General features: G+C 45.0%; 1 protein-coding gene across 3 annotated transcripts; it reads right to left on the bottom strand.

The window, feature by feature from the left end:
* Window positions 1-24194: 24194 nt before the first annotated feature.
* Window positions 24195-81077, bottom strand: CABP1 (calcium binding protein 1). 3 transcript variants are annotated; one of them, XM_075320597.1, is made up of 7 exons: window positions 53542-53756; window positions 52635-52796; window positions 51644-51674; window positions 34548-34691; window positions 33341-33450; window positions 33036-33183; window positions 24195-32808 (listed from the first exon to the last, which is right to left on the bottom strand). In XM_075320597.1, the coding sequence occupies exons 1-7, from the start codon at window positions 53584-53586 to the stop codon at window positions 32783-32785; spliced, it is 666 nt and encodes a 221-aa protein (XP_075176712.1). In that variant the 5' UTR covers window positions 53587-53756; the 3' UTR covers window positions 24195-32782. The 3 variants fall into 3 exon arrangements, with proteins under 3 accessions (XP_075176712.1, XP_075176694.1, XP_075176703.1); XM_075320579.1 differs by lacking the exons at window positions 52635-52796; window positions 53542-53756 and adding an exon at window positions 80142-81077; XM_075320588.1 differs by lacking the exon at window positions 52635-52796 and having other exon boundaries at window positions 53542-53772.
* Window positions 81078-144179: the final 63102 nt, after the last annotated feature.

Raw genomic sequence — 144179 nt, 5'->3', positions numbered from 1 at the left:
ATCTTACATACCTATAGTATCTGGGCTCAGTTTTTCACACCTTTTTGAGTATTGACAGTGCATTCGGTACACGCCAGTCATATGGTACACACATTGTTATTATGGAATAATAAAATATTAGAAATAATGGTACTTAATAACTGCTGCATTCTGAGGTCTCTGCCATCCACACCCAGTAAGTTGCTTATTTCGGTGTTTTTGAGGTGGCGCCACACTTCGTAGTGAGTTAAGCAGGTGACATTTTATCGAGGATTCATGTTCTCCCCGAGCATTTCATCTGTCATGGGATTTCATAGTAACTACACTAGAGAACTGACCGATTTTCAGGTTTTGTGCTTTTATTTTTAACTTCATTTCTTCCAAGAGTGATAACATTTTTATTTTCCCATCAACATATATGTGAGGGCTTGTTTTGCACGAGTTGTACTTTTTAATGACACCATCTAATTTTTCGTGTGATGAAATGGATGTGAATAAAATTTATGCTTGAGAATCCCAGTGCATGATGGGGGGGAGGCAGCGGATACGGTCACTGCCACAGCCTCTGCCCCCTCCCTGAAACTAAGCGACATTAGTGCCTCTCGTTTGGGGGCCTGGGCTAGTCCCTGTGCGCAGTGCGATGTGCACAATGACAGCACATGCTGTATAGCCAGCTCATATTAGCTTTAACGAGCCAGTAACACAGAGCAGAGCACTCTGTCAGTGCGTCGTGTCAGGGTACCTAGCGTGCAGGGATGAGGGCTGCCCCCTTGCTCGGGTGGCACTGGTCTCTGCACGCCAGGTACTCTGACACCAGGCACTGACATAGTGCTCTGCTCTGTGTTACTGGCTCGTTAATGCTAATATGAGCTGGCAATACAGCATGTGCTGAAATAAAATCCAACTGCAGTAAGAAAATGCAATTTGAAAATTTTTTAAAGTGAATTTTTATGGCTTTTGTTCTGTTAAAAAACTATTTTCCCATGATTAAGACAATATCAAAATTGCATAGATTTTTTTTTATCTAAAAAGAAATCAGAAATTTGTAAAAAAAAAAAAAACAATAATAAACAAACAGTTTTGTTTGTGTCGCCATCTTCCATAACATATTGATACCAATTTGGAGTAAATAAGATATTTTGATCACTTTCTATCGCAATTATTTACAGAAGAATGGTGAACACTGCCCCCCCACCAAAAAAAAATCACAATTTTATCAATTTGATTTTTTTTGTTATCATATAGCTTAATGAATTTTGATAAAATTGTTTATGTTTATTTTTTTTCCTTTCTTCATTTTTAAAGGGTGAAAAAGGCAGTAACTTGTATTTTTTTTTATATATATATATTCTTACATTTATTTTATATTTTTTAAAATATTTTCAACATTTTTTGCTGAATTATTTAGTCTCCCTAAGTAATTTGAAACTACAATAATCAAATTACTCAGTGACGTAACTAGAGTTCGATGGGCCCTGGTGCAAAATTTGGAACTGCCCCCCCTGTTCCCCCACACCCCTGTACCCCCACACCTCTCATTCCTACAGGATAATTACGCTGACATTCAGCTCTTTCCCTCAGCACCCAGCTTTCCTATGTTCCGATATCCCTCATTCTCTCAGTACCCAGTTTTCCTATGTTTTGATATCCATCTTCTGCTCAGCACCCATGCTCTGCTATACATCTTTCCCTCAGCAACAAGCTTGCACTTGATATCAGAGCATAGAAAAGCTGGGTGCTGAGGGAAGGATGTATAGAAGAGAATGGGAAAGTTGGGTGCTTAGGGAAAGATGTAAAGGAGCGCATGGGAAAGCTGGATGCTGAGCGAAAGATATATAACAGAGCATGGAAAAGCTGGGTACTGAGGACAAGATGGATATCAGAACAGAGGGAAGCTGGTTACTGAAGGAAAAATGTATATCAGAGCATGGGAAAGTTGGGTGTTGACGGAAAGAGCCCATTTCCTCAGCACCCAACTTTCCCATCCCAAGCTTGTATCTTTTTTTTCTGTCTATTATATTTGTGTTATAAATAACATGATAGATTTATTCATTATGAATATAAAAATGGTTGTTTTTTTTAATGGTATATAAGTTTGGACATTTTTAAGTGTTTTTGGCACTTTTAGTATTAAATATGCTTTTTAATGTCTGAATTTTATCAGTAAAATTGTCACACATGTACACATTCACCTATTCCCACAAACACAGAGATATACACTATATTTCTTTTTATATACTGTTTATGTGTGCAGTTTTGTACACACTGTATACACAAAGAAATAAGAAAGTTGGATCTCTGACAGTAAACTCCATGAAGATGTTGAGACCCTGTCATCATCACAGAACAGAAGTGTGGCATTTTATATTAACAGCTACAGAGCAGTGGGGGAGGGGGGCAGGAAAGTGCAGCTGTGAGGGGCAAATAGAAGGATAGGTGGAAGATAGAAGAGGGTAGTGGGGCTAGAGACATTCAGGGCACTTGAGTACTCACTTCAGGTCATATTGTGCCGGGGAGGGGTGACGCTTCATGCTTACAGCATACGTGCTGTATACTGGAGGAGAGACTATCAGAGTCAGTGGGGGATTCACTGATTGCTGATGGGCTGAAGAGCATGAAATCGTTCTCTTTAATAGCCCATCACTCAGCCAGTGCAGGAAGCCAGCGGCTGGGTGATCACTGTGCTGGTATTACAGAGAATGAATATTCACTGCTCTCCTCACCCATAAGCCCACCCACCTCTCAACAGTGGCTTCAGTGGAAAGTGGTGGGCGGGATTATTGGCGTGGAGAGCAGTGAATATGCATTTTCTTAAGCAGCAGGCAAACGTGTTAGTCTCAGTGTCGGCTGCTGCCTCCTGTGATCCCGCACCTCCGTAATCTGCAGTGCAGGGACCCCACAGGAATTAATTTGTACAATTCTTGTTGGTAATATATGCCTGAATATACCTTTATTGCTACCTACTACTATTTTGTACATATTGGATGGTCCCAGTGTCTCATTGGACCCCTTGCTTATTTTTAATGTAATCACATTAATTTTAAAAATAATTTCAATAAATTATGTTTTTACTAATTGGATCTTTGAGCACCCTCTTTTTCTTTTTTATGAAAAGTGATTATTGAAAAAGAATCTTTAGTGTACGAACATGGTCTAATAATTTGTGATTTTTGCATCAATTATTATTATCAAAGCCATTGCAAAATATACACATGCATGAAAGAGCTGATTTGATCTATTGAACCATAAGTGTCCCTATTCGACCATCTGGAATGAGGGAGTTATGCTAAAGCTAAAGTCATCTGCTTTCACAGAGCTAGGTCAGAATGTATTAGGTCAGCATGGATTTCTTAAATTGAAATACAATACAACACCCATATCAGAAGATGGATTCATTCCAGAGGTTTGCCTAGCCACGTCGTTGCAGTAACCTGTGTGTTGACCTGTATAAAGTAAGGAATGGCAGTGAATGAGCTGCGCTTTGTCAGGCGATGCTCCACTGCTCATGCAGGCTGTGTTGTTAGACAGTGTAATCTCAATGTGCATGGCTGCTTTCCTAGAGCAGCTCAGAGATAAACACATTGAGATTAGCGGAGAAATTGGATAATGATGTCGAAGGGAAATGTTGACCTTCTGTATAAACAAAACTCATATCTAATTTTATAGTTTATGGTCATATAAAAGATTTTAGAAAATATGAAGCTTATTTTTAAAATCCGAGTAAAAAATTATTATTTACATATTTATTGAACTATGTACAGTTTTGAGTATAGCGTGCAAAAGTTTTAGACGGGTGTGGAAAAAATACTGCAAAGTAAGAATGTTTTCAAAAATAGGCATGCTAATAGTTTTGTTTTTTATTTAATACAACATTCAAAGTGAATGAACAAAAAAGAAATCTAAATCAAGTCAATATTTGCCGTGATCACCCATTACCTTCAAAACAGAATCAAAGCATACATTTTCTAGGCATACTTGTCACAGTTTTTTTTAAAGAACTAGGAAGGGAGGATAAGTGAAACAAATTGGAAAACTAAGCACAGATCTTGATGCAGACTTTTGAAAATCCTCCCAGATGCATGTGTAGTGCCCCACGGGGCAGGTGTTTTAACCTATTTGTCGCCGGGCCAGGGTTGCAGATCCTCTGCGTCGTCACGGGGTGGCTTGGTCCGGTTCTGTTGCCCCGAGGCGTACAGGAAGGGAAGGATGGCGATGGACGGGAAGCAGGAGGGAGGATGAGGGTGGTAGTGATGGTTAGGAAAGTCTTTTTAAAGATCGTGACGCCACCTGTGGTACGCGGAAAGGGATGGGTTGCAGCCGGGAGTGGAGCGGGATTACCCCTGGGAGGAAAATGGAGGACAGGCGGGGGTTGATGGTTGTGCCCGATGACGGCACAACGCTGGACGCCGGCGCCGGTAAAGGAGAGGCAGAGACAGGGACTGCAGTTCCAGGTCTTTTACTCACAGGTAGTTCAGGCACTGCCCCAGAGTAGCGGATCTCTGCCACGATGGGCTCCAGCCGATCCCGGATCCGTGAAAGGTCAAGTCCGGTGTGTGTGTCAGCCTGTGAGTCCTTTCCTCCTTTGATGCGCTAAGTATCAGACCCCCATGGTGTGAAGCACTTCAGGATCCCTGGTGTCAGTAAAGTGTCTTGTTCTGTATGCTGATAGCGCGGTTCCATTGTGGGGCCGGTCCTCAACCCTGGATCCTATATGCTATTTGGCTGCAGACTCGTAGGGACAGGTCCGGTGACTGTTCTAGCCGTTCCCCACGACCCTGGCAGAGTTGGTAGATAACGTGGAGTATACAGTACAGACCAAAAGTTTGGACACACCTTCTCATTCAAAGAGTTTTCTTTATTTTCATGACTCTGAAAATTGTAGATTCACATTGAAGGCATCAAAACTATGAATTAACACATCTGGAATGAAATACTTAACAAAAAAGTGTGAAACAACTGAAAATATGTCTTATATTCTAGGTTCTTTAAAGTAGCCACCTTTTGCTTTGATTACTGCTTTGCACACTCTTGGCATTCTCTTGATGAGCTTCAAGAGGTAGTCACCGGAAATGTTTCTCACTTCACAGGTTTGCCCTGTCAGGTTTAATAAGTGAGATTTCTTACCTTATAAATGGGGTTGGGCCCATCAGTTGTGTTGTGCAGAAGTCTGTTAATTCATAGTTTTGATGCCTTCAATGTGAATCTACAATTTTCAGAGTCATGAAAATAAAGAAAACTCTTTGAATGAGAAGGTGTGTCCAAACTTTTGGTCTGTACTGTATCTGCCCTTTACTGTATCTGGACCCAGGATAAGTACTACACTCTAATGGAGGTGCAGTACTCTGTGGCGCCTGAAGCCTCAGGGGCGCCACACATGTAATCCCAGAAATCTAAGAAAAAGACTGATGGCTCATCCTACATTTCTAATGTGAACAGATGCAAACTGAACATGAAACATAGTAACAAAAAGGAGACAGTTGGACACTGTAGTGCTAAGATATGTGGAACAATGAATATGGGAATATAGACATGTATTACTGCTATGAAAAACATAGGATACTTAGCACAAAAAAATGGCCAGTTCTAAGTGAGCCCAGCATCCAACAGCAAGGCAACCTCCTTTTGTTGTAATTCCAGAAACAGGGGCGTAATGACCGCAGTCGCAGAGGTCGCCACAGGTTAGGGACCTGGTGGCTGCCCTGCAGATCAGCAGCCAGCTCCTTTCTGTGAGAGAGGAGCTGCGCTGTTCTATCGCAAACCATGTGGCCGTTATATGACCCGGTGCCGCCGCCGCTGACACCAGGCCCCCCTGCCTGGTGTCAATGGCGACCTCCCTCCCCGTCATCACACACAGCAATGATAAAGCAACACGTGGCACATGCTGCTCCACGCTACACCATTCTCCACCTGTGCCTGCGCGGTGATGTCACTCCAGTGTGACTGCTGTGCTGAGGCATGCAGAGCGCAGGACAGGAGGATAAGAGGATGCTGACCAGAGCAGCAGGGGAATGAGGAGAGAGGTGAGGAGAGAGCAGCAGGGGAATGAGGAGAGAAGTGAGGAGAGAGCAGCAGGGCAATGAGGAGAGAGGTGAGTACTTGTTGTTTTTTTTTTTGTTTGTTTGTTTTTTTTAAAGGTAACCAAACATCAACATTTTCCTATATAAGGTGCAGCCAGTGCAGTACTGGCACTATCATGCACATTGTGTACATACCATTAGTGGGCAGCTTGGGTGTTTAGGCTGTGAAATTCAACTTTACAAAGTTTAAAAAATTCATGCACTTTTTGATTGATGTGTGAACCTCGCTGCTAATGTCCGGGCGGGTTATGCACGTATATCCCCGCCCCTCCGCTGCCTGTTCCTCCCTCTCACTGGCCGTATGTACATTTCTAATCTTCAATTACATGGCGTCGGAGTTAGCGCCTGCGCATAGCGCTCATCTCCGGCGCCGTGTTTCCGAAGCCCACAGTATTATGGTGCATGAGAGGGCGGCGCATGCACCTTCACTTCTTCAGATCTGTTTTGACCGCGGGAGCGCACGCGTCACAACAGGACTGGAGAACAGCTGATCTTACCCTGATTAGCTACAGCAGTCGATATCGTAGGAGACGTCTGCTGCAGCTAATCAGGGTAAGATCAGCTGTTCTCCAGTCCTGAAGATTAGAAATTCACATACGGCCAGTGAGAGGGAGGAACAGGCGGCGGGAGGGCGGGGATACACGTGTATAACCCGCCCGGACATTAGCAGCGAGGTGCACACGTCAATCAAAAAGTGCATGGATTTTCAAACTTTATAAAGTTGAATTTCACAGCCTAAACACCCGAGCTGTCCATTAATGATATGTACACAATGTGCCTGATAGTGCCAGTACTGCACTGGCTGCACCTTATATAGGAAAATGCTGATGTTTGGTTCCCTTTAAATCAGTGAGTTCATGGTGGCTTGGGAGGCTGCATTATACATGGAGGCCTAGGGGCTGCATTATACTGGGAGGTCTAAGGGGCTACATTATACATGGAGACCTAGAAGGCTACATTATACATGGAGGTCTACGGGGCTTCATTATATATGGAGGTCTACAGGGCTTCATTATACATGGAGGTCTATGGGGCTTCATTATACATGAAGGTCTATGGGGCTGCATAATACAAAATGAAGGTTTATGGGGCTGCATTATAATACATATAGGACTATGGGGGCTACATTATAATATATGGGGACTATGGAGGCTACCTTTATACATGAACTACGGGGGTGCTGTTAGGGCCAGATGGACGGGCAGACCCGGGAGGTGGATCCACTGGGCCGAACTCCCCGTTGAGGGAAAGGAGTTCGGTAGCCGGAGCACTTTAGGTAGCAGGACAGTCCGTGCACTGGAACACAATGGAGAAGTCCCTGGGACCACGAGGTTACTGATGGTGGTCCGGGTGACGGAGCTCAGGTTCGGAAGCCGAGATGATGTCAGGCGGGGTCCGGAACCGTTGGAGCAAGATGACGGGTCACCGCAGGGAACCGAGATGGTACGGACTGTCAGGATGGCAGATGGGCAGCGTTCGGGGTTCGAGACACAGCAGGACCGGATGGCGATGCAGGATCGGCTCTAGAAGACAGAGAGGTAAGTATCTCACAGAACACAAGGAGACCTGACTCCTAGCTTGGGAAAACACGAAGAACAGGCCCCGCTCCCTTGGACATTAACCCCCTATATACCCTGTACCTGTGTGCCTCATTTCCTGTCAGTGGACACTGGCCCTTTAAGAAAGGGTCAGTGACCGCGCGCGCGCCCTAATGCGCATGCGCGCGGCCCGGGTGCCAGAAGCCATGGCAGGAAGCTGAGAGGAGGACGCAGGAGAGCCGGCCAGGGACTGGGAAGCCGACGGGCGCCGGGAGCGGGGACCAGGGGGCCTGGGGAGCGCGGACACCGGAGGCTAGAGAGCGGGAAGCGTGGCAGGTGAGCCGGGGAGCGGAGCCGAGGACCCGGGGAGCGGAGCAGAGGACCCGGGGAGGGGAGCAGAGGACCCGGGGAGCGTGACAGGTGCATTATAAAACATGGAGGACTATGTGGTGCACTATAATATATAACCTGTAGGGTGAATTATAATATATGGAGAACTATGGGGTGAATTATATACATGGAAAACTATGGGGTGAATTACAATACATGGAGAACTATGGGAAATTCATTATAATAATTGGAAGCCTATGAGGGCTACTTCATACATGGAGGACTAACGGAAATGCATTATAATACATGGAGGACTATGTGGTGCAGTATAATATAAGGAGTATTATGAGGTGCTTTATAATATATAGAGAACTATGGGGTGAATTATAATACATGGAGAACTATGGGAAATGCATTACACTGTGTGCAGAATTATTAGGAAAATGAGTAACTTGACAACATGATAATTTTTATGCATGTTGTCCTACTCCAAGATGTATAGGCTTGAGAGCCAACTACCAATTAAGTAAATCAGGTGATGTGCATCTCTGTAATAAGGAGGGGTGTGGTGTAATGACATCAACACCCTATATAAGGTGTGCTTAATTATTAGGCAACTTCCTTTCCTTTGGCAAAATGGGTCAGAAGAGAGATTTGACGGGCTCTGAAAAGTCCAAAATTGTGAGATGTCTTGCAGAGGGATGCAGCAGTCTTGAAATTGCCAAACTTTTGAAGTGTGATCACCGAATAATCAAGCATTTAATGGCAAATAGCCAACAGGGTCGCAAGAAGCGTGTTGGGCAAAAAAGGCGCAAAATAACTACCCATGAATTGACGAAAATCAAGCGGGAAACTGCCAAGATGCCATTTTCCACCAGTTTGGCCATATTTCAGAGCTGCAACATTACTGGAGTATCAAAAAGCACAAGATGTTCCATACTCAGGGACATGGCCAATGTAAGGAAGGCTGAAAAACGACCACCTTTGAACAAGAAACATAAGATAAAATGTCAAGACTGGGCCAAGAAATATCTTAAGACCCTGTGCGCACACTGTGTTTTTACCCGCGTTTTTTTTTGCGTTTTTGCTGCAGAAATTTCTTGAGAAAATGGTTGTAACCTTTCTGCAGACATTCCTCAGCAAAACCTATGGAAAAAAATAAATAAATAGCTGTGCGCACACTGCATTTTTTTCTCAAGAAAATTCTTTCTGCAGAATTTCTGAGAAAAAGAATGAGCAAGTCACTTCTTTTCTGCAGGTATCTGTGTTATTTGCCATAGATAATGGTAAAAAAAACGCAGGGAGCAACCTGCGGAAAAAATCATCAAAAACGCATCAAAAACCCATAAAAAATGTGGTAAAAACACATGCGTTATTGGTGTGGTTTTTTTTAACGCAAGTGCGCCAATCTTTCAGACTCAAGAAATTTCTTGAGAAATTTTTTGAGAAAAATCCTTTTTATAATACGCACAGGGCCTAAGACTGATTTTTCAAAGGTTTTATGGACTGATGAAATGAGAGTGACTCTTGATGGGTCAGAGGCTGGATCAGTAAAGGGCAGAGAGCTCCACTCCGACTCAGACGCCAGCAAGGTGGAGGAGGGATACTGGTATGGGCTGGTATTATCAAAGATGAACCTGTGGGACTTTTTCGGGTTGAGGATGGAGTGAAGCGCAACTCCCAGACCTACTGCCAGTTTCTGGAAGACAACTTCTTCAAGCAGTGGTACAGGAAGAAGTCGGTATCATTCAAGAAAAACATGATTTTCATGCAGGACGATGCTCCATCACATGCATTCAACTACTCCACAGCGTGGCTGGCCGGTAAAGGTCTAAAAGATGAAAAAATAATGACATGGCCCCCTTATTCACCTGATCTGAACCCCATAGAGAACCTGTGGTCCCTCATAAAATGTAAGATCTACAGGGAGGGAAAACAGTACACCTCTCGGAACAGTGTCTGGGAGGCTGTGGTGGCTGCTGCACGCAATGTTGATCGTAAACAGATCAAGCAACTGACAGAATCTATGGATGGTAGGCTGTCATAAAGAAAGGTGGCTATATTGGTCACTAATTTTTGGGGGTTTTGTTTTTGCATGTCAGAAATGTTTATTTCTAAATTTTGTGCAGTTATATTGGTTTGCCTGGTGAAAATAAACAAGTGTGATGGGAATATATTTGTTTTTTATTAAGTTGCCTAATAAATCTGCACAGTAATAGTTACCTGCAAAAACAGATATCCTCCTAAGATAGCCAAATCTAAAAAACCCCACTCCAACTTCCAAAAATATTAATCTTTTGGGTTGATTGAGAACATAGTTGTTGATCAATAATAAAAAAATCCTCTAAAATACAACTTGCCTAATAATTCTGCACACAGTGTAAAAAAAAGGAAAAAGGAAGCAAAATGGGGATTAAAGTAGGACAGTTATACCTACCAAGTTTCCACGGACCCAGCTGTCACACTGCTTCTCTGTCCACTCATTAAATCTTATAAATATTCACTGCTTCCCATGCCCACCCTCTGTGACAGCGTCTGCGATTGGTTGCCCTCACACTAGCTGTTTGGGTCCCCAAACTGAAGTGTTAAAATAAATAAAAAATTGGAAAAAAAATGGCGTAGGGTTCCCTCTATTGTGATACGCAGCACAGAAAAAGCAGACAGGTAGAGGTTATATGAGGGGCCCACATGGGTATTTTAAAAGAATTTAAAAATGGTGACTAGTCACCCCAATGTTGATACCGAGCCACGCAGAAAGTGCAGGCAGCTGGAGGCTGGTATTCTTAGGCTGAGGAGTCCCATAGTTATTGGGCCGTCCCCAGCCAAAAATATCAGCCTGCAGCTGCCCCAGAATTTGTGCATCCCTTAGATGTGCCAATCCTGGTGCTTACCCGACACATCCCGACTGCCCTGGAGCAGTGGTGATCGGGGTAATATAAGGGGCTAATGACTGCTGTGATATGTAAAAAAATCACAGCTGCCACAAAGCCCTGGATTGGTCATGGGAAGCCCTTCCCACAAAGCCCTACCGATTACTAATCTAGTGCTTCATGGCAGACAAATCACAGCTGTCATTAACCTCTTATATTATTCCAATTACCATTGCTCCAGGGCAGTCGGGATGAGCAAGGTAAGTGCCATGATTGGCGCATTTAATTGATGTGCCAATTCTGGAGTAGTTACAGGCTGCTATTGTTAGGATGGGGAGGACCCAATAACCATGGGCCTTCCCAACCTGAGAATACCAGCTCCCAGCTGTTTGCTTTATTTTGTCTGGGTATCAAATTTGGGTGGACCGCACTTCATTTTTTAAATTATTTATTGAAATAATTTAAAAAAGCTGCATGGAGTTGTGCCGCCCCTGCAGCGGTGAAACCGCTGGGATCTGTAATTTATTGTGGCTCGAGGGTCTCCGGACTTGGGGGCTTGCGGCCACTCAGATGTAAAGGGGGCTATATACAGGGGATAAGAGTTTGTGACGCCACCCGTGGTTCGCGGTAAGGGGAGTACCACCGCTGCCGATGGGAGTACTCAGGGGAGATGGAGCGGGCAGTCAGATCACGTTCCCTCCATGGGTAGGGGAGGCTCTGGGACTCTGGATGGTGGGATGGTGGTGTAGGGGAGCGCAGTGCTGGTTGGAAGCAGCGGAGGACCATGTACTTACTCAGGCAGTGTTGGTGATGATGCGACCGCAAAGCAGACTCTGACAACAAGGTAAACCAAGTCTCTGAGTGCCACTGCCCTCTTGGGGGAGCCCGTCCGGGTATCCGTTTCCTATAGTACTCCGGGGTGATCCGGAGCCTACCTCCATGGACAAATTAGAAGTGTTCTGGTGGCCCGTTGGCATAAAGTTGTCCGGGCCCTGCTCCCTACTTGTTGGTAGTGGAACTGTGCTCTCAAGGGCTCACGCTTGGGATTTCTGTAGGCTGCTTGGGTTGGAAAGCCCTATCCCCCTCGTTGCACTAATGCCCCTGATCTATGAGCTTCTTGAGGACAGTCCATAAAGTCAGTATCCTCCGCAGGTTGATTTATTAAGAGATAAAGAGCGTGCCAAACCCTGTGACGCCCTGACTTGTCCAGGGGCGTCACAGAGTCCCCTGTATTTTGAAACACAGCCAAGATGAAGCACATATATGGGGGCTGCAGCCTCCAGCTGTCTGCTCTATGTGCACTGGGTATCAAAATACAGGGGACCCTACGCCACTTTTTCCATTTATTTATTTTTACACTCCACTTCGGGGACCCAGATAGATAGTGTGACATTAACCAATCACAGATGCCAGCACAGATTTTGAGGGCACAGTCTGACTGCAACCAATCAGAGATGCTGTCACAAGGGGGGCGGGGGAAGCAGTGAAAATTCATAACATTTAATGAGCAGACCCGGAAGCAGTGTGACAGGCGCATGTGTGGAAACTCAGTAAGTGTAATTGTCCTGCTTTGCAGCCCCTAACCCTTATTAACACCATTTTATAGTACTAAAGTTTGGTTCCCCACAGACTTAGGCCGGAGTCACACTTGCGAGTGACTCGCATCAGCATCAGCTGGGACAGACTGCCGCTCTCTGGACAGGAGCATCTCAGCTGAATACAAATACATGCAACTGACCCACTCCTCTCAGGAGAGTGTGCGCCCGTGCCAGGTGATGCCGATGCAAGACTCGCACAAGTCACTCGCAAGTATGACTCCGGCCTAAAGCGGGCTTCACACAGTACGATCTATCGTGCGATTGCACGAGCGATCGTACCCGCCCCCGGCGTTTCTGTGTCACGGGCAAATCGCTGCCCGTGTCGCACAAAGTCGTTAAACCGCCGTCACACGTACTTACCTGATGAGCGACCTTGCTGTGGGCGGCGAACATCCTCTTCCTGAAGGGGACGTAAACATCCCGCCCACCTCCTTCCTTCCGCATAGCCAGCGGGTGCCGCGGGACGCAGGTAAGCTGTGTTCATCGTTCCCGTGGTGTCACACGGAGCGACGTGTGCTGCCACGGGAACGATGAATAACCTGCGCTATTAAGAATAAACGATTTTTTAAAAATAAGCGACGAGTACACGATCGACGATTTTTTACCGATTTACGATCGCACGTAGGTGTCACACGAGACGGCATCGTGAACGATGCCTGATGTGCGTCACGAAAACCGTGACTCCGATGATGCATCGCACGATAGATCGTCTCGTGTGACGCCCGCATTACACTACAGTTCAAAAGTTTAGGGTCATTTAGATATTTCCTTATTTTTGAAAGAAAAGAACATTTTGTTAAATGAAGCTAACATTAAATTAAACAGAAATACACTCTATACATTGTTAATGTGGTAAATGATTATTCTAGCTGCAAACGATTGGTTTTGCAATATCTACATCGGTGTATAGATGCCCATTTCCAACAATCACCACTCCAGTGTTCTAATGGTATATTGTGTTTGCCAACTGTGTTAGAAGGCTAATGGATGTTTAGAAATCCCTAGAAAACCCTTGTGCAAGTATGTTTGCACAGTTGAAAACAGTTTTTCTGATTAGAGAAGCTATAAAACTGTCCTTCCTTTGAGCTAGTTGAGAATCTGGAGCATTACATTTGTTGGTTTCATTAAACTCTCAAAATTGCCCAAAAAAGAGAACTTTCATGTGTAACTCGACAGTCTATTCTTGTTCTTAGAAATGAAGGATATTCCACGTGAGAAATTGCCAAGAAACTGAAGATTTCCGACAATGGTGTGTACTACTCCCTTCAGAGGAGAGCACACACAGGCTCTAACCAGAGTAGAAAGAGCAGTGAGAGGCCCCGCTGCACAACTGAGCAACAAGACAAGTACATTAGAGCGTCTAGTTTGAGAAATCAACGCCTCACAGGTTCTCAACTGGCAGCTTCTTAAAATAGTACCCTCAAAATGCCAGTGTCAACGTCTACAGTGAAGAGGCAACTCTGGGATGCTGGCCTTCAGGGCAGAGTGGCAACGAAAAAATCATACCTGAGACTGGCTAATAAAAGGAAAAGATTAATATGGGCAAAAGAACACAAAGATTGGACAGAGGAAGATTGGGAAAAAGTGTTATGGACAGACGAATCGAAGTTTGAGGTGTTTGTGTACCGCCCCGCGCTTGGCCAGAGCCGAGCCGCTCGGATCCGGGCTCGTTTCTGGTGGGTGGCTCGAGCTCCTCCCGGACCAAGGGGGGTCACGTCGCTCTGAAAGGGGGGCTGCTAGCGCTATGAGAGGGGTGGTGTTCGGTGGAGAGGTCCACGGCCGGGGCCGCGGGTGTTTGGGGATTAAGTTCGTGACGCCACCCACGGGTTGTGGTGAATGGATGGACACCACCACTGCCGTTGACTAGGTTCCCGGGGACGGTGTTGCGGTGTTGACCCCTCCGTGGGTAGGGGGATGATGGTCCCAGGGACCCGAGGGAGGTGCTGAGGCGGGGGAATGGATCCGTGCTGGCGTGTCGGTTCGGTACGGTGCGGCGCGGTGCGTGGCCTGAAGGCACTGATGTACTCACTATTACAAACACGATGGAGTCTCTGGTAAACCAAACAAGATGGTGGACGGTGCCCGCCGCCGGCTGCACTTTTCCCCTTTTCAGGTTGGTGGTTTCCGCCTTTCTCCTGCACCTCACTTTTGGTAGAAATGATGACTCCTATGCCTGAGCAACGGTAGTCCGCTCCCCAGCCTTGTGTGTGCCGGTAGAGCCCGTTTGCCCGCAGACGCTGCCCCGTGGGATCTCTATGCCTGGGTGGTGGCTTTCTATCCCTATGGTTGGGCTGTTGTCTTCAGTCGGGTCTTGGTGGGAAAGTCCAGTCCTCAATCAGTGGATTTGACTCGGTCCAGTGGTTTCTGGGGCTCGTACTGGGTCTGAATACCCCTCCTGGTGCTCCGGTTTCCAATCGGTTCCCCGGTTCAGTACCGGCGGGCCACTACCCGGTCCCGGTCCCTTACGGTTCCACCGGCTTTAATCCCAGCTCCTGCAGGTGGCCACCACCGTCTGCCTCCTTGCCAGAGGAGACTGGGCTCCAACTCAGACACCTGGTGTTAGACTGTGGCAGACCTGGACACAGGTCTGCACTTGAACTCCACTCCACTTCACTGTCAAAACTAATCTACACGTTTTTCCTGCCTCAGGGCCTGTGAACTCCTCGGTGGGCATGGCCAACCGCCTGGCTCCGCCCCCTGGTGTGAACATCAAACCCTGAGGGAGGTGACAAAGGTTTTGTAGGTTGGCTGCTGGTACCTTATTAAGGGGGGAGGTGTTTGTGTAAGGGCCTACCTGTGACTACCTGGCTAGTCCAGGGCATCACATTTGGATCACACAGAAGAACATTTGTGAGATGCAGAACTACTGAAAAGATTCTGGAAGAGTGCCTAACGCCAACTGTCAAGCATGGTGGAGGTAATGAGATGGTCTGGGGTTGCTTTGGTGCTGGTAAAGTGGGAGATTTGTACAATGTAAAAGGGATTTTGAATAAGGAAGGCTATCACTTCATTTTGCAACGCCATGCCATACCCTTTGGACAGCGCTTGATTGGAGCCAATTTCATCCTACAACAGGACAATGACCCAAAGCACACCTCCAAATTATGCATGAACTATTTAGGGAAGAAGCAGGCAGCTGGTATTCTATCTGTAATGGAGTGACCAGCCCAGTCACCAGATCTCAACCCTATTGAGCTGTTGTGGGGGCAGCTTGACCGTATGGTATGCAAAAAGTGCCCATCAAGCCAATCCAATTTGTGGGAGGGGCTTCTGGAAGCATGAGGTGAAATATCTCCAGATTACCTCAGCAAATTAACAGCTAGAATGCCAAAGGTCTGCAAAGCTGTAATTGCTGCAAAGGGAGAATTCTTTCATGAAAGCAAAGTTTGAAGGAGAAAATTATTTCAAGTAAAAATCATTATTTTTAACCTAGTCAATGTCTGGACTATATTTTCTATTCATTATGCAACTTATTTGATAAATAAAAGTATGATTTTTCATGGAAAATACAAAATTGTCTGGGTGACCCCAAACTTTTGAACTGTAGTGTATGTGAAGTCCGAGGTCCCAAACCTGACTTTTTTTTAAGTCTGGCTGGAACCACTGAACCTGAACATCTGCGGTTTTGCTCATCTCTAGTCACCAGTTGTTTTCTATTATCTGAACAAATGCCACCACCTTTTACAGCTCATGTGCTGCACTCCACAAAGTTGTCAATTGTCTCCTGACTCCCCCTGTATATCCCCAAAAATGTCTTTTTAATTGCTCAGCAATGTATGTAAATGAGGAAGGTCTGGTCTGATGGGCGTCATCGCTGCAATGTCTGTTCCTCCTCCTCTACCTTTGGCTTTTTGCAAATCTCGCTCATGAGTGTGATGTTCTTCGTGCCTATATTGCCTCTATAAACTCACTGAATTATTCACGTGTGCATTTTAGTACAAAAAAAGTTATACCTGTCATAGAGTATTAGCTGACAGTGATACACTGACAGCAAGAAGATTCAATAACCTTGTACTGTCTGCTTCATTTCTCAGATTGGAATTAAGGGAGTGAGCATTCAACCTCTTCACCTTTAGGGCACTTTCACACATCCGTGATCATCAGTCCGATCTTGGATTGCAATGCACGGACATCTTAGGTATCTCCCCACCCGAGCATGACAGTTTATATATTCCTATGAGGCTGTCACCCTCAGGTTGACTGACACATGGCCTGTCTGTGAAAGAGCCCTTAATATACTTCCCTCGCAATTAAATAAAGCTGGAAAGAAAATCATGCAAATACGGTCTTATCCAATGTAAATGATAAAGAATAACTTAGAGGGGCTCACCTTTTATGGTTGTGTAGGTCACAACCACCATAAACGCCTGTAGGCCGCTGCAGAACCCACGTGGAGATCAAACAATGGAAAGGGAGAAAAAGTTAATCTCCTGTGCAGCCACACAGTCCAAACAATATAAGGTAAAATATGATTTATTGGTCAACGCGTTTCAAAGCCATCAAGGCTTCTTCATCAGGACAATCATATACAGGTATATTAAAGGTATATATGGTGTGAACACTGCCACTACTAAAGGGTGGTTTTGAGGTGCTAGTGAGAGGACCAAGGTCCATACTATAGAACTTTAATTCAAAACACTGCACTCTCATCAGGATGAGGTAGAGGTAAAAAGAAATCAACAGATTCGTTTTTTTCTGTGCCAAAAATTAATGTATTTATTTATGAACAATGCAAGTGGGAGGGACTAAGGGACGTTTCGGCCCAAACATAGGCCTTCTTCACGCCAAGTCACGCTGGAAGAAGGTAAAGAAAAAGTAGTCACTATTTACATATATCGCAAGAAATGCATATTTACAGATCATATACATATATACAAAGTTACAAGAAGAATCATGTCATAATTAAACTTTTGATGAACACAGTAATAACATTTTGGTAGTCATGATGACGGTAACTCTCGGGACGTTGCAGGAAATGAAATAGCAGTAGTAACATGAAGAGGCAAGATATGAAAATGTATGAAAAAATTGGCATACCTCTATTCAAAGAAGAGCTAGTTTTTCAAAGAAAATTTTCTCTTAGAAGTTTTTGGTGCAGAGATAGTGAGGAAATCCACCCAGGGTATAATGATTATAGTAGTCACAGAATATAAGCCCTGTAGATAAAGGGTATGATTATAAGGGGATAATGTTTTTATATGGAGTTAATGCAACACTATGGGGGAGGGGAGAGGTTACCTTACTAGTGTTTGCAAATAAATCACTTTTGCAGTTTGTCTTATGAGATGGGGAGAGTTTTATGACTCGTAGTCCCTAAAAAATGAGAAAGTCTGCAATCAATAGGGTATGGTATATTGCATTCCCATATAGTGCATCCCCTGTTGTTGCTACCTTAAGTTTGCAGTGGGTGATTAAGGTCATGTATAGTAAGCATTCACTCAGAAGTACAAGGAGCTTATTACCATTCTAGAATCATGAATAAAAGGGGGGAAAGGTTTTAGCAACAGTATTATATACAGGAAGAAGAAAAATAGTACATTGATCTTTAGAGCTAGAGTTCATGGAGTGACACATATTACCTGTAAGTTTCAGGACGTGTGTATAAGAGTGGGTTGTAGATTCCTCTAAAAGGCAAAAAGGAGGAATGTGACGTTATAGGAGTAGAGGTAAAGGAGATTAGGAGTAGATAGGATTGTTGCATACCTTGTCGGCCGTCTTCCCAGACTGTGGCTTAATGCAGTGTGTTGCTGGGTTTGTGGGCTATTTAACTCCACAACCCGGAAGTATGGTGAGACGCCAGCGCATGCGCATTAGCGATTTGCGTTTCTATTAGTGTATCAGCGGTACCGCTAAGAATTGAATAGAAGCGCCCGCGCATGCGCAGTAAGGCAAAACTCATACTTAGACGTGGAGAGTGTTGGGAAGACGTCTTGTGAATGAGCTGCTATAGTTTCATATAGGGAAAAGGAGTACGAGGAGGGGACATTAGATGTGAATGCCAGTCTGGAGGTGGATAATGACAGCTAGTAACAGGGGGAGGACAAGGTGTTATCTATTATGTTATCTGTAAATGGTAATGTAGTACTATATAGAGTACATAGAGAAATAGGGACATAAGAGGCAAATGCAATACAAATCCAAGTCATATTCAAATAATATCATCTTTCAATCAAGGTACAATAGTATCAGAGCACATATTATCATTTGAGATATAGGAGGAGAGCATGACCTAGAATAAGAATTTTAGATTAATGCACAAAAAAGGCAGGGTCCCAATATACTATCAGAGTGAATTAACATTACCATATAAAAATGACTAAATAGAGGGTGCTGATTTATACGTTACCATCTATCAGTGAGTGTACGATGGAAGAAGGAAAGGTGAGGGTGGCGTTTCTCAAGTTTTCTGCAAAAAATATATCATGATAAGATTAGTATGGTTCTAGGCAAGTCAATAGGGTTGTTATTATGATTATGCTAGCCAATCTATCTCTCTATTTAGACCTGTGGGTGTTAAAGTTTGTAGTTTGTGGATCCAGAAGCTCTCTCTTTTTTTGAGGAGCTCAATGTGATTCCCTCCACGTCTGGGTCTATGTACTTTGTCGATGACTTGATACCGTAATTGCGCTACATTATGCTTTGCTTCGTGAAAATAATGAGGAATGGGTAGCCATAGTTTCCCGCATCTAATGGTAGATTTATGGCTTGCTATGCGGTCACCAACATGTTGAATTGTTTCCCCGACATATAGTAGGCCACAAGGGCATTTGATTATGTATACCACAAAATTACTCTCGCATGTAAAGTATTCTTTTATTCGAAAGCTTTTGCCGGACCTGGGGTGTGTGAAGTGGTCTCCTTTTATCACATTTGAGCAAGATGGGCAGTTTAAACAAGGAAAAGTGCCAGTACGTTTTGGTGCTAGAAAGGTTTGTACATTTTTCTTATCACTGCCAATGTCCGCTCTGACCAGAGAATCCTTTATGTTTTGGGGCCTTTTCTTGCACATGATAGGAGGGAGTATAAAAGACCCTATCTCTGGGTATGCTTTCTTTAGTAATGGCCAGTGGCGGTTGATTATATTATATATTTTAGGCATAGATGGATGATAAGTGTGTACAAATGGTACCCTTTCCAGTGTTGTTATGTCTTTCTCTGAGGGGGTGATTGTTGATATCCTTTCTCTTTCTGTTTTGAGTAGTGTTACTGGATAATTACGTTCTAGGAACCGATTGGACATTTCTTCTAGTCTCTGTTCTCTGGTGGTTTCATCTGATACTATCCTAGTGATTCTTTTGAATTGAGATCTAGGTAGACTATTTTTGGTCGATTTTGGATGACAGCTATTGTACAGAAGCATACAATTCCGATCAGTAGGTTTGCGGTATAGGTCTGAAGATAAGTTGCCAACCGTGTCTTTTTTAATGTATGTGTCCAGAAAGTTAATTTCTCCCTGATGGTGATTTAGCGTAAATTTGAGCTCAGGCCACACATTGTTGATATAGTTGTCAAACAATAATAGGCTTTCCAAGTCTCCCTGCCAGATGCAAAATATATCGTCTATGTAGCGAGCCCATAGATGCGCCAGTTCATCAAAGGATGGATAGGAGTAAATAAAGCGTTCCTCGAAATAGTCCATAAAGAGGTTTGCGTACGCCGGGGCTACATTCGAGCCCATCGCGGTCCCGTGTCTCTGAATGTAAAAATCATCTTTAAAAAGAAAATAGTTTTCATTAAGGACTATTTCGAGGAGGCCTACAGTGAAGTCTATTGAGTCATCGCTCAGGTTAGTCTTATTGAGTGCTAGTTTGGTTGCCTTGATGCCCTTATGGTGTGAGATAGAAGTGTATAAACTGCTCACATCCCAAGTACAGAGGAAGCTGTTAGAGGGGACTTGCTTAAGGTCTCTGATTTTTTGTAGGAAATTATTGGTATCCAATATAAAGGACCTGGTATTCTTGGTCATGGGGGTGAGGACTTTCTCTAGATAGACCCATTGCAGCATCCACAGAATCTGTTCTCTCACCTTTATCAATCTATCTAGAGAAAGTCCTCACCCCCCTGACCAAGAATACCAGGTCCTTTATATTGGATACCAATAATTTCCTACAAAAAATCAGAGACCTTAAGCAAGTCCCCTCTAACAGCTTCCTCTGTACTTAGGATGTGAGCAGTTTATACACTTCAATCTCACACTATAAGGGCATCAAGGCAACCAAACTAGCACTCAATAAGACTAACCTGAGCCAGGACTCAATAGACTTCACTGTAGGCCTCCTCGAAATAGTCCTTAATGAAAACTATTTTCTTTTTAAAGATGATTTTTACATTCAGAGACACGGGACCGCGATGGGCTCGAATGTAGCCCCGGCGTGCGCAAACCTCTTTATGGACTATTTCGAGGAACGCTTTATTTACTCCTATCCATCCTTTGATGAACTGGCGCATCTATGGGCTCGCTACATAGACGATATATTTTGCATCTGGCAGGGAGACTTGGAAAGCCTATTATTGTTTGACAACTATATCAACAATGTGTGGCCTGAGCTCAAATTTACGCTAAATCACCATCAGGGAGAAATTAACTTTCTGGACACATACATTAAAAAAGACACGGTTGGCAACTTATCTTCAGACCTATACCGCAAACCTACTGATCGGAATTGTATGCTTCTGTACAATAGCTGTCATCCAAAATCGACCAAAAATAGTCTACCTAGATCTCAATTCAAAAGAATCACTAGGATAGTATCAGACGAAACCACCAGAGAACAGAGACTAGAAGAAATGTCCAATCGGTTCCTAGAACGTAATTATCCAGTAACACTACTCAAAACAGAAAGAGAAAGGATATCAACAATCACCCCCTCAGAGAAAGACATAACAACACTGGAAAGGGTACCATTTGTACACACTTATCATCCATCTAAGCCTAAAATATATAATATAATCAACCGCCACTGGCCATTACTAAAGAAAGCATACCCAGAGATAGGGTCTTTTATACTCCCTCCTATCATGTGCAAGAAAAGGCCCCAAAACATAAAGGATTCTCTGGTCAGAGCGGACATTGGCAGTGATAAGAAAAATGTACAAACCTTTCTAGCACCAAAACGTACTGGCACTTTTCCTTGTTTAAACTGCCCATCTTGCTCAAATGTGATAAAAGGAGACCACTTCACACACCCCAGGTCCGGCAAAAGCTTTCGAATAAAAGAATACTTTACATGCGAGAGTAATTTTGTGGTATACATAATCAAATGCCCTTGTGGCCTACTATATGTCGGGGAAACAATTCAACATGTTGGTGACCGCATAGCAAGCCATAAATCTACCTTTAGATGTGGGAAACTATGGCTACCCATTCCTCATCATTTTCACGAAGCAAGCATAATATAGCGCAATTACGGTATCAAGTCATTGACAAAGTACATAGACCCAGACGTGGAGGGAATCACATTGAGCTCCTCAAAAAAAGAGAGAGCTTCTGGATCCACAAACTACAAACTTTAACACCCACAGGTCTAAATAGAGAGATAGATTGGCTAGCATAATCATAATAACAACCCTATTGACTTGCCTAGAACCGTACTAATCTTATCATGATATATTTTTTGCAGAAAACTTGAGAAACGCCACCCTCACCTTTCCTTCTTCCATCGTACACTCACTGATAGATGGTAACGTATAAATCAGCACCCTCTATTTAGTCATTTTTATATGGTAATGTTAATTCACTCTGATAGTATATTGGGACCCTGCCTTTTTTGTGCATTAATCTAAAATTCTTATTCTAGGTCATGCTCTCCTCCTATACCTCAAATGATAATATGTGCTCTGATACTATTGTACCTTGATTGAAAGATATCATTTGAATATGACTTGGATTTGTATTACATTTGCCTCTTATGTCCCTATTTCTCTATGTACTCTATATAGTACTACATTACCATTTACAGATAACATAATAGATAACACCTTGTCCTCCCCCTGTTACTAGCTGTCATTATCCACCTCCAGACTGGCATTCACATCTAATGTCCCCTATCTACTCCTAATCTCCTTTACCTCTACTCCTATAAAGTCACATTCCTCCTTTTTGCCTTTTAGAGGAATCTACAACCCAGCCTTATACACACGTCCTGAAACTTACAGGTAATATGTGTCACTCCATGAACTCTAGCTCTAAAGATCAATGTACTATTTTTCTTCTTCCTGTATATAATACTGTTGCTAAAACCTTTCCCCCCTTTTATTCATGATTCTAGATGGTAATAAGCTTCTTGTACTTCTGAGTGAATGCTTACTATACGTGACCTTAATCACCCACTGCAAACTTAAGGTAGCAACAACAGGGGATGCACTATATGGGAATGCAATATACCATACCCTATTGATTGCAGACTTTCTCATTTTTTAGGGACTACGAGTCATAAAACTTTCCCCATCTCATAAGACAAACTGCAAAAGTGATTTATTTGCAAACACTAGTAAGGTAACCTGCTCCCCTCCCCCATAGTGTTGCATTATCTCCATATAAAAACATTATCCCCTTATAATCATACCCTTTATCTACAGGGCTTATATTCTGTGACTACTATAATCATTATACCCTGGGTGGATTTCCTCACTATCTCTGCACCAAAACTTCTAAGAGAAAATTTTCTTTGAAAAACTAGCTCTTCTTTGAATAGAGGTATGCCAATTTTTTCATACATTTTCATATCTTGCCTCTTCATGTTACTACTGCTATTTCATTTCCTGCAACGTCCCGAGAGTTACCGTCATCATGACTACCAAAATGTTATTACTGTGTTCATCCAAAGTTTAATTATGACATGATTCTTCTTGTAACTTTGTATATATGTATATGATCTGTAAATATGCATTTCTTGCGATATATGTAAATAGTGACTACTTTTTCTTTACCTTCTTCCAGTGTGACTTGGCGTGAAGAAGGCCTATGTTTGGGCCGAAACGTCCCTTAGTCCCTCCCACTTGCATTGTTCATAAATAAATACATTAATTTTTGGCACAGAAAAAAACGAATCTGTTGATTTCTTTTTACCTCTACCTCATCCTGATGAGAGTGCAGTGTTTTGAATTAAAGATATACAGGTATATAATTGTCCTGATAAAGAAGCCTTGATGGCTTTGAAACGCATTGACCAATAAATCATATTCTAGCTTATATCATTTGGACTGTGTGGCGGAGCAGGAGATGAACCTTTTCTCCCTTTCCATTGTTTGATCCCTCGCAATTAAGTAAGATATTTTACAATATACCCATTTTGACAGTGTAACAAAGTGCCTTACTTTGAAAAATTAAAAGATTTTTTCCATTTATTCCTTTCATGGATGAGATGGGAATAATGCCTTCTAAGCAGTGGCAGGGCTAAGAAACCACTGGAGCGCTTCTACTTTATGTTGTTTACTTAACTGTTTGATAGAAATAAATGGGAGTTATAGAAACAACATAGCAGCTGCTCCTGAGCTGCGGAAAGAGGATAGCTTACGTAAATCCCAGTAATTTCTAGGGGCGCTAAGAAATCAGTGTAGCGCAGCTGTGTTTAGCTAATTTTGTAACCCTACTTTTGGTGTCTGGAAACTTGAAGTAGTTATTTCCATCTTGGCCAAGAAAGGCAGAGATGGGAGTAAAAAGCTATTGCTGAAAATCAGAGAAGTCTGTCCTTCTCATCTACATACTGTATATCAATAATATAAAGTGAGTAGTCTGCTTATATAATTGTCCATCGTCCATCTTTCAATAGCAATGTGCTACATAAATAACATTAGTCATCATTTATTTTAGCAAAGATTTTTATGGGTCATTTAGACAGTTAAATAAAAAGTTAAAAATACACAAAGGATAGTTTTTTGTTTTTTAAAACACAAGAGCAACAAAATAAAGCCATTTGGGGTTGTATCTGTAATGACTTTGATACTTAAAGTGAACTCAAAAAGAAACTGAAATATCTTTTGGGATATAGCTTGTGCTACATTAGGTGTGTTCGCATTCAAAAATGTGATTTGTAGTCTTTAGGTGAGTGCAAGGGAAAGAACCATACACAGAATACACATGCTAGAATAATGATGCTCCTATATAGATGTCGTTGGCACTGTTGGTCTATTTAAACCAGACCTTTAGAAAACGCAATCAATAAAAGTAAATGAACAGGAATCAATACGTAAGTAAATACACATATTATGTAACATACCAGTATAATATGATGGTAGATAGTGCAGGAAGGGAGCCAACAGGAGAACTAGTTCTAGATGTTCACTATGACCCAGAAGTAATATATAATATCTAACATGCACTTCATTCTCTAATATAGATGTTAGGAAACTGTGGTTCAAACACGAGGATGAGTTTTCTCAAGGTTCCTCTGACGTTCATATGCTGGAGGGACCCAACCCTCTGGGGGTCATGGTGGAAATGCTGGTAAAGTGAATAGCCAGTTCAGGCCTGAAGGAAACGTTCTTACACTGTCTCATTCCATCAGACAAGATATCCTTCTGATGTTACAGGCCATCAAAGCAAGTGACATTGATTTATTTTTATGGATAAAGCTCGAGGGACATTAATTTTGAAGGTCTTAGATTTTAGAAATGGATTTTCGAGGTACTGGTCTGTTTTTCGCAGCTTCAGAAACACCTTTTGTTTTCCTGATGAACTATGAGTTGTCTTATGCCTTGGGATATAATTTACGATAGAATCGCTGTGGTAGAGATTACATAAGAGTGATTGTGAATGACTAAGTCATGAAAAATACAGAAAATCGAGTGAATGCAGGAAATTGTGTAGTGTGCATATATGTAACACTATAGGAAAATGGAGCAGAATGGAAAAAAAACTATAAAATATTATCTGTTCCCAGGGACGCGGGAGTGATTAAGAGGTAACATACATAGGACACTGACATATTAATACCACATTGCTAGAATTATTTATGTATTGACTTAGAAATTAACAAAGTGGGTAGCCGTATGCAATTTTGCTTTTCTCTGAGACTTATAGAAGAGCTTGAAGACAGCTGGAAAATATCAAAACTATCAATTTCAATGGCTTAAGTTAAACACCTAATATTCCTGCTACAAGCAAGAGGGATTCAGCTGTCTCAGAGTAAAACAGCCAAGAATAGTGGGACTAAAGGCCTTGTCACACGCAGCGACGTATCTAACGATATATCGCCGGGGTCACGGATTCTGTCATCGTTAGCGACGTCGTTGCGTGTGACACGCATGAACGACCGTTAACGATGGAAAATACTCACCAAATTGTCCATCGTTGACACGCCATTCCTTTTTAAAAAATCGTTGATTGTTGAGCACGCAGGTTGTTTGTCGTTCCCGAGGCAGCACACATTGCTACGTGTGACACCTCGGGAACGACGAACTGCAGCTCACCTGAGGCCGCCGGCAATGAGGAAGGAAGGAGGTGGGCGGGATGTTACGTCCCGCTCATCTCCGCCCCTCAGCTTCTATTGGGCGGCCACTTAGTGACGCCGCACGAAGCGCCCCCTTAGAAAGGAGGCGGTTTGCCAGCAACAGCGACGTCACTAGGCAGGTAAGTCCCGTGTGATGGCTCCGAACGATATTGTGTGCCATGGGCAGCGATTTGGCCATGACGCACAAACGACGGGGGCGGGTGCTTTCACCAGCGATATCGCTAGCGATATCACTGCGTGTAACACCCCCTTTAGAAGTCTAGAAACACTGACCCAGAGCATTTTACTAGCCACATTCTTCAGGGGTCCGTGGGACTACAATATAACAAGCACTCCAATTTCTTATGCTAGGAATATTACATTTAAAGGGAAGCTGTCAGCAGGATTTCACCCCAAACTATTTATAATCACATCTAATGCTTTCAAAGAAAACTCCCGCAATATCTTTACATGGCCAGTTGGTCCATCCGTTACTGAGAATTCAGCAATTGAATTGATATGCAAATACGCCTGTAGATCTGAAGCCTCTGTCACTTCAGCTCCAGCGCCACCTTTTCCTGCTTGACTGACAGCCTTTATGCTGTGTGGCTAAGGCAAAAGAGCCATCATTCAAGTAAGAGGAGGTGGTGCTGGGCAGGGAATAGAGCTGGAGTGACAAAGGCTTCAGATGTACAGAATCATTGGCATGTCAATTCAAACACGGAATATTTCAGGCTTCAAACATGAAGATAAAAATTTTAATGTTATGGTGAAAAATCAATAACAAGTGGGACACAATTTTGAAGTTGAACGAAATGTATTGCTTACTTTATACTTTTGTAAAAAAAAGAATAAACTGAAAATTGGGGCGTGCAATATTATTTGTCCCCTTTACTTTCAGTGCAGCAAACTCACTCCGGAAGTTCATTGAGGATCTCTGAATGATCCAATGTTGTCCTAAATGACTGAGGATGATAAATATAAGCCACTTGTGTGTAATCAAGTCTCTGTATAAATGCACCTGCTCTGTGATAGTCTCAGTGTTCTGTTTAAAGCGCAGATAGCATCATGAAGAACAAGGAACACAACAGGCAGGTCCGTGATACTGTTGTGGAGAAGTTTAAAGTCGGATTTGGTTACAAAAAGATTTCCACAATTTTAAATATCCCAAGAAGCACTGTGCAAGCGATCATATCAAAATGGAAGGAGTATCATACTACTGCAAATCTACCAAGACCCGACCGTCCCTCAAAAATTTCATCTCAAACAAGGAGAAGACTGATCAGAGATGCAGCCAAGAGGCCCATGATCACTCTGGATGAACTGCAGAGATCTACAGCTGAGGTGGGAGAGTCTGTCCATAGGACAAAAATCAGTCGTACACTGCACAAATCTGACCTTCATGGAAGTGTGGCAAGGAGAAAGCCATTACTCAAAGATATCCACAAAAAGTGTTGTTTAAAGTTTGCCACAATCCATCTGGGAGACACACCAAACATGTGGAAGAAGGTGCTCTGGTCAGATGAAACCAAAATCGAACTATTTGGGCACAATGCCAAACGATATGTTTGGCGTAAAAGCAACACAGCTTATCACCCTGAACACACCATTCCGACTGTCAAACATGGTGGTGGCAGCATCATGGTTTGGGTCTGCTTTTCTTCAGCAGGGACAGGGAAGATGGTTAAAATTGATGGGAAGATGAATGGAGCCAAATCTGAAACAGACCTGAGACTGGGACGAAGATTTGTCTTCCAACAAGACAATGATCCAAAACATAAAGCAAAATCTAAAATGGAATGGTTCACAAATAAACGTATTCAGGTGTTAGAATGGGCAAGTGAAAGTCCAGACCTGAATCCAATCGAGAATCTGTGGAAAGAGCTGAAAACTGCTGTTCACAAACGCTCTCCATCCAACCTCACTCAGCTCGAGCTGTTTGCAAAGGAAGAATGGGCAAGAATTTCAGTCTCTCGATGTGCAAAACTGATAGAGACATACGCCAAGCGACTTGCAGCTGTAATCGCAGCAAAAGGTGGCGCTACAAAGTATTAACCTAAAGGGGCCGAATAATATTGCACGCCCCACTTTTCAGTTATTTATTTTTTATAAAAGTTTAAAATAAGCAATAAATATCATTCAACTTTACAATTGTGTCCTATTTGTTTTTGATTCTTCATCATAAAATAATTTTTTTTTTGTCTATGTTTGAAGCCTGAAATGTGGGAAAAGGTCAAAAAATTCATAGGGGCTGAATACTTTCACAAGGCACTGTAGAATGGCCATGTAAAGGTATTGCTGGGCTTGAGCTTGAAAGAGCAATATATGCATATAAACAAGTTTGGTTGGTTTGTTTTTTGGGGGGGCGGTGATTTTCTGCTGCCAGGGAGAACTTGTCCAGTTGAAAAATGCTAGCCTGCAGATGTGGAGTTAATCAGCAGATTAATATTATTCTGACCCTGTCCAGTGCCTGTACATTAAACCCCACTGCCAGGAGGAGAGAAACTTTAATCCTCCCTGCAGTGTTCCGGTCCCAGTCATGGGGGCAGCACAGGTTCAGTCAATGCTCTGTGTATGGATTGTGGCGGCTGTAACCACGCCCCCTACACTGACTGACAGCTGGTTATAATGCAGAGTGGCTGTCAGTCAGGGTGGGGGGCTTGGCTACAGCCACCACTCTCCACACACAGAGCAGTGATTGAACCTGTGCTGGGGTCACCCCCGTGACTGAAACTACAATGCTACTGGGAGGAATAAAATTCTTTTGCTCCCGGAAGCAGGGTTTAATGTGTAGGCGCTGGGCAGGTTCAGAATGCTATTAACCTGCAGATTTACCCCATATCTGCTCGTTAGTAGCATTTTTCTTTGTGACAGGTTTCCTTTAAGTTTTTAATATATAGCAAAACATTCGAGAATTTTTATTTTTCAAGTTGTCTTCATGCTCCACTACAGCTGGAAGAGAAATTATTTTATAAGAGCACTGTAAATACTTAAATCCAGCCCATAATTATTAACATTTTTGTATTTACACTCCAAAACTTATATCACACTTCAAAAAATTCCTAAAATATCGTGAGAATATTGTTTCTGTTAAATAGCAAATTTGCAGAGACGACACAAATAAAAGCTAAGGTGGACACACATGCTCAGTCTTGCTCCAATGGATATGTAAAGGGATTACTGGTGGGGAGAGTCAGCTGCTCGGCACTAGGGATGAGCGAACTGCTCAATCTTTCAGGAAAAATGCTGGAGTTACCCATTGGCTTCCATTATTCAATGAAAATGAGTACCGAGCACCCGACCATCAAAATGCTCTTTATGCTTACCGAGCATTGAGCAGTTTGCTTATCCCCATTCAGTACCTCCTTTTACACTTTGGCTTCAGAAGTAGCTCGCTTATCATACCAGAAATCTTTCTACATACCAAGTAGAGCTGAAATAATAGCAAGATTGAGCATCAGTACATTATAGATGTGGACACAGTAAAGACTATTTAATAGAAACAGCAGGGCATGCTATGCTAAAGTTATTCTTGGAATATCTGGTTATATAAGTTTTTTCTTCAGAAGTGTAAATAATAAAATGTTTAGTATTATGGACTGGATTTAACAACTAACAATATTCTTTATGTGGCACCCTGTGTAATAAGTAAAGTGGGCTTTACACGCAACGACATCGCTAACGAGATGTCGTTGGGGTCAAGGAATTCGTGACGCACATCCGGCCTCGTTAGCGACGTTGTTGCATATGAAACGCACGAACGACCGTTAAACGATCAAAATTACTCACCTAATTGTTGATCGTTGACCGGTCGTTCTAATCCCGATTATTGTTGCTGTTGCAGGATGCAGATTGTTCGTTGTTCCTGCAGCAGCACACATCGCTATGTGTGACACCGCAGAAACGAGGAACATCACCGTCCCTGCGGCCACCCACAATGAGGAAGGAAGGAGGTGGGCGGGATGTTCAGCCGCTCATCTCCGCCCCTCCGCTTCTATTGGGCGGCCGCTTAGTGACGGCGCTGTGAGGCCTAACGAACCACCCCCTTAGAAAGGAGCCTGTTTGTCGGCCACAGCGACGTCGCTAGGAAGGTAAGTATAGTGTGACGGGTCTGAGCGATGCTATGCGCGACGGGCAGCGATTTGCCCGTGACGCACAACCGACAGGGGCGGGTGCTTTCACCAGTGACATCGCTAGGGATGTTGCTATTTGTAAAGCCCGCTTTACAGTTGCTGAAATTTTTAGTTCATAAATCAATAGTTTACATGAAAATAAGAAACTTTATAATATATATTGTCAGAAAAAAATCCTTATTTTTACCTCCTGGATTGATCTTTCACACTCAATTCATGGGTAAAATCCCTACAATTTATTTTAAGTGAAGACAGACTTTCCCATTACTAAGATAGGAAATGATAGTTGGTAACTCTATGGAGAGGAGAGGAGGTAAGAAGACGGAGGAGCTAGAGGAAGACTCAGACATTCTGCTTAAAGTTCTCCTGAAACCACAGTTACCATTCTCAATGGAACTTTATGCGCACCAACTATCATCTCTTATGTCAGTAATGGTAAAATCTGTATTCAATGAAGATACAGTGCCTTGAAAATTATTCATACCCAATGATCTTTTCCACATATTTCACATTACACTCTAAAAACTGAAATGTATTTTATTGTGATTTTATGTGATATAGCAACACTAAGCAGCATATATTTGGGAAATGTAAAAGAAATGTATGTTTTTCTAAATATTTAAAGAAATATAAATTTGAAAATTGTGATGTGCATTTGTATTCAATACTTAGTAGGACAACCTTTCAACGCAATTACTGCTGCAAGTCTTTTGGGGTATTTCTCTACCAGCTTTGCACATGTAGAGGCTGACATTTTTGCCCATTCTTGCTTGCAAAATAACTGTAGCTCAGTGAAATTGAATTGAGAGTGTCTGCGAACAGCAATTTTCAAGTCTTGCTACAGATTCTCAATGAGATTTAGGTCAAGTCTTTTACTGGGCTATTCACACATTAATGTACTTTGATATAAACCATCCAGTAGCTCTGCCAGTACGTTTAAGGTTGCTGTCCTGCTGGAAAGTGAACCTATGCCACAGTCTCAAGATTGCCCTGTATTAGCTCCATCCATCCTCTGATCAACTCTGGCCAGCTTCCCTGTCCCTGCTGAAGAAAAGCCTCCCCACAGCATGATGCTGCCACCTTGTTTAACAGTGGGGAGGGTGTTTTCAGGGCAATGTGCAGTGTTATTTTTATACCACACAGAATGTTTTGCATTTAGCCCAAACAAGTTTTACTTTGGTTTCATTTGACCAGTGCACCTTCTTCCACGTTTGTGTGCAGTCTGCAAATGGGACTTCTTATAGCCTGCTTTCAAAAATGGCTTTCTTTTTGCCATTCTTCCAGAAAAGCCATTTGTGGAATATAGTTATCCTGTGGACAGATTTTCCCACCTGACCTATGGATCCCTGCAGCTCCTCTAAAGTGACCATGGGCCTCTTAACTGCGTCTCTAAATTGTGCTCTCCTGTTTTGGGATGTCAGTTTTGATGTATGGTTATGTCTTGGTAAGTTAGCATTTGTTCCATACTTCTATTTTTGGATGATGAATTGAACATATCTCCCTGAGATGTTCAGAACGTGGACTATTTTTATAACCTTACCCTGCTTTACTCTTCTCTACAACTTTATCCCTGACCTGTCTGGTGTATTTCTTGTTTTTTATGATGCAGTTTGATCCCTAATGTTCTCAAACAAACCTCTGAGGCCTTCACAGAACAGCGGTAGTCATACTGACAATAAATTACACACAGAATGAATTAATTTACTAATTGGGTGACTTCTGAATGCAATTGGTCACTTCAGAATTTATTTAGGGGGCTGAATACAAAGGCATGTTACAATTTTCAGATTTAGATTTTTTTAAATGTTTAGAAAACCATATATTATTTCCTTCACACTTTACCACTTAGTGTTGACATAACACATATAATCCCAATAAAATACATTTAAGTTTGTAGATGTAACATAAATAATGTGGAAAAGTTCACAAGTATAAATATTTTTTCAAGGCACTGTAGATTTTAACTGTAAATTAGAAGTAAAAAGAAATTGATACTATAAACTTTCTTTTTTCATGTGTACTATTGGTTTCCGAAAAAAATACACAACAGTTACATATTTCAGAGGGGACATATTAATCATGTCCAGTGATTTTTTTTCACATGCAATGTTGTCTCAATATAAGCTGAAATGAGGGACAGCAAAAACAAGATGTAGTGTATGTATAGAACGAATGTTGGAATGGCATTAAATAGCTTTTATACTGAAATTTGATTCTCAAATCTTGGATTATTCTTTTATATTGTCCTTATATTGTCATAGACAGTAGACTGAATCAGAGGTCTTGCTAGGTGAGTGCTAGGACTCCGTGCACTCTCTGTGTACATACCTATATTCTACACAACACATTTTCTTTCAATGTAAACCCAGAAAGATTATTATTTACTAGGTTTTTATATCAAGGAAAGTCCAGGAAGCAGAATCTATTCTATTATTGCACAATTCCTCTAGGAGTAAAGTCACATGAAGGGTGTAGGCTCATGCACACGTAAGTTTGCCTTTCCCATTGGTCTGGAGACTTCTTCATGTTGCTCAACAGTCAGAAAGAAGCCACTCAGTGTTCCCCTTATGTATCACATTTATAGTTTGTGATGGCACACAAAAGTCAAAGCAGCAGGGTTAGGTGGAAGAATGGCCAGTCCTGTTTGTATCACATATCCCACAATAAGAATGCTGGGAGGAGGCATGGTGACACCACCTCCAAGATGTCGACTGTACGGCTGATGTGGGCACTGCCCTTTCAAGTCCAGGACATGTGGGTTAGTTTAGGCACAGCTTTGCCAATGCAGCGCATTCAGATGGAAGCATGGTCATCACATCAAGAAAAGTCAGCGAGACATCATGCGAACAAACTCTGTTCAAAGAAAAGGAAGATAATTACAAAGTTTAAAATATTTCCTTTCAATAACTAATGATCTGACAAAGTGCTATAGCCATCAACCAGCCATGGACTAAACAGTATTTTCTAACATATATAACTAGAAGCCTCATTCTTTCTTATATTGATTAAGGTTCTTTGCCAACAGCCTAACAATAGCACCAAATGTAACTAGTTCATATCATGATAACAATATTACTAACCTTCAAAGTCCACCTGTCCGTCCCCATTTAGATCAACATCCCGGATGATGTCTTCTATGTCCCTGTGACCAACTTGTTGTCCAAGGAGCTTTTTCATAGCTTCCCGTAGCTCACTTGTACTGATTTCTCCATCTCCATTGGTGTCAAACTGAATGTAGGTGCAAAAGATCTTTATTAGCTTTATGACTAATTGATTCAATCAATCAGAAGGGCTAAAAATTCATGAAATTTACTAAATCTTGTGAGAAATGAAGGAAAATAGAAAGGGTGGGATAGGTTGGTATGAAGTCAAGGAAATTTCTTACCTCCTTGAAAGCATCTCGAAGCTCCTTCACTCCAATCATATCGGCTGTCTCTGCGAGTAGCTTAGGACCCATCAGCTCCACAAAATCATCAAAATCCACATGACCTCCAACTAATGGACAAAAAGATGTAAAACTGACCATGCTGTAAATATTATAAACATTTATTATTTTAGCAAGTGACAGCATTTTTTTCTCATATCAAAACAAAACACAGAAGAAAACTTAGAACTTAACTAACGTTGGGATAAGGAAGGGACAAAAATTAAAAGGTAACACAAGAAAATTGTATCTGCCGACATCTTTTGCGATGGCTTATCTATTAGAGAACAAAATGATCGGCAGTCCAAAATCGGACATTCTGTGTCGTTATCTTCTGCAATAGTCGTCTGTATGGGCCTAGATACACAATAGATATTGGTGGGCTCAGTTGACCTTACTTTAATGGGGTTGTCCACTACTTGGACAACCCCTTCTCATTCCAAATGTTTCTTCCAATTAAAATAAAAAAAGGTTATATTCATCTCTGGTACTGGCGTGGTTCTAGAGGTGCTGGTGCTCCCGGGGCACAAGTGAGGTTGTGACATCACGTGAGCCCCAAGACTAATCATCACCACCTTTTGTCTCCTCGCCTTCAAATACAGGAGGGGAGCAGCAGCCACAGCTCTGACTCCCTGTTGATTAACTCATATGTCCGAAGGCTGTGAGAGGGAAGCTGGCGGTGATTGGTTGCGGGGCTCGCGTGACATCACAACCTCACCTTTGCCTAGGAACATGAACATCATCACTGCTGGAACTGCACCAGCACCTGAGGTGAGTATAGGATATTTTATGTTAATTGGGTAAAACATTTGGAACGAGAAGGGGTTGTCCAAATAGTGGACAACTCCTTTAATTTGTGTGATTCCATTTTTCAAAGTCAACTTCCAGCATGATGATCATTGACAAAATGTTTTTATTGAAAGCCATGGTTTGAGTCAGAGGAGGCGTAGATGCAAAGGTATTTCATTGAAGAGTTTTGCTAATGTAGGGGAAATAGCTTGACCTTAAAATTTCTAACTTCACCATTAAAATCTATTCAAAATAATAAAAAAGTGAAATAAGGTTATCACCTAGAGTGATCACAAATGGAGAGTATCTAGAATAAATGTCTAAAAAGTTGCAAATGAGATGTTGAATGTCATATGTCACAGTCTATGTTAAAACTCACGATTCATATTGATTTGCTGAGACAGTTCTATTAGTTCCATCTCTGTTGGCATGTATCCCATGGTTCTCATACAATCCCCAAGATCTTTACAGCTGATGTAGCCATCCTTGTCTTTATCAAACTCTTTAAAAGCTTCTCTTAGTTCTGTAGAAAATACAAATTAGTGTTCAATTTTCGAAGATAAAGATCACTGAAAAAATGTATTCTAGCCAAAAATCTTAAATGTGCTCAAGATTTATTGAGAATACGATCTTAAAATTTAAAAACCTGTAAGGTTGATACTCATAACTGTATATATCATATTCAGGTCCGGACATGTCATTGGTGCAACCTGTGCAGTCGCACAGTGACACAAAAGGTAAGGGGACCCATTTCCACCTCCATAGCGGAGAAGTTGTGCAATATGATAGGCTATTGGTCTGCAAAGGGCCCATATACTGTTCTTGTACAAGGGCCCACAACTTTCTGTGTCGATCAGTGCCGTATTAGAAACCTTACAAACATTTTAGAATATGATCCTATTTTGTAATTTAAGTTTATTGAAACACATTATTTTTGGATGAAATTACTCCATGGCCAATTTTCACCTTTTACAGAATATCAGCTAAATTATTAGCGCACTGTTTGATGTTGCAATAGCTGTTTATATTAATATTTTTCATTATTTTTGGGTAATATTTTCAAAATAGCAATAAAATGAAGACAGATTAAATATATAATTTAAACAGCCTTTTAGTTGGTCTGCTATCAATATGGACATATCACTTATGAGCATTAATGGGACATTAATAAGATCAGACCATTGATTACTGTATAATTTGTTTGTGCAGATGCAACATTCAGCAGAACAGTCCAGTTTTCCAGCTGAATTTAGGTCAAGGCACAGACTGGCCCTATGAAGAATTAATTTTAATTTTTTTGTCTATCCACTTAAACCTACTTATCCCCAGCTGAGATTAAAGACATATTCTGGGACATAAAAAGAAAAGCAGTGTTTACTAAACCTACATGACCTTCTTTCCTTATTTTTGTCAGTTGCACTATTCATTGGTAGAACATGCTAGTTATGGAGTCCTGTAGATATCTGCAGGACATGCTAACTGATCTTCTCTGTATATACTTGTCATGCTCAGCTATTCTTAAAATGTATCTCCCCTTTCATAAAACATTTGATGTTATCAGTTTTACCTGGAGAGGGTTTAGGTGTTAAAATGCCATTAATCACCAAAATGACACGGCAGAAGCACTGATTTAAGTACTGCTCTCCAGAACTGAAGACGTCGATGAAAGTGTCTTTACTACCAAAGAAAAGCAGACGCCTTTTGCAATTAGTGGACCCCTACTAGTGAAAACTTCAGATGTCAAGAGATTTTAGAAAGCGCTAATGCACTTTAAGATTGGCTGATGCAAGATAAGTGACAAGGAAGAATGCTATATAAAGTGTTTGAGAGGTAAATAGGTGGAGCATGACAAGTTTAATAGGAATAATCAAGCATGACACGCGGAGATCAACTTCCACATGTCTACATAATACAGAAAAAGTTTTCTGAAGGTGCACTTTAGTGCAGCAAGATCAAAGCTACACAAACAATAAAGGTATTTACGAGCATGTTAGAGATCAGTTTGCAGGAGCAGAGTTGATAGCAGAAGTATATTAGGAAAGTGTTAAGGCCCCGTCACACTAAGCAACATCGCTAGCAACATCGCTGCTAACGAACAACTTTTGTGACGTTGCTAGCGATGTTGCTGTGTGTGACATCCAGCAACAACCCGGCCCCTGCTGTGAGGTCGTTGGTTGTTGCTGAATGTCCTGGGCCATTTTTTAGTTGTTGCTGTCCCGCTGTGAAGCACAGATCGCTGTGTGTGACAGCGACAGAGCAACAACTAAATGTGCAGGCAGCAGGAGCCGGCTTCTGCGGAGGCTGGTAACCACAGTAAACATCGGGTAACCAAGAAGCCCTGTCCTTGGTTACCCGATATTTACCTTTGTTACCAGCCTCCGCCGCTCTCACTGTCAGTGCCGGCTCCTGCTCTGTGCACATGTAGCTGCAGGACACATCGGGTTAATTAACCCGATGTGTGCTGTAGCTAGGAGAGCAAGGAGCCAGCGCTAAGCATTGTGCGCTGCTCCCTGCTCTGTGCACATTTAGCTGCAGTACACATCGGGTAATTAACCCGATGTGTGCTGTAACTAGGAGAGCAAGGAGCCAGCGCTAAGCAGTGTGCGCTGCTCCCTGCTCTGTGCACATTTAGCTGCAGTACACATCGGGTAATTAACCCGATGTGTGCTGTAACTAGGAGAGCAGGGAGCCAGCGCTCAGTGTGCGCTGCTCCCTGCTCTCTGCACGTGTAGCTGCGTGCGCTGGTAACCAAGGTAAATATCGGGTTGGTTACCCGATATTTACCTTAGTTACCAAGCGCAGCATCTTCCACGCGGCGCTGGGGGCTGGTCACTGGTCACAGCAAGTAGCGACGCTCCAGCGATCCCTGCCAGGTCAGGTTGCTGGTGGGATCGCTGGAGCGTCGCAGTGTGACATCTCACCAGCAACCTCCTAGCAACTTACCAGCGATCCCTATCGTTGTTGGGATCGCTGGTAAGTTGCTTAGTGTGACTGGACCTTTAGTTAGGAATAGTTAGGATAAAAGAAAGGGGATCACACTAGTTGTAGAAAACCTCTTTAAAGCAGTATTGTCTATTGCAGATACTACAGGTCCTAGATCCTGCTTCCTTGAAATGCTTAGCCAAGCACACTGGGGACCCTAAATGCTTTGATAAGCATGTCTGAAATTCTTCTTCAGACTTTGGCAGCGACTTTATTACTTTGTATTAAAACTTGGTTGCAATATCCCTTTACGATATTCACATAATACTGCTTGAGCCAATACCTATTGCATGTCCTCTAAAAAATTTGAAACTTTTAGTATCACTCCTAGTTAAAGGGGTGGTTCACTAGTTGGCATTACTGGCCACATTGATACAACATTGAGAAACAAGGATTGTTGGCAATAGTGCCTGTGAGCGGCGCTAGTGCGGTCCACTCATCCCCATTGCGTGAGCCCTGGGCTCCGTGACCTCTAATGTCTGGTGATGTCACATCAACTTCCAGTTGACCTCACATCACCGCCGTCGGCTCCAGTCTCCTTGACTGACCAGGCTGTGGGTGGCATTTCACTGCTCCTCACAGCCCAGCATCACAGCCCAGCATCCCCCTGCTTTCTCCTTCACTGTAGAGTGCTGCAAGCAGAAGCGATGCTGGGCTGTGATGAACTGTGAAACGCCACCCATAGCCCAGTCACTCACGGAGACTGGAGTCAGACTCGGTGATGTCAGATCACCTGGAAGTTGACGGGACATCACTGGACATCAGAGTTCACAGACCCGGCAGTCACGCAAAGGGTATGAGTGGACCGCAATAGTGCTGCTCACAGACACTATTGCCAACACAAAGTATTTGAGAGAAACCTAGTTTCTCAACGTTATATCGATGTGGCTTGGAAAACTAAGTAGTGAACCACCCCTTTAACAAAGAAGGAGCTTTAAGGCGGAACACTAATTTTTTACAATATTATACAAAATATTTGCTGTTATAATGTAATAGAAATTATACTATTTTTGTATATCATCATATTTTCTGATCATTATATATCATTTTATTTTTTATAGAATAATTGAAAAACTGTAATATACAATAAATATATACCGTATTCTATTTGCATTTATTTTCTTAGCCATATACCTTATGCATAATTTGTCTGTATTTCAATTATATTGTCAATCTGTTATTCCTACAATCTACACTCCCATCCAGGATATCCAATATTTTAATATAGCATTTCTATCCTAAACAGCTAAAAAAATAGCGTATTGTTTATTAACCTATACTCTAACAACGTTGGCAGGACTGGGAGATGGTAGCATCACATTAAGGTGCAGTTGTCATTAGTTCCAGATAAATCATGCCGGCTTTATGCTTTGATCTTCTCCTCCTCATCACCCTGAATTTGAGAAGCATCATAATTAGTGTATTGCTCTATAATACACTAATATAATGGCACAATATCTACAAGTCCAATGACAAGCCTTCCACCATTGGTACACAATGACACACCGGAATTGGCCGTTAAAGTTAAGTGTTAAGCTAAGCTCCAATGATGAGTTCTTAGTGAAATGCGGCGCATATTTTCACTATGAAAATAATACAATGTCTTACAGGTTCAGCAGTAAAAAGTGTTTATAAAGATCTCATGCCCACAGCACTTGTATTTTGTGCTGATAAACTGACCTGCGCTGAGTTTTTGAATTCGGCACCAAGTCACTCTCTCTTGCGGTGTGTTGACTTTGTGCAGATTTTTCTCTTTGACTTGTATTAGATGTAGAAATTTTGCATATATAAAAACCTAATTTAGCTAATAGATGCAGAAAATATGCAACAGCAAAAAATTACTAAATACTCATGCTAGGAACATAGACTTAAGGCCCCGTTACACGCAACGACATTGCCAACGAGATATCGTTGGGGTCACGTAATTCGTGACGCACATCCGGCCTCATTAGCGACGTCGTTGCGTGTGACAACTACGAGAGACCGCTAACGATCAAAAATATTCACCTAATCGTTGATCGTTGACACGTCGTTCATTTCCCAAATATCGTTGCTGGTGCTGGACGTAGGTTGTTCGTCGTTCCTGAGGCAGCACACATCGCTACGTGTGACACACCGGGAACGACGAACAACAATGTACCTGCGTCCTGTCGGCAACGAGATGGGCGTGTCGTTAATGCGGCTGGTCTCTGCCCCTCCGCATCTATTGGCGGGCTGCTGTGTGACATCGCTGTGATGGCGCATGAACCTCCCCCTTAAAAAGAGGTTGTTCACCGCCCACAGCGACGTCGCTAAAAAGGTAAGTATGTGTGATGCATCGTAGCGATATTGTGCGCCACGGGCAGCGATTTGCCCGTGACGCACAAATGATGGGGGCGGGTGCTTTCACGAGCGACATCGCTAGCGATGTTGCTGTGTGTAAAGCAGCCTTTACTAATCACTTGGGTTTCATAAAAATTATTCTACATAGCTGTTTCATATTATGCAACAGAAAAAAGACTAAAGGCTGCCTTACATGGTACGACCGATTGTGCAATTTCACAATCGATCGTACCCGCCCCCGTCTTTTTTGTGTCACGGGCAAATCGCTGCCCGTGTCGCACAAAGTCGGTAACCCCCGTCACATGTACTTACCTCTCGTGCGACCACGCTGTGGGCGGCGAACGTCCACTTCCTGGAGTAGGAGGGACGTTCGGCGTCACAGCGATGTCACACGGCCGCCGGCCAATGGAAGCGGAGGGGCGGAGATGAGCGGGACGTAAACATCCCGCCCACCTCCTTCCTTCACATAGCCGGCGGCGGCCGCGTGACGCAGGTGAGCTGCTGTTCATCGTTCCCGGGGTGTCACACGGAGCGGCGTGTGCTACCACGGAAACGATGAACAACTAAATTAAACGATATTATGGAACCTACAGTACACGACTCACGATTTGTGAGCGATACCGCGTCGCTAGGAGGTGTCACACAGGCCGGCATCGCCAGCGATGCCGGATGTGCGTCACAAAAACCGTGACCCTGACGATCTATCGCACGATAGATTGTCTGGTGTAAAGCAGCCTTTAGAGGCTTTACTTTTCCAATACTGAGCCACTGAGCCATTCCTAAAACCTCTGTAAAAACACTCAAAATAATTATTTTTTTTCTAAGGAAAAACACCTTGCTGTTCATATGTTCAGACTTTTGAGCATCTTTTAAATATCAAACATATAAAAGACATGAGCTGACCATTCTTCAGGAGTTTTCTGATAGAAGAATCTTCATTTTATAGAATAAAAGTCAATGAGAAGGATAAAAAATGCCCAGAAGATGCCCAAATGTCTTTAGTGAGTGCTTCGTAAATGTTTCTGCTACAAAATCCCTCTAGTTGTTTATGAATTGGCTAATAGATTTTAAAACGTCAGGAAAATGGCAATAAAAAGACAGAAAAAATGTTGAAAAAGAATACATCAAAAACTTTGGCGGGAATTTTTTTTGAAAAAGCTCTTCAGAGCAAATGCAGAGAAAACAGCAGAAAATATACCGTAAGTCATTTCTGAAGAAACTTCCACTTGAAAAACAGATGTTTTTGACCACCAGATAAAGATGCAGTCTGAATACCCTTACTGCTACCTTCGCATAGACGTATTCTTTGCAAAGTTTTCTTGGGTTTGTAAAAAAAAAAATTAGTACCTATTTAAAGGGAACCTGAAATCTGATACATGCTGTATTGGGCAGCATATATCAAACACAGGCTGCATCATTTCAGCAATGTATGTTTACCTCTGATACTCTGCAGTGTTTCATGTGAAAACATAGTTTAATCGCTGCCAGGGACTCAGCCACACTATGAACTAGCTGGACAGGTGTGTCCCTGGCAGCCTCTCTCTGCTTGCTACCCTGAAGTGACAAGTCTATCCTTGTATGCATGTATAGGGAGAGACCCATCACTCAAGGGCTGCAGGCTGGAAGAAGGTGTTGGGAACCAAGCCGTTCAAGGAGACAGGAGGGTCTCCGGTGGCTTCTCTTCTCTGCCGTGGAAATATAGGTGTTGTCCTTATGTATAGGGAGAATCCTATCACTCATGGTGAGCAGGCCACGAGAAGCTACTGAGGACCGAGCTGCATGGGAGACTAGTCAAACTGGAGGGTCTCCGGTGGCTTCTCTTTGCCCCAATAATAGTTGTCATCCCTATGTATAGGGAGAGTCCTATTACTCATAGTGAGAAGGCCACGAGAAGTCATTGAGGGAGAAAATGCATGGGAACCAGTCAGACAGGAGAGTATCTGGTGGCTTCTCTTTGCCCACTGCCCTGGAATAATAGATGTTGTCCCTATGTATAGGGAGTATCCTATCACTTATGGGGAACAGGCCAACAGAAGCCACTGGTGACTGAACCGCATGAGAGACCAGTCAGAGAGGAGGGTCTCCAGTGGCTTCTCTTCTCTGCCGTGGAAAAATAGGTGTTGTCCTTATGTATAGGCAGTATCCTATAACTCATGGGGAGCAAGCCAAGAGAAGCCATTGGTGATCGAACCGCATGAGAGACTAGTCAGACAGGAAGGTCTCCGGTGGCTTCTCTTGGCCTGCTGTCCTGAAATAATAGGTGTCATCCCTATGTATAGGGAAAATTCGATTACTCATGGGGAGCAGGCCACAAGTAGCTGCTGGGGACTGAACTGCATGGGAGACTAGTTGGACAGGAGGGTCTCTGGTGGCGTTTCTTTGCCTGCTGTCCAGGAATAATAGGTGTCATTTCTATGTATAGGGAGAATCCTATCACTCATGGGGAGCAGGTCACAAGTAGCTGCTGGGACTGAACCGCATAGAAGAATAGTCGGAAAAGAGGGTGCCTGGCGAGGTTTAAACCATGTTTTTTTCAAAAACGCTGTAGTTTCAAAGTTCAACATTCATGGCTGAAGACATGCAGCCTCACCAGTCTAATACATGATGCCCATCAATCGGGCAGCAGGTGTCAGGTTCCCTTTGCGTATCTTTAGAGCATTTTTCACATTTCCTGTTACAAATTTTAATGAATTTTGTTATTCATGGATGTGTGACTCAAGGATTACTAAGCTAACATGTGGACACAGCATTTTTTGCAACAACAAAAAAAGCACCAAAAAACACCATTAAATGTACTGTGAAAGGGCAGCATGGACAACATCTGCAAGGAGGTTGTACCAATTTTCATGTTGGAATAATGCAATTGGAATTGAAGGGGTTAAATCCTGTGCTGCTTGGAGGTTATAGACTGATGAAGATGATCACCTTATGGATAAAATACAGTGTATTTTTTAACGCCTTTTAAAGTACTATACTTCTTCCTCAGGACAGACCACAGTCTGGTCTGAGGAAGAAGTGTGATACTTCTAAATGTGTGGACAAACGCATTCTATTCATATGGTAATTGTCTTCCTCTATCTATAACATCCAGGCAGCTCAGGATTTAACCCTTCAAATCGAATTGCATTATTCCTTCGTTTTGTGGGTCTGCAGCAGCCTGTTTTAAAGCCCACAATCACCAGGATTTTCCTATATAACATAAACACCGTGCTATACTGGCGCTGTTATGCTGAATTCTATACATACCTGTAGTGGTCAGCTAGGATGTTTAGGTTTTGAAACACAATCAAGTAAAGTTTGTTAAATGTACAGCTTTTTGAATGACAGCAGCTGCTGATCAACTAATAGCTGGAGTGGGTTTTTGTGGCGCCCCAGGACCTGGTCGCCACAACAGCATTGCCCTCCCAAAAGGGTTAATGCTGAGCCTGGAGGTAATTGGGAGATCTATTGGCCAGTAAGTTAACACTCAACACAGTTCTCCCTCCGGCCAGCAGGGGGAGCTCTGAACCTGGAACTTCAGGGAGCATTCCTTAAGTCTGGCTGGAAGGAGGAAGTGGTGGTTAGTCTGGACACAGGAGTGAAAGAGTGCAGACGCAGAGTAGTGCTGCCTTGTAAACTGGGGCCTAGAGCTGGGATAGCTTGGCCCAGTGAAGCAAGGGGAGCAGAGAGGCACAGCAGGGACTCGGACATCGGAGTCTGTAGTTGCCAGGGCATAAAATCCATCCCTGGTAGCTGAATCCGGAGGGCAGGAGAGCTGCAAGCCCCCTGTCCCAGAAGCAATCTGAAGGTACAGCTGCATTCCAAGGGCCTGGTGTGGGCTCCAGCAGAGAAGCACCAGAGAGGGCCTGCGCAGTCTACCACACAGAAAAGGGGACGAACAACAAGTCCCAGCAGCAAGAGGGCAATTGCAAACCCAAAGTGCAGTGTCCTAACACAGCAGAGAAAGATTAAGGAGTAGGCCTCATACTCAACTGGCCAAAGATCACCCCAGGCACTTCCAGGCCGGCCGGACCATCTTTACCATCTGTGACGGTCTCCCTGGACTAAACTTCTGCCGAGTAAAAGAGGAAAAGGTAAAGAGACTACTGTTTGTGCCTGTTTCTTTCATTGCTGGTCGGCCCTGCACCGTGTTAGTCACGCAGCACCATAGACTTCCACAAACACCAACCGTGCCCCGGGCATTGCTCCACCTGTGGGGAGCAGTACTACCATTGCTGCCATAACATCATCCCGGAGGCCTCACACAGCAGCGGCGGCTTAGTAGCCGCATACCACAGGTGGCGTCACGAACACAAACTTTAATTCAAGCCACATATTCAACTGACACCCACCAGGGCCACGGAGCCGGGCCCAGCCACCACTGACTACCACCGGACTAGTCCGGTCCGGCACCGGGTGTCCCATAGCCCTGGGGTGGGCGAGTCAACTTTGGCGTCACGAACAGGATTTCGTGCCCGGTCACACCGGGTACTGTGCGCCTGAAGAACTGTGTAAAAGACTGTGTACTGGTTGTAAATTGCCGCCGCCATTAGCCGCGCCGAGCGCAGGAAGAAGGGGGGCGTGCCTGACAAAGAGCGCGAAGGGAGCGCGCCATCAGAGCAGAGCGCTGTTAACCCCGCGCGACCCGGAAGAAAATTTGAAAAGTGAACGGAGCCTGGTAAGGTTCACTAAGGGGGAGGAAGATGTCCGACTCCGAGGGAGAGCAGGTGGCTGCCATCGCCCAGGGCGCCGCAGCACCGGCCGAAGTAGTCCCAGTCGCCGTCGCCCCAGCCCCCACTGTAGCGCCGGTAATGCCGATCACCATGCCGTACATACCAGGAGCAGAATGGCTGCCGCAGTACTCCGGGGAGTCCCATACCTTGAGTGACTTCAGAGAAAGCCTGCACAGCTTGTTCCGGGTGTATCCTCTGACTGAGAGCCAGAAGGTGGGCATAGTAATGGGACAGCTAGCCGGCGCAGCCCAGCGTGAAGCGAAGTCCTGGCCTGATACAGATAAAGGGACAGCAGCCCAGATACTGGCCAAGCTAAAGAGTACTTTTGACACCCGCACCGCAGCAGAGATAAAGATGAGATTCTTTGGGTGCAAGCAACGGGCCACGGACAGCATAAGGGACTATGCCCTAAACTTGCAGGAGGCCCTGAAAGCAGTTAAACAGGTGGACCCAGAGAGTGTACGTGAAGAAGACAAACTCCTAACTGAGCAGTTCATAGAGGGGCTCCTGTCAGATGCCCACAGGACCCAGCTGCGTATCCTGGTCCTGCAGAACCCTGCTCTGGACTTTGCCAAGTTTAAGGACCAGGCCATCAGGGTACTGAGAGAATCTACACCGAATGACCCAGTACCCCTCCGGCCTCTTGCTATCACGTACCCCGGGGTGGTGCCTGCAACACGAGCCACTGCAGGGGCTGAGGCGCAGTCCCTGGATAAGGATCCCACTGCAGAGCTCAGACAGCAGTTCCAGGAGCTGACCAAGACTGTGGCTGCCCTTGCCAAGACCGTGCAGTCTCTACAAATGACCCCCTCGCCTGCAAAAATCGAGTTGGCCTCCAGCCCAGAAGACGTCCCATGGATGCGACAGAGGAGGATTCCGCCGACCCGAGGCAGAGACACAGACCGGTATGATTCAACAGGACAACCGATCTGCCGCCACTGCAACCAGGCGGGCCACATTGCACGACGCTGTCCTTTAAACGGGCCGAGCCTGGGGCCAGGAGCCAACCCCCAGGTGTGAGGAAGCCCGGCTCAAACCCCAGCCGCAGCAAGTATGTGGGAGGACGCCCGGTCCTTCCCATTGTGCTGGATGGGATCCCTTTGAATGCCCTCCTGGATACGGGGTCCCAGGTAACAACCATCCCCCACAAACTGTACAAAAGATATTGGGCTGATTCAGACATTGACCATGGCCCAGATGATGATTTAACGATTGTGGCCAGTAATGGTCAGCCCTTACCTCAAATTGGGTACAAAGAAGTAACCATTAAAGTGGGGCGGGTGGAATTGCCATGTCAGGGGATGATAATTGTAGATATAGATCGCAAAGAATCTGACCCACTGCTAACCCTTGGTACAAATGTGATAGAAAATTGTATTGCCGAAGTGATAATTTTGTTGCAACAGGCGTCTGAAACTGCCAGCTCCGGGCAGCAGCGTGTCCTACAGAGGGAGATCAGAGCCCTGATGAGGAGGCAGCAAGTAGAGCTAGCCGGAGGAGAAATTGGCAGTGTGAGGGTAAGTGACCCCCTCCCCATTGTAATACCCCCAAGAAGTGAAATGTTGATATGGTGTCGGGCAGCAATAGGCCTCAAGGGTCAGGATTACCATGCCTTGGTAGAACCAGTGTATTCAGACAGTAGGCCTGGAGTCCTGATAGCCAGAGGGGTAGCGGACGTCCGCAAGGGGAGAGTGCCCGTCCGTGTCCTGAATTGTGGGGAGGAGGAGGCCAAATTGCCCCGGTACGCCACTGTAGCAAAACTGTACACTGTCAGTAACAATACCATTAAAGCAGTGGAACCCTTGATCCCGTCCGACCAGGCGGAAGACAATGGCTCCAAGGGGCAGCCGGAAGACTGGTGCCAAAAATTACATGTAGGCACCGACTCCACCCCCTCGCACCAAAAGCATGGGGTTTACCGGGTGGTACAGGAGTACGAGCGGGTCTTCAGCAAACACCCCCTAGATTTTGGGCAGGTGAAAGGGGTTAAACATCAAATCCCCACGGGTGATCATCATCCCATTAAAGAGAGATACCGCCCTGTACCCCCCGCACAGTATCAGTGTGCCAAGGAAATGTTACGGGAAATGAAGGAGGCTGGGGTTATCAGAGATAGTTGTAGCCCCTGGGCAGCTCCACTAGTGCTCGTAAAGAAAAAAGATGGTACAATGAGAATGTGTGTAGATTACAGGCAAATTAACCGCATTACACATAAAGATGCTTATCCGCTGCCCAGAATAGAGGAGTCACTAACAGCCTTAAAGTCAGCTAACTATTTCTCCACCTTGGATCTCACCAGTGGGTATTGGCAGGTTCCCGTGGCAGAGGCGGACAAGGAGAAGACTGCATTCACGACACCAATGGGCCTCTGTGAGTTCAATTGTATGCCATTCGGGCTCTGCAACGCCCCAGGGACATTCCAAAGGTTGATGGAGTGCTGCTTGGGCCACCACAACTTTGAAACCGTGCTGTTGTACCTGGATGACGTAATAGTCTACTCCAAGACTTATGAGGACCACCTGAAGCACTTAGCAGAAGTGTTTGAATCCTTGTCGAAATATGGCCTGAAGATCAAGCCGTCCAAATGTCACCTCTTGAAGCCAAAGGTACAGTACCTGGGTCATGTGGTCAGCGCAGAAGGTGTGGCACCTGATCCGGAGAAAGTCACTGTAATCAAGGACTGGCCAAGACCCACCACAGTGAAGGAGGTGCGGCAGTTCCTTGGACTGGTGGGCTACTACCGAAGGTTCATTGATGGTTTCACCAAGATAGCAGCGCCCCTTCAAGATCTCCTGGTGGGCCAGCCAAAGCAGGCTAAGAAGCAGAGCCCTCCATTTGAATGGAGCAGCCAACTGGAAACATCCTTTGTCCGGCTGAAAGGGGCTCTCACGGGAGAAGAAATTCTGGCCTACCCTGACTACAGCCAACCGTTTGTACTGTATACAGACGCCAGCAACGTGGGACTGGGAGCAGTTCTGTCCCAGGTACAGGGAGGCAGAGAGAGGGTGATAGCGTACGCCAGTAGGAAGCTTCGGCCCACAGAAAGGAATCCAGAAAACTACAGTTCCTTCAAGCTGGAGTTCCTCGCTATTGTTTGGGCAGTGACTGAACGCTTCAAGCACTATCTGGCATCGGCCAAGTTCACCATCTTCACGGACAACAATCCGTTGACACACCTGGCAACAGCCAAGTTAGGTGCGATGGAACAGCGATGGATGGCCCGGCTGTCTAACTTTGACTTTACCATCAAGTATCGGGCTGGCAAGAAGAATAACAATGCTGATGCGCTGTCCAGAATGCCTCACTTGCCCGAGTCTGGAGAAGACATGGATGAACTCGAAGAGATAGAGTTACCGGCTTTCCATCACCAAGGTGTGTCCCAGTGTGAGCATGCTGTGGGAGTGAAGCGCTCAAGCCAGCACGGGGTCTCGGTCAACCCCTTACTCCACCATAATTGGGAAGAAACACAGAACGGTGACCCGGCCGTGCGATTGGTCAAAGAGAAGCTAGCGCAAGCTGAGACCCATCTTGGCCCAGACGCTCCAGAGGAAGCCCAGCAGCTGTGGAAGGAGAGGGGACGACTGTTCACCTACCAAGGCAAGCTCTGCAAGAGATATGTCAACTATCGAACAAATGAACTTGTCTGGCAGATAGTGGTTCCGCAGAGAGATGCTCCAATGGTCCTAGCCGCGTATCATGATAACGCAGGACACTTCGGGTGGAAGAAGTTGGAGGCCCTACTCCGTGATCGGTTCTATTGGGTGCACATGAGAAAGATGATCGAGAAGTGGTGCCGAGACTGTGGCCCGTGTAACCTGAGGCGGAAAGACGATGCCAGCCAAAGGTCTCCCTTGCAGCCAATTGTCACAAAGCAGCCCCTGGAGTTGGTGGCCCTGGACCACGTGAAGTTAACACCAAGCCGGTCAGGCTATGTGTACGCCCTCACCATTGTGGACCATTACTCTCGTTTCCTGGTAGTAGTGCCTGTGAAGGACCAGACAGCCAGGACAGCAGCTAGAGCGTTCCAGGCATCCTTTTGCCGACCTCACGGCTATCCGGAAAGGGTACTGACTGATCAGGGTCCTGCATTCGAGGCTGAAGTGTTCCAAGAGTTCTGTAACATGTACGGTTGTAAGAAAATCCGAACCACACCGTACCACCCCCAAACCAATGGACTGTGCGAGAAAATGAACCATGTGGTTATTGATATGCTGAAGACCCTACCGCTGGAGGAAAGGAACCAATGGCCAGAAAAGTTGCCAGATCTGGTAGACCTGTACAACCACATCCCAGTGAATTCGACCAACTGCAGCCCCGCTTACCTGATGCGAGCCAGACCAGGCAAGTTGCCTGTAGACTTTGAGATGGGGACTGTGTCGCCTGAGGCGGTTCAAGAAATAGAGGATTGGGATACAGAACGGCAGCAGCGGTACCGTAAGGTCCAGGAGTGCGTAGAGAGGAGCCTGTCTCAAGCAAGAACGAGACAAGAACAGCATTACAATCAAACAGCCCCAGCAACTCCCTTAGCACCTGGAGAACAAGTCCTCAAGAAGAAGCGGAAGGCGCATAAATTGGATGATCAGTGGGAAAGCGAGCCCTACACCATTATCCCCTCCAACTTTGACAATAGTAAGGTATGCCTCATAAGCAAAGATGAAGGCAAGACCTATCAAGCAATTTCCCGAGACCGCCTGAAAGCGTGCCCTGAACGGTGCAGAATCCAAAGAGAAATGGAAGGAGTACAAGGAAGTCCCCAAAGTCAAGAGAAAGAAGGGGAGATGATTCAAACCATCCTTGGAAAGTTCCCCAAAACTTGGACCCGAATAAACAATGCCATAGTGGTACCAGTTTTGACGTTTCCGCAGTTGGTCGAGCCAGAAACGGAAAAGGTTCCGGATCCACCTAAAGAATCGTCCGCTCCAGCACGAGATGACACCCCAGCAGTGGAACAGGAGGATCAACCCCCTGTCAGTGGTGAACCTGTCATACCCTTGGCGACTCTTAGATCACAAAGGCAACCATCACGCTTACCTATGGGGGTTAGGCCCACCTGTAGTGCTGAGATAGAAGACGCACCACGTAGTCAGGGGCAAACACCAGAGCTACGTAGGTCCCAGCGCAGCACTCGGGGACAACCCCCTCTAAGGTATAGGGAGTCAACTGTATAAGGGCAAGAGTACTTATTAGGATGTAAATAGTTATGCAAAATGTCTGTCATGTTGTGTACAAAATGTTTTCTTTTTCTTTGATTGCGAAAATGGACAATTGGGCCACTGGACTATGGGTGGCCAACACCTAAATTGTTCATAGTTAGCACCAGTGTGCTCAACACCCCTGAAGAAAAACCCGTCCGGCGTGCATAGAGTGGGGTCATCAATGCTCTGACGCACGCCCAGAGCCTACGTTGGGGGTTTGAACGCGGCGGGTCCCCCATGGAGCAGTGTAATGGACACCCGGCAGGGAGCCACACTGGACTCTTATAGTAATGTTTAAGGTTGTAACGTTAAAGTATTTGCGCCTCCCATAATGGGATGAAATGTTCTAACATGTCATGTTTGTTTCTACAGTCCGGGAGTACTGAATTTAACTAAGGGGGAGTGTGGCGCCCCAGGACCTGGTCGCCACAACAGCATTGCCCTCCCAAAAGGGTTAATGCTGAGCCTGGAGGTAATTGGGAGATCTATTGGCCAGTAAGTTAACACTCAACACAGTTCTCCCTCCGGCCAGCAGGGGGAGCTCTGAACCTGGAACTTCAGGGAGCATTCCTTAAGTCTGGCTGGAAGGAGGAAGTGGTGGTTAGTCTGGACACAGGAGTGAAAGAGTGCAGACGCAGAGTAGTGCTGCCTTGTAAACTGGGGCCTAGAGCTGGGATAGCTTGGCCCAGTGAAGCAAGGGGAGCAGAGAGGCACAGCAGGGACTCGGACATCGGAGTCTGTAGTTGCCAGGGCATAAAATCCATCCCTGGTAGCTGAATCCGGAGGGCAGGAGAGCTGCAAGCCCCCTGTCCCAGAAGCAATCTGAAGGTACAGCTGCATTCCAAGGGCCTGGTGTGGGCTCCAGCAGAGAAGCACCAGAGAGGGCCTGCGCAGTCTACCACACAGAAAAGGGGACGAACAACAAGTCCCAGCAGCAAGAGGGCAATTGCAAACCCAAAGTGCAGTGTCCTAACACAGCAGAGAAAGATTAAGGAGTAGGCCTCATACTCAACTGGCCAAAGATCACCCCAGGCACTTCCAGGCCGGCCGGACCATCTTTACCATCTGTGACGGTCTCCCTGGACTAAACTTCTGCCGAGTAAAAGAGGAAAAGGTAAAGAGACTACTGTTTGTGCCTGTTTCTTTCATTGCTGGTCGGCCCTGCACCGTGTTAGTCACGCAGCACCATAGACTTCCACAAACACCAACCGTGCCCCGGGCATTGCTCCACCTGTGGGGAGCAGTACTACCATTGCTGCCATAACATCATCCCGGAGGCCTCACACAGCAGCGGCGGCTTAGTAGCCGCATACCACAGGTGGCGTCACGAACACAAACTTTAATTCAAGCCACATATTCAACTGACACCCACCAGGGCCACGGAGCCGGGCCCAGCCACCACTGACTACCACCGGACTAGTCCGGTCCGGCACCGGGTGTCCCATAGCCCTGGGGTGGGCGAGTCATTTTCATAGAGATTCCTACCCCCTGCTTGTTGGTCCTCCCCCTATCTGTTATATATGCTAATTCTATTAGAAAATCTTTTTACTAAGTGCTAGAAAGATCTGTGCTGATGTGATGCCAGAAGGGGTGGGGCCTCAGCCAGCAAAAAAATAATGTTGTTTCCTGGTATCAGCTATGTTGGCTGAGGCCCCGCCCCTTCTAGTCACTCAGTGAAACGATTCTATAAATGAATTAGCATAAATAAGAGGGGGAGGAACAACAGGGAGCGGGGGTGGGAATCGCTATGAATATCCACCCCAGCTATCAGCTGATCGGCAGCTGCTGTCATTCAAAAAGCATTCAAAAATCTATAGATCCTAGCTGACCACTACAGGTATGTATAGAATCAGCATGATAGTGCCAGTATAGCACTGGCTTTATGTTATATAGGAAAATCCTAGTGATTGGTGAGCTTTAAGTGTACTAAGTGGTAGTGCTGGCACAACCCGGCTAAGTGAGCAATTTACTCCTTTCTGGTTACATTATATTACTCGGATAAGACCCTATGGCACTAATTGTCTTTCCAGTTTTTCTACTCAGCAGAATTTTCATGTTGCAGTTTTGAAATCACAGCATTAGGCATTATTATTCCTCTTGCACTAATCATCATCTCACTACTTACATTACAATATACCCCAGGTAATATCTCACATTTATATTATCCATCATATTATTATTATTCATTTCTATATACTCGCATTCATCTCAGTCATATCTTGACTTTTTCTTTCTTTTCCATTTAAACGTTGCATTTTGTTTACCTTCTATTTCTTCTGGACGTAGCTCTCTGTCCTAAAAGAGAACATATTGAGTCAAAGATTAGATCTAAAGAAGGGAGCAGTGAGTCCGTGAATGAAAAGGATTAAATGGTTGAACTACAATAATCTGGACAATAATTACACAGAAGCCAGTGGGTAAAAGGGACGGTCCTTGAATGCTCAGCCATCTAAGTCTGTCCATGCTGCTTGTAGTCATTTGTACATAATGTTGTGTTTTCCTCCCTCATTCCCAATTAATAACCATTTTTTAAATATTTTTACCCTATTTTAATCAAATCTTCATTACATTATATCTTACATTGCTACCATTGATTTCCTGAGTTTCATCTACTATGCTTTTATATGTCACATTATGTTTTTTTTTACAAAGTCAACACAAAATATATCAGAAGATTTGCTTGGCTTGGGGGTATTAACATTTTGCAAAGCCAGTGTTGATGACGATACAATAGGAAATAATGTGTACAGATAAAAATAGTTTTCATATCCATACATCGGCATAAAATGACAGAGATGAGATGTTCCAGGGTATTGGTCAGAACTGCATTGATTCATAGTAACAACTTTGAGTCTGCAAAATTTTTTCTGCATTATTTTATAAGGTATTTACCCAAGTCAGACCTGGAAAACTGGTGATACATAATAATGTGCATCTAATTCATAAATTCCAGTGGAGACCGGTATATAATACAATTCATTGGCAAGAAATATGACAAGCATAATAATTCAGAATATAGGCAGAATAGGTCTGACCTGTTCAACTTTGCACATGTACCAAGCTCTTGGACAATATAAAGCATACGTCCATAGAATAGATGCAGAATACAGCACTTAATCATTTCCGCCAACTTCTTTGTCAGGGACATGATGATCAATGAATGAAGGGTTATATGATTTATGATAGCATTCCAGTGTGAAAGGTGGGTCCAGTCACACAACAATGGGGAAGGTGGAAGGGTCAGAACTCACTTACAGGCTGCCGACTCTCAGCGAATCCCTTCCGGAGAAAAATACAGGCTGGGCCCAGCAGGTTGTGCATCACTGCGCAGTTCTGAGCCAAAAGCATAAGAGGTCCCTGAGCACCCTCTTCCCCGGTCTGCGCCGGTCTGAGGCCGCTTCTTTCCTCCTGGTGCATCTTACAACATACAGAGTGTTACCAACAGACTAATAGGTCAACACCAAAATCTGGGTTCTACCTGTTCTCTACTTGTATATATGTGAACAAATGAGGTCTTAAAAAAATGTACCCTTCTAAATCTAGTATATTTTTAAAGTCATCCTCCCAAAATCCTTCTCATCTTCCGTAGGGTTTGTTGTGGTCTTCTATATCATGCAATCTCTACTGCTAGCTTTTAAAAATGCCGCTTCTCTTTCCTATACTTTGAGTTTTTCTGGAGGTTATGGCTCAGTGTATGAACAGTTCACAGTCTGTTTTCCTTGCCACCTCTTTTCCCTCCCTCCCCTGTATCTCCTCTCTATATAAGGAACTGTTTTGGTCTGGTCCTTTCGGTCCGTCTATTCCCACGCCTTTATAAGACATATTTGCTTCGCTTGTCTCTCTGTGTCCTTTGGGAAAATACAACTAGCTTTGAAGGACACATTACCAATATAGGATACTGTCTCAGGTTTAAAAATAAAATAGAACTAGATGTAAGTCATATTTACAGACATGTAAGGAAAGCAATGGGGACAACATTATGGCTCAGTTGAAGAGTAAGAAATTTAGTAAAGGAAGAAGAACAACTGAGCATCAATGCTTGCTCTCTTTGGGGACATAACTAGCTATTCACCTGACAGCTACATTCCCTTTTGTGTTTTTGTTCTACCTGTAAGCCCAATCTTATCGTTTGCTGCAGGTGTTACTCTGTTGGGAGACATACCTTCTGTGAGAGGTTGCGAAGAGGAGACTTCACACAATTCCCCATAACATATAGTACGAAGCAAAGGACGATCTTTCCCAAGGGGAGAGAGATTGAGAGGGCAGCAGCCAGCGAGGCATCCCGCACAGTGAGCGCCTCTGAGCCTTGGGGGCAGTCAGCAGCGTCCCACAGATTAGACCCTTTGAGCCGCAGATTGTTTCTCTGATAGAGCCTCTGATTACAGCAGATAAACTGCAGCAGAAACTATTCCCTGATGAGCTCAGAGAATCCAGCTAATTTGGAGCTAGTCCCCCTTCCCCCCATGAGCCTTACAGCTTTTCAATGACATGATGTGGGACAGATCAGCTGGAGGCGGACACAGGATTCATGACACTGACGTTGGATCTAAACAGTGGCCAGGAACCTTCTGATTTTGGGATTTATCTGGAAACCTATGCCTTTTTATTATCAGCTACACTGATTCCAAAAGGCGACAATACCCTCATCTGACCATGAAGAGGTTAATTCTATTGGATGGCTTCTATTTTACTCTGGTTGCATGTTCAGAGATGCGTGATCTCCAGGAGGCACAATGTAGAACGTCATGAGCTGTCAAAGAAAGGACAATGTAGTATTGTGCGCTTCGCAAGAGACACACTCTGAGCATGTACTGCTCATTGCAACGATAACGCATCATAGCTCCATCTAGAATATATCACAGGACCTGCCACAGTACAATGATAGCAACCTCGAGACCGTTCAGAACCGAAGAAAATGGAACACCAGATAAGACTGCCAATTCTATAGGAAAATAATAACTAGAGCATCACGGATGGTTGAAAAGTATTAACCCTAAAGATCAAGCTGAGAAGCAGCCGCTCAATCAAACTGGAGGTGAATGACAGCACACGCTTACCACGACACGCACAACCAATATACGTGGAATATATGAAAATGGAAAATCTAAGCAATTAGTAATGGATGGTAAAACATCTATTAATTGAATTCACTTCATCTGAAACACATGTCATCGAATGAAGACGATCACATTGTACTGACACAAATGTTGAATTACTCTGATTCTATAATGACAGTCACAGAAAAAAAATTGTTTAAAAGAACACGGTGGCTAACGTGGCTAACACGGTACAAAGATATATTTTACTAGTCACAGAAAAGAAATGAGTTTACAGATAATCATTCTACACATTACCCCAGAATACCGTTGTACGTTCCAGGGGTGGAAAGATGAAGACAGACGGCTTTGAGTTGCCAATTATTATTTAAGTCAGACGCATGGCATATTAATAATATTGAAGGTCAAAATATGTTTGGAAAATGTACAAGGCCATGGCAGGAATGCTGACTACCAGCCCGACTTCTTAAGGGTTTTAATTTTATGTTATAAGCTAAAGTTATATTTTGTATTAAGAACAATGATCTGCTTGAAGTCGCAGTCATTATTATACAATGTCTGTATGAGGTCAGGCCCTTAAAACCAGCAGTTGGCTAATTGACAATTAACATAAGTAATTGAGATCTTAAAGTGAACCTGTCATGCGCAATATGCACCCAAAACCACGAGCAGTTCTGGGTGCACATTGCTAATCCCTGACTAACTGTCCCTGTATCTAGTAGCATAGATGAAGAGATCTTTAGAAAAAGTATTTCTAAAGATCCTTTATGATATGCTAATGAGCGCAGAAACTAGTTGCAAGGGCGTTAGTTCCTGCGCTGATTCTACACTCAGCATGGTAGCACGCCCACAGGGGAGTGCTAACATGCTATTCAATGCCCAATGCCTAGTGTCATCATCAGCAGTGACACGCGTACCTGTGTCCATTGCACTGCCTCAGAACGTGGGGCATAGTGTTAGTGCGCACATGATCAGAAGTCCACAGCACTTCCGATCATGCGCACTACACCAGTTTGAAGCCAGGACGCGTACACCCAGCTTCACAGTGTGCATAACCAGAGGTACGGGGATGATGCGCACTGATCCAAAATGCAGCATCATCCGCGGTGGCAGCAGAGGTGAGCGCAACCATGCCTCTGACACTATGCATTCATTAGCATGCTAGCACGCCCACAGGGGCGTGCTTATATGCTAAGGGGGCCGACTAGCCAAGGGAACTAACGCCCTTGTGACTAGTTACTGGCTTCATTAGCCTACCATAAAGGATCTTTAGAAATACTTCTCTAAAGATCTCTTTATCTATGCTACTAGATGCTAGGACTGCTAGGCAGAAATTAGAAATATGCACTGGAACTGCTCGTGGTTCTGGGTGCATACAGGACCTGACAGATTCTCTTTACAAACATAAAACTTTTTTTTTTTTTAAATTGCTGCACTGACATTTTTTTTGTACTTTACACCAATCATTACTTCCCCCATCACTTTTTCTTTTATTTAATTCTTGTATATGGATGGCGCTATAATACCTTCTATGAAAGATTTATTGCCTAGGATTTCTTGTGGTGCAGTTTGGTATCTTTAGGAGTATCAATAGGCATGACACACATAGATGGAAGAACTTAAGACCTTTAAAGGGATTGTCCCTGTTAAAATTATACTGCAAAGGTCTAAATTAACAAAAGGGGCTGTTAGTGACCTTCTCTAGTCCAGCGCTGCATGTCTACCATTGAACATTGCTCTGGTCTTTGCTAGCCAGCTACAGCGTTGACATCACATCTACAGCACTTATAACCGCTGCAGCAAATCACTGGGCAGAAAGGCTTTGCCAATGTAGATGGCACAAGTTGTAACGTGTAGTGAATTGTGACAGCGGTTGTAACCGCAGAATACTTGACATCACTGCTGCAACTGATCGACACAGACCTGGGCAGCGGCAGAAAAGTAGTGTTGGACCCAGGGAGAGTGAGTTCTTGTCTTTTTGTAAATTTAAAATTTATACAACTCTACGGTACAATAATTTTTTGGAAGGTACAAACCCTTTAAATGTGAAGGGTTTGTTTCTGAAGAGGTTCACACACCTAGCTCAAAATCTATAGACAATGTTTAGGCACAGTAGTTTTAAAAAGGAAAAGATATGACCGGTTAACAACCAGGATCACTATCTCCCAGCCCTAATTGTATTGGTTTTCTCATATGCACCATAGGGTCCCAAACACAACAGGGCCAAGGTGCAACTGCAACCCCAGCACACACTATAGTTATTCTCCTGGGGAAGATCATCCATTTAAATAGAGCGATCTTCCAAACTTATCTCTCTCACCTACAAAGCTCTCTACAGTTCTGTACCCCTCTATATCTCCGCCCTCATCTCTGTCTATCACTCTACCATGCTCTCCGTACTGCAACTGATCTAAGACTAACATCCTCCATAATCCGAACCGCCACTTTTGTCTTCAATACTTTTCTCATGCTGCACCAGTTTTCTGAAATGCACTACCCCCAGTTAATCTGATTAATACCTTCCCCCCCATTTTTAAGCATGCTCTAAAAATCCATCTCTTTAGACAAACCTATCACCTACCTCTTCCCTGTTCTCTTAAATTTTGCTCAGAATCTGTTCTCTTCTATTCATCTGTCTTCACAGCCTTCATGCACCCAATAGCACTTAGTAACTGTACTTAGACACATACAGGCTGATAACCAGCTCAGGTAGCTTTATATGAAAACACCTATTTCTTACTATGATGGAGGACCATACCTGACGAGCACTTTGTACCTATTGTGTCGCCCCCCCCACACGCACATTTCCTTATTGACTGTACGCTGTGAGCAGAACCCTCACTCCTGTAACTGTTACTATTTTTATTTTCTGTACATTTCCCCAATTAATTGTACAGTGCTTTGAAATATGTTGGTGCTGTATAAAATTATTATAATTGTTATTATTATTATATCATACAAACAACTTACATACGGCCTCACATCATTCTCTTATTTTTCCGTCCTGCTCTTATTTCTATGATCAGTGTAGTAAACACAAAAGAAGCCATGATCTGATCACAAGTTCATACAGTGCTGGCCAAAAATATTGGCACCCCTGCAATTCTGTTAGATAATACTCAGTTTCTTCTTGAAAATGATTGCAATCACAAATTCTTTGGTATTATCTTCATTTAATTTGTCTTCAATGTAAAAAAAAATTTGATATAATTCCACACCAAACATAAAAAAGGGGGTGGACAAAAGTTTTGGCACTGTTTGAAAAATCATGTGATGCTTCTCTAATTTGTGTAATTAACAGCACCTGTAACTTACCTGTGGCACCTAACAGGTGTTGGCAATAACTTGTGTGTACCACATTGAGCATGGAGAAAAGAAAGAAGACCAAAGAACTGACTGAGGACTTGAGAATCCAAATTGTGAGGAAGCATGAGCAATCTCAAGGCTACAAGTCCATCTCCAAAGACCTGAAAGTTCCTGTGTCTATAGTGCGCAGTGTCATCAAGAAGTTTAAAGCCCATGGCGCTGTGGCTAACCTCCCTAGATGTGGAAGGAAAAGAAAAATTGACGAGAGATTTCAACGCAAGATTGTGCGGATGGTGGATAAAGAACCTCGCCTAACATCCAAACAAGTTCAAGCTGCCCTGCAGTCCGAGGGTACAACAGTGTCAACCCGTACTATCCGTCGGCGTCTGAATGAAAAGGGACTGTATGGTAGGATACCCAGGAGAACCCACTTCTTACCCTGAGACATTAAAAAGCCAGGCTGGAGTTTGCCAAAACTTACCTGAGAAGCCTAAAACGTTTTGGAAGAATGTTCTCTGGTCAGATGAGACAAAAGTAGAGCTTTTTGGGAAAAGCCATCCAACGTAGAGTTTATAGGAAAAAAAAGAGGCATTCAAAGAAAAGAACACTGTCCCTACAGTCAAACATGGCGGAGGTTCCCTGATGTTTTGGGGTTGCTTTACTGCCTCTGGCACTGGACTGCTTGACCATGTGCATGGCATTATGAAGTCTGAAGACTACCAACAAATTTTGCAGCATAATGTAGGGCCCAGTGTGAGGAAGCTGGGTCTCCCTCAGAGGTCATGGGTCTTCCAGCAGGACAATGACCCAAAACACACTTCAAAAAGCACTAGAAAATGGTGTGAGAGAAAGCACAGGAGACTACTAAAGTGGGCAGCAATGAGTCCAGACCTGAATCCCATAGAACACCTGTGGAGGGATCTCAAAATGGCAGTTTGGAGAAGGCACCCTTCAAATCTCAGGGACCTGGAGCAGTTTGCCAAAAGAAGAATGGTCTAAAATTCCAGCAGAGCATTGTAAGAAACTCATTGATGGTTACTGGAAGCGGTTGTTCTCAGTTATTTTGGCTAAAGTTTGTGCAACCAAGTATTAGCCTAAGGGTGCCAATACTTTTGTCTGGGCCATTTCTGGAGTTTTGTGTGAAATGATCAATGATTTGATTTTTTGTTTCCTTCTGTTTTGTGTTTTTTCATTGCAAGCAAAATAAATGAAGATAATAATACCAAAGAATTTGTGATTGCAATCATTTTCAAGAAGAAACTGAGTATTATCTGACAGAATTGCAGGGGTGCCAATACTTTTGGCCAGCACTGTATATGTATAAAAGACAGAGATTGAGATATAGCACAAAGCAGAACGATAAATGTCTCCTGTGCTGTTCCATAATCTGGCAGCAGAGGGCATATCTAGGACATATCACATACTTCAGATCTGTCTCAGAGGTGACACTATAAAGCTCTCCTCAGCTGATAGATGAAAATGTGCCGAGACTGAATGTACACTAAAAAAATGAGGACACTTAGGATTTCTCTGGAGATGATACATCAAAGTACATTTCATATATCACTTAGACATCGCTCGACAGCTCCTACAGACTCAAACCAAAGTCACCTGTAATCTCTCTACAGGGCACAGAATAAATTAGAGCCATGATGAGAGACCCGCTTCTTCCAGGGCTGAATGGAGCAGAATAAGCAACTAGAATCTCAGGAACAGAATCATCTCAGATTGCAAGAGCGCAATGGGACGGTTCTGTCATTCCAGCGCCATAGGCTGTCACTATTGGAAGGCTGTCAGCATATCTGCTTTATGCTGCAAACATTATTACACTGACTGCTCAGAACTGCTCAATAAATGAAGTACTTTATTACAGAATTATTGCATAGTGACTGCTGGAGATAGCAGGCTCTTCAGAGATATGTCCTGTACAAGGCTTAAATTACTACCAAATGATGACAGTGGAAATAGCAAGCTTTTAGTCATGTATAGGCTAAATATACACGTCTTCAAAAGGCAGAGAGGTAGCGTAGCATATATCATATGCGGACTTATTGATCTGATACACAATGGTAAATGGGATCAATATAACGTGGCTCAACATTTTTTTGATTCTTTCACTTACAAGGGAATCTGTTATAAGAAAATTACCTATTGTTTAAGACAGGTTTGTATATTCAATGTACTATATACACAATCCCTTTAAGCATAGTTAACCCCTTTACGACCTAGGACGTACCTATACGTCCTAGGTCGCCTTCCTCTCTTTTATTCCCCCCCACATGTCTGCTCATCAGATCTGTTAATTAGTTAGATTGTGCTGTGAAACTCTGACAGTGCAATCTAACATGCTCCAGCGAGGATTGCCCCGCTCCCTGCCCCCATTCGCAGCCCCGTGACACGATCATGGGGCGCCAATGTGTTGTCATGGTAGCGCGGGGTCAGCTGATGATCCCTGTCACTGTCATTACTCACTTCCTGTGAATGCCGGCAGAGCGCCGTCATCCATCGGAACACAGCATTTCTGCTGATCACAGCAATACTGAAGCATAGCTCTGATTTAGGCGAGAGTCACACTTGAGAGTGATTCGGGGAGTCTCGCATTGGCATCATCTGGCACGACCGCACACTCTCCTGACAGGGGCGTTTCAGCTGCATAGAAATACATGCAGCCGACCCGCTCTACGAGTCATACGTTCATGTGAGCGCATACTAGGAGAAGCGATCAGACAATGCAGGCATAAAGTCCCCTAAAATCAATAAAAATGTAAAAAAAAGTTTTTAAAAATATGAAAAAATAAAAAATCTAAAAATTTAAATCATCCTACTTTTGCACATTGTAAATAAAACAATAAAAAACACATATTTTGCATCACCATGTTCAGAAATGCCCAATCTTTCAAAATATAAAATCAATTAATCTGATCGGTAAAGGGTGTAGCTGGAAAATAAATCAAAACACCAGAATTATGTTTTTTTGGTCTCTGTAACATTGCATTAAAATGTTAAATAACAGGTGATTAAAACATTGCATCTAACCAAAAATGGTATAATTAAAAACGTCAGCTCAAGATGCAAAGAATAAGCCATCACTGAGCCCCAGATCTCGAAAAATGAGAACGCTTAGTCAACGCCGACAAAAGAGCATTACTTTTTTTGACAAATTACTGTTTTTTTTGTCACCACTTGGATGACAGTAAAGCTATTGTCACGCTCCCGGTGTCCTGGCAGCCCTCCTTACCCACTGAGCCGGTTCCTGCATCGCACCACCGCTCCGTACCCACTGATTCAGTCGTACCTGCATCGCACCACCGCTCCGTACCCATTGATCCAGTTGCACCTGCATCGCACCACCGCTACGTGCTCACTGATCCAGTTCACGTGTCCGCCGGTCACGCCTACCGCTCCCGCTCATGCTCCCCTGAGTCCTGTTCCTGGTCTCAGGAGTCTGACTCTGAGTCTTAGCCACATGGTTCTGTATAGGACCGGGCAGCGCCCACTCTCCTGGTCTTATAGGCCCAGCACACCTGCAGCAGGAAATGACATGAGGTTGTGCTGGGTATATAAGACTGGCTTTCCCATGTGGGCGGCGCCTGATCAACGTGTCTTGAAGCTTTGTCTTGTGAGCTAGGTGCTCAGGTCCCCTTGTGCCGTGTCCTGTACTACTGCCTATCTTTACTACCCTGCACCTGTACCAGTGTCCTGCACTGTCTCAAGGAACTCTGTGACCCCGGTGACTTTGTTCTACCCATCCCTGCTACGCCAGTGCTCCGGCTGCCGTGTACCCTGCCCTCCGGTGGGGTGCTTGGTCCAGTGGATCCACCTCCTGGGCCTACCAGTCCTCTCGGCCCTGACAGTTTGATCAGGCCATGGATTACGCCGGAGCACAAACGACTGAGCTGGCTGAACTACGCCAGGAACTGGTGCAACAGCGTGACACCTTACACCGCATACTGAAGTTCCTGACGTCTGTGGACCACCGGTTGTACACGTTACAGACCGCCGCCTCGTCTCCGTCGACGCAGCAGACAGCGTCTAAGTCCGAACCTGTTGTCCCCTCAGCTTCGCAACTCCGCCTCGCTGCTCCGCCTCGCTATGCGGGGGATCCCAAGGCCTGGAGAGGCTTCTTGAACCAGTGCTCCCTGCATTTCAAGTTGCTTCCCCATTTGTTTGTCTCAGACCAGGCTAAAGTGGCGTTCCTGATGTCACACTTGGAAGGCGAAGCTCTAGCCTGGATTAACCCCCTGTGGGAGAATGAGGATCCAATGACCACCGACATCCGGGAATTCCTGCAAGCTTTCCGAAGTACCTTCGATGAACCCGGACGTACTACCGCAGTGACCTCTTCGCTCCTCCGGCTACGCCAAGGGACCCTGACCGTCGGCCAATACGCCATCCAGTTCCGCACGCTCGCCTCTGAGCTGGGCTGGAACAATGAGGCCTTGACGGCGGCCTTTTGGGAAGGTCTCTCTGGCCGCGTCAAAGACGAACTAGCCGGCCGTGACGTTCCACGAACTTTGGACGCTTTGATATCCTTAGCCACCCGGATTGACCTCCGTTTCCAGGAGCGAACCAAAGAGGTATTCCGGGAGAAGCGACCACCCCGTCACGCCTTGTCCCCGCAGAGGCCTACCGCTCCCTTGCCCCTGCCTTCCTGTGATGTGTTTCCAGAACCCATGCAAGTTGACCAACTGAACCAAGCCAAGCAACGCCGTGCAGAACGACTCGCCCGGGGCCTGTGTTTCTATTGCGGAGATGGTTCACATATGCTCCGTTCTTGCCCGGAGAAACCAGGTAGACCCCGGGTCCAAGGGATGGTGGGAACCGCCACCCTTGGCACCGGAATCCCCTGCGTTCCAGTTACGCAGACTGTCCAGGTGACGACGGAGAAGATCAGGTTCACAGCAGAGGCCCACATTGATTCTGGGGCAGCGGGTAATTTCATACACCAGTCTGCAGTGAACCAATACCAGGTACCTGTGATCCCGCTTGCCAAGCCCCTCTGGTTCGCCTCCGTGGATGGTAAACCACTATACAAACCTGTCCGGTATACCACTGAACCCGTGAGACTTCAGGTTGGCACTTTGCATACTGAGACCATTGCCTTCTATGTCATCCCAAGAATGGCTCCTGAGCTCCTGCTGGGTCTGCCCTGACTTCAACTCCATGACCCTGCCATTAGTTGGCGCTCTGGCGCTATTACTCGCTGGGGGCCCTTGTGTCATGACCACTGCCTACAGCCCGTTCCTCGGCCCCTGTCACCTGAACCTGTTATGCTGCAGGAAGAGGAAGAGGTGACAACGCAGTCCAGTGCCGTACCACAACTCCTGTCACTTGTGCCTGTGGTGCCACCGGAACCAGAAGAGACGACGCACTCCAGCGTCGTTCCACTGTCCCTGACAATTGAGACTTTGATGCCACCGGCTACTGAGGATGAGACACTGTCCTGTACCCGGTCCGAGACGCCCGATCCGGTCGTCCAAGACTCCAGTCCTGCTTCTGACTGTCTTCCCCTTTCCGTTGCCTCCGTTGCCGCTGACTTGGGTTCTCCGATACGGGACATAGTGGTCATGAAAACGGTCCGGGGTAAGCAGTCCTTCCTGGTCGATTGGGTGGATTGCGGTCCTGAGGCCCGGTCCTGGTTGTCCCGGAAGTACGTTGCTGCCCGTCTTCGGCGCGCCTACATGTCCCGGCCGCGGGGAGGGGGGCTTCGAGGGGGGGTACTGTCACGCTCCCGGTGTCCTGGCAGCCCTCCTTACCCACTGAGCCGGTTCCTGCATCGCACCACTGCTCCGTACCCACTGATTCAGTCGTACCTGCATCGCACCACCGCTCCGTACCCATTGATCCAGTTGCACCTGCATCGCACCACCGCTACGTGCTCACTGATCCAGTTCACGTGTCCGCCGGTCACGCCTACCGCTCCCGCTCATGCTCCCCTGAGTCCTGTTCCTGGTCTCAGGAGTCTGACTCTGAGTCTTAGCCACATGGTTCTGTATAGGACCGGGCCGCGCCCACTCTCCTGGTCTTATAGGCCCAGCACACCTGCAGCAGGAAATGACATGAGGTTGTGCTGGGTATATAAGACTGGCTTTTCCATGTGGGCGGCGCCTGATCAGCGTGTCTTGAAGCTTTGTCTTGTGAGCTAGGTGCTCAGGTCCCCTTGTGCCGTGTCCTGTACTACTGCCTATCTTTACTACCCTGCACCTGTACCAGTGTCCTGCACTGTCTCAAGGAACTCTGTGACCCCGGTGACTTTGTTCTACCCATCCCTGCTACGCCAGTGCTCCGGCTGCCGTGTACCCTGCCCTCCGGTGGGGTGCTCGGTCCAGTGGATCCACCTCCTGGGCCTACCAGTCCTCTCGGCCCTGACAGCTATATATGTTTGGTATCGACGAACTCATACTGACCTGTGGACTCATAATGCTAGGTCAGTTTTACCTTATAGTGAACATGATAAATAAAAAAACAAAAAACAATCGTGCAATTCCACTTTTTTTGCAATTTCACTGCACTTGGAATTAATTTTCCAGTGCAATATGGGGCAGAATTTATGGTGTCATTCAAAAGTACAACTCGTCCCACAAAAAATAAGCTCTGAAACGACTATATTGACAAAAGAATTAAAAAATTATGGCACTTGGAAGAAGGGGATGAAAAATGGAAAATCACCAGGTGGTAAAAGGGTTAAACATGTAATTTTAGTTTATCTGGGATATGAGTCAGAATAATGTATGTGAAAGTCCTACATATGAAATAATGATGTGAGAAACAAGGGTCTGTTGTAAGATTCCCCCCCAAAGCACCAAAACTATGACGAAATTTCAAACAGTTTTACAAAAGATTCCTGCCTGATGAATCTGCCCCTATTTACACAAAATTTAGTCTTTACCACTAAAAAAAGGATACGAAGCACAGTGCAATCTTATGACTTATTCCTTCATCTTTCAAGTGAAAAGCCCGTTCTATGAAATTCACTTTTAAAATAAACTCATCAAATTGCAAACACTTTAAGGGTATGTGCGCACGTTGCGTACTAGCCCAGCACCGTAAAAGGTGCGCTTCAGAACGCAGCTGAAAAGCTCCGTTCTGAAGCGCATGGTGCCGGCGAGAACGTGCGCTCTGCCTGCAGCTCCTGCCATAGACAGAGCAGGAGCTGCCGGCAAAGCGCACGGAAGAAGTGACATGTCACTTCTTTTTGCGCAGCGCTTCGGCAGTAGCCGAAGCGCTGCGCTCTAAAACGCCACGTGCGCACGGCCCCTGCACAATCTCCATAGATTGTGCAGGGGACGCAGGACGCATGCAGTTACGCTGCGCTACAAAGCACAGCGTAACTGCATGAATTTACGCAACGTGCGCACATAGCCTAAGACTTAAATAGTAATTGTTATTTATTTATTTATTCTTAAATCAATAGTACACATGAAAATAAGAAACTTTGTAATGTATCTTAGTAGAGAAATCTGCTTCTTTCTCCTCCTGGACTGATTTTTCAATCTCAGAATTTTCAATTCATTGGTAAAATCTAACTTCAGTGAGAACAGATTTTCCTGAGCTAAAGATGACTTAAGCGGGCTTTACACTCTACGATATCGCTAGCAATATCGTACGCAAAAGCACCCGCCCCTGTCGTGCATGTGATATTGTGTGATCGCTGCCGCAGTGAACATTATCGCTATGGCAGCGTCACACGCACTTACCTGGTCGGCGGCGTCGCTGTGACTGCCGAACACTCCCTCCCTCAAGGGGAAGGGACGTTCGGCATCACAGCGACGTCACCGCGACGTCACTAAGCGGTCGGCCAATCAAAGAGGAGGAGCGGAGATGAGCGGGACATAACATCCCGCCCACCTCCTTCCTTCTGCATTGTGGCCGGCGGCAGGTAAGGAGACGTTCCTCGCTCCTGCGGTGTCACACATAGCGATGTGTGCTGCCGCAGGAACGACGAACAACATCGATAATCAACCATTACCGATTTTTGGTTTTGGGACGACTTCTCCATGGTGAACGATTTTCACCATTTTTGAGGTCTCTTAAGGTCGCTGGTAAGTGTTACACGCTGCGATATTGATAATGACGCCGGATGTGCGTCACTAACAATGTGACCCCGACGATAAAACATTAATGATATCGTAGCGTGTAAAGCCCACTTTAGTGCTCATAAGTTTTAGAGAGAAATGTAACTATCGTTTCAAGAGAACTTTACGTTCTCTTTCTGCCTTTAGCTCCTCCCCCTACATAGAATTTTAAAACACCAACTGTTATTTCTTATCTCATTAATGGGAAAACCTGTCTTCATTGAATATTGCAGGTTTTTCCCCATGAATTAAGAGTGAAAAATCATTTCTAGAGGAGACTAAAAGCTAGTTTCTCTGATAAGATATATTACAGAGTTGCTTATTTTCATGTGCACAATTCATTTATAAAACAAAAATTACACGGATAATTACTATTTAAGAATTCACCATCTATAGGTTATTTATGTGTCATGAATTTGTTGTAGACTAGTTATAATCTGATGCTCCACTACTTTTATATTGATGACATCCTTGGGGTACATTCTCTATATAAGGGGTCTCAAACACACGAGCCGCATGCTGTCCCTGCGGCCTGCAGGCACTGAAGTACCCTTGATGATCGCGGCCCAGTACAGGGGACGTCATACATTAGTGCTTTATTTCAGTTGAATGTATTGCCAGTGCCGCACAGAGACAAACTCTCTACACAGCTATACCACTGCCAACAGCCAGCCAACAGCCAGCCAATCAGAGGTCAGCAGCTGATGTCATATGCTGACATCATACTCAACGTCAGTGGTTGGCGTCTGATTGCCTGGCTATTGGCATTTGTATAGCTGTGCAGAGAGCTTGTCTCTGTGTGGCTCCAGCAATACATTTCAATTGATTGTGCATCTAAGGACGCACATTCAACTGAAGTAAAGCGCTACCTGGATCAGGCCGTGATCATGAAGTTGTCTATGGTGCCTGCAAGTCATATGTGCAGAAAAGATGATGCCGAGGGAATGGAGGACAGGTGAGAAGAATCTTTTTTTTCATGTGTGTATGTGAAGAATGGCACAATAAGGGACATTATTACAAGATGAAGACGAGGATGGCAACATTACTACAAGAAGAGGACTAGGATGGAGCATTAACACAAAGAAGGGACCAGGATGGGGCCTTAATACAAGAATGGGATCAGGATAGAGCATTTCTACAAATAAGGGACCAGGATGATGCATTACAACAAGAAGGGGATTGGGATGGGGCATTACTACAAGAAGGGGAACAGAATGGGGCATTACTACAAGAAGTGGACAAGGATGGGGCATTACTATAAGATGAGTACCAGGATAGGACACTTTACTACAAGATGAAGACCAGGATGGGAGGCATTAGTACATGAAGGGGACCAGGATGGGAAACATTACTACAAGGGGACAAGGATTGGGAATTACTACAAGATAAGGAAAAGGATGGGGCACATTACTACAAGAAGGGAACCAGGATGGGGCACCTTACTACAAGAGGTGGACAAGGATGGCCACATTACTACAAGAAGGGGACCAAGGTGGGGCACATTACTACAAGAAAGGGCCCAGGATGGGGCATTACTAAAAAAGGGGACCAGGATGCATCATTACTACAAGAAGGGAACCAGAATGGGCACATTATTACAAGGGAACAAGGACTGGGCATTACTACAAGATGAGGACTAGGATGAGGCACATCCTACAAGAAGGGCACCAGGATGAGCACATTCCTACAAAAAGGACCAGGATGGGGCACTTTACTACAATATGAGGAAAAGGATGGGGCACATTACTACAAAGGGTCAAGGATTGGGCATTACTACAAGATGAGGACCAGGATGGGGCACATTACTATAAGAAAAGGACCCGGATGGGGCAGTACTATAAGATAGGTACCAGGATTGGGCATTACTACAAGAAAGGGACCACAATTGGGCATTACTACAAGAAAGGGACTAGGATGCACACATTTCTACAATATGAGGGTCATAATGGGGCATTAATACAAGAAGGCGACAAGGATGGGCACAATACTACAAAAAGGAGACCAGAATTGAGCATTACTACAAGATGAGGACCTGGATGGGCAGATTATTACAAGAAGGGGACAAGGATGGGCGCATTACTACAATAAGGTATCAGGATGAGGCATTACTACAAGAAGGGGACCAGAATGGGTCATTACTACAAGATGAGAACCGGGATGGGGCACTTTACTACAAGATTGGTACCAAGAAAGTGACAAAGATGGGCACATATGTACAAGATAAGGGTCATAATGTTGCATTACTACAAGAAGGGGACAAGGATGGGCACATTACTACAATAAGGTGACCAAGATGGGAGACATTACTACAAGAAGGGGACCAGGATGGGGAACATTACTACAAGGGGACAAAGATTGGGCATTACTACAAGATGAGGACAAGTATGGGGCACATTATTTCAAGAAAGGGACAAGGAAGGGTCACATTTCTACAGGTAGAGGACTAGGATGGGGCACATTACTACAAGGGGACAAGAATTGGGAATTACTACAAGTTGAGGACCAGGATGGGGCACATTACTACAAGAAGTGGACCAGGATGAGGCACATTACTACAAGAAATGGACTAGGATGGGGCATTACTAGAAGAAAAGGACCACAATTGGGCATTACTACAAGAAAGGGACTAGGATGCGCTCATTTTTACAAGATGGGGGTCATAATGGGGCATCAATACAAGAAGGGGACCAGGATGGGACAATAGTACAAGAAGGGAACAAGGATGGGCATATTTCTACAAGATGAGGGCCAAGAGGGGGCATTAGTAGAAGAAGGGGGCAAGAATGGGCACATTACTTGAAGAAGGGGACCAGGATGGGGCATTACTACAAGATGAAGACCAGGATAGACACTTTACTACAAGATGAAGACCAGAATGGGAGGCACTAGTACAAGAAGGGGACCAGGATGGGAAACATTACTACAAAGGGACAAGGATTGGGCATTACTACAAGATGAGGAAAAGGATGGGGCACATTACTACAAGAAGGGAACCAGGATGGGGCATATTACTACAAGAAGCAGAAAAGGATGGCCACATTACTACAAGAAGGGGACCAGGATGGGGCACGTTACTACAAGAAAGGGACCAGGATGGGGCATTACTAAAAAAGGGGACCAGGATGTGTCATTACTACAAGAAGGGAACCAGAATGGGCACATTATTACAAGGGGACAAGGATTGTGCATTACTACAAGATGAGGACTAGGATGAGTACATTTCTACCATAAGGAAGAGGATGCGGCACTTTACTACAAGATGAGGACAAGGATGGGGCACATTAATACAAAGGGACAAGGATTGGGCATTACTACAAGATGAGAACCAGGATGGGGCACATTACTATGAGAAAAGGACCTGGATGGGGCAGTACTACAAGAAAGTGAGCAGGATTGGGCATTACTACAAGAAAGGGACCATGATTGGGCATTATTACAAGAAAGGGACTAGGATGCGCACATTTCCACAAGATGAGGGTTATAATGAAGCATTAATACAAGAAAGGGACAAGGATGGGCACAGTACTACAACAAAAAGACCAGAATTGAGCATTACTACAAGATGAGGACCAGAATGGGCACATTATTACAAGAAGGGGACAAGGATGTGGCATTACTACAAGAAGGGGACCAGAATGGGTCATTAATACAAGATGAGGACCGGGATGGGGCACTTTACTACAAGATTAGTACTAGGAAAGAGACAAAGATGGGCACATTATGACAAGAAAGGAAACAGAATGGGGCATTACTACAAGAAGGGGACCAGGATGGGGCACATTACTACAAAAAGGGGACTAAGATGGGGAACATTACTATAAGACTATAAGAAGGGGACCAGGATGGGCATATTACTACAAGGGGACTAGGATTGGGCATTACTACAAGATGAGGACTAGAATGGGGCACATAACTACAAAAAGAGCACAAGAATGGGTATATTACACAAAGGGGACCAAGTATCGGCACATTACTACAACAAGAAGACCAGGATGGGGAAAATTACTACAAGAGGACAAGGATTGGGCATTACTACAAGATGAGGACCCAGATTCAGCACATTACTAGAAGAAGGGGACCAGGTTGGGGCACATTACTACAAGAAGGGAACCTCCACCAGCATGGAGAGCAGCTGATCAGTGTGGGGTGTCAGTTGATGGACCTCCACCGATCTGATACTGATGAGTACTGGTCTTTCAGCATTATGTGTATCACGTAATCTCCATACACTTCTGAGATCCCATGCGTCTTAAAAAAAGACATCATTATTGTAGCGGTGATACGACAGTTTTAAAAGATTAAGATGATGACCTTTCTTTAACATTAGTTATCAATGTAGGATCAGTGGGGTATTTAACACCTGGTCACCCCTACAACAAGCTGTTACAGAGATCCTGTAAAGTATGAAGAATACTACCTCTCCATTCTCCATACACAGTGTAGTGGTAGTTATCGGATTGATTGAGCTCAACTCCTATTGCAGTGAATACGAGCTCAGCTGCAAACCTTAGGCTATGTGCCCACTCTGCGGAAAATGCGCGGATTTTGCCGCGGATTTCTCGCGGAAAAGCCGCGGATTTCCCGAAAATCTGCAGCTCAGGCACTTCCCAGCCATTTCTATGGCATTTTGGAAATGCTGTGCCCACGCTGCGGATTTTTCCGCAGCAAATTTCGTGCGGATTTTGATCCGGAAAAATCTGCTACATGTCAATTATTGTTGCGGATTTTCATCCGGATTTTGGCTTTAAAATTGGGGAAAAAAAAAAAATCCGCACCAAAATCCGCGGCAATTCCGCGGTAAATCCGCGGCAAATCTGCACCTTTGAAAAGGTGCGGATTTTGCGGGAAAGCTGCGGATTTTGATGCAGAAAAATCCGCAGCTACATTCTCCCGTGGACACATAGCCTTAGGCGGGCTTTGCACGCTGCGACATCGGTAACAATGTGTTACCGATGCTGCAGCGATAGTCCCGCCCCCGTCGCACGTGCAATATCTAGTGAAAGCTGCCGTAGCGATTATTATCGCTATGGCAGTTTCACACACACATACCTGCCGTGCGACGTCCCTCTGGCCGGCGACCCGCCTCCTTCCTACGGGGGCGGGTCGTGCGGCGTCACAGCGACGTCACACGGCAGGCGGCCAATTGAAGTGGAGGGGCGGAGATGAGCAGGATGTAAACATCCCGCCCACCTCCGTCCTTCTCATTGCAGCCGGCGGCAGGTAAGGTGAAGTTCCTCGCTCCTGCGGATTCATACACAGCGATGTGTGCTGCCGCAGGAGCGAGGAACAACATCGCACCTGTCGCTGCACCGGCATTATGGAAATGTCGGAGGCTGCAGCGATGATACGATAACGACGCTTTTGCGCTCGTTCATCGTATCATCTAGGATTTACACACTACGACATCGCATCGCATGTGCGTCACTTTCGATTTGACCCCACCGACATCGCACCTGCGATGTCGTAGTGTGCAAAGCCGCCCTTAGAATGGCTTCTACACAGTGCACTAGCTGTGCTGTTCCAGCTCCATACACTGTGTATGATTGATAGCCACTGGATCTGTTAACAGTGGAATAGTGGTAGTGCCGGTTGTTGGACCTACACTGCTTTTATATTGATTACACAGTATGTATATATATACAGTCATAGCCAAAAATGTTTGCACCTTTGAAATTGTTTGAAAAAATGAAGTATTTCACAAAATTTTTGCAATTACACATGTTTTATTATACACATGCTTATTTCCTTTGGGTATATTGGAACAAAGTAAAAAAAAACAAACAACTGAAATAAGGCAAATTGGACATAATTTCACACAAAACTCCAAAAATGAGCTGCACAAACTTGTTTCCACCTTTCCAAGACTATTGGTAAACAAATTTGTTTCAAGCGTGTGATGCTCATTAAAACTCACCTGTGACAAGTAAAAAGTGTGGGCAAAAGGAAAAAAAATCACACCTGAAATCAGATGGAAAGGGGAGAAGTTGATTCAATCTTTGCATTATGTGTCTGTGTGTGCGCCACACTAAACATGGAGAACAGAAAGAGGAGAAGACTTGAGAACCAACATTTTTTAATAACTGTCAACACTCTCAAAGTTACAAGTCCATCTCCAGAAATCGCAGTTACTGCACCGCCCCTATGTCTGGAAGTGAGTGGTTGCAGGGTAAATAATACTTAATTTTGCCACCTGTAAGGCTGCTTACACACATCCGTTTTTTTGTCAAGCACAATCCGGTGTGTGCCTGGTGCAATGGATCCAGCGCAGATTGTGGTAAAACTGATGCGACGGATCTGGTAAAAAAAAAAAGGATCTGTTGTAGCAGTTTGTACCGAGAATCCAGCTGTGGCCGCGGGTAACCTGAGTGACGTCACCGCTGACAGCGTGACTCACTTCTGTTGCTCTGTGGAGCTCACAGCGAGCGGCGGTGTTGTATGGCCACTCCTGTCAGCTTTCGCTGTAGCAAAGCTGAAAGCGTTGTGAGACCTCGTGTGGATTATGCCGCACCTGGAGGGGTATTTGGGGATTAATAAAGTGGTGAAAGAGGGTGTTTTTCTGTCTTTTATTTCAAATAAAGGATTTTTCGGTGTTTGTGTTAATTTACTTTCACTACAGTTTAGTGATGGGGGTATCTCATAGACGCCTGCCATGATTAACCTATGACTTAGTGGCAGCTATGGGTTGCCATTAACTCCTTATAACCCTGACTGTCACTGCACCAGGGCAATTCTGGATGAGCCGGGTAGAGTCCCGGGACTGTTGCATCTAATGGATGCGGCAATTCTGGGTGGCTGCTGGCTGATATTTTTAGGCTGGGGGGGTCCCCATAACGTGGGGCTCCCCACCCTGAGAATACCAGCCCTCAGCCGTGTGGCTTACTTTGGCTGGTATCAAAATCGGGGGTTAAAGCGCGTTGTTTTTTTAAATTATTTAATTATTTATTGTACTGCACAATATAGACCTGCCCACCGATGGCTGTGATTGGTTGCAGTGAGACAGCTGTCACTCATCGTGGAGGCTCGTCTGATTGCAACCAATCATAGGCGCCGGTGGGCGGGAGAAGCAGTGAATACGAGCTGGAATAATGAGCAGCCAGCATTTTCAAAGCAGGAGAAGCCGCGGGAGCTTTGTGACAACTGTGCAGTGCAACGCCGCGTCGTTGATCGATGAGTATGAAAGAGGGGGTGGAAGGGATAGACCGACAGACAGAGAGAGGGAGACCGACATCGACAGAGAGAGAGACCGACAGACAGAAACCGACATCGACAGAAAGAGAGAGAGAGAGAGAAACTGACATAGACAGACAGAGAGAGATATTTTCTAACCAGAAAGGAATTTACACATCTGAGCATGCTCAGTTAAAAAAAACGGATCCGTCAGTGGAATGCGTTTTTTGCCGCATTACGACAGATCCGGCGACCATAGGCTTTTATTTTACAACATGGTGCGGTGCGTTTTTTTGCCGGTGACAAAAAACTTTCCCTTGTGCATCTTTTCCAGCAGCCGGATACAGAAATTTCGCCGGAATCCGGCGCATGCCGGATGAAGCGCAAAGGTATTAGGCACAATCCGGCGCTAATACAATTCAGTAAGGATAAAAATGCATCCGGCGTCTGGTATTCGCCTGATTGTGCCTAACGTCAAAAACCGGATGTGTGACAGCAGCCTAAGGGAGCCAGGCAATTTACCTACCAATTAACCCTATATCTGCCGGTACATAGCGTTTCTGGAAATGACAGGCTCCCTTTAATATATGTGTGTGTGGAAGTTTAGTATCTTTAGTGAACTGCTAAGAAACCAATCACCAAAATCAAGGTTTTTTTATAGGAAATCTTAGGGCGGCTTTGCACACTACGACATCGCAGGTGCGATGTCGGTGGGGTCAAATCGAAAGTGACGCACATCCGGCGTCACTTGCAATGTCGTAGTGTGTAAATCCTAGATGATACGATGAACGAGCGCAAAAGCGTCATTATCGTATCATCGTTGCAGCCTCCGACATTTCCATAATGCCGGTGCCGCGACAGGTACGATGTTGTTCCTCGCTCCTGCGGCAGCACACATCGCTGTGTATGAAGCCGCAGGAGCGAGGAACATCTACTTACCTGCCGCCGGCCACAATGCGGAAGGAAGGAGGTGGGTGGGATGTTTACATCCAGCTCATCTCCGCCCCTCCACCGCTATTGGCCGCCTGCCGTGTGACATCGCTATGACGCCGCACGACCCGCCCCATTAGGAGGGAGGCGGGTCGCTGGCCAGAGCGACGGTCGCAGGGCAGGTGAGTGCATGTGAAGCTGGCGTAGCGATAATTTTTGCTACGCCAGCTATCACAAGATATCGTACCTGCGATGGGGGCGGGGACTATCGCGTGCGACATCGCAGCATCGGCTTGCGATGTCGCAACGTGCAAAGCCCGCCTTAGTTTAAACAAGTCCAAATTCTTACCCTGAAATGAAGGCACTTGGTATTTGTCCCTCAGTTTTCTTACACTTGGGATATTGTGTATAACTGACAGATCTATAAAACAACCAATAAATCTGTATTTTCCGTAAGAAAATGGAAATGGCTTTGTATATAATTTTATCACAGAGTTTTTAATGGCAATCGTTCAAGAATTGTGGGTTTCAACTAATTTCAGATATTTTATCTTTAGGAACAAAGATGAAAAATGAATTCAAAATACTGACAAAAATAATTTAATTTGATGACATAAACATACTCAATGTTACTATCAATTACTAACAATTAGTAACAGAGAATGTAGACAGTAGTTGATGGGATGATGTGAAAAGACAAATGTTTGTACAGACCGAGGTCAAGACACATATTGTAAAGAAGGATTTAATTTAGAAATCAAGCCATTAAAGTTCTGACTAGAAATGTCATTCAGCTTTGCAAGATAAAATAGGCATACAAATGCCTATTTGCAGTGGCTGCTTGTAGTGAGGCTTGCATTTATCAAATTCATAGATATACAGTCACCTGACAGAGGATAAATGATTGTCCCATTGGGCTGGTATATGACTGCATACATTTTTTCTGGTATACAGAGGGTCAAAGTAAGAAATTTGGACAAGATCATGGGCCAACCTAGTCGTAGGCCTCACATAGTCCTCCATTTGTGGGCCCCACATATTCCTCCATACAGAATAATGCACCAACATAGTCATCCATACAGAATAATGCATCAATATAGGCCTCAATATAGTAATCCATACAGAATAATGGGCCCCACCTAGCACCCCATACAGAATAATGGGCTCCACATAGCTCTCTATACAGAATAAAGGGCCCCACATAGCCCTCCATACAGAATCAACAGAATCATGGGCCCCACATAGCCCTCCATACAGAATAATGGGCCCCTCATTGATCTCCATACAGAATAATGGACCCCACATAGTCCTCCATAAGAATAATGTCCCCACATAGTCCTCCATACAGAATTATGGGCCCCACATAGCCCTCCATACAGAATAATGAGCCCCAAAAAGCTCTCCATACAGAATAATAGGTCCCACAAAGCCCTCCATACAGAATTATGGGCCCCACATATCCCTCCATACAGAATAATAGGTCCTACAAAGCCTTACATACAGAATAATGGGCCCCACATAGCCCTCCATACAGAATAATGGGCCTTACATAGTCCTCCATACAGAATAATGGGCTACACATAGTCCTCCAAACAGAATTTTTGGCCCCACATAGTCCTCCATACAGAATAATGCACCAACATAGTCATCCATACAGAATAATGCACCCACATAGTCATCAATACAGAATAATGCATCAATATAGGGCCCAATATAGTAATCCATACAGAATCATGGGCCCCACATAGCCCTCCATACAGAATAATGGGCCCCTCATAGCTCTCCATACAGAATAATGGACCCCACATAGTTCTCCATAAGAATAATATCCCCACATAGTCCTCCATACAGAATTATAGGCCCCACATAGCCCTCCATACAGAATTATGGGCCCCAAAAAGCCCTCCATACAGAATAATAGGTCCCACAAAGCCCTCCATACAGAATTATGGGCCCCACATAGCCCTCCATACAGAATAATAGGTCCTACAAAGTCCTCCATACAGAATAATGGGCCCCACATAGCTCTCTGTGATGGTGTGATATGGGGGGAGGTGTATCTTGCTGTACAGATTCCTATTTCAAGCTTGGTTCACTGTCTTATTTGTTCTGCTTCTGTGTACATTGTATTGTTTGTAAGTAATCACCCCCTATAGTGCAAGGTTATAGCCTCTTGAGGCGCTTCCGTCCCTGGGTGTGGGGGGAGGTGGGCCTAGAGACCTTTTTGCTTACCTGGGGCAGTCAGTCTGTTTGAGAACTTGAAGGAAGAAGGATTGATCCTCTAGGAGAAGCTGGGACTTCTCAGAGAGACGGGGACATTTATACCACTACTGGATAATTTTACCCTCTGTTTTGTGTATTATGTTATGGACCATTTGATTTGCTTGGAATAAATTCTCTTTGGATTGTACAGCCATCTCTCGCTCTGTTGATTGTGTGATATGGGAGAAGAACCCCGTGACAACTGGTGGCAGCGGCAGGATCAACAGAGCACAGCCTAATGGAGATCCACCAACAGAGTGAGTACAGAAACTGGACTGCTTCCAGTCTAAAGGAGAGACCCAAAGATCTGGGCCTGAGCTACCAGGGACTGAGTAAAGAAGCCTTAATTGATCTACTGGTGGGTGAGAGCCAGTCCACCTCCTCCCAGATCCTGTATAAATGTACTCCGGCACACTAGTGTCACTAGTGTGCCGGAGTACATTTATATAGGATCTGTCATTTTTCTCCAGAGCACCTAACTAACTTAGGTGGTTGAGCCAGGTCTATTCTACAGAGTATTCACCTCCTCCCAGATGTCTGACGGACAAACACTGGGGACAGGGATCCCTGCCCCAAAAAGCCAGTGTGTGGTGTGGTTCGAAGAAGAGATGGCAGCTCTTGGCCCCAGTGTATCTCAGGAAGATAAGGAGCAGGCTGCTCGCTGAGCACAGAGGAGACAAGAAGCAATGGAGTCCGACAGAGGGAGTAATGTGAGTTGGAGTGTAAACCCAGCGATCCAGGAGCCTGTGCTCCTCTTTGGATTGTACAGCCATCTCTCGCTCTGTTGATTGTGTGATATGGGAGAAGAACCCCGTGACACCCTCCATACAGAAAAATGGGCCCCTCATAGCTCTCCATACAGAACAATGGACCCCACATAGTCCTCCATAAGAATAATGTTCCCACATAGTCTACCATACAGAATAATGGGCCCCACATAGCCCTCCATACAGAATTATGGGCCCCACATAGCCCTCCATACAGAATTATGGGCCCCACATAGCCCTCCATACAGAATAATAGGTCCCACAACGCCCTCCATACAGAATTATGGGCCCCACATAGCCCTCCATACAGAATTATGGGCCCCACATAGCCCTCCAAACAGAATAATGGGCCCCACATAGCCCTCCATACAGAATAATAGGTCCAACAAAGCCTTCCATACAGAATTATGGGCCCCAGAAAGCCTTCCATATAGAATTATGGGCCCCACACAGCCCTCAATAAAGAATAATAGGTCCCTCCATACAGAATAATGGGCCCCACATAGTCCTTCATAAGGAATAATGAGTGCCAGGCATTGTGGGCCTAATAACATCAGCGTGCGGGCTTGATTTGGCCCACAGGTCAGAGTTAGACATATCTGACATAGAAGATCCAGTAAAGTAACATGCACTGCATGGTATGAATGGAGGCCTATACATGGTGGATGCCGTTGTGTACCTATACATTAGCATTCATTGGAGGGATACAGCAGGAAATTCTTTTGACTTTGATGGACAGTGCAAATAGTGTAAAAGTTCAATATGTACAGTATGGTCTATTCTATTCTAGCTGTGACACTATACAGGATTGCCACTCAGGAGTCTGGGGAATGTGAGTGAAAACTCCGTGTAAGGGCTCGTTCACACGCTGTGTTTTTGCTGTGAGAAAAAAAACGTAGCACTTTATTGTACCAACACAATGAATGAGATTTCTGACACCTCGTGCTCGTGCTGCTCAGTTTTTCATTGCAGATTTGCACCTTAAAGGCATTGTTTTCAAATCCGCAGCATGTCAATTCTTTCTGCTTTTTTGCAGCGTTCATCACCTCTTTATTGAAATGGGAAAAAAAAACATATAAAAAATGCATGCATTAAATACTAGTGTATTTTACGCAGCATTTTTCCTGCTGACATTCTGTTTATTGCTGCAGGAAAATCTGCCGCAAATACTCAATGTGTGCACAAAGCCCAAGGATTGTAATTGCAGTCAAATTCATCGTCACAGATTTCACCAAAAAACACATTAATATATGAAAAAGCTAAATGAAATGTTGAAAAACTCAAACACTTATATTTACCAATGTACATATAAATGTAATAGTGATCACATCTATAGGATAAGTGATATTGCGGATTTCATATGTGCAGATCAATAACAACCCCCAGCGCATTGCAAAACAATTGCTCCGTGACTCCAATACGTCCTGACCTTTTTATGCTCACTGTTGTGCATCAAGGTTAGATCTCTGCCAAAAGGACATTTTAGCTTGGGACGATGGGAAGACGGGGGCAGGGATAGGCCCCTTTTCTGGATAAGATTTAGAAAATATTGATATGAAGGCCAAAGTAAACTTCCATTTACATATATGATATTGCAACAATCTAAACAATAAAGAGATTTTTCATAGTCTATAAAATGTCTGGGAGCTGCAATCTTCATATAAATATCTGCTGTCATTCACTAATGGCAAGATACAATATTATGCCATCTGCAATTACGCCTTGTAAACTTATTGGTGTAGAACAGTGATCTACAAATGGCGGGTCTCCAGCCAAATAACAAACTCCGGCATGTTCTAACAGCCAGCGAGCAAATGCAACTGCTAGTCCAAACATTATGGGAATTTATTTATAAATACTGAATAATGTGTGAAGACATTAATATATAGGGCACCAGTGATCGTTAACTTAATATATACAGTATATAGATACATATATAGTATAAGTATATATATACCTACCTGCACGCAACCTCAGATCCTCACAAGATCTCCTTCTCTGCTCCTCTCTTATCTCCTCTTCCCTCAATCGCGTACAAGATTTCTCCCGTGCATCCCCCATACTCTGGAACGCTCTACCTCAGCACATCAGACTCTCCACTACCGTGGAAAGCTTCAAGAGGAACCTCAAGACCCACCTCTTCCAACAAACCTACAACCTACAATAGCCCTCAGTCCAGTACACCACTGCACAACCAGCTCTGTCCTCATCTATTGTACCATCACCCATACCCTATAGACTGTGAGCCCTCGCGGGCAGGGGCCTCTCCTCCTATACCAGTCTGTCTTGTACTGTTAATGATTGTTGTACATATACCCTCTCTCACTTGTAAAGCGCCATGGAATAAATGGCGCTATAATAATAAATAATAATAATAATATATAGTGTGTGTATGTGTGTGTATATATATATATATTATACATGAATAAATACAATTAATAATAAATCAGACTTATTACAGGTAATAATATTAATTTGTCAGTCACATAGGACAAATGAACAGTAATAATTACTAACAGCTAAAAAGGAACATGTTGCAAATGTAAGTACATTTAAACCACTCTATACTTTCTGCTTACGATTGTACAATATAGTCTTATAGATTTAGGCTCAACTGATAGGCACTATATAAAAGGATCAATAACGTAGCTCTGTCAATGCAAATGTAATCACTATAAGCTATGTAATAAAACGTCTTCTATTTGTCAGTGTGTATGTTTACCATATTATATATTTGTGTGCATATATATATATATATATATATATATAAACACATGCACTCAAACTGAGTGTATACACACATATATATATATATATATATATATATATAAAACACGCACTCATGTACAAAGTATATATACTATGTGTATGTATATATATATATATATATATATATATATATATATTCTTATGTACACACTAGGAAAAATACATAAAGGGAATATTCTAATATCTCCAATATCTAACGTCTGGCAGCCTATGCCTTCACAGATTTGCCCATGTGGTCATAGTTCCAAACCTGCTAAGAACTCAAAGATTACTGAGGCTGAGACATTAACTGTATTTCAAATATAGAAGGGAAAAGGCCACATTATCCATTAAGTGATTTGGCGGTAATGTGGACGAAAGGAGACCCTTCTAAACATTAGTTGGCAATGATACAATGTGCATAAGGGTAATTATATACAAGATTCTCACCTGACCAAACACTGAGCTAAGGATAGGATGCAACTCCACAAACAGGGGCTCCGTGTCCGGCTCTGGGTCACTATCGCTGCTTTTAGCCACAGGAAGGTCATTGGCTTTGGAGGGTTGAGTGGAGGTGCCTTCAGACCCTTTTCCAGAATCCTTCTTTTTTGCTCTCTGTTCTTGGCTACTGTCTTGCTGATCTCTTGGAAGAGGAGAAATCTGTTTGGGGCTAGGTGTATGCTCCCTTGGACTGGGTGGATAGTCCCTGGGACTTGGTTGATGATGCCTGGGGGTTTGGTTATAGTGCCTAGGACTAGGGGATTGCTGCTTGGGACTTGGAGAGTGCCTGTGGTTATATGGAGACATATGCTGATAAAAATGATGGGTGCTTTGGGTCTGACTGACATGCGGCTGATGAGTGGGGGTGTGTTGGTGATGACTTTGATAATTAGGGTGGTGCTGGATGTGACTGTGGTGGTCAGGAGGTGGGCTACTGGAGTGATACTTGCGGGACTGGTACTGGGGATGAACGGAAGGATAGCGATTATGGTTAGCATGGTACTGTTGATAATGTGGGCTACCAGGCTGCTTGTTCCTCCATCCTGCCTCCTGTTGAGGAAGTCTTCTCATTATTGGGGGGCTCTCCGTTGTCCGTGGGGATTGGCGCCTTCTTCCCACAGCAAGTCCACTATCCCGGGGGTGACATAGAGGCCTCCTAAAGCTTGGATCGGGCTCATGGGGCAGCTGATATCTTGGATGGGATCTCCTGGTCTCCACAGCACTGAGGACGGACCTGTTGGACTCGTTCATGTCGCTGGCCGGAGATCGGTATCTGCCATAGGATCCTCAGTGCATAGAGAGCCGAGCTAAAGCCATGTTACACGAGCACGTCTGTTCAGCACCACAGTGCCAGTGACAGCTCCTGCACACAGCTTGAATGGGAGGGAGGAGAGAGCTGGAGTGGAAAGGGAGGAGCGGAGCTGAGTGGAAAGGTGGTAGACAGGGGAGAGCTGGAGGGAGAGGCTGAAGCCACAGACTAGGAGAGCAAAGGGAATTCAGTTCTGATTTCCACATCCATTACAATTAATGATACGCTATATCACACTCTTATGGGAAATGCAGTTATTGATCTCTGTTAGCAGCCACTCTAGCCTGCGAAATGACTAAAGAGTTTCTAATAAAATTGCTAATAATTGCTCAGGAACATGCTGAAAACATCCGCAGAAGCTCCAAGATACATATTTGTGAGTGATAGCAGCAGCTGTTTATACTTGTTGCAATGTGACAAATTAGGTTTATCCTTTGTCACCAATATGACATTTTTACCAACTCCTGATCTATTGTATTTGGTATAGGACACATATAGAAGTCCTTGTTGTATGTATGTACAGTTTGGAACATAAGTGTTTGATACTCTGCCGATTTTGCAAGTTTTCCCACCTACAAAGCATGGAGAGGGCTGTAATTTTTATCGTAGGTACACTTCAACTTCTGCGACAGACAGAATAAAAACAAATTAAAAATAAAAAATTAATCCAGAAAAATCCCATTGTATGATTTTTAAATAATTAATTTGCATTTTACTGCATGAAATAAGTATTTGATCACCTACCAACCAGCAAGAATTCTGGCTATCACAGACCTGTTATTTTTTCTTTAAGAAGCTCCTACTCTGCACTTACCTGTGTAAAAGACACCTGTCCACACACTCAATCACACTCCAATCTCTCCAAAATGGCCAAGACCAAAGAACTGTCTAATGACACCAGGGACAAAATGTAAGACCTGCACAAGGCTGGGATGGGCTACAGGACAATAAGCAAGAAGCTTGGTGAGGAGGCAACAACTGTTGGCTCAATTACGAGGGGCTGCTGATAAGTCTTTGGCTTTGTGATTTATTTTTGCTTCTATGTTAACAAATTTTACATCATATGAAAGCCTTATGTGTCTAATATATGTTTTAAAAATTTTGTGTTTGTTGCTTATGGCAACAGTGTTCTATGCACGCGGGAAAGCAAAATGGTGGTGTCATGCCAGCATACTAGGGATGCCGGCGTCCCTCTGTACCTTGTGCAGTGTACCTGCTTCCTTCTTCTCTGCCGCCGTGTATACGTGCAGTCCCTAGCTGTGTTTGCCGGTGGATGCCCATGTTGTGGTCGGCTCTGCTCCCACGTAGGCTGCAGGTTCTGCATATGTTGTGTGGGGTTTCCTGCTCTCCAGCCTAGGGGCTGCGAGCGCACACTTCCTCATCTTTTATAGGGAGATGTGTGCACCTTGCTAAGGTGTCCCCAGCTTATTGCTGGGAGGCACCAGCTATTTAAGGCTCCTCCCCCTGATAGGAGGGGTAGAACATTTTGTATTATTTTGTTTGTGTTTTTGTATGTGTTCCTCCTGAAGGCCTGGTGTCTTCTGGTCCTGAGTCCAGTATACTGGCAATCCCCAGCCTGGTCCTGTTTCCTGTATTCCTGAAGAGCTGTGGTCTTCTGTTCCTGAGTCCAGTTAACTTCCTGAGTCCGGTCACCTGTCTGAAGCTGGTATCCTGTTTGTAGTCTGGTTAACCATTGTCCCAGCGTGCCCAGGTATCTGCATATTTAGGGACTGGCATATCTGGTTACTGGCATTCCCCCAAGACTCCAGCCTGGTCCTGTGTCCTGTATTTGTGTTCCTGCCATGTGATGTACCCGGATATCCTGCCGTGTGATGTACCCTGATATCCTGCTGTGTTTCTTGTTATCCTGCAGTGTGATGTATCCAAAGTCCTGCCGTGTCCTGTGAATAAAGTCGTGTTTTATATAACCTGAAATCTGGATGTACCTGCTGTGCCGACATCACTCTGTTGTAATTTCCCGTGAATGTGTTTGTGTCATTATCCATGAACATTTGGACATAAGGAAGCTATCTGCAAATTGGGTCCCCAAATGTTTGACAACAGATTAGAGAAGCATGAGAGTGAAAACTTCCCGGTCCATTTGTCAGCGTTTCCGGACTGATAAGAACTTCCTGGATAGACTGGTCATTATGGAGGAGACTTGGATTTATTTGTATGACCCTGAAAACAAAAAGCAGTCAAAAGAGTGGAGGCTCAGTGGTTCTCCTCATCCAAAGAAGTTCAGGGTGCAAACATCAGCCAGTAAGGCAATGGCGTCTGTGTTCTGGGATAAGGAGTGCGTGCTGCCAGTGGACTACTTTTAAAAAGGGTTCCACCATCAATGCAAGGTATTACACTGAACTTTTGGACAAATTGAAGGCAGCTCTGAAGGCCAAAGGATAACGCCTCTGCTCACACTGCACAAGTGACCGCAGCAAACCTGGCAGAGCTGGGCACCCTGCTGGTTCACCACCCACCTTATTCACCAGATCTAGCTCCCTTCGATTATCATCTGTTTCCAAACCTGAACAAACACCTCAAGGGTACCAAATTTCACACCATTTCTGATGCCATCACTGGTATGGATGCCTGTTTTGAGGCACAACCGAAATCCTTCTTTTTGCTAGGTTTACAGAACTTGGAATACCGATGTAAGAAGTGTGTTAACATCAGTGGAGAGTATGTGGAATAAATATAGTTTCATCATCCTATCTCGTGTCTTTCTAGGTAAAGCCAAAGACTTATCAGCAGCCCCTTGTATTAGAAAATGGAAGAAACACAAGGTGACTGTCAATCTTACTCAGTCTGGTGCTCCATGCACGATCTTGCCTTGTGGGGAAAGATGATTCTGAGAAAGGTCAGAAATCAGCCCAGAACTGCACAAGAGGACCTGGTGAATGACCTGAAGAGAGCTGGGACCACAGTCTCAAAGATTACCATCAGTAACACACTACACCGTCATGGATTAAAATTCTGCAGGGTCTGCAAGGTCTTCCTGCTCACACCAGCACATGTCCAGGCCTGTTTGAAGTTCACCAATGACCATTTGGATGATCCAGGAGACATAGGAGTAAGTCCTGTGGTCACATGAGAGCAAAATAGAACTTTTTGATATCAACTCAACTCACCGTGTTTGGAGGAATAAGAAGGATGAGTACAACCCCAAGAACACCATCCCAACCGTGAAGCATGGGAGTGAGAACATCATACTTCGGGAGTGCTTTTCTGCAAAGAAGACAGGTTGACTGCATCGTATTGAAGGGAGGACGGATGGGGTCATGTATCACGAGAATTTGGCCAACACCCTCCTTTCCTCAGTAACAGCATGGAAGATGAGTCTTGGCTAATTCTTCCAGCACACAATGACCCAAAACACACAGCCAGGGCAACTAAGGAGTGGCTCCGTAAGTAACATTTCAAGGTACTGGAGTGGCCTAGCCAATCTCCAGACCTGAACCCAATAGAAAATCTTTGGAGGCAGCTGAAACTCAATGTTGCCCAGCGACAGCCCCAAAACCTTAAAGATCTGGAGAAGATCTGTAACTTAGTTACTGCAACTTAGTCAAGAAACTACAGGAAACGTCTGACCTCTGTAATTGCAAACAAAGGTTTCTGTACCAAATATTAAGTTCTGTTTTTCTATTCTATGAAATACTTATTTCATGTAATTAAATGCAAATGAATTGGTTTTTTTTTAATTATACCATGTGATGTTCTGGATTTTTTTTTTCTCCGGCAAAGGTGAAGGGTACCTACAATAAAAATTACAGACCTCTCCATTCTTTGTAGGTGGGATAACTTGCAAAATCAGCAGTGAATCAAATACTTATTTTCCAAACTGTATGTAACACTTCTCTGTCACATTTTTTCTACAGATATTTTTAGTCATGGGGTAAATCACTAACTGGGCTGTTTGCTGCAGTTTAGATCAAATTACTGTTTTTTATACTGTAAATCTGCCACATCATTGATTGGCAACTTTCTATGTACACATTGCATAGGCAGAAATCTACTAATCAGTGGTGGGAGTTGGGTTATACAGAACTCATAAATTTGAAGGACTACATGGAAGCATGACCATTAGTCCTTGAGTGATAAAATTACTGTTTTTACCAGTTCTTTGAATGCTGATCTCTGTATAACCCCTCCCCCACCACTGATTGGCAACTTTCTATGTACACAGTGCATAGTCAGGAATCTGTTGGATTCAGGTTGGGTTATAAAGGGCTCATAAATTTGGAGGACTAAATGTCAGCAGGATTATAGCCCTCAAGTGATAAAATCTCTATTTTATCAGTAGATTATTATCAAAACTACAGCAAGCAGCCCCATAAGTGACACATTACTGAAATCAAGGTCTCTGCCCCTACTCTATGCTGCACTCAGTTTAGGTAGAAAAAATAGATTCACTTTAATGTGAAGTCCCTTTAATAATTTGTACATTTTATAAGTTTGAGACCCTCCTAGCCAAGCTGACTTTAGACAAAGTGTAAGGGCTTGTTCGCACGTACATGCTGAAATTTCTGCAGCGATTTGGCAGTGCATGTGCGCTTCAAATCACTGCAGAAACACTGCGTAATGAATGCAGTGTGTCTGCAGAATAGATGCCGATTTCATGCGCTCGGGATGCTGCCCCCACCATAGACAGAGTGGGAGCAGCATCCAAACCGCACAAATTAATTGACATGCTGTATTTTTGAATGCACGGATTTGGATCAAAATTTTAGCACCCAAATTGCTGTGTTCAAAAAAGCAAAGTGCGCAAGGATTATGCACAATCCACATAGACTGTGCAGGGGACGCAGGACGCATGCATTTACGCTGCAGTGCTAAACGCAGCGTAAATGAATGAAATTACGCAACGTGCACACAAGCCCTAGCAATGTTAACTTATCACTAAAAATAAGAATGTCATTAATTGTATATCCTATCTGCAGAATGGAGAGAATGGGGAAATCAATCATTTATTTGGCTACTACTGATAAATGGAAATTCAGCTCACCTAGTAGGGCCCTGGATCTGAAGCCTAAAGGCCGCTTTACATGCAACGACATCGCTAACGAGATGTCGTTGGGGTCACGGAATTCGTGACGCACATCCGGCCTCATTAGTGACGTTGTTGCATGTGACACGTACGAGTGACCGCTAACGATCACAAATACTTAATCGTTGATCGTTGACACGTCATTTAAATCCCAAATATCGTTGATGGTGCTGGACGCAGGTTGTTCATCGTTACTGAGGCAGCACACATCGCTACGTGTGACACCCCAGGAACGACGAACAACACCGCAATGAGGTGGGCGTGACTTTCCTTCTGCTGCTCTCTGCCCCTCCACTTTTATTGGACGCCTGCTGTGTGACATCGCTGTGACGCCGCACGAATCGGCCCCTTAAAAAGGAGGCTGTTTGCCGCCCACAGTGACGTCGCTAGTAAGGTAAGTATGTGTGACGGGTACTAGCGATATTGTGCGCCACGGGCAACGATTTGCCTGTGATGCACAAACGACGGTGGAGGGTGCTTTAACAAGCGACATCGCTAGCGATGTCGCTGCATGTAAAGCTCCCTTTAGTTCTGTGTAAGGATAAATCTAGAGTCTGATTCTACCAAAAAAAGCAGTCGTGTAGGGATCCAACAGCAAGAGTGTGCTCATAGTATTACAAAATACACTTTATTAATGCATAATTAAAGCCACAGAAAACTTCACAAGTGGGAGAAATAATACATGTTTCAGGCGGCGTCCTTACGACTACACTATGTTATACTATGTTATGTTTCGCTATAAGGAAACAGCATCAAATATGTAAGAAAATGTTGAAGAATACAGTCTCTCCCGCATATGGCTCTTATATGGATAACTAAAATGAACTTTTTACATGTTCAAGCATCTTTCTGCTGCTATATTTATATACAGCATATTTCCTTTTTATTCCGGCTGGAAACACGTATGTTTTTTTATGGCGGTGTTTTGAGTCCTGAGAATTTTGGTAAAAAAGAGAGACGTGTTGTTTGTTCTTTCTGTTTGGATCCAGCTCTGTGTTTTGCTAAAAAAAAACTTCCACAAAACATCAAGTGATTTTTGTTTTCATTTTTGCAACAATGGAAACTTATTGGAAAAATGTTTGACCATTCCAGTTTCTGACACTACTTCTTTTTTTAGCAAATGGTCAAATTACTTGATTTTTACTTACAGTGCCTTGTGAAAGTATTTACCCCCTTGTCATTTTTTTGTGTTTTGCTACCTCACAAGCCGGAATTTCACTTTTTTTTGTGTTCTCATCAGTTCATGTAAAGAATATGCCTATAGCTGTGAACATTTGTTTGCTGTTTTTTTTTTCCAAAACGTTTTTTATTGATTTTTCAAATTTGTAAAAGCATGACAAGTATCATTGCAAAAGAAGAACATTCGTCTGACAAAATGTGACATAGAGGTGGGTGATTCCCCAATTTGGAGTTCCATGTTGCTGTTCGATTTAAGATAGTATACAGTAACATTAAACCAAAACATAGGTAATGAAATATAATATAACATATGCAATACAATTCGTTAAATCTCTGTGTCGTCCCTGAATGATTTCAATTTTGCTAGCGTGTCTTGGTATTCCCAACCGTCTCGTCTCCCCCTCCCGCCAGAGCCCCCTCCTAGGTGATTCTCAGTTTACCCAAGCTGTCCTGGATATCGCTCAGGATATACCACTCCGAGTGAACAAAAGGTGCCATCAGGTTAATTATTTCTCCCTGTGTGAATTGGCTTTCAATAAAATGTCTCCATCTCACAAAAAACTTGGCTGTCAACCCATCTTTATCCCTCTCCGCTTCTAGTTTTTCCCACTTCAGAAGGTTGTGTAGTTCGCCCACAACCTCCTTTATGGATGGGCCCTCCCTTTGAATCCAGTGTTTTAAGATGCAACGCTTAGCTATCATGGCTATGTCATGCGTTATTGCGTATTTCCTCTTTTCCTGCGTGCTCGGTCCTCCTCCTACTCCTCCCTCAAAGGAGTGGAAAATCCACACCATTAAGTCTAGTTTGCTGAAAATTCCCCATGTTGACTGGGCAAATAGTCTGACTTGGTTCCAGAACCTAGCGATTGTCTCACATTCCCATAGCCCATGCAGCATATCCGTTTTCTCTTTTTGACACTTAGGACACCACCTATCCCTACCTGGTATGTTGAAACCTATAATGGCCCTATGTAAAATTCTGAATTGAGTGTCTCTCCATCTCTCATTGGTAATATGTTTCCGCACTTGTACCCATCCTCTCAGTATATCATCCACCACTTCTTCCCTTCCCAATTGTTTCCCCCACGCTTTTAAAGTCCGACTATCCTCCCGTGAGATAAGCACCCCCCTTAGCGATCGATAAATTTTAGAGACATTTATACTTGTTACATCACATTCCAGTAACTCATCAATCGAACTTCTGTTCAGCTCTCTTCCAACCACACCCAGGTCTCCTATTTTTCCATGTTTCAATTGTTCATACTGGATGACATGTGAGCTATTAAGGTTGTACTTATCCAACACTTCCCGACCTGTCATCCACCTCCTGTCCTCCACATTCATAACATCTATCATTCTCCTGACTCCCCTCTCTTTCCATCTAGTAAATAGCTTGTTTTCTCGTCCCAGGGGAAAATTTGGGAATGCCCAGGGGTTCAAGTACTTGGACACTTTCCATGAGAGCCCCAGTTTTTTCCTTACCGACTTCCATGTTAGCATGGTGTCTCGGAATATAATTGAGTTCCTTATGTGCCCTTCAACCCTGGATAGTGGGGAGTGCAGAATGGACGTCAGATCCCACGGTGACGCATATTTAGTTTCCATCGCATGATCTGAGTGCCTACTCGTTCCTCTCACCCAATCAATTACATGCCTCATGATACATACAAGATTATACCCTTGGACATCTGGAAAGTTTAGACCTCCCTCCTCTGCTGACTTCATCAGCGTACGTAGCTTTATTCTGGGTTTCCTTCCCCTCCACAGAAATTCTGTATACGCGGAGTTGAGCTTATTCACATCCTTTAGTTTTAGCAATAGCGGGATTGTCTGGAAGGGATACAGCAGCCTAGGAAAGCTCATCATTTTTATCAGGTGGCATCTTGCCAGTAATGGAAGTGGCAGACCTTTCCATCCCTTTAATTGAACTGTAGTTTTCCTGATTAGCGGTCCATAATTCAAGTTATAGATTGTTTCCACCGATCTTCCTATATGCACTCCCAGGTATTTAATTGAAGATTGTGCTATAGGAATTCCACATAGACAGCCATCCCTTATTTGTCCCCCCATTGTCCCATGATGCCCCTTTAGGAACATGATCTCGCATTTTTTTTTGTTCAGTTTGAAACCGGAGAATGAACCAAATTTTTCAATCAAGGCAAGAGTCTGTGGCAAATCCGCACCGGGGTCCCCCATATAAAGTATGATGTCATCAGCAAAAAGCGCTGTCTTTACTTCTGAACCCCTTATCTTGATTCCTTTAAAGCTATTTTGTCCCTGTAGTATTCTTGACAACGGCTCGATTGCCAGGTTGAATAAAAGAGGAGATAATGGGCAGCCCTGTCTTGTTCCCTTCATCAAAGGGAACACGTCTGATAGAAAGCCCGGAGTGTGTACCCTAGCTCCCGAGTTGGCATAAAGGTTTCTAATGTAAAGTCTCATCTTGCCTACAATCCCTATGGCCTCCATTACCCTGTCTAACCACCCCCAATTTACATTATCAAACGCTTTTTCTGCGTCAAGTGTAACTAGGGCAGGTCTAGCCCCTCCCTCAGTGAGACCCAGTCTAACCGCGTCTACCACTAGAATTGTCTTTCGGATATTGGTAACGGCATTTCTCCCCTTAATAAACCCCACCTGGTGATTCGTAATGATCCTAGGTAAGATCTCGGCCAGTCTATTAGCCATGATCTTGGACATAATTTTTAAATCCTGATTTATGAGCGATATAGGTCTATAACTAGAGGGATCATCCAGGTCCTTGGTTCCCTTGGGGAGTAATTTAATATATGCTATGTTGGAATTTTTGGGTATTTCCGCCCCTCCCAGGAAAGCATTAAAGACTGAGGTTAGATCCGGCGAGATCAGATCCTTCAGAGCCTTATAGAATTCACTATTGAAACCGTCAGGTCCCGGTGCCTTGTTGGTGTTAAGCTCCCCAATTGTTCTCGTCACCTCCTCTACTGTGATATCTGCGTTTAAGGCACTCAAATCTTCCTCCGTCAAGCTAGGCATTTGGGCTTGTCTTAGCCACTCTGCCTCATCAGTCATGTCGTTATTCCCTGACCCATATAGTTTTCTATAGTAATCTCCCAACAGTTTATTAATGTCCTTAGGATCCGTAGTCACCTCTCCCCCCTTTGTTTTCAGTTTAGAGATCACTGTCATCTTTCTGCTGCCCCTTGCCAGATTGGCCAACATCCTTCCCGCCTTGTTGCCAAACCTATGTAAGTCAACCTCCTTGTGCGACCAGAATAGTTGTTCCTTTTTTTTGGCCCATTCGTCAAATCCCTCTTTTGCCTCCAGCCATCTGCCTTTTGTCATGGGAGATCTATTTGTCACATAATTTGTATATGCTACCCGTACTGCTTCACTATGGAAATTATAATTCTCATTGGTTTTCCGTTTGATCATGGCTGCGTACCCCACCAGACGGCCCCTTAGGACCGCTTTTGCCGTTTCCCAAAATATCACTGGGGACTCTCTATGTTCCTTATTGTCCTCTGCGAATTCTCCCCACCACTCCTGTAGCACCTTATGGAAATTATCTTGCCTGAGAAGGAACGATGGGAATCTCCATATGATATCGGTACCTCTCCTGAATTTCTCTCTAATGCCCAATCTCACCGGACTATGATCAGAGATCACCATATTCTCTATCACACAATCTTGCGTTCCACTCAGTAAATCCTGCGAGATCCAGAACTGATCAATACGTGACCAGCTATCATGAGGGTGAGAGAAGTGTGTATACTCTCTGTCATGTGGGTGAGTTAGTCTCCAGATGTCTTTCAGTCCTACGTCTTCTAATGTTACATCCCTATTGTCTAAACTCCTGCCCACATTAGCTGTCCCCTCCTCGCCCCTCCTCCTATCTTCAGCTGAGTCTGGGACGGTGTTAAAATCGCCTCCCACTATAATGTTAGCCTCCCCATCTGCTAATATGGTGGCCTTTATGTCATCATGAAATGTGATTTGTTGTGAATTTGGGCCATAGACATTATAAATACTGAGTTTACCCGCTGGACTAACGATTGTTAAGTGCTGCCACCTTCCATGGTCGTCTGCCTCATGTGCCACTACCTCATGACTGAATTGTTTATTTATTAGAATCATAGTGCCCGCTTTTCTACCTTGTGCCGCTGCCCCGTAAACGGTGCCCACCCAATGTTTCTTCATGCGGAAAAAGTCCCCCCCCCAAGTGGGTTTCCTGTAATAAGGCAATGTCTGTCTTTAGTCTTTTCAGATGTCTCAATATCATTGCTCGTTTGTTAGGTGATCTCAGCCCTTTAACATTCCACGTAGTTATCTGTATCATGTTAACCTGTGTATTCTGCTTTTACTACTCCCTCCCCTATGGGCCCCTGCATCAAGGAAGACGAGATGTTCGACACTAGAATCACAGTTGGTACCACAAAATCGACACTCCCTTTCCCCACCTTGCAAATATAACAAATACAACAAAAAGCATGTAACTGTAAAACATATTTTCCCTTCCGAGAAATCCACGGCGCTTCCCGCCACGTTGGTGAGCTCCCCTATTCCTAGCCAAAATATGTAGCTCCCTAATCACCCCCCAAAAAATATATGTTCTATCCCCGGACTAACTGGAATAAGCCTTTGAAAATTATGCAAAAATTAGCACAGTATGTCAAAACCTCAGCAAGATTCTCCAGTCCTACTTATCTCTGACTCCAGGTAGCCATCAGTCCGCCCAGAACAGGCCCACTTCATTTGAATTTGGATGATGTTCCTGGACAAAGGAGAAAAAGAAAAAAAAGAAAAAAAGACCAAGGGGAGAGAAGATGGAGAAAGAAAGAAGAAGAACAAAAAAAAAAAAAAAAAAAAAAAAAAGAGGAGAGGGGGGGGGGAAGAGGACCCAGACTTTGGGATGTTTTCCTCTCTTTTCTCCCTTCCCCCTCCTCCTCTCACCTCCCCAACCCTCTCTCCGTAATGCATCCTCCTCAACGCCTCTCCCTGTTTGGGAAGAGAAAAAAAAAAAAAAAAAAAACAGGCAAAAAAAGGAAAAACAATGAGCGAGTTCCAGTTCAGGTATCATGGTTTCTCTCCAAGGGTTGGTTCCTGTGTTCCAGGCGAGAATTATGCTGTCGACCCGGGCTTGGCCTCCTTTCCTCCCTGGTCTCGACTTGCTTTTGTCCCCCAAGACGTCCCACATCTCTTCCTGAGCTTGTGGGGGATCCTCTTCTATTATTCCCTTCTCCACTAGCTCCTTTTTCTTGCCTTTCTGACCTAGTCTTGTTGAGCTCTGCCATGAGAATGTTTTCTGCTTCTTTGTAGTCCTTGTAGTATACAAACGAGCCATTGGGGTTTCTAACTTTCAGTGTAGCAGGGTATAATAGCTGGCACTTTACTTTTTTGTTGTACAGAAATGAGCAAATTTTGGTAAATTCTTTTCTCCTTCTGGATACTTCCGCTGAATAATCCCCAAAAATTAGCAGTCTGTTGCCTTGATATTGTAGTGGACGCTTTCGTTCTCTAAAAGCCCTCTATATTTCCTCCTTATGCTTATAATCAAGGCACTTGACAATCACCTGCCTGGCTCTTATCGGGGTATTCTTGTTTGAGTTTTGGCCCTCTCCCTTATTCGCCTCCTGGTGTCTCAGTGGACCCACTCTGTGGGCTCTTTCAACTCTGAATTTCGCCTTTATGCCCAGGGCCTGCGGTAGCTCCAACTCGCATATATTATCCAACTGTCCAATCGACACAGACTCTGGCAACCCGACTATACGTAGGTTGTTTCGTCTCGATCTGTTTTCCAAATCGTCTGCTTTATCCTTCAAGTATTCATTAGATTTTGCTAGAGCTGCTATTTGTGCTTGCATAGCCAGTATTGTCTCCTCGGAGTCAGATATTCTCTGCTCTGATTCTGCCAGTCTAGAGGCATGGGCATTTATCTGTTTTTGCATATTAGCTAATGATGTTTGTATGGCTGCCTCAATAGCCACTTTAACCTCTTTTGACAAGTGTGATGTCACTTCTTCAGCCAGTTTTTTATAGTCCACATTAAGCTTTTGTGTGTACTTGTCTTGGCCTGCAGGTGGTGCTGTTTTCTTAGTTCTCTTTGTCTGGACTGGGCCACCACCTCCATCCCCCAATAGCTTGCAGGCTTGTGATGTTGATGTAGTAAGCTGTTTTTTGTTTCCTTTGGAAGGGGTACTATGAATTCTTGCATTTGACTTCCTGTGAGTCTGAGTGGGATTAATCTCCCTGTACTGTTTGTCAGTTTCATCCTCCAACACTGCTGTGTCTCTGAGCTCCCCTGCTTTGTCTGCATCTTCTCTCCCCTCTGCCTCCATATCCCCTTCATCCTCCCATTGCGATCCACCATCATCAGTCCCCTGCATCCACCTCTCTCCTGCTGTGTCCTCCTGTGACTCCTTGCTCATATCTTCCTTATCTCCTGTCTCCTCGCTCATATCTCCCTTATCTCTCCCCTTCCAGCTCTGTGTTTGCTTTTCTGTGTCTCTCACCATGCGTTCAGGCTCCTCCCCCATCAGGCTCGGTGCCATTATCTTATCTTCTCCCCTGTCCATATCAAAGCTTCTCCAGGCTGACTCACTGCTCCCAGAGCTTCTCAGGAGGTACCTTTCCATAGCTGTCTGCTTTAGGTAACCTCCTGTGCTGCTCTCTGTTTGGTGGCTCGTCCGGGGGGGTCTGTTTTTAGTCGGTTTCTGTGAGGGGTGGCAGGAGATTCTCCTCTAAGCTTCCACCTCAGCCAGGACAGGAACCGGAAGTGTCTGCTGTTTTTTTTATTGTGAAGCAAACAACAAATAGGACAAAATAACTGAAAACTTCAATGTGCATAACTATTCACCCCTAAAATTAATACTTTGTACAGCCTCTTTTTGCTGCAATTAAATCTGGAAGTCACTTTGGATAAGTCTCTATGAGCTTTCTACTTCTTGCCACTGGGATTTGTGCCCATTCCTCAAGGCAACACTGCTCCTGCTCCTCCAAGTTAGATGGTTACATTTGATGAACAGAAATCTTCAAGTCTGACCACAGATTCTCAATTGGATTAAGGTCTGGGCTTTGACTAGGTCACTCCAATACACTTACATTTTTCTCTTTAAACCACTGAAATGTTGCTTTAGGCCTGCGACACACATCCGTGCCGCCGGTACGTGTTTGCCATTTTTTTAACGTCCCGGCGGCACGGATACACGTACACCAATGCTACTCTATGGTAGCAGGCACACACACGTAAAACCGCACGGAACATGTGTCCGTGTGCGTTTGTACGTGTGTGCGTTTTTCTACACGCTGACATGTCAGTGTTTTCTCCGGCAGCACGGGTGTCACACGGCCCGCACCCGTACCACACGGGTGTAGTGTGGATGCGGTCCCGTGTGACATGCGCCGGAGAAAACACACGTGTCAGTGAAAAAAAAAAACATTTACTCACCTTCTCCAGCCCTCCTGCCTCTGCCGCTGCTGCCACTTGCTGCTGACCGCCGCTCATTATTCTCATTTAATATTCCCTTCACTGCCTGGCAGCAGCAGCAGCGGGGAGACGGCAGGGCTGGAGACCGAAGATCAGCACCACGGACAGCAGGAAGGACCACATGAGTATGTAAACTACCGGTTCTACGTGTGCTATCGCGAATAGCACATGTAGAACACACGTGGCCCGCACGTACCAGAGACACGTACTTACCTGCAAGCAACACGCAGGGGAAATGCGTGTCTCTCGGCACGTGCGTGATTTTCACGTGAGTGTGTCGGAGGCCTTAGCAGTATGCTTTGGTTCATTGTCTTCTTGGAAGGGGAACCTTCATCCTAGTCTCAAATCACTGACAGACTAAAACAGATTTTGCTCCAGAATATCCCTGTATTTTGCCCTATCCATCTTCCCTTCGACTCGGACCATTTTCCCTGTCCCTGCTGCCAAAAAAAATATCCTCACAGCATGATGCTGCCACCACCATGTTTCACTGTGGGGATGACGACACACCCCAGGGCCTGTGGGATACTCGGTTCCGGGCGTTGAATCACGGGGACGTCTCACAGATGGCCGGTGCCTGGTTCTGTGGCCCTGGTGGTCGCTTGAAAATGATAAAGGAAAATAAACTAAAATAAAAAAAGTCTTTCATGACGCCACTTGCGGTATGCGGCTATATGAGGAAGCCGCCGCTGCATAGTCTCTCACTTGCTGGGGCTGTTAATATTGAGCAGCTTGGATGTTATGGCCCTCCGCAAGTAGAGCTAAGCTCCAGGGAAGAATGATGATGGTTGTAGTATAGTGAAAGTTGGTGATGCAGAGGTGCGGCAAGAATTCTGACGACAAAGGGACTGCGGTTCAACTTGTTCTTTACTCACTGGTTCTGTGGTACAGCCTCCCACCTGGTGCTGGTCTCTGCCAATGTGGGTCTCAGGTGATACGGTGTTCCTTTTATCCCAGTGCCAGTGTTATGACCTGGTGAGCTCTTCCTCCATGCACCCATCTGTAATTGGTGGGTCCTCGTGGCTTGAAGCATTTTGGGGTCCCCTCCTGGTCTCATAGTCCTGGACCGTATTGCAGGCAGCTTGAACCTCTCAATGGCTTGGACCTCTGTTCCAGTTCCCAGGTTCCCTCTTTGCTGCTGTGCCCCGGACTCTAAAGTCGGTGAGGAACTTTGATGATCCCCTTACCTGGCAGATTTAACAGGTGAGCCTAAAGCGTCCTCCTGAACTAGGGCTCTGCACCCCGCCTGTGCTCAGTCCCGTGAGCACTGACACTGTACTCTCCCGACGACCATACTCCTTTTGACCACCGATGTCACTCCTTGTGTTTCTCACCGGACCTGAGTCTCCTCACACCCTCCCTGACTCAACGTCAACTGCTGACTGACTTTTCAATTGTTCCTGTCATTTGTCAACTGTCCAGTCTAGCCCCTCCCCCTCCCCGGTTTCTGACTAGCGGGATTGGATAAGCCCCGACCAATAGGTGGCCATCCATCAGATCCGTCTAGCCTGTTACCCAGTCTGGAAAAAGGGGCAAAGAAATCTGTGTGTTTTAAATGGTGTTGTTTGGTGTTTACTGGCACTGGTCTCCCAGGAACCCCGGATAAGTACTGCCCCTGTAACTGGATACAGTACCCTGTGGCACCTGATGCCTCAGGGGCGCCACAATGGTGTTCTCAGGGTGATGAGCTGTATTGATTTGTCACCAAACATAGCGTTTATCTTGGTGGCCAAAAAGTTCAATTTTGGTTTCATCTGACCACAGCACCTTCTTCCATACATTTGGGGAGTCTCCCACAGATGTTTTGTAACAACATAGGTAAAAAGCCAAGGTGGGAGAATACTTTCCCAAGGTACTGAATACTTACTTTTGAGCTAGAAATACCATTGATTACATAGCAAAATATAATTTTTCATATATAACAATGGTAATGTCTTAAAATTGTGAGATGAACCATCTTCAAGGCACCGTGGGTCACACAGACCAACTTCAATAGGAAGAGAGAAGAAGTCTAACAAACACGTTATGTAAGTCTTTATCTGTCTATCCGTAGCATGTAGACGTGAGATACTTTTGAGAAACTTGATGCCAGCTCACATTACTTGGAAACCTTTGCACTTGCTGCCAGCTTGTGATTATGAATACAAACTGTCATAGAAAATAACTTGGGAGATCTAAAGGAAGTGACAACAGAAATACAATTAAATCATGCAAAAACACAGAGGAGGAATAAAAGGAGGGGAGCATTTTAGGATTACATAAAATAGAAAGAAATAATAAGTAGAAGAAAGAACTGTAATAACATGAGATAGTATTAGGAAGATCAAAACATACAATAGTGTGAATTATACGAGCCCTTTCAAGAATAGGCTGGGAATGAATGCTCATCGTAAGCCTATGTATGTGACAGCAATAAGCAATCGTTATCTTGTACACAGAGTTTTGAATAGGTGAAAAAGATCTGTAAGGTAGAAACAAATGAGCTATTAAAGGCCCATATACATTATAGATTGCAGTTGTCCGCTTGGTACGTTTTCTTCAAATTATGGTTTGCCACAGTCAAGATGACTAAGAGGGATCAATGCTAGGATAAATATGGTTGATGACATGGCATAAAGGTTAAAAAATTGCTTTATCACTTAAAGGTTTTTTTTTTTGTTTTGTTTTTTTAAAGTTTCCACTTTAAAAAAGTTGACCCCAAAAAACTTTAACATACATAACATAAACTGAGCAGGTACTCACCTTCCAGCTCCACTCTGGGTTCAGTGTTTTGGCTGCAGCCAATCACTGAGCTCAGCGGCTCTGCAGATGTACACGGCACTAGTCGCAAAGTGATTGGCCCTAGCGGTCATGTGAGCTATACTGAGACAAGGGAATAGGTGGAGAGTTGCAGCTGGACCTGGATGTGTGCCTGCCTTGCTTGTCATGTTACATATATAAATGTGTTTGGGAGTTCCCATTTCTTAAAGTGGAAAAACTCATTAAGTTGCCACACACTAGATAGACGTCTCCGATGAGCCAAGTAGGGAAAGATGAATTATAACTGGTTGTAGTAAATACGGGGCATAGTGTGGCATAGCAAAAATTATAGGATCCTTTCTGCTGCAATGGTATAGATAGATGAAAGGGGGTACTATAGCAAACAGAAGGCCATTGAGTTTCCCCTTCCATGTCCTTTCCATTAGCCGTGGACAATGTTCACACCATTGTTTGCTAACAGTGGAGAACATGGGATGAAATTCTCTCCAAGAGCCCTTTATGAGTCTCATGGGTATCTATTTAGTATGTATTCCCTTACTGTACAGATTCAGATTCTGGTTCAAAGGCTTCCTTACTTGGATGGTACCTTCAGTGGAAAAACTAGAGTTAACGTGACGCCCTAGCAAAACTAGGTAGTCACAGATAGGCCCCTGCACAACACCCTTCCCTCACTTAGGAAACACACAGCCAACCTGAAACCCTAGTCATCCCCCCTTAGGGAAAGACAGACACACCAGTGGGCGTGACCATGCGGTTGGACACACCCACCCAGGGGTCTAGACAGCCCGGGATGGGAAAACAGTTGTTAGTTCAGTTTGGAGTTTAAGTGGAGAGGAGCGTGGGCTGGAGCTAGGTGTAGCTCCAGCAGAGGAAGTTTAAGTTGAAAGGTGCCAGGGTAGGAGCCCTGGTACCTTGGCTAGGTGGCAGACGGTGGTCTCCATCAGCAGGAGACGGGAAGACGGCTCGGCAGAACCGAGGTGGACCGGGACAGGGCTGTAGCCCGCAGGTATCGACACGGGGAACCGACCTGGAAACCGAAGCACAAAGGGTACTCGGACCCTGAAGCCAGGACCGGAAACCAGCGGCCTGGTTAATTAACCGATTGAGGCCAGGACTAGAGGTCCTCTCCCACCCAAAGTCCCTCATAGAAGACAACAGCCCACCGATAGGGATAGGAGGTCACCACCAGGGCCCAAAGATCCCACAGGCCAGTGTCTGCGGGCACGGCTCCTTAGGCCACATCCAGCCGGGAGCGGACTCCTGAATTCCAGACCAGGCAGTCCACCATACACAAAGTCAGTGCAGAGGAAAAGGACAGAGACCACCAGCCCAGGTGGGGGACCTGAATGCAACCGGCCACGGCGGCCAGCCACCAGCACCTTGGTTTACCAGACTCGTGTGATTCATTTACTGTGAGTAACCAAATATTCCCCCCTGCTGTCGCTATACCCCACACAAAGACACTGGGTCCCGGGGCAACCATCCCTACCCACGGAGGGGTTAACATCCAGCTGCCACTACATCTCCCCCGGGTGCCCACAACAGCAGCGGTGGTGTCCCACCTCACCACACACCGTGGGTGGCGTCACGAACTTAATACGGCCTAGCCCGTACATCTACGTCCCCCTTTTATTCAGCGTGTCCGCGAGACCTCCGGGTCCGGAGACCCTCGAGCCACCCCCCAAGAAGGCCCGGATCCGAGCAGCGGCGGCTGCTGGCACAGGGGGCGGCACAGTAGCAATAGCCTCTGGGCCTGAAGCTTAAAGGGACCCAAAGGCCCCTCTGCCATATAATAAAAGACCCAAAGTTACAACTCTGGGTAACTTAAAGGGAATCTGTCAGGTGCAATATGCACCCACAACTACGAGCAGTTCTGGGTGCATATTGCTAATTCCTGCCTAACCGTAAAGAAACATTAAATAACTAGGTCCATATTAGCACATGTAGCATGGAGATTCCCCATTAGCAATAAAACAACCTACATAGAAACTCCATAATCATTATCCATGTAATCCTATTTGAATTAAATACCAAGCAATACTTTCTTTATAGAAATCTTAGAAAATGTATTTATATATAATTTTGTAAAAGGTTTTTCCAGAGACACAAAAAGAGTGCAACACAAAGTGCAAATGTGCTTAAAAACATATACATAGCCAGTCAGGGAAGTGTGTCAGTACAGAACAGGCTGAAATAGGTACATGGCACAGCCCACAGAAAAAACACAACTGCAGTGTGTCAATATATCAGTCTCACATAGTACAGTTAACAGCACAGTGAAGTACAATAAGTAACAATCAATCAGAATGTCATATCATAAGAGTGCACTGAAAACTTGTAAAAAACACATATACAATATCAGAATCAAAGTGTATACTGTCCTGTATGCATGAATCAGCACTCAAATAATTGCAATGCAAGGCTGTCCTCTGAGCATGAATCAATGCTCAGATATATGCAATGCAGGAGGAAAAATAACCTCTCAGCAAGGAGGATGGAATAAGTCCAAAGTATATATGAAGGTACTATGACCCACCAGGAACACTCCCGTGTTCAAGCCTGACACACCACCCTGCACCTCAACGCGATTCGCTTATCGCTTCATCGGGAGGTGCAGAGGTGACATCCAGGGCTGCTTATATCCAAAATGAACATTTCTTACCATGCTATTGTGGCGCGCCCCGGAGATCCAATGCCCATCCTCCGCTGTGTCCGGCGTTCCGGAAGCGGGAGTGCGCATGCGCACAACCCGACAACCATTAGATCACCAGACACAGAGGGGAGGGAGGAGTGATCAGATCCCCGTGTGCGCGCACAGGATGGAGTCCATAGCCACCATATTTGATGAGGGCATGCAACAGGGCAAATTAGAACTGAGCATAGTAAACGGTTAGAATATATAAATATCAAGTTGAACGGTATCCATATAGTAACGTCCATAGAGTCTGTTAAGTTGCGATTTGTCCAGATCTTGATAATGCAATCGGTCCATAAATATCTTCCTGTTCTGATGTCTCCATTATATGTAGATACAAGCAGCCATATCTAAAAGGTATATATTAATCATAAGAGAAAAATAAAAAATAGAAAAGAGAAATAAAGAAGAGAAAGTCAGAATATAAAACGACAATTGGTACGCACACCACAAACCAATGCCTCCACCAGACAATTACAGACCGTGAGCAAAGTTAATTAAGTCAAAAAGGGCTTATAGCTGATCCCTGTGGTTTTACTGTATCCAGTTATAATCCATTTGGCCTCTTTCTTAAATATGGCATTTCTGAGGTCGCCCCCTCTTGCACCAAGATAAACTTTATCAATGCCTCTGAATCTGAGCAACCGCCAATTGCAGTCATGACATTCCCTAAAATGTTGAGGGATGTTTTTGAGAAGCAAAATTTCTTCCGGTTTTGTGACTTTAGCAGCATTCCTGATATCACGAATGTGTTCCAGGATGCGTACCCGGAACTCCCGGGTAGTCAGGCCCACATAAATGAGGCTGCAGGGGCATATTGCCCAATAAATAATCCCAGTGGATCGACAGTTTATAGAATGTACAATTCTATAGGTATTCTTTCTAGAGGAATCCCAAAATTCACCTGTTCGATCCATCTGTGGGCAAGCCCCACACTCCCCACAGGAGCGTGACCCCCATCTGGGACCCCTGTTTGTCCCAAAAGTGTTCCTGACTACTGGAATATAATGACTTTTCACAATTTGGTCTTTTAATGTTTTGGATCTTTTTGGTGTTACTGCAGGTCCAGAGGTAAGTATAAGAGACAAATCGTTGTCAGTGAGAAGCACTGACCAATATTTTTTAATAATGGAGAACATCTCCCTCCATTGTCCATGATAGGGAGTGATGAAACGAACGGTATCATCATTCTTTTTAGGGTGAGTTTTTAACAAGGCATCCCGTGGAGTATCCCTCGCTCTGGCATATCCCTCCTGTATAGGTTTTTCCCGATAATGCCGTGCCCTAAATTGTCTTTTTAGATCCTCAGATTGTTGCTCAAATAAGACATTATCAGAACATACCCGTCGGGCCCGCAAAAATTTCCCTGTAGGAATGGAATTAATCACCTTTTTCGGATGTGATGATCTGGCACTCAAAAGTGAATTTACAGCCGTGGTTTTACGAAAAATATCTGTGCACAATGTTCCGTCCATCCCCTTCAAAATTCGTACATCCAGGTATTCGATTTTTTCACTGCTGAAGACATAAGTAAGCTTGATGTTATTTATATTATCATTGAGTCGCTGCATAAAAATATCCAACTGATTGATCTCCCCCTGCCAATTCAAAAAAATATCGTCGATGAAACGCAGCCACATGTGAACTGCGCCCATCTCAGATGCTGGAAAAGATATGGACCGTTCCCATAGTCCAAGAAAGAGGTTTGCGTATGAGGGCACACAAGACGCCCCCATCGCAACTCCTCTCTTTTGGAGATAGAAACAGTCCTTAAATAAAAAGAAATTATGAGATAAAATAAATTTAAGTAGAAGCAGGAGGAGATCAGTCAGCTGCACATCCAACTCAGTGGATCGCAGGAAAAAATCAACAGCAGCAATGCCATCCCCCAAGAAGGCCCGGATCCGAGCAGCGGCGGCTGCTGGCACAGGGGGCGGCACAGTAGCAATAGCCTCTGGGCCTGGAGCTTAAAGGGACCCAAAGGGCCCTCTGCCATATAATAAAAGACCCAAAGTTACAACTCTGGGTAACTTAAAGGGAATCTGTCAGGTGCAATATGCACCCACAACTACGAGCAGTTGTGGGTGTATATTGCTAATTCCTGCCTAACCGTCCCTGCATACACTAGCATAGATAAAGAGATCTTTAGAAAAAGTATTTCTAAAGATCCTTTATGAGATGCTAACGAGGCCAGGGACTAGTGCCAAGGGTGTTAGTTCCTGCACTTTTTCCCCTTTCTTAGCATGTTAGCACGACCACAGGGGCGTGCTAACATACTATTCAATGCCCATGGCCCAGCGTCATCATTGGCAGTGACGCACGTACCTGTGTCCGTTGCACCGCCTCAGACCCTGGCCAGTTTTTAGAGTGATCCTAAACTGAACATACAATATGATGTCTCCACACTTATGGACTATAAGGCAGTAAGTTTACTAGTCCTGTAGTAATTTTCTGCAGATGTAGCCCAGTAAGTGACACATCGCTGGAATCAGGGTCTCTGTTTCTACATTATGCTGTTCTCTGATTAGGTGTAGATGTGTCGCCCTCCTGTAGCAGTCGCCTCAGGGACGTCACTCCACCATCTGGGACGCCACAGGGGCTCCACTTGATTACCGCTGGCAACAGGTCTGTCAGGGTTATTTACATGGGAGTCGTGACGCCACTCACTGTTTGCGGTCAGGGTTATGGGTGACCACCACTGCAGGTTTAACGAGCGTCTGGGGCTGATGGGGTCTGCAGTCTGGTGGTGTGGCCTCCCGCAAGTGAGGCTGGCCCCAGGGGCTCGGGTGTGTAGAAAAACAGGTCGCAGAATAACTCAGTCGCAGTCCAGAAAGTCTTTCAACTTGTTTACTCACTTTTGGATGTTTTGTTGTGAGGAGCCCGGGCGATGCTGAGATTAAACCAGGTGGAACCAGGAATTCTTTCAGGCCGTTCTGAGGGTAGCTATTAACTCGCCTTCCTTGCACTTCTTGTTTCGGATAACCCCTGACTTAAAGTACCGTGGGGTCTATCCAGGGAAGTCGCTACTGCCTTTTCTCCCCATTTAGGACCATTTGCCGGCAGCGTGGACCAGGTGAGATGGCTTCTGTCTCTGTCTCCTTATGGGCCCCCCTGTTGCTGCTGAGGCTCGGACTCTAGATGGTTGGCGAGGGACCTCTAGTCCCCTCACCGACAGGTTCAGCAGATCACTAAATGGACGTCTGCTCTAGGGACCTGTTCCCTGTGCGTGCCTAGTTACCAGCAGTCCCCGTACTCGACTGCCTCTCTTCAGGTGTCTTTCAGACTGACTTTTGGGTAACTGTTCTCCCCCGCTAACAGCTACTACACATGCAGGGTCTCTCTTGAGTGTCTGTCACTGCGTCTCTCTGCAACTGCCAGACTCCACCCCCAGACTGGCTCACTCCGCCTACTTTCTTTACAGCCTATGCAACTTAGCTTCCAGCCTCTCCACTACACCCCTTGATAAGAATTGAAGGCTAGCCTCTTCCAGAGGCTACCCAAGGGTCCCATCTAATGGTGTGGGAGACCTAGTTGCTATGTGTCTGTGGGTACACACCCCTTTCTGGCCTTTGGAATTACCTGGAAGTACTGTCCCAGCATGGGTGCAGTACTCTGTGGTGCCTGCCCAGGTCAGGGGCGCCACATAAAAAAAAAACCTGGTGACAGATTCCTTTTAATACTTTAAATTTAGTTGAGATATATTTCAAGCTGGGAGTACTTCGTGGCATAGGAGGTGTTTTATTCAACTATCTGAAAAATACTCACGACTTTAATCATATACATTAACTTTCATTGTTCAGTAATACAATTATACTAGATGCATTATTAAGGCAATGCTGATCCTTGTTGTCTGAGTCTCGCCCCTAGACGTAACCTACGTTTTAGTCTGAAATAGATTAAGAAGCCGTAGATTAGAGGGAAGACACATGCACAGGGTATAGTTATGTGATTTGTCTGTATGTAATCACTGATTCCTTAGTGTGTTATTATCTGTATAAAGCACAGGCTGCCTGGCACCGTGCCAGCTCTATCTGCCAGGAAGAGAGATGATTGTGCATCCATGTGAACAAGTGGCAGCACGTTGGTGCTCATGTGGCACACATGTGAACATGTATGCAGGTGTATGGGAATATGTGCCCGCTGTGTAGACACTGTGCGAGCACACGAACACTGCTGCCTCCAACCTGTGCTCTGCAATCTAAAAATAGCCGCTTGCCTATTCTCCACCCCCAAAATAAAGCTCTGGTTTTGACACTTTCAGGCCCTGGGGAAAGAAAGTGAGTTTAACATATTCAGACCTGTACAGAATAGATTTAGGAATAAGGGGGCAGCGCTAATCCAATAATGCAGGAACTGAAATATAATAGACATTAGGACAAACAATGTGCGTCTCACAGCGCTTCACGATGAAGGATGTCTACTGACACTGGTATTCTTAGGCTTTACGTCGATGCAAATGCATTAACTTTTCAACACCATCTACTACCTGACATAAGCAGCATGACTTGGCTTATGTTTCATACAATTCTCCACCCAACAATCTAATTTTGGTGTCGTGGGCACAGTGTGACGAAGAAGCAACATTGTGATGTGAACCAGGATCCCCAGCTTTTTTTTTCTGAAACCCACAGCAAAAATATATATTTTTTAGTAAGGACTTCTATTTTTAGACCTGGAATAGCACATGTACAAAGAAAACAACTCATTCATTACAGCAAAAGCAGACTCGATTTTATAAATAGGGTATATTAGACCCCAGGGTGAAAAAGCTTTATTGTTAAAGGGAACCTTTCACTTCATTTTTCGATATTAAACTGGCCAGAATGTGTTTTAAATGATGCTATTTGCAGCACTAAAAGGTGTAAAACAAAAACAAACAAACAAACAACCATGTAGGTATCTTAAAAAGAAAGCCTTTATGTGGTTAGGTGGATGTATTTCATACCTTGGATTTCAGTCATAGGCGTTGGGCTATTGATGTCTTTAGTCTCTGCCAGTCAACGTCAGTCATGCAGTTTTTGTAATTAAATCACGCCCCCACATTAGAAATGATTGCCCTGACTTCCCCGACATCATGGTAATCTCCCCTCTAATCTCGTGCTTGCTATGGTCCAGGACATTCAGCAACAACCAGCGTCTTCAGGACAGGGGCCAGGTTGTTGCTGGATGTCACACACAGCAACATCGCTGTTACGTCACAAAAGTCGTGCCTCAGCAGCGATGTTGCTAGCGATGTTACTTAAGGTCCAGTCACACTAAGCAACTTACCAGCGATCCCAACAACGATAGGGATCGCTGGTAAGTTGCTAGGAGGTTGCTGGTGAGATGTCACACTGCGACGCTCCAGCGATCCCACCAGCAACCTGACCTGGCAGGGATCGCTGGAGCGTCGCTACACAAGTTGCTGGTGAGCTCACCAGCAACCAGTGACAAGCCCCCAGCGCCGCGTGGAAGATGCTGCGCTTGGTAACTAAGGTAAATATCGGGTAACCAACCCGATATTTACCTTGGTTACCACTGCACGGAGCTACACTTGCAGAGAGCAGGGAGCAGCGCACACTGAGCGCTGGCTCCCTGCTCTCCTAGTTACAGCACACATCGGGTTAATTAACCCGATGTGTGCTGCAGCTAAATGTGCACAGAGCAGGGAGCAGCGCACAATGCTTAGCGCTGGCTCCATGCTCTCCTAGTTACAGCACACATCAGGTTAATTAACCCGATGTGTGCTGCAGCTAAATGTGCACAGAGCAGGGAGCAGCGCACAATGCTTAGCGCTGGCTCCTTGCTCTCCTAGTTACAGCACACATCGGGTTAATTAACCCGATGTGTGCTGCAGTTAAATGTGCACAGAGCAGGGAGCAGCGCACAATGCTTAGCGCTGGCTCCCTGCTCTCCTAGTTACAGCACACATCGGGTTAATTAACCCGATGTGTCCTGCAGCTACATGTGCACAGAGCAGGAGCCGGCACTGACAGTGAGAGCGGGGGAGGCTGGTATCAAAGGTAAATATCGGGTAACCAAGGACAGGGCTTCTTGGTTACCCGATGTTTACATTGGTTACCAGCCTCCGCAGAAGCCGGCTCCTGCTGCCTGCACATTTAGTTGTTGCTGTCTCGCTGTCACACACAGCGATCTGTGCTTCACAGCGGGACAGCAACAACTAAAAAATGGCCCAGGACATTCAGCAACAACCAACGACCTCACAGCAGGGGCCAGGTTGTTGCTGGATGTCACACACAGCAACATCGCTAGCAACGTCACAAAAGTTGTTCGTTAGCAGCGATGTTGCTAGCGATGTTGCTTAGTGTGACGGGGCCTTAAATGTCTTCTGCCCTGGCATACACACTGAACCTGGGTGTACGTACCCTGATTCATTATGCGATGTGCGCATCCTTTGGGCTCCTGACGTCACCTTGGGAGCACGCACAGCTGCATAGGCTCTGAGCCCACACGAGAAACGACACAAGTCCACACACCAAGTCAAGACTAGTCATTTCATGTAGCATGCCAGGGTGTCCGGAGTCAATCCCTCATCCATAACTACCGCCCCGCAGCACCCTACACTTGGTGTAGTTGGCAGGATCAAGCCTTTCCGTCAGAAGCTCCGAGTGTTGCAGGGAAGGCACAGGCTGGGTTGAAGATGGCGACCGTGGTTAGGTCAAAGATGATGCTAAGCATAGGCTCTAAGATGGTGAACAGTAGCGCAGCTCCAAAAGAGAACTCTGTCCATCCAGCATCACCTAGTCTCCAAGACCATCAATCCCCTTATTTCGCACATTTTCTTCATTTACCTTTCAGCATTTCACCAAATAACAAATGAAAAACTCTGCAGACTCTTTTCTTCCACTACTACCTGAATTGGTGAGCCTCATCTCTCGCACCTCATCTACTTCCTATGCTGTTATAAGCCCATTATTGGAAAAAAAATCTCTTTTTCCATCCTGACATGTCAACTACCAACCTGTTTCTCATCTTCCCTTTATCCATCCATTGATGGCACACTTGGTTCACTCTTGCATAGTCAGATATCTCTTTGCTAACTTTACTTTGGATGGTCTACAATGTAGTTTCCACACCGTACATTCTACAGAGAGTGTCCTTATGAAAGTCCCAAATAATATACAGCGAGCTAAATATTAAGACATTCTTTACTGATTCTTTTGGATCTGCAGTGACGAAAGCACGCTGAAATGCGCGTCGGGGTGATCGTCTGCACTCTTGAAGGGCTCACAGTAACCAGATATATTAAATGTTCATTTTGCTTCGCATATGAGTTGTCTCTATCTGCAGTGCCCCTCTTGTATTATATTTACCATTGTTTAACAACCTTCAGCATAGTTACGGTGACAGTGCTGTATGTCAGCACTATTTTTCAATTACTTACCAGGCATTATTCCATTACTATTACAGATATATATTGCTGATTGGAACATATGTGGCTCTATATTGATATCTGGGACTCATTTCATTGCAGTGTTTCACATCTGTGTTAGTAAACAGTTTTTTTCCTCTCCGTACATCATCCATCTATTATATTGTCTATAGACATATACAGTCATATGAAAAAGTTTGGGCACCCCTATTAATGTTAACCTTTTTTCTTTATAACAATTTGGGTTTTTGCAACAGCTATTTCAGTTTCATATATCTAATAACTGATGGACTGAGTAATATTTCTGGATTGAAATGAGGTTTATTGTACCAACAGAAAATGTGCAATCCGCATTTAAACAAAATTTGACCAGTGCAAAAGTATGGGCACCCTTATCAATTTCTTGATTTGAACACTCATAACTACTTTTTACTGACTTACTGAAGCACTAAATTGGTTTTGTAACCTCATTGAGCTTTGAACTTCATAGGCAGGTGTATCCAATCATGAGAAAAGGTATTTAAGGTGGCCACTTGCAAGTTGTTCTCCTATTTGAATCTCCTATGAAGAGTGGCATCATGGGCTCCTCAAAACAACTCTCAAATGATCTGAAAACAAAGATTTTTCAACATAGTTGTTCAGGGGAAGGATACAAAAAGTTGTCTCAGAGATTTAAAATGTCAGTTTCCACTGTGAGGAACATAGTAAGGAAATGGAAGAACACAGGTACAGTTCTTGTTAAGCCCAGAAGTGGCAGGCCAAGAAAAATATCAGAAAAGCAGAGAAGAAGAATGGTGAGAACAGTCAAGGACAATCCACAGACCACCTCCAAAGACCTGCAGCTTCATCTTGCTGCAGATGGTGTCAATGTGCATCGGTCAACAATACAGCGCACCTTGAACAAGGAGAAGCTGTATGGGAGAGTGATGCGAAAGAAGCAGTTACTGCAAGCACGCCACAAACAGAGTCGCCCGAGGTATGCAAAAGCACATTTGGACAAGCCAGTTACATTTTGGAAGAAGGTGCTGTGGACTGATGAAACAAAAATTGAGTTGTTTGGTCATACAAAAAGGCGTTATGCATGGAGGCAAAAAAACACGGCAAGAAAAGCACTTGCTACCCACAGTAAAATTTGGTGGAGGTTCCATCATGCTTTGGGGCTGTGTGACCAATGCCGGCTGGAATCTTGTTAAAGTTGAGGGTCGCATGGATTCAACTCAGTATCAGCAGATTCTTGACAATAATGTGCAAGAATCAGTGACGAAGTTGAAGTTACGCAGGGGATGGATATTTCAGCAAGACAATGTTCCAAAGCACTGCTCCAAATCTACTCAGGCATTCATGCAGAGGAACAATTACAATGTTTTGGAATGGCCATGCCAGTCCCCAGACCTGAATATCCTTGAAAATCTGTGGGATGATTTGAAGCGTGCTGTCCATGCTCGGCGACCATCAAACTTAACTGAACTGGAATTGTTTTGTAAACAGGAATGGTCAAATATACCTTCATCCAGGATCCAGGAACTCATTAAAAGCTACAGGAAGCGACTAGAGGCTGTGATTTTTGCAAAAGGAGGATCTACAAAATATTAATGTCACTTTTATGTTGAGGTGCCCATACTTTTGCACCGGTCAAATTTTCTTTCAATGCGGATTGCACATTTTCTGTTAGTACAATAAACCTCATTTCAATCCAGAAATATTACTCAGTCCATCAGTTATTAGATATATGAAACTGAAATAGCTGTTGCAAAAACCTAAATTGTTATAAAGAAAAAAGGTTAACATTAATAGGGGTGCCCAAACGTTTTCATATGACTGTATACAATGGTTATTTCCATGTGTCTTCCACATTTACATTTGTGCAATACCCCTTTCTGTTGTAAGTTCATTACTTAATTTTACTTGTTCTAATAAAGCTTGATTTTTTTATTCTACCTTCATCTCCTCCTTATGACTTCATGTTGTTTTTTCTGTAGAGCATCATTCTCTATATTTAATTACACATCAGTCATTCGGCAATAAGTGTCTTTAATATATGGTCCCTACGCCTATATTTATTATTACTTTACACATATAGTTGTATCCATATATATATATAGTAATTGTGGTGTTCCCCTTACACTGTTGGATGCTGTGGATCACCAACCTCCACTCCGTATTTTACACTCTGTTAGCTAAGAAAACAGCTGTTTTAAGTTTTCTTAAATCCTCTATCCACAGATTCAGTATATACGAGGCTCGTTCGGCTTCTCCTCTTCCCCTCGCTGTTAGATTTCCTCAGAGATCAGACCCAGTTTCTCTCTGCTTTTAACTTTTCATGGCCCCTATAGGACCAAACAATTTCCAAATTTGGCTCCAAGCTGATGACGATGATACCTCCTTATATACTTCTTCTCACGATTGTCTGTTCAATATTCATACCCCATGAATTTTTACACATTTTTATCACATTACTCTCACAAATTTAAAAGTATTTTATTGGGATTGTAAGTGATATACCAATGCAAAGTAGCAAGTATTTGTGAAGTGTAAAGGAAATGATACATGGTTTTGTAAATATTTTAAAATATAAATCTGAAAATAGTGACATGTATTAGTATTCAGCCCACTTGAGTCAATACTTTGATGACCACTTTTTCCTGCAATTACTGCTGCATGTTTTCCACTTTCAAGCTGTGTTCCCTACATGGCATGTGGAAGAAGGTGCTCTGGTTTGATGAGACAAAAGTAGAACATTTTGGGCTAAATGCAAAACATTATATGTGGCAGAACATTAAGGCTATGTGCCCACGCTGCGGAAAATTCGCAAAATTTTCCGAAATTTTTTGCGGAAATTCCGCGGATTTCTCAAAAATTTACAGTACAGCGAGTTCCCAGCCAATTTTATGGCATTTTGGAAGTGCTGTGCCCATGCTGTGTTTTTTTCCGCAGCTGAAATAGTGCGGATTTCCCTGTGGAAAAATCTGCAGCATGTCAATTATTCCTGCGGGTTTTTCCGCACTATCCCATACTTACCTCCCTTGATAGAAGACACCGGAGTCACTTCCTCCAGTGCAGAGGAGCGCGGTGGAGCCAGGAGCGGGCAGCAGGAGGTGGACGGGGCCTGCACGAGCTCCGGTAATGTGACAGCCGGAGCTAGTTCAGGCCCGCCCACCTTCTCCTGCAGAGTGCAGACAGACACAGCCGGAAAGTAAGGTGCTGCATGATGGAGGTATTTATGAACTCACCGCTCACTCCAGCACTTGTTCTGCATTGAGCATGCAGTGCCGAAGCCATGGTACTGTATGCTTAATGCAGAATGCCTGCAGCATATCCACAATACATCCGCAGCACAAAACAGACAAAGTTGTGCTGCGGTTTTCTGGGAACTCCTGCAGAATGTCCTGCCGATATATCCGCAGGACACTTTCCCCGTGGGCACATAGCCTAACACTGCATATCAGCCTAAAAATAAAATACTCACCATTAAGCCCTTAAATGGAATTTGTCAGTTTTTGCTACATCATCTGAAAGCAGTATAATATAGAGACAGAGACCCTGATTCCAGTGATGTGTCACCTAGTTTACTGGGTGCAGCCATTCTGACATAATCTAAGATTTTATTTTTTTGTATGTAGCAGAGCTTAACAAGCTGCCCCGCCCACATCAGGCTTTCAGCATATATTTCCATAGACAGAAGTTGCTAATCACAGAGGGGAGGCTGAGTTGGACTACAGATCACATGCTCCTCATACCCACTAATGATAAAACTACTGAAGCTAATCTAACATTGCAGGTACACAAAAACACACTTTGAGATAAGAGATGGCTGGCTGTAAACTGAATCTTAACTCTTACAGCATGCTGTCTTCAGATTATAGAACAAAAGCCCTCTGACAGAGTCCCTTTAAATTACCTAGGACATATACATGTCCTAGGTTTCCTCTCTATCCCTCCCTTTGATGTGGGCTTGCGCGGCGATCCCACGTTTCCCTGCACATGTTGGCTGATCTGATCATCTAACATGTGCAGCTAACAGGCGCAGGTGGATCGGAGATCACTGTCAAGCTGATCAAACTCTGACAGCGCAATCTAACGCGCTCTGCAGGGATTGTTCCCCGATTTATCATGAGATCATGGGGTGCCAAAGGGTTGTCAAGACAGAACAGGCTCAACTGAAGACCCCTGTCACTGTCAGGACTCACCTCCTGTGAATGCCAGCAGAATTCAAGTATTCACAGATCAGCATGCTTTGCCCTGATCAGGGGACTAGTAAAATCAATATAAAAAAATAAAGTTTTAAAAAAATATAAAAAATAAAAAACCCTAAAAGTTCAAATCACCGCCACTTTACTCCACTGAAAATATAACAATAAGAAAAAAAATATGCATATTTTTTATTGGCACATTGATAAATGCCAAAAATAAGCTATCACACAGCCCCAGATCCCAAAGAATGAGGATGTTATGGATCTTGGAAAATGGCAACAAAAGCGCAATTCCTTTTATTTTATTTTTTGGGATTTTTTTTCACCCCCTTAGATAAAAGAAAACTACATGTTTGGTATCTATGAACTCGTACTGACTGGGGAATCATATCGCCAGGTCAGTTTTACCATATAGTGAACATGGTAAATAAAATACTCAAAAGACAATTGTGTAATTGCATTTTCTTTGGCAGTTTCACCACACTTAGATTTTTTGTCCCTTTGGTGCAGAATGAAAGGTGTTTTTCAAAAGTACGACTTATCCCACAAAAAACAAGCTCTCATATGGCTATATTGATGGAAAAATAAAAAAAGTTATAGCTCTTGGAACAAAAACGGAAATTTGCCGGAAGGTGAAGGGGTTAAACATGGTGGTGGCAGCATCATGTTGTGAGGATGCTTTTCAAGGACAGGGAAGTTGTCAAAGTTTATCTGAAAATGTATGGAGCCAAATACTGGGCATTCCTGGAGGTAAACTTGTTAGAGGCTGCAAAAGACTTCCAGTAAAACAAAGACCCCCTAACAAACTGCCAAAGCATATTCATGTGTGTGAATGGCCTAGTCAACGTCCAGACTGAAATCCTACTGAGAATCTGTAGCAAGATTTGGAAATTTCTGTTCACAGACACCTCCATCCATTATCACTGAGCTACAGCTGTTTTGCAAATAACAATGGGCAAAATTTCAGTCTCTAGATGTGCTAATCTGGTAGAGACAAACCTCAGAATCCATGTAGCTGCTTCTGTCTTCAGTCACATCATCAATAAACACTAGTAACCCAGGGCCATATGAACACATGCATGCCCGGCCATCACACTTCCTCCACCATGTTTTAAAGAGGATGATGAGTTTGTTCCAAGTCTTCTCCATACCTTCTTCTTCCTATAATTCTCGTACAAGTTGATCTTCGATAAATCTGTCCAAAGAATGCTTTTCCAGAACTGCGCAGCTTCTTTAGATCTTTTTGGTAATGTCTATTCTGTCCTTTCTATTTTTAAGGTTGATTAATAATTTGCAACTTGTGGTAAACCCTCTGTATTTTCTTTCATGAAATCTTAGATATTGAAATGAAACACCTACTTCCTGGAGAGTGTTCTTCACTTGAATGTATGTTGTCAATGGGTTTTTCATCACCATGAAAAAGATTCTGCGATCACCCATCACTGTTGTCTTCCGTGTACGTCCAGGGATTTATGAGTTCCCAAACTCACCAGTGTGCTCTCTTTTTGCAGATTGTACCTGTGCCGCCCCTGGTAGACCTCTGATGTCACGGTAGTGAGTCTGAGTAGCGATGTCGCTGTACCGGGTGGGAGTGATAAGCTTTTGTAATGGAGTTTACAAATCATATTAAAAAGGAGGAGAGAAAAAGAAGATAAATAAAATAAAGAAACAAATAAAGTTTGTGAAGCCAGTTGGGATGTTCGGCTTTGTTATAGCTGGGCACTACTGGAGGTCCCCAGGAGTTAGGTGGTGATGCGCAGTGCCAGAGGGTTGTCCCCTTACCCCCCCAACTAGGGCTGATTCCTGGGGATGTTGAGGTAGGGATGGTGCAGCAGAGAATAAATCCAGCCAGAGACAGGACAGGGAGCTTTTACTGGAGCTCAGCAGAACTTTTCTCACATCATACAATGATGGTGGTTCTTCCTGCCCTGATGAGAGTTGGCTTCTCTGCTGTATGGAGATAGTGTATGCTTGCTCTGCTACTATTTCTCTGCCTGGGAATATGTATCTAAGTATCCTGGGATTTCTAAGACAAGACCTAACTGCATTTTCAATCCCTTCTGGTGAGCAGGTGACTTGAATCCTGAAGGAAAACTCACTATTTCTTCTAGAAGTTTCCAGACTCAAATGTGCCACTGTGCTCCCAGAAAATTCACTGCTCCTTATAAAAAGGCTAATAGCAGTCTTTCAGTTTGCCACTGACCTTGAAAGTACTGGTGGCCTAGGGACTGATATTCTGCCAATGTGTACCTGGCCCTTCAGATGTTTTAGCAGTCACCTCAGGACAGGACCATCTCAATATAACACTCTTCACCTCACCTCACACATTCACCCTTCTGCCACACCAACTCTGACTGAATTTACCTCAGAACTCAGCTCCTCCCCTATCTCCTTCTAGAGCTCACACTCAAGCGTTGGTTTTATCTTAACCCCTTAACAACCGCGGGCAGTAATATTACGTACTAGCAGTCATAATGTTACTGCCTGCGGTCTGCCGGAGGCAGCATGCCGCGATCGGCACACATCTCAGCTGATTTTCACAGCAGATTATCACGAGCAGAATCATTATCTACGAACTCGCACTGACCTGATGCATCACACCCACACATTAGTTTTACCATATAGTGAACACAATGAATAAAATATCTCAAAAACAATAGTGCTATCGCACTTTTTTTGCAATTTTTCTGCATTTGGAATTTTGTTGCCGTTTTCCAGTACACTATATGGTAAAACTTATTGTTTCATTTAAAAGTACAGCTCGTTCTGCAAAAAATGAGCCCTCACATGACCATATTGACTGAAAAATAAAAAAGTTACGTCTCTCAGAAGAAGAATGGCGAAAAACAAAAACAGAAAGCAAAAAATCGGCCGGTCGTGAAGGGGTTAAGTGAACAACCCCAGTAACACAGTGTAGGCAAATGTGTGTTTTTTAGTGAACAGCAGAGAAAACCATATATCATTAAAGCTAACAATACATGTTATACAGATTGAAATACACATGTAGTTATTATTGGTGGCAACTAGGCACAGGGCGCCACATACCAAACTGTTGATTGGCCACTCCCAATCTCTGATGGATTTCTTCTTTTTTTCAGCCTAGTAATGGTCTGGTTCTTTTCCATTGAGAGCTCCTTTGATCGCATGTTGTGGGCTCACAGCAACAGCTTTCAAATGCAAATGTCACACCTGGAATCAGCTCCAGACCGTTAACCTGCTTAATTCATAAAGGATTAATGAGGGAATAGCCATGCAGCCCATTAAAGAGCTTATGAGGTAACTGTCTAATTATTTCTGGTACCTTGAAAAAGAGGCAGCTACATATTAAATATTTGTAAATCCTAAATCCTTACTCCAATTACGATGTGAATACCCTCAAAGTAAAGCTGAGAGTCTATAATTTAAGCTTATATTGATTATATAACTCTATCTGGAATATGTTTTGTAAAATAGCTAAAATACCAAAACTTGTGTCACTGTCCAAATGTTTCTGTACTTAACTGTCTATCCTGTATAGTACATGTAAAGCTATCACTAGGTGGCACTGGGACTCAGGGAGAGGAAAAACTCCTGAGTGCAGTAAGGCAGAGACCCACTAGAGGTAGCTAAAAGAAGTGCAGGGATAGTCAATCAGCCAAGTTCTATGCCAGGATGTCACATCTGTATCAAGGGGAAAGCAAGCCAAAGTCAAAGAACAAAACCGAGGTCGGAGGCCGGGAGAACAAGTAAGCACAAGGGAGGGATACTGGTGGTGTGACCTCTGGAACAAGGCACAACCAAACAGGCCCCTCCCTTTGAACCTATCCTCGGAGACAACATACATGCACTGGCTCTGTAAAGTCAATGCCATGCTAAAATCATGACAGTACATAGCCAGCATGTTGTATTAACGTTAATAAGTGTCACTAGGTTTTTCCCAAATAAACTGCAGCCACCACCAGTCAGCACTTATATACCGCATTCCAAAATGCTGTACATAAGTCCCAAGCTGATCTGTATAACATAAAAAAGACCTATTATTATACTCACCTGTGGGACGGTCCAGTCTGATGGGCGTTGCTGGTCTTGATCCGGCACCTCCTCTCTTCTTGCGTTCAACGTCCTCCTTATTGCTTCACATAGATGACACTTTCTACGTCATCCACACAATGTCCTTCATTATGCTTCTTCGCATGTGTGCCGCCCCCGTGCCAGCAGCCGGGGCTGCTCAGATCCGGATCTATGGTACGGCTCGAGGGGTTCTCTGGACCCGGGGGTCGCGCGGACACTCTGAATAAAAGGGGACGTATTTATACAGGGTTGGTTGTACAATGTCTGTGATACCACCGTCGGTGTGTGGTGAGATGTAGCACCACCGCTGCTTTTGCGGGACTCCCGGGGACGTTCGGCTGGCAGCTGGATGTTAACCCCTCCGTGGGTAGGGATGGATGTCCCGGGGCCCAATGTCTCTATGCTGAGGATGGTGATTACAGGGGCCAGCGCACCCGGCCGGGGATGTTACTCACGGTCGAATAAAACACACAAGTCCTGTGGTAAACCAAGGTGATGGTTGCCGGCTGCCGCAGACGAGTGTATGTGATCCCACACCCGGGTTGGTAGTCAAAGTCTCTCTCTTCTGCACTCAGTGTGTTGTAGGTAGGACTTCCCGGTTTGAAAAACAGGAGTCCGCTCCCGGTCCTCTGGTTGGGAGTCGTGCCCGTCTGACGCTGACCCTTGGGATCTACGGGCCCTGGTGGTTGCCCTATCCCTCTCAGTGGGTGGTTGTCTACTTTTCGGGACTTAGGTTGGGACAGGACCTAAAATCCTGCCCTCAGTTGGTTAATTAGCTAGGCCGTCGGTGCCAGTCCTGGCTTCAGGGTCCAAGTACCCCCTTTGTGCACACGGTTTACGGGTCGGTTCTCCGGTGTCGGTACCGGCGGGCTACAACCCTGTCCTGCTCCACCTCGGGTCTCCAGCAGTCATCTTCCCGTCTCCTGCAGACTCTGGCTACCATCTGCCACCTAGCCAATACATCAGGGCTCCGACCCTGACACCTGTCAGTCTTTTCCTCCACTCCTCACTTGAACTTGTCCGTAACCTTATCTTATCTGACTGTTTTTCTCTAGACCCCTAGGTTGGTATTCCCTAACCGCCTGGTCCTGCCCACTGGTGTGTCTGTCCTACCCTGAGGGGGGTGGGGGGTGACTAGGGTTTCAGGTCAGCTGATTTAACCCTTTGTGGGATAGGTGTTCTGCGGGGGCCTATTTGTACATCTACCTGGTTTTCCAGGGCGTTACATTCCCCCTTGGTTTAATACAGACCGTCCGCGGGCTGTCCGACCACCACCATTTATTTTAACCGGAACTAGAAAATAGAAAAAAGGCATAAATACAAGTATAATAACAGTGGAACAATTTCTTCCCTTACGGGAGGCACATATCTTAAACGTTGCACGTTGAAATAGAACAGGACGGACCGGGCCACCTTCTTGCTGCTCCCACCCAAACAACCTGTTCCCTGGTGCCACCGCTAAACACTGGTGCACACCTCTTTACCCAAGTCCAGGAACGGGTCCAGGTGACGCCCACACAGGCCGGGTAAAAAGTTCCTTACCCGGCAGTCCTTGTCACGGGGTTCCCAAGTCCGGGGACCTCTGGCCTGGAGGTTAGTCACCGGTTTTGGTAGTGACTGGGCCTCGGCCGACTCTACTGCAGGCCCTTCCTCCAATCTGCCTCTCCAGTGACTGCCGTGAACAAGAAGAGTAGCCTTGAATTATTTACAAGGCCCAAAAGTTTTTGGGTTGGCTTTCCAGTCCAAAGCCGTGGTCCATAAAACTGTAAACTGTAACAGGATTCAACTTTAACTTGGGTAGCTGGGAACCGCTACCTTAACAATCTTCCTTGCTTGAAGATGGCGGGGGGGAGTGGAGGCACACTTTTTCATCCATCTTTCCCCACTTCTTTACATCGAGGGCAAACCACCCCCTCTCTCCGCAGTGTCGTGTATAGGAGACCAGCTCTGCTGGTTCCAGGTCACGATCCGGGTGGCCCGTAGGCAAATGAGGGGCCACATCCCTCCGGTACACAAAAATCTCGGCCTCCAGGCCCGGTTCATAAAGCACCATCCCTTCTGGGGGTTAAAGTGCCGGACCTGTCCTTGGAACGTCGGGCCCCACACCCGGAAAGTTGCCTGCCGGAGGTTTTCCTTCTCCCGGTATCTCCTGTTCAGTACTTCGGCCTTCCACTTTTCCCGGGCCGCGATCTCCGTCTTCAGCTACTGCCGCTGCCGCTCCCAATACGGAGTACGGGTTCAGCACTTTGCTTCCTCCTGCTCAGGGGCTTGGACCATCCGGACGACCTCACTGCCGGCTACGACCAGGCTCATGTGAAGTGGAAGAGGGCTCCGTTGATCCGTGGCCTGCTCTGCCGCCCTGCAGGTGCATCCTGGCTGCGCCTCAGACAGGACCGGGTACTGAGGAGTGGCCGGCGTCTTTGCTGACTTCCAGTCGGGCGTCGCCTCTGCTGCGGCTGGGCGGATTGCCGGGGCCGACGTCATCGAGTGCGCTGCCTTCTCCGGGATCGAATGTGATGTCATCTCTGGTGCGGCCGGGCTCGGGGCCGGAGGGGATGTCTTCCAGGCTTTGGTCTTTTGTAGGGCTGCTACGGGTGTTGGGGCGGTGGTGTGCTCATGGCCCGAGGACTCCATTGCCGGGTCCTCGCAGGCAGATGGAACGGATACCGCTGCCATTGCTCCGAATAAAAGGGGACGTACAGTTAGGTCCAGAAATATTTGGACAGTGACACAATTTTCGCGAGTTGGGCTCTGCATGCCACCACATTGGATTTGAAATGAAATCTCTACAACAGAATTCAAGTGCAGATTGTAACGTTTAATTTGAAGGTTTGAACAAAAATATCTGATAGAAATTGTAGGAATTGTACACATTTCTTTACAAACACTCCACATTTTAGGAGGTCAAAAGTAATTGGACAAATAAACCAAACCCAAACAAAATATTTTTATTTTCAATATTTTGTTGCGAATCCTTTGGAGGCAATCACTGCCTTAAGTCTGGAACCCATGGACATCACCAAACGCTGGGTTTCCTCCTTCTTAATGCTTTTCCAGGCCTTTACAGCCGCAGCCTTCAGGTCTTGCTTGTTTGTGGGTCTTTCCGTCTTAAGTCTGGATTTGAGCAAGTGAAATGCATGCTCAATTGGGTTAAGATCTGGTGATTGACTTGGCAATTGCAGAATGTTCCACTTTTTTGCACTCATGAACTCCTGGGTAGCTTTGGCTGTATGCTTGGGGTCATTGTCCATCTGTACTATGAAGCGCCGTACGATCAACTTTGCGGCACTTGGCTGAATCTGGGCTGAAAGTATATCCCGGTACACTTCAGAATTCATCCGGCTACTCTTGTCTGGTGTTATGTCATCAATAAACACAAGTGACCCAGTGCCATTGAAAGCCATGCATGCCCATGCCATCACGTTGCCTCCACCATGTTTTACAGAGGATGTGGTGTGCCTTGGATCATGTGCCGTTCCCTTTCTTCTCCAAACTTTTTTCTTCCCATCATTCTGGTACAGGTTGATCTTTGTCTCATCTGTCCATAGAAAACTTTTCCAGAACTGAGCTGGCTTCATGAGGTGTTTTTCAGCAAATTTAACTCTGGCCTGTCTATTTTTGGAATTGATGAATGGTTTGCATCTAGATGTGAACCCTTTGTATTTACTTTCATGGAGTCTTCTCTTTACAGTTGACTTAGAGACAGATACACCTACTTCACTGAGAGTGTTCTGGACTTCAGTTGATGTTGTGAACGGGTTCTTCTTCACCAAAGAAAGTATGCGGCGATCATCCACCACTGTTGTCATCCGTGGACGCCCAGGCCTTTTTGAGTTCCCAAGCTCACCAGTCAATTCCTTTTTTCTCAGAATGTACCCGACTGTTGATTTTGCTACTCCAAGCATGTCTGCTATCTCTCTGATGGATTTTTTCTTTTTTTTCAGCCTCAGGATGTTCTGCTTCACATCAATTGAGAGTTCCTTAGACCGCATGTTGTCTGGTCACAGCAACAGCTTCCAAATGCAAAACCACACACCTGTAATCAACCCCAGACCTTTTAACTACTTCATTGATTACAGGTTAACGAGGGAGACGCCTTCAGAGTTAATTGCAGCCCTTAGAGTCCCTTGTCCAATTACTTTTGGTCCCTTGAAAAAGAGGAGTCTATGCATTACAGAGCTATGATTCCTAAACCCTTTCTCCGATTTGGATGTGAAAAGTCTCATATTGCAGCTGGGAGTGTGCACTTTCAGCCCATATTATATATATAATTGTATTTCTGAACATGTTTTTGTAAACAGCTAAAATAACAAAACTTGTGTCACTGTCCAAATATTTCTGGACCTAACTGTATTTATACGGGGTTGGTGGTACAATGTCTGTGACGCCACCGGCGGTGTGTGGTGAGATGCAGCACCACCGCTGCCGTTGCGGGGCTCCCGGGGACGTTCGGCTGGCAGCTGGATGTTAACCCCTCCATGGGTAGGGATGGATGTCCCGGGGCCCAGGGTCTCTATGCTGAGGATGGTGATTGCAGAGGCCGGCGCACCCGGCTGGGCCGGGGATGTTACTCACGGTCGAATAAAACACACAAGTCCTGTGGTAAACCAAGGTGATGGTGGCCGGCTGCAGCAAGCGGGTGTATCTGATCCCACACCCGGGTTGGTAGTCAAAGTCTCTCTCCTCTGCACTCGGTGTGTTGTAGGTAGGACTTCCTGGTTTGAAACACAGGAGTCCGCTCCCGGTCTTTTGGTTGGGAGCCGTGCCCGTCTGACGCTGACCCTTGGGATCTACGGGCTCTGGCGGTTGTCCTATCCCTCTCGGTAGGTGGTTGTCTACTTTTCGGGACTTTGGTTGGGACAGGACCTAAAATCCTGCCCTCAATTGGTTAATTAGCTAGGTGCTGGTCGCTGCTTCAGGGTCCAAGTACCCCCTCTGTGCTTACGGTTTCTGGGTCGATCCTCCGGTGTCGGTACCGGCGGGCTACAACCCTGTCCCGGTCCACCTTGGATCTACGGCAGCCGTCTTCCCGTTTTCTGCAGACTCTGGCTACTGTCTGCCACCTAGCCAGTACATCAGGGCTCCGACCCTGACACCTGTCAGTCTTTTCCTCCACTCCTCACTTGAACTTGTCCGTAACCTTATCTTATCTGACTGTTTTTCCCGCCCCGGGTTCTCTAGACCCCTAGGTGGGCGTTCCCTAACCGTCTGGTCCCGCCCACTGGTGTGTCTGTCCTACCCTGAGGGGGGGTGACTAGGGTTTCAGGTCGGCTGATTTAACCCTTTGTGGGATAGGTGTTCTGCGGGGGCCTATGTGTACATCTACCTGGTTTTCCAGGGCGTTACACATGCACACTTTTTTTCTGTCCTGCTGAGGGCAGAGCAAACTATTGTAGTGCGCATGCGCGTCTGCTCTTTGACCTTTCCTAGCACCTACGCATTACAGTACTTTGCTCTGACAGGCTGGGGTTAAAACTTTCTAATCACCCTGACAGGCTGTGGGTAACTTTTTCCTGCCATCCTGACAGGTTATGGGTAATACCTTTCTATCGCCCTGACAGGGGGTGGGTACCTCTTTCCCATCATCTTAACAGGTTATGGGTAACTCTTTTTCATCATCTTGACAGATTATGGGTAATTCTTTCCCATCATACTGACAGGTTATGAGTAACTCTTTTCCATCATCCGGACAGGTTATAGGTAACTCTTTAAAAGCATCCTGACATGTTGTGGGTAACTTCTTCAGATCATCATATCAGGTTGTGGGAAACGCTTACCTCTCCTCCTGGAATACCTTAGGATCAGTGCTAAACATGGAGCAGCTGCCATTGTCCATGTCACAGTCCGTCATGACACTGATAAGCTGCACAAAACTGTGGCACCCCTGAGGCTCAGGTTCCCACAGGGTACTGCACCCCACTTACACTTAGGGTGTGGTGCTGATCATGGATCCAAAGGAGGTCAGTACCGGTATCATCATACACAACCACATACACACATGAATTGCCCCTTTCCCACTGGGGACTGGGCTAGGGTCGGGTATAAAAGGGGTTTCCAACAGTGTGGCATTTACAGGATGCCATCACAACAGGGACCCAAATCCACTAGCTTAGGACCTGGATAGGGAGAGGAGCGGCCACTAAGGTTAGGAGTCACACACACAGTTTACAAATTTCAGAGAGTTCTCCAGCAGGAGTGACTGTGAGCAGATGTCTTTCCCGGTAGCTCCTGTGGGACATAGGAGTTTAACGGTCGCTGAGGAGGATACCGTGTCAGTTCCCCCGGGACCAGCGCTGTTCAGGGTGAGGCACCCTAGGGTGGTGTAATTCCACGTGGTATCACCAAATTCTGCCTAACGGAGAGGTTCCATGCTTCTTCGACCACCCAAGTTTCCAGAGCCAAGTGGCATATAGGACTCCCGGGGCCTAGATCATGGTCAGACCCCAGGGGATCCCCACTACTGGCATAGGGAACAGTACTCTATCTAGTACAGAATGGTTCTAAGTGTTTCAAGTCACAGGGACCCACACTAAAAAGCACAGTGAGGAAGAGCCCGCAGACTACCGGACCGGTTCTGACCTCCCGCAGATTCGGGATCGACCTAAGCCCATCACGGCAGTGACCAGTGTGACTGGGCTGGCAGCTGAAGTTGTGAGTAAACTACACCCTGAACCCGCAGATACTGTGTTGGCTCGTCCTTACCGGCGCCGCAACCCAGCGCTTAGGCGCCAACGACCATTAAATCCCTCATCATCCACCCAGGGCCCTGTCCGCCTTTGGGGAGCCATACCATCCCAGCTGTCCTAACACCTGCCCCGGCAAGGAATCCTGCAGTGGCGGCTACTCCTAGCCGCATACCACATGTGGCATCACGATAAACTCTACCAAACACCCCGCTTCCCCCACCATTTACTGTACACCTCGGGGCAACGGATCCGGGCAAGGCCACCCCGTGACAACGCCTGACCCAACCCGAAATGGCCCGGCGACAAGTAGGTTAACCGCCTGCCCCGTGGGGCGCTACACAACCACCTTCCTCATGTTCCTCATGCCTACCTCCATCTCCCTAAGTGCTGATTCTTTATTACTTTGAATGGATCCTCAACAACTTCACCCTGCAATGTGATATGGCTGAGTCCTCTGGTACAATAAAACACATCACTCTGTGATACTTCGGGGTCAGTGCTAATCATCTAATTTTTTATAGCATTTTTTATGGGTACTTGTAGGCAGGGAAGATTCATGTAATCTACATAGCAAGGTTAGAGATTTACCCTATCAGTTATCTTAGGTTAAGGTACTTTATTTTTTCCCATTAGTTGTCATTTTTGCGTGTCTATGTAGTCTTATAGTATACTGAATTAATGAAACATTTTTCTCTTTTGACCAAATCCAACCCATAATTTGTTTGTGTGCCGGATAGGCTTTCAAGTGGATTTTCATTTTAATCCTCTTCCAATAAACAGCTTTTCCCCTCATTATATTGCTTTTCTGAGATTCTTTGCATCCTGATTCCAAGCATGAAACTACTTTGAACATATCAATGATTCCTTTTTACCACACATAGCTTCTTCCATCAAAGAAGCAATCTTAAAAAAATGCAAGCTCTGGTGGTAAGATACGAAAAATCAAAAAACTGCTATTCATAAAACACATCTCTGTAGTTATGCAAAATTTACATGTGACAAGCGAAATCAGTATAAGTTACAATGTACTAACAGATACAAACTGGGTGACAGTGATACAGAGATCAAATAGATATCCAACCGCTGCCACCAATTGTCAAGAACAGCACTCAGCTGCCTCTAATCATCAAGACAATACTCAATTGATGGAAGGGGACGAAGATGACTTTAAATACTAGGCAGATTTTTGGATAGCTCAGAGTGAGGGTATAGTATATATACAACCGATTCCAACATATATGAAATACATATACCTCAGTACAGTCACTGCAAAGCGCCACAATAACCCATCAAAAACTACTAGTTTTCACCACCAATCGCTTATGCAGGCTAATTGTACATCCGTTAGGCCCCTTTCACACGTCAGTGATTCTGGGACGTTTGTGCTTTTTTTAAAACGTACCAGAATCACTGACATACGCAGACCCATTATAATGAATGGGTCTGCTCACACGTCAGTGATTTTTCACTGCACGTGTCTCCGTGCAGCGTACCCGCTTGTGCGTGATTGCCGCACGGACACATGTCCATTTTTTTCTGGCATCACTGATCTTCCACGGACCACGCAGTGGTGTGGTCCGTGAAACACGTGCCAGAACAAAACGTGCTTTTAAAATAAAAATAATTTTTACTCACCCGGCGTCCAGCGATGTCCTCTGCAGCCCGTTCTGCCGGCTGCTTCTGAGCCGGCTCATTATTGTCGCGCATATTCATTATGCGCGACACAGCCGACCCGGAAGCAGCTGCTGCGGGGGTCACCGCCGGCCGGATGCTGCACCGCGGGAGCGATCAGCACCATGGACAGCGGGAGCGCGCACAGGTGAGTTGTTTTCTAAGTGCAATCACGGGCCACGGAGAACGGAGCCCGGATTGCACTTAGACAACCCACGTGTGCCGTGAATCACGGCACACACAGGGACATGTGCGTGTTTTACACGCCAGTGAAAAACGTCACTGTTTTTCACTGACGTGTGAAACGGGCCTTACATATAGTATATGGCTTTGGGGATGCAGTTTATAGAGTAAGAGAAACAAAGCTATTACATTTTAAATATTTACTCTGAAAAATATGCAGTGTTTATAAAAATATACAAAAGATGTTACAAAGGGGAACAAAACAATACAGTATATACAATTTCAGAAAATAAAAAGAAATTTTCTGAAATAATGAAAGAAAATTACTAAACCTGTGTCCCAGAAATGGTTCAGATCTATTGAGAGAAAAACTCCAATGAAACGTGGAGCAATCCTACACAGCAGTGTATCTTCCTAACATTTAATAAGGATCGTAATTTGGCATTTCCTTTTATTAATACACGTTACACCCACATACCTCCCCTTTGACAACTCATAACATGGTTCGACTCCAGAGAACTATAGGATGTGTCATAGTCTTAAAAAAATATGAGATTTTGAACTTTTACAATAACTTCATCCCTGGAGGTCCCAGGCAGGAGATATGACAGTCATCATACCTATCACGATTTTATCTGTTCATAGATAGGAGACATGGCAAAGATAACAGCATCAGACCAATATCCATTTGGCGTAACCCCGGCAATTATCCAGTGACGCGAAAAGATGCTTTGCAATTCCAAAAATATTATTTTCCTATCTATTATACTGAGGCAGTTCATAAAACCTCAATTTATAATTTCTATAAGGGAGACAAAAGGATTTTAATATATTCTGCTAGTTTTCTGATCAAGCTAACATTATTGCTCGTAAATCTGTCCTTTTCCACATTATCGTGCATTAGCTGAAGTTGGGCTGTCCTCTGCTACCCCTTGGAGGATTCTCTTTACTTACCTATTTCCAAAGGAGGGGTTTACCTGTAAAGGGGTCATGTAAAGGTGTTAGATTGCAAGCTCTTGGTTCATTATAATAAATATGCGACGTCTTGCAATCATATCTATAACATTCTGTGCAACTATTGTAATTTTGTCCACATGGATGAATGACAGTGGGTTAGTAAGGAGAGCTCTTGAAAAATGGAATTTAAGGGGATCTGTCACTACTGATCCGTAGGCTTGAAAAGTTCCAATTTTGTTTTATCAATCCACAGAAAAGTATTCCATAATTTCTGTGGTTTACTTATATGCTTTTGAGCTTTCTTCTCCTTTCTGGTCAGTAAACGTCTTAAAATTTGGGAGTTGAGACTTTTAATGCTTAGGCCCGTTTCACACGTCAGTGAAAAACACTGACGTTTTTCACTGGCGTGTAAAACACGCACATGTCCCTGCGTGTGCCGTGAATCACAGCACATGTGGGTTGTCTAAGTGCAATCCGGGCTCCGTTCTCCGTGGCCCGTGATTGCACTTAGAAAACAACTCACCTGTGCGCGCTCCCGCTGTCCATGCTGCTGATCGCTCCCGCGGTGCAGCATCCGGCCGGCGGTGACCCCCGCAGCTGCTTCCGGGTTGGCTGTGTCGCGCATAATTAATATGCGCTACAATAATGAGCCGGCTCAGAAGCAGCAGGGAGAACGGGCTGCAGAGGACATCGCTGGACGCCGGGTGAGTAAAAATCATTTTTATTTTAAAAGCACGTTTTTTTCTGGCACGTGTTTCACGGACCACACCACTGCGTGGTCCGTGGAACATCAGTGATGCCAGAAAAAAATGGACATGTCTCCGTGCGGCAATCACGCACACGTGGGTACGCCGCACGGAGACACGTGCAGTGAAAAATCACTGACGTGTGAGCAGACCCATTCATTATAATGGGTCTGCGTATGTCAGTGATTCTGGTACGTTTAAAACAAAGCACAAACGTACCAGAATCACTGACGTGTGAAAGGGGCCTTAGTATGTATCTTGAAACCTCAGTGCTTGCTGCCACTTGTGGTCCTTGCTGCTCTAACAAATCTATGACTTGGAGAATCCACCTTATCAGGTGAGCCCTTCACAACAGTAAAGGTATTTGATGCATTTCATCTCAAAAATACTTGACATAACTACTGAAACCCTTGATTAGTTAAATCAAGAGTATTTGAAACAATAAGGGGGCTTTGTATTTCAAACAATAAGGGATTATTGAATAATTGTGAGATGAAACTTTGCCCACAGCGCAGTCACTCTGGGATACTGGGTCCCGCCTCGGTGATGCCGGGTCACTTCCAATTGCAGAAGTTGATGTGACATCACCGGACATCAGAGGTCACAAAATCCCGGGTCACATGATAGGGACAGTGATAGCGCCACTCACAGGTTAAATTAAAAAAAGAAGGTATTTAGAAAAAAGATAGAAATCTCAGCTTTAAATTGATGTGGCCACTGTGCTTTGTAGTGGACCACCTCTTTAAGGGTAAAGAGAAAAATAAAAATATAAAGAATCATTAAAATGTAAGAACACTGGTTCTCGAAGTTTGAAGTTATCTCTCATGCACACCTCTGTTTTTTTAAAAGTGTATTTGATTACCGAATCTGGAGTTATAACTACATCTGCATTTGTTGATTATGGTTCTGCCTTAGATCTCATTGACAGTGATTTTGCTATCGAGTGTGGGTACACAGTTTCAACTCTTAGTCATCCTATTAGAGTATCCGCAATTAATAATTCTTCCCTTACCCATGTTCCTTCTAAGGTTGAGAATGTGTGCATCAGAGTGGAAGTGTTACACACAGAATTCATTTCATTCATGGTGTTTCTTCCTTTATTAGCTAAAATTGTGTTGGGTATGCCCTGGTTGATTAAACACAATCTTACCATGAATTAGGAGACACGTGAAGTTAAATTTTGGGGAAATTTATGCTTTACCAGTTAAAAAAAAGATAAAACGCAAACTCCAGTGCTCACGGGCACTTGCTATGTCCAATATTACACATAGCAAGTGCCTGGGAGCGCTGTAGTTTGCATTTTATAATTTTTTCTCTGTTGTATGATATTTTCACACGTGGAATATATCTACTACATGCGGCCCCATTTTATTTCAGTTCATTAGACTATTGTGTACTCTGGAGCATTTCAACCTAGTAGCCTGAGCATACCAGTCTATTTGTTTTTGAGCTCTGGTGTCCTTTACATGTTTTAACAGTTGTTTATCTAAATCCATGACAGCTTTGAGATCTCTTCTTCCAGATTTTATTCAAGATTTTGAGGATGTTTTTTCTGAGACCAGGAGCCAAATTGCATAAATCTTGCCTGTTTAACCTCTCTCTTCCTGAAAGAGATGCCTTAAAAGAGTACAATCAAAAGAGCCTCCCCATGGATCACATAAGGCCTTCCACCTCACCAGTCACCAAGGAACTATTCTTTGTTAAAAAAAATATGTAGGGTGGCGTCTGTGTTTGGATTTTACAGAAATCAATAAGATTACTGTAGGTAACCATTACTTCTACCTCTTATTCCTGACCTGTTTGACCAACTAGCAGGGGCCAAGTAGTTTTCTAAACAAGATCTGAGAGGGGAATATAACCTTATATATGTTTGCCAAGGTAATGAGTGCATAATTCCTTGGTTGCTGCACAGGATTTACATGTAGATCACCTTGTGAGAGAGTTCTCTGTCATTGACATCAGTAGTTGGGGATCTCGGGGAGTCCAGTGGTCCCTTGTAGAAGGGAGGGTACTGTCATGTGTCAGGGTTCAACCTTTGAGCCTGCGCTTTGTGGTTGGTTTATCAGTCCACTGAGACACAACAGATACACCCTTTCTCTGGGAGTTTATCATCTGTTATTCTTGCTTTAATCTTTTAGGCTAACAGATTTTTTCATTTACTCATTCATCTGTCCAGTCACCTTTCGGGTGCTGCTATAAATACCTTCCCAATGCTGGTATTTCCTGCTGGTGATATAGTCGTTTGGATGTCTAGCCATGCTGCCTTTGCTTGACAGTGAAAGTACAGCTAGGGATTTATCTCTATGCTTTTCATCTATCTGCTGCTTCTAGTTGGGTAGTAGGCGGCATACTCTATTGCAGTAGGTACTTTATCCTTTCATTTGGTATTTTGTCGATTGTTTTTACACACTATGGAAACCTTTGTATTTCAGCCCTACTTCCTTCCTGTAGGTATATTGCACTCTGCTCCGTCCTCTGGTTCCTTAGGAGGAATATGAAGCGCTCGAAGGCCTTACAGGCAGCATAGGTCAAAGCTGCCATCGTTTACTCTGGGGTTAGGTCTATTCCAGCCTACACAGGTACCATGTGGGACTGCGAGGTATGAAACTCTAGTCTGTACAGGAACCCATTGGGTCAGTTGCAATTTTTCCGTGTTTTACCTATCTTTCCCATGTGAATTGATTACACAATCATAACAGGTTTATTGAAAATAGCAGAAAGTTTGTAAATTTTGCTAATAACCCTAATTTGCAATAGGGGATGAATAATTTTGATTGTCGTGTTTTTTTTTAGAGAAAGTTGAATAAACAACAGTTACTGTGGTGCTGTGCAGTTAGAAAAATGTTGAAATAATGTTAAATGCCCTTATACTGGCCATATACTGTACATTTAATTAATATTAGCCAGACTTGGAAATTTCTTCAGAGCAAGCTGAGCTTGTAAATTGATTAAAGGTGTTGTGACTTTCCACAATGTTAGATGTGGCTGGAATGCAGGACTGGGCCGTTGGACTTCAACATGCCCTATCTTTTTGTTTTTGCGGGAGATACACCAATCACTTTCAGAACACATACCACTTTGTATACTGTCATTCAGTAAGCCATATCTTATTTATTCCAGACAAAGTCCTCTAAAGCATATCTCACAAGTACAGACTGTGCATGCCCTACAATCTCCATAAATGTAAACTTTTATTATAATACTTAATTACGATAACGTACAACCACCACTATACCCTGAGAAATTTCTGCTGCAATTTTGTTGTTACAGCATGTGAAAAATGCTTATATTCAGATGCACTCTTAAAAAAAAAAAGACATTAAAAAAATTAGTAATTTTTCTCAAGTCCAGTTTTAAACCACAGCATTTTGTTTACATGCAATCAAATAATTGTGGTTGATATTGATAGACTGGTTACCTTGAGTGCATCTTGTTTTGTGAAGTAGGGCATCATTTCAGCCTGTCCAGTCATGAGAACAACTGCTGTCATCAGTATCTCACTAATTAGCTCTAGTAGGGTTGAGGGCAGGCTCGTGGGCATTCCACAGATTTCTGGACAAAACCAATTTAATGTATTCACATTCAGTTTAAAAGTTGAGCCTTCTCTTCTAAATGGGCAAAGCAGCAGACGAGCTTGAATATAATTAGACACTGAATAATATATATTTTGTATCTACATGGTAAATTAAAAAAAGACACAATTTTGTAAAATGTAATATCGATAAAATCTTAATTGGTTACAGTTTTCCAGCCTATTTGAACACTCATATGCTGTAAAGAACTTTTGCACGCATCAGTATAATGATTCTGAACAACATCCATAATGTAGCTGTCACGCTCCCCGGCTCCTCTGCCATGCTCCCCGGCTCCCCTGCCATGCTCCCCGGCTCCCCTGCCTTGCTCACCGGCTCCCCTGCCACGCTTCCCCGCTCTCATGTCACGCTCCGTCGCTCCCGTGCCATGCTTCCCGGTCCCCCGCTCCACAGCCTCCATGCCCCATCACCTGCGGTCTCCAGGCAGCCCGGTCCCCGCTCCCGGCGCCCGTCGGCAACGCTGAGCCAGCCCGGCACTCCTGCCTCCTGTGCACCGCTCCCTGATCTGGCTTCTGGCACCCGGGCCTCGCGCATGCGCATTAGGGCGCGCGCGCGGTTATTGACCCTCTCTTAAAGGGCCAGTGTCCTCCAACAGGATATTGAAGAATCAGGTACAGGGTATATAGGGGGATCCTTTCCAAGTGGGCGGGGCCTGTTCTTCGTGTTTGCTAAGCTAGGAGTCAGGTCTCCCTGTGTCTTGTTCCATACTTACCTATCTCTCTTGTAGAGTCGCTCCTGTCTCGCCAACCGGTCCTGACGATTCCCGAACCCCGAACGGTGACTGTCTGCCATCTCGTCAGTCCATACCATCTCCGATCCCTGGATCCGTGTGGTGACCCACCTCCTCGCTCCGTTGGTTCCGGATTCTGCCTGACATCATCTCGGCCTCCGAACCTGAGCTCCGTCACCCAGACTACCTTCAGAGACTCCGTGGTCCCAGGGACTTCTTCACTCCACTCCTCTGAACGGACTGTCCTTCTACCCGTAGTGCTCCGGCTACCGGGCACCTTGCCCTCGGTGAGGTGTTCAGCCCAGTGGATCCACCTCCTGGGCCTACCCGTCCACCTGGTCCTAACAGTAAGAACAGGCCACGGATCCCGCCGAAGCACTAGCGGCCCAGCTGGGCAACTTGCAGCAGGAACTCGGACGACAGCGCAAGACCCAGTCCCGCATGCTGGCCTTCATGTCCTCGGTGGATACCCTCCTGAACACGCTGCAAGCAACTGCCACGTCCCTGGCCTCTCAGGCTTCTACAGCACAGTCCATGGCCGCAGTTCCCGTGGCGGCTTCCTCGGAAGCTTCTAAACTCCGCTTGGCCTCTCCACCCCGATATGCCGGAGATCCTAAGACCTGCAGAGGATTCTTGAATCAGTGCTCCCTCCACTTTAAGCTGCTTCCGCACCTGTTTGCCTCCGACCAAGCCAAGGTGGCGTTTGTGATGTCCCATCTGGAGGGTGAGGAACTGGCCTGGATGAACCCCTTGTGGGAGAGGGAGGACCCTGTAATTGCTAACATCCAGGACTTCCTGCAGGCGTTTAGAACCACCTTTGACGAACCCGGATGTGCCGCCGCGTCCGCCTCATCACTCCTCAGGCTACGTCAGGGGACCTTGACGGTGGGCCAATATGCCATCCGCTTTCGCACCTTGGCCTCAGAATTGGGGTGGAACAATGAAGCCCTCACCGCCGCCTTCTGGGAAGGACTCTCCAGTCGTATTAAGGACGATCTGGCAGGCCGCGATGTTCCTTCCACTCTGGATGCCCTAATTGCACTAGCCACCCGCGTTGACCTCCGTTTTCAGGAACGATCCAAAGAGGTGTCCCGCGAGAGACGTCCGATACGGCATTCCTCTCCTCCGCAGAAGCCCGTCGTACCTCAGTCGGCATCGTCTGGCGTCTCTGTCCACGAACCCATGCAGATTGACCGTCTGAGGCAGTCCGAACAACGCAAAGCAGAACGGCTCGCTAAGGGTCTCTGCTTCTACTGCGGAGAGGGCACACACCTGCTACGCTCCTGTCCAGAGAGGCCGGGAAACTCCAAAGCCTAGGGTTGGTAGGAGAGGCCACCCTAGGTGCTGGGACTCTCTCAGACCCGGTTACGTGGACTGTTCAAGTGACAACGGGAGAGACGCGGTTCACGGCCGAGGCATACCTCGATTCCGGGGCAGCAGGCAATTTCATCCAGCAGGCCACGGTGGACAAGTACCAGGTGCCGGTTACTCCACTCGACAAACCCCTTGTGATTGCCTCTGTAGATGGGAGACCCCTTTCTGACACCATCTCGTGGATCACCAAGCCAGTAGAACTACGTATCGGTGCCCTGCACATCGAGAACATCACTCTCTATGTCCTCCCACACATGTCTCATCAAATCCTGCTGGGACTCCCCTGGTTACGAACACACGAACCGTCGGTCAGCTGGCGTACTGGTGAAATTACCCGATGGGGCTCCTCTTGCCACGAGAACTGCCTGAAGTCTATACAGTCCATCCGACGACCTCCGGTTCCGGAGTCCCTACCAGGACTGCCTTCGGCCTATTGGTCCTTCGCGGATGTCTTTGATAAAAAGGAGTCAGAGGTACTGCCGCCACATCGTCCTTACGACTGTGCCATCGACCTACTCCCGGGAACTACACCACCTCGAGGACGGATATATCCTTTGTCCCCTGCTGAAACAAGAGCCATGTCTGCCTATATCACTGAGAACCTGGCAAGGGGATTCATCCGGAGATCCTCCTCTGCTGCTGGAGCAGGCTTCTTCTTCGTTAAGAAGAAAGAGGGCGACCTGCGCCCATGCATTGACTACCGGGGATTGAACTAAATCACCGTAAAAAATAAATACCCCCTGCCGCTCATCCCCGAATTGTTTGATCGGCTTAGAGGAGCTTGTGTGTTTACCAAGTTGGATCTTCGGGGTGCCTACAATCTGGTCCACATCCGCTCTGGGGACGAATGGAAGACCGCATTCAATACTCGCAATGGGCACTACGAGTATTGTGTGATGCCCTTCGGCCTGTGTAACGCACCAGCAGTCTTTCAAGAATTGGTGAACGACGTGTTCCGGGACCTTCTCTACGTCTGTGTGGTGGTATATCTGGATGACATCCTGGTCTTCTCTCCGGACCTCCAGACCCACAGAGAGAACGTGCAGCTGGTACTACAAAGACTGAGAGAGAATCGTCTGTACGCCAAGTACGAGAAGTGTGTCTTCGAGCAGTCTTCTCTTCCCTTCCTGGGTTACATAATCTCCGATACCGGCCTGCAGATGGACCCAGAGAAGGTCTCTTCCATTCTCAACTGGCCCCCTCCTTCCGGACTGAAGGCAATTCAACGGTTTCTTGGATTTGCGAACTATTACCGTCAGTTCATCCCTCACTTCTCTGCCCTGACTGCGCCTCTCTCCGCCTTGACCAAGAAGGGGGCTAATCCAAAGGACTGGTCACCTGCGGACGACACCGCATTTAGCTCCCTGAAACAGGCATTTGCTTCCTCTCCTGTGCTCCACCGTCCTGAGTTAAACCAACAGTTCACCTTGGAGGTGGATGCCTCCTCCTCTGGAGCCGGAGCAGTGCTCATGCAGAAGTCCTCCTCCAGGAAGATGGTTACTTGCGGTTTCTACTCCAAGAGCTTCTCAGCGCCTGAACGCAACTACACCATCGGTGTCCGACAGCTATTAGCAGTCAAACTGGCTCTGGAGGAATGGCGCTACCTTCTGGAGGGAGCAGTGTACCCCGTGATCATTTACACGGACCACAAGAACCTGGAATACCTGCGGTCTGCTCAGCGACTGAACCCACGACAAGCCAGGTGGTCCTTGTTCTTTGCCAGGTTCGATTTTCAGCTCCATTTTCGGCCCGCGGATAAGAATGTGCGAGCAGATGCCTTGTCCAGGTCATTCGTGCCCATGGAACAGGAGGAGGAAACATCCCAGCCCATCATCTGCCCAAGTAAAATCATTCCGGTGGCCCCTGTCACTCTGGCCCAGATACCGCCCGGGAAGACCTATGTCTCTGAGACTGACAGACAAAAAGTGTTGCATTGGGGCCATGCCTCGAAAATAGCCGGCCATGCTGGTCAGAAGAGAACATGGAGTACAATTGTACGTCACTACTGGTGGCCATCCTTCGCACGGACGTCGCGTCTTTTGTCTCAGCCTGCTCCTCTTGTGCCCGGAACAAGACGCCCAAACACCTGCCATATGATCGCCTTCTGCCGCTGCCAATTCCCTCCGTTCCGTGGCAACACATTGCAATGGACTTTATTACAGACTTGCCCTTGTCCGCCGGACACACAGTCATATGGGTCACGGTGGATCGGTTCTCCAAAATGGCTCATTTCATCCCTATGGCTGGACTGCCCTCAGCCCAGGAACTCGCTGACGCCTACATACAGCACATCTTCCGGTTGCATGGCTTTCCATCACACATTGTGTCCGACAGAGGAACTCAGTTTACCTCCCGCTTCTGGAGGGCCCTCTGCAAACATCTGGGAGTGGCTCTGGACTTTTCTTCAGCCTACCATCCTCAGTCGAATGGCCAAGTGGAACGAGTCAATCAAATCCTGACCTCCTTCTTGCGTCACTACGTTAATACCCATCACGACGACTGGTCCACGCTTCTTCCTTGGGCTGAATTCTCCCATAACCACCACGTCAGTGAGTCCTCCTCCAGCTCTCCCTTCCATGTCGTTTACGGACTTCAGCCTTCCGTTCCATTACCTGTATCTTCTTCCTCGGATGTCCCTGCTGCTGATGCTGTAGTCCGTGACTTTACAACGATTTGGGACTCTGTCAAGACGTCCCTTGGATGTGCTTCCCTGCGGATGAAGAGACACGCAGACAAGAGGCGTCTGGATCCTCCGTGTTTCTCTCCAGGAGATCTGGTCTGGCTTGCTTCCAAGTACGTCCGATTGAAGCTACCATCGTACAAGCTGGGTCCTCGTTACATCGGGCCGTTTAAAGTCATCGGCAAAATAAATGAGGTCTCCTACAAGCTGCAGCCCAAGTCGTTTTTTTTAAAAGAGCAAATTACATTTTACTCAAAAATATACCTATAAAGAGAAAAATCAGAAAAACTCTGGCACAAATTAAGAAACCACTGCAAAAGTTTCAGTTTTTCTGATTTTATTCTTCATAGGTATATTTTTGAGTAAAATGTAATTTGCTTTTTTACTCTATAAACTACTATTTTCAGAAAATAAATACAAAATTAATTGCTTGGAAATTCTGAGACATGTTGTCAGTAATTTATAGAATAAAACAACAATTTACATTGTACATTTTTTTGTGAATTTCTGTTGTAATGTTTACTGATAAGTCCTTTGGCCTAACTGGACTGAGTTTATGGCACATATTTACACTTCATTACCTACTATACTTTTATATATTGTTCTATGACTTTGTAGTCGTGCATACACATACTTTTGTGTTACTCCCTTGTTATCATGTTTATTTTTCCTATGTCCAGGCTGCGATATAAAGAAATCCCATTTACGCCACCACCCTCAAGTAGCAAAAACAATTATTTCTCATCATTGTAGATCTACTGATCCTTTTTTACTAGAGAAATGGTTTATGAAAGTGGAATTACCTAACGTATGGAATAATTATTGGTTCAATCTCTTGGAGTGATGAGTACATGTATCACAAAATGGTTCCATTTGGAGAACTTTCACTCCTCTCCTGCATACATGAATTTACTAGGATGACACACAATTTGAGTCCAATTGCATTATATTACATCCTACCTGGCATTATAATCATCAGTTGGTGTCCTCGACCATTTGAGACTATTACCAACTTTTCACAGATGCTTCTTCCATTATATTTCACCATTAAAATTTGTTTTAATTTTACTGATAATACCATTCAGATGATAATATGCTATCTAATATTGTACACAATATGTAATAGTTTCACATATTACAATGTTATTGTAATGTTTAATCATTTTTCTAACTATTTTTAATGTTGTATCTTTCTCTTGAAAACCAATACATTTTTTTAAAAAAGAAAGAAAGAAAAATAACAGGTTCAAATAATACAACAAACACTACTATGTTTCACAGATGGTATGAGGTTTTTATGATGTAATGCAGTTGTTTTCTTTTTCCAAGCATAAAGATTCTCATTTAAACTAAAAAGCCTTTTGTCTTGTTCATGTGATTTTTCTCAAATCGCATACAAGCAGCAATGTTCTTTTTCGAGAGCAGTGCCTTTCTCCTCTCAATATTGTCATGAACACCAGTGTTGTTCAGTGTACTCCTAATGATGGACTCATGAAGATTAACATTAGCTAATGTAAGAAAGGCCTTTAGTTGCTTGTAGGTTACCTTGGGTTCCATGTGACCACATGGACTATTATATGCCTTCGTATGTTAATGATCTTTATTTGTTTATCACTCCTGGGGAGAATAATAAGGGTCTTGAATTTTCTCCATTTGTACACTGACTGTGTGACTGTGGAGTCCAAACTCTTTAGAGATGGTAGTGTAATCTTTTTCAGCTTGATGATCATCAACATCTTTTCTTCTGAGATCCTCAGAAATCTTATTTGTTTATGTCTTGATACACTTCCACAAACGCAGGGGCGTAACGACCGCGGTCGCAGAGGTCGCCACTGCGACCGGGCCCGCGGGGTTATAGGGGCCCGGCAGCCGGCTCTGCAGAGCCGGCTGCTGGGCCCCTATGTGTAGTGCGGCTGTGTAGTGGCCGACTGCGCGACCGTTAGGGGGCCGGCCTGTGAGTCAGGGGGGCCCGGTGTCAGCAGGGGGGCAGAGGGGCCCCTGACCTGGGGAGGCCCACCAGGCATTCCTGACCTGCAGCAGAGCAGAACCGCTCCTGCACGGCAAACGGAATCCATCCCTACCAGGACCTGCGATGATGTCATGCCCATGTGACTGTGTGGGAGGAGACACAGGATTGCCGGGGAGAAAGCAGGAGAAGATACTTTGGACACATGACTAGTAATGAAAAAAGAGGAAATATGAGGGGCAGGGGGTGCAGGGTGAGTGGGATATGAGGGCTGCAGACTGTGACAGAAGCATGTGCAGGGGTGCAGAGTGTTTGAGAGGGGTAAGTTGGGGTACAGGCAGGGTGAGATATGTGGGGCAGGGTGTGTGACATATGGGGGTGTAGTGTGTGTGATATGGGGTGTGCAGGCTGTATGGGGAGCAGGGTGTGTGACATATGGGGGTGTAGTGTGTGTGATATGGGGGGGTACAGGCTGTATGGGGAGCAGGGTGTGTGAGATATGGGGGCAGGGGCGTAACTACCGCGGTCGCAGGGGTCGGAAGGAGAAGAGAGGTACTTGTTTTTTTATTTTGCTGGCTACATGACACATGGAGACCTGGAGGGGCCTGCCTGCATGACACCTAGAGCCCCGGGGGAAGCTGGCTGCATGACACATGGAGGCCTGGGGGATGCTGGCTGCATGACACATGGAGGTCCTGGGGAAGCTGGCTGTATGACACATATAGGCCCGGGGGAAGCTGGCTGCATGACACATATAGGCCCTGGTGGGGCTGGCTGGCAGGCTGCATGACACATAGAGGCCCTGGGGGGGGCTGGCTGCATGACACATGGAGGCCCTGGGGGGGGCTGGCTGCATGACACATGGAGGCCCTGGGGGGGCTAGCTGCATGACACATGGAGGCCTGGGGGGCTGGCTGCATGACACATAGAGGCCCTGGGGGGGCTGGCTGCATGACACATAAAGGCCCGGGGGAAGCTGGCTGCATGACACATGGAGGCCCTGGTGGGGCTGGCTGCATGACACATAGAGGCCCTGGGGGGGCTGGCTGCATGACACCTGGTGGGGCTGGCTGCATGACACATGGAGGCCCTGGTGGGACTGGCTGCATGATACATGGAGGTCTATGGGACTGCATAATAAACATGAACGACACCTTATACATGGACTATAGGGGTGCATTATACATGGAGGAGTATGGGGCTGCATAATACAAAATGAATGACACCTTATACATGGAATATAGGGGTGCATTATACATGGAGGAGTATGGGGCTGCATAATATAATATGATGATTCATGGGGCTGCATTGTAATACATATAGGACTATGGGGGCTACATTATAATATATGGAGGACTATGAAGACTACCTTACACATGGTCTGTGGGGGTGCATTATAAAACATGGAGGACTATCTGGTGCAGTATAAAATAAAGAGAACTATGGGAAATGCATTATAATACATGGAGGACTATGGAGGTGCATTCTAATATATGAAGGGTTATGTGGGACCCTTTATACTATATGGAAGGCTATGTGGGGGCCATTATAGTATTTGGAGAACTATATACGAGGGGGACAAAGATACAAGTATGGGATGGTAATGTTTTGTGCTGAGGGAAAAAGGCTCTTTCCCTCAGCACCCAGCTTTCCCATGCTCTACTATACATCTCTCAGCATTCAGCTTTCCCATGCTCTGCTATACATCTCTCAGCACCCAGCTTCCCATGCTCTGATATGGGAAAGCTAGGTGCTGAGGGAAAGATGTATGACAGAGCATGGGAAAGCTGGGTGCCGAGGACAAGATGGATATCAGAACATGGGAAAGCTGGGTGCTGATAGAAGGTTTTTAGATCATGGGAAACCTGGGTGCTGTGGGTAAAAGCCAAGTGTCAGCATCATTATCCCGTACCCTAAGTGTCAGTGTACATGGAGGGGGCCCCGGTCCAAATTTTGCACCAGGGCCCATCAAACTCTAGTTACGCCACTGCACAAACGTGTTATGAATATCAGACTTTCATAGATCCCTGTTCTTTGAATAATACAGGTCGCCCTCTCACACCTGATTGTCATCCCATGGATGGAAAACACTAGACTCTAATGTCACCTTTAAATTATCTGCTAATCTTAAAGATTCACACACTTGTGCAACTCAAAGGCATGTGACCTTGAATGATTTTCCTCATTTAAAAAATAATAAACTCAAATAGTAAGCAAACATTCTGAAGGGTCAAACTTTTAAGTACCACTGTATCTATATCACCTAAAAATTAAAAAAAACTTTTTAATGCCATCAAGGGTGTATTCATTCCTCAGTAAATGGGCACTTGACTTGTATGAACTAGATATGTATGCTTACTGGTCACCAGCACATTTTTTCCATGCATACTCAGCTATGTCAGTAGGATGCGTTAGAATAGATTCCAGATGCTTTGCTGAGGTGAGATTGACTCCATTCTGCTGGTGTAAATTTATACTCCTGAGAACATGCCTGTAAGGGAATAGCTTTTCCACTCGTCCCATATTCTCCTTCTTAGAAGCACAAGAAAGAAACGGGGCAAGAACTAGTCAGCCAATTCATACTTAAAGTAAAATTAATAACTGATGGCATCCCCTCTCTATAAAAAATTGTCATTTTGCAGCTACCATTAAAGACCAGTCTCTAATCTCCCCTTTCAGCTATAAACTTCTTAATAGCTTGGCCTACTCCAATCTATTCCATTATCTTTCTGGCACCATCGATCCCCATCACCTTCTCCTTTTGCTCCACTTTAGAGGTCTCAATCATATTGTTCTTTCTTGGTTCAGTTCTTATCTCTGACTGCTCCTTCAGTGTACAATTTACTGGTTCTTCTTCCTCTTGACTTCACCATACTGTCGGGGTCCTCGAGGTTCAGTCCTGGGTCCTCTGCTCCATTCTCTATATACCACCCCATTGGACAAATCATTAGCAAATTTGGTTTTCAGTACTAACTCTATGATACCTAATTATACACATCTTCTCCTGACATTACCGATGCACTACAACTAAATACCAGTGACTGCCTGTCTGCTGTCTATAGCATTATGTCCTCCCTCTTTCTGAAACTGAATCTTTCCAAAAGCAAACTTCTTGTGTTTCCTTCCTTTACGAAGTTTGCTAATGCTACATTCACATAACCGTCCCATTGTTGTGGTCCGCAAAAAACGGTCCTGTTTTTCCACGGATGCATCTGTGTGACATCTGTATATGAGTAGGTCAAAACACCTGCCCCATGGGGCGCTACATTTGGCATCATGAACAGGATATTTGTGCCCGTGACAAGCGGGTACTGTGCGCCTTTTTGAACTTTCTGTTTATGGAGTGTGTGTGGTGTATTAGCAAAATCAGCAGAAGCCATTAACTGCAAAGCGCGGGAACAGAGAGGGCACGTCTTCGTGGGCAGAGCCCACAGCAAAAGGCGCGAACAGGAGTTCCGCTACAGAACCATTAATCACCAATGTCCAGTATTATATACACTTCGCCTAACTTAACAAACACCACTTGGTATTGGAATGACCGACCAAGAAGAAGTGAATCGACACCAAAATTACTTACAAATCTTAAATATTTTATTTCTTATTTTTGGTGAATTTATTTAATAATTATACAAACAAGAGAGCCACCTGGGGGGCACATGATTCCAGATTTATCTACATATAATGTCCCATCCACTGTTCAACATCATAAAAAGTGACTATGTTTCATATCCAAGGACAAAATACTACATATCACATATCAATAGAATCTCCCACCGACATAACGTAAAGGGACTATAGCTACCGGAGTGTGGCATGGATCACCATTATCATTAATCAACCTATCATATCATATAATACATATAGTAATAGCATTTAACTGCAGAATATGCATTTTTATCATGTATATAATCAATGGTAAACCACTGTCACTGCTCCAGCACTTAATCCCCAAACCGCGATGTCTGCTGGGATAAAGTAATGACATATAATTAATATTCTAAGGGATTGATTTCCAAATGTTTCCCATTTTATTTCCTAGCTCCAGTGGATGGGACATTATATGTAGATAAATCTGGAATCATGTGCCCCCCAGGTGGCTCTCTTGTTTGTATAGTTATTAAATAAATTCACCAAAAATAAGAAATACAATATTTAAGATTTGTAAGTAACTTTGGTGTCGATTCACTTCTTCTTGGTCGGTCATTCCGATACCAAGTGGTGTTTGTTCCGCTACAGAACCAGTCTGAAAGCAAATACCACAAGTGATATGTCCGCTGAGGAGGAGTATCCAGCAATTAATGCAGGAGACCAGGTTGTTCCAGCCCCTGCAACCCTGCCATGTGGGAAACTGGACACCACCGGAAAAGGAGGAGATGAAAATTTGCCGACCTTCTACCCGCGGGTTAAAGGTGCAGATGGGCCCTGCAACTAGTCTGTGGCAACCCACTTGGCTGTGGCAGTAAAGATGACGCCCTCAGTTTACCCGAGCCCTGGAGGGATCTGGTCTTGGCAGTTCTATCACCCGGAGCACCGAGATAAAAAGAAGCCGCAGGACGTCGCAATCCAACCGCTGCAAAGGGCTCCTGTGGAACCTGATCCTAGAGCAGTCCCTGAAGGAGAATCTGCCCCTGGTACAGTGGACGTTTTGGTGCCCATTTGTCGTCGCTGAAAGAGAGCTGATCATTTTACCCGAGCATGTCTTATAAGTAACCGGCGCTGGTGGGCTTGGATCAGCTATCTGGGAACACCAGCAACCAAGCAAGAATAATTGTTGATGCTTTTGATATGCAGAATGTTTTTTTTTTTTCTTTCTCTCTTCTTACTTTCTCATTGCTACTATGCTGCACTTTGAAAAGTTGATATGACTCATGACTGGTATTGTTGAAATGTTTGAACTGTTTAAATTGCTGTGTTTCCCAAAAAGGGAAGAAAAAATGTTTTGGTTTATTGCATAACAAAAATGCGGTAATCATTTGCCATTTTCCACTAGGGAATGAGGCACCCTTGGGCTTCAGCTGCCACAGGGTATTATACCACTTTTCAGGGGTAATATCTATCCTGGGTCAGTAGGGGGTTAACCTGCCGGTGCCTTCACAAAATACACATATACAACAGTAAGGTGCTTACTCACAGGGGGTTGGACTAAGGCAGACAGGATAATTAGCTATCACGACGCATGGGATTTTCCCAGTCTCTAGGAACAAACACTGGGGGTGGGTACCACATGGGGTTGAAGTAGGCGCAACTAACACACTTAAGTCAGAACCTTCCTGGGCACAGGTTGGGAAAACACCTAGCACTGACAGCTGGAGTTAGTGTTCCTCTCTGTTCATGGGCCTGCGGCTTGGAGAAGGAGGCTTAGCCCAGGTTCCAGATAGCAACCGAGGAACACTTCACTAACAGATTTTCACGGGCACCGGAAGTGACCGCCGACGGATCCGGGATCAGATGGAGCCCATCGTGGCAGAGGACGGTACGTTGGTGCAGCGCTTGAACAACTTGTGAGTAAAGAGACTTGGAACTGCAGCCCCTGCCTCTGCCTCTCCTTTAACCGTCGCCATCGTCCAGCGCTGAGGCGCCAACAGGGATTACCACCACTCCTGTCCTCCATCATCCTCCCCAGGTTAATCCAGCTCCACCTGTGGGGAGCGACACCATCCCGGCTGCACCCGACATCTGCCCCGGTGAGAGACCCTGCAGCGGCAGCCACATACCTGGCCGCGCACCACACGTGGCATCGCGATCATCTCATAGACTTTTCTAACCTTCAACTACCACCCTCATCCTCCATTACTGCCTCCCATCCACCGCTATCCTTCCCTTCCTGTACGCCTTAGGGCAACGGAACCGGGCCAAGCCACCCCGTCACGGTGCAGAGGATCTGCACCCCCGGCCCAGCACTGAGTATGTCAAAACACCTGCCCTGTGAGGCGCTACAGTTACATACAGTCAAAAGCTAGAAAGATAGCTAGCTGGATAGATAGATAGATAGATGGATAGAGAGATAGACAGAGGGATAGATATAGATAGATAGATAGATGAGAAAGACAAATACAGATACAGTATAATGTCCCAATCCCCTGCATTTTGTAATCTTGCACCCTTTAGTGCCTTTCATGTAGCACTAAAATGTGTTTAGCCTTGTACTTAGCCAAAAAATAAATAAATAATTAAAAAAATGACTTGGGTCCCCCCTATTTTTTTGTAGCCAGCTAGGATAAAGATGATGGCTGCAGCTTCAGACTGTGGCTGGCAGCTTCACCTTGGCTGGTAATCCAAAACAGAGGGCTCCCCACGCTGTTATTTTAAATTAAATAAATGAATAAATAATTTAAAACAAAAAATGTGCCCCTGAAATAGGATCATCAGCCAAGGTAAAGCAGACAGCTGTGGTCTGATATTCTCAGATCAGGGAGGTCCACGGTTATTGGACCCTCCCCAACCTAAAAATATCATGCCACAGCCGCCCCAGAAGTGGCACATCCATTAGATGCGCCAATCCTGGTGCTTCGCCCCAGCTCATCCCGTTGCACTGGAGCAGGGGCAACTGGGGTAATATATGAGGTTGATACCAGCTGTTTAATGTCACCTGGCATCAAGCCCTGGCATTAGTGATGTCACAGCGTCTATCAGATGCCTGACATCACAAACCCAGTCAGTAATTAAAAAAATTGACGACAAACAAATTTTTATTTGAAAAAACACTCCCCAACACATTCCCTCTTTCACCAATTTATTGAAAAGAAAAAACAAATCCAGGTCCAGCGTAATCCAATAAGGGGTCCCACAACAATTCATACTCACTGTCCCAGTCAATGAAGAACAGAATATTCCCCATTGGCAGGGAGAGCAGTGCAGTGAGCTGAGCTAACATCATTAGGTCAAGCCAGGTCACTGCAGGGCATAACAAGCGCTGACGTCATGAGGGTAGCTAGGTACATTACCTGCGGTGATGAACGCCGCTGAACTCGTGACGTCAGCACTCGTCACTGAGTTCAATGACCACCGCGATCTAACCACAAGTCTCACGGGCGGCCCAAGACTGTGACTAGTGGTGACATCACGGGCTCCCACGAGACTTGAGGTGATATCGCTGCGAGCGCTGACGTCACAAGATCAGCGGAGATCGTCACAGCAGGTAATGATCTGAGCTAACCTCCTGACGGCAGTGCTTGTCTTCCCCGAAGCTGCTGGCACATTGCTGTGCGAGCAGATGCTGACACACTTCTGTGCGAGCAGATGCTGACACACTGCAGTGCGAGCAGCTGTGAGGCTGGCGCGGGAGTGGGACACAGACTCCAGGGGCACCGATAGACGGAAGCCACATGGAAGTATTTCCATGTGGCTTCCGGGGATTTTGCGGACCCATTGACTTGTATTGAATTATGGTCCGCATTTGTGGAACAGAATAGGACATGTTCCATAATAACGAAATGTACGTACGGATTCCGATGTGCTTTTTGTAGGAAATTATGGCACATGGATGTCTACACAAAAGACATTGAAAAGATGGTCCTGTCAGTAGGTCTGCAAAAAAAAAAAAAAGAGGAACTGACCAGAACAAAAGGAACGGTCATCTGAATGAGTCCTAAGCCTTATATTTCAGTTTCTTTGTGCGGTTCTACCATACCTCACAAGTAACACACCCACTGTTATGGGATTATATTTAACCGTGTTCTTTTTCTTCACTTCCTGTATCCAACCACTTGCTCATGTCACCAGGACTTCAAAAACCTCCAAAATCCGCCCTTTTCTTACTATTGCTCTAATTCATTCTCGTCTGGACTACTTCAACTCCACTAATCTTCCTCTTACTAAGCTTAAGGGGTACTTTACAC

Source organism: Anomaloglossus baeobatrachus, chromosome 1 (assembly GCF_048569485.1).
Source record: "Anomaloglossus baeobatrachus isolate aAnoBae1 chromosome 1, aAnoBae1.hap1, whole genome shotgun sequence".
Classification (NCBI taxonomy): domain Eukaryota; kingdom Metazoa; phylum Chordata; class Amphibia; order Anura; family Aromobatidae; genus Anomaloglossus; species Anomaloglossus baeobatrachus.
This window is presented reverse-complemented; position numbering and strand designations above follow the sequence as displayed.

Bases quoted from the DNA above. Each gene is read 5' to 3' on its own strand.
- CABP1 (XM_075320579.1), bottom strand. From the start codon at position 80,942: ATGAACGAGTCCAACAGGTCCGTCCTCAGTGCTGTGGAGACCAGGAGA. The intron at 34,692-51,643 runs GTAAACAAAATG...TATTTTCTACAG, and splicing joins ACGTCCAGAAGAAATAGAAG to AACTAAGAGAAGCTTTTAAA. The intron at 33,451-34,547 runs GTGAGTTTTAAC...TTTGTCCATTAG, and splicing joins TCAGCAAATCAATATGAATC to TTGGAGGTCATGTGGATTTT.